The sequence below is a fragment of the Myotis yumanensis genome, unplaced genomic scaffold (assembly GCF_028538775.1).
Source record: "Myotis yumanensis isolate MYYU_CA2020_CCGP unplaced genomic scaffold, mMyoYum1.0.hap1 SCAF_1, whole genome shotgun sequence".
In the NCBI taxonomy this organism is placed as follows: Eukaryota; Metazoa; Chordata; class Mammalia; order Chiroptera; family Vespertilionidae; genus Myotis; species Myotis yumanensis.
The window spans coordinates 105,600,344-105,744,522 of record NW_027223752.1 but is presented as its reverse complement, the minus strand read 5'-3'; the positions used below and the strand labels follow the sequence as shown (position 1 = coordinate 105,744,522).

At 41.6% G+C, this 144,179-nt stretch overlaps 1 protein-coding gene and 2 pseudogenes across 1 annotated transcript; 2 read left to right on the top strand and 1 right to left on the bottom strand.

The window, feature by feature from the left end:
• Window positions 1-51,794: 51,794 nt before the first annotated feature.
• LOC139010782 (elongation factor 1-alpha 1 pseudogene) lies at window positions 51,795-54,648 on the bottom strand (annotated as a pseudogene).
• Window positions 54,435-127,841, top strand: KIF5B (kinesin family member 5B). Its single transcript, XM_070429032.1, has 26 exons — window positions 54,435-54,979; window positions 71,993-72,080; window positions 91,056-91,129; window positions 92,146-92,250; window positions 92,742-92,790; window positions 94,386-94,441; window positions 94,532-94,619; window positions 94,774-94,898; window positions 96,213-96,317; window positions 98,285-98,430; window positions 99,080-99,228; window positions 99,661-99,854; window positions 100,676-100,744; window positions 102,949-103,155; window positions 103,591-103,734; window positions 109,563-109,751; window positions 110,363-110,480; window positions 111,013-111,074; window positions 111,170-111,279; window positions 112,100-112,201; window positions 113,356-113,416; window positions 113,531-113,602; window positions 113,770-113,874; window positions 117,494-117,710; window positions 118,737-118,884; window positions 122,086-127,841. Exons 1-25 carry the CDS (start codon window positions 54,854-54,856, stop codon window positions 118,862-118,864), a joined length of 2,889 nt encoding a protein of 962 aa, XP_070285133.1. The 5' UTR covers window positions 54,435-54,853; the 3' UTR covers window positions 118,865-118,884; window positions 122,086-127,841.
• Window positions 127,842-136,825: 8,984 nt separating this feature from the next.
• Window positions 136,826-138,604, top strand: LOC139004767 (dual specificity protein phosphatase 5 pseudogene; annotated as a pseudogene).
• Window positions 138,605-144,179: the final 5,575 nt, after the last annotated feature.

The window sequence follows — 144,179 nt, the reverse complement described above, 5'->3', positions numbered from 1 at the left end:
TTTATAGATTCTTCCTACTTATGTGGTGATAATCAGAATTTCCATAGAAACTGACGTTGAGAAATAAGTGGCTTTGAAGTTAATTATATCTTCTAAAGAGATTCTATCAATTATCTCTGAGATCTTGGAGTATTTTTTCTGTAGTTGATAATTAAAATTTCACCCCTAGAGAAGGAAGAGTGAGAATGATTCCAATGGAGATGCTATATCACTCATTCATCATTAACAGAAAGAAATCAAGATTCCAGAAACGGTTCCTTAAATACAGAGTGCTCTTATATCTATCAACATCTTGGAGATTCCTGTATATGTTACATATAGTCATTTATTCTCAGGCAGATCCTGGAAGGACAGTGTCAATAACAATAATTACTAGTAACAGTTCCATAGAACAGATCTTTATTGTTGTTTCAATTGTTTCCTGAACATTCAGCAATATATTAGAAGCTGTCTAATCCCTGCCAATTTAGAGCTTTCTTTCCACATGGCCTCTATTTGCCTTCCAATGATATAATGCTTACATTTCAACCTGAAGTTTCCAAACCTTTTCTGAAAGAAATGGTTTATTGAGCCATATGCTAGCACAAAGTCCTGGAGCATGCAGTCTAAAACATCAGCAACAGAGCTAGGTGGAAAAGACAAACATGTCTGCAATCTTAGAGCTGAGGGAACTTTCTTATACAATGGATTTGGGAAAGAAAAAATGTAAGTTGTTTTGAAATAATTTACATTAGCTATAGATAAGGGGCAGGAAAAAGTGAAGCAGAGACAGTTCTGGGAAAGGTGCATAGTCCGTAAAGAGAAAGTGTTTGCTGCTTTTGGATTGGCTGTGGACAACAATCCAGAAAGTTCATGTGCAAGATATGGTGGCTTTTGATATTTGGCTACTTCCTTTAGATAAAAGCTGAAATTTCCACTTGGAAGTTGATTCAAAGTTTCAACGTATATTCAGGAATTTAAGGAAACTTTTGTTTCTGCCAATAGAGGTTACCTGTTTAGCCCTTGTCTTTCTCCCCCATTTTCTTGCCTGCTATAATTAAATTTAAGACAGCTCAGAACTTTTCTCTTAATAGGTAAATGATGCCAGTCCTCCAAAACTCAACCAGGAGGAATCAAAAAAATCTGAATAGGTCTATATTTATGGAGGAAATTGAAGGAGTAATCAAAAATCTTACAACAACAAAAAAAAGCCCTGGACCAGATGGCTTCAAAGCAGAGTTTTATCAAGCATTAAAAGAAAAAATAAAACCTATCTTCCTCAGAATATTCCGAAAAATTCAAGAGGAAGGAACACTTACAAGCTCTTTCTATGAAGCCAACATTACCCTAATACCAAAACCAGATAAAAACACTACAAAGAAAGAGAATTACAGGCCAATATCCCTAATAAACATAGATTCCAAAATTCTCAACAAAATTCTAGCAAATTGAATCCAGCATTACATTACAAAGGTCATACACCATGACCAAGTGGGATTTATTCTGGGGATGCAAGGATGGTACAATATCCAAAAATCAATAAATGTGATACATCACATAAACAAACTGAGAGACAAAATCACATAATCATATCAATTGATGCAGAAAAAGCATTTGATAAATTCCAACACCCTTTCTTGATAAAAACTCTTGTTATGGGTTGGCTCAACGAGATAGACCACCGACTCAGAATTTAAATTTGAAAGCCGTTTATTAAGCTGGCCAGCTGACCACAGCCCGTACCTTCCCCCTCTGGGAAGCCTCGCGGCATGTGGCAAAGAGCAAGTGTGCATTATGATTTTTATAGCAAAACAGTGTTACCTTAGAAGCTCACAGAAAGTTCATAAGCACAAAGGGGGGGTAAACAGAGTCACACCTGACTGGTCTAAGACAATCTAGCAATTTTTCTTCCATGGTTCCTAACCCTGCAACCCCCCTCCATACGTCAGTCCCTCCTCCCAGCACATACACAATCCTCATATCCTGGCAACACAATTCTTCCTCATACATCAGTCCCCCCTCCCAGCACATTCTGTAACATTCTGTAACCCTTCCATGGCGCAGTCCCTCACCCTAGCACATTCCCTACTGGTCTTATGCCCGAATCAAATCTTTGATTCAGCGCCCTCCTCTACGATATGAAATTGAGGAGGCATTTGGCAATGTAGGGGTCAAGCCGCTGGGGAAGAGTCCGGCATTTGATGGTGAAGAATTGGCCAGGGTTTCGGCCACTGACATAGAGTCTTAGTTCCCATGTCTTTCTCCTTCCCATTGGTCAGTTCACCAGGCGAGAGGCATGAGGAGGATGGAGTTACAATTTCTAGTGCCTCTTTCCTGCGACTTTGATGGTGGTTGGAGTGCTCAGCACCACCTGGTAGGGTCCATCCCATCTAGGTTTCAGGCTGCTAGGGTCGTGGTGCTTCACCCAGATGAGGTCACCCGGAGAGAAGGCAGACTGTGTCGGACTGGTTCTCGGTGCATCCTCTTCTTGTACAGCTCTCACCACCTGTTGTGCCGACGTGGCGCTGCTCTGCAAAGCCTGTAAGGACTTAAGCAAACTTCGGGTAGACGGCTGGGCAATTTCTTCCTCCCCCAACCTGGTCACCAATGGCAGCGGTTGCCCAAACATTATCTCAAAAAGGAGTTAGCCCTTGGATGTATGGGGTGCACCTAGCTCTGAGGAGAGCAAAAGGAAGGAGACTTACCCAGTTTTCACCAGTCTCTAATTTTAACTTAGTTAAAGTTTCCTTTAAGATCCAATTTATTCTCTCTCCCTGTCCAGAACTCTGTGGTCTATAAACACAATGCAATTTTCAAGTAACTCTTAGGGCCTTAACTATGGATTGTAACTTTGGCGATAAACGCCAGGCCATCGTCGGACCCCATGTATAGTGGCAGGCTGAACCGGCGGACAATTTCAGTGAGGAGTTTTCTAACTACTACCTGTGCTGTCTCTGCCTTGGTTGGGTATGCCTCAGGCCAGCCAGAGAAGGTATCAATGAAAACCAGCAAGTATTTATACCCTCCTTGTCCTCCTGGTATCTCAGTGAAGTCCACTTCCCAGTATTCTCCGCGGTTCTGACCTTGGAATCGCTGTCCCGGTGCAGCCACAACAGGGGCCCTTGGTTCACCTGGGCACACACTTGGCATCTTCTAGCCAACTCTTGAGATATTTTCTGGAGCCCTGGGATGTAAAATTCTCTTCCCAGTAGTTCTGATAGCTTCATTCCCCCCAGGTGGGTGCTCTGGTGGGTCTGGGAAGCGATGGTCCGCTCCAGGGCTTCTGGCATTATAGGCCTCCCATCTGGCAGAATTAGCCATCCAGCCTCTCCTTCCCGGGTCCTTAGTTTCTCAGCTAGCCTCTGCTCCTCTGGCAGATGAGTAGGCTTCTCTGGGATCCTTCGTGCTGGCAGGGCTACGAGAACTTCTAGGGGCCCTACTGGTCTTTTAGTCAATTCCTTGGCCCCTATATGGCTACCAGATGATTAAGTATCTCAGGAGCTTTTTCCTTTCCTCCTGAGGTCAGGAGACTTCTTTAAGGTGGCTCCCGTGTCCCCCTGTAAGGGCAGTGTGAGGAGATATATTCCTGTAGTCCCTGGGTAGGTCTGGCAGGGCCAGTGCCGGGGCGCTTACCAAGGCTTCTTAGATCTCCCCTGGCTCCTCCTCATGTGCCCCCCGCTACCGGGTACCTTCCTCTATGAAGCTGCTCCCGTCGTCCGTGTAGAGGGTCTCATCCGGATCCTGCAGGGCTGGTCCACAAGGTCCTCACGGAGGGAAGTGAGGGTAGTCAGTGTCTCCTCGCAGTCAGGCAAAGGGGCCTCTGCCTTCTTGTCAGGGAGGAGTGTGGCAGGGTTCAAGGCGGCTGTTTTCAGGAAGCTGAAATGTTTACTCTTTTTCCCTTTCCCTACCAGAGGGCCTGAGTGAGTGCTATGAGTTCCACAAGGAAGTCCACCTTTTGGTCCCCCACTGTCAGGGTCATTCTGGGCTCCTGGGGGCCAGCTGAGCTCCAACAACCCCAATCCACCTCCTCCACCAGCATGGGAGGGAGTCGGTTCCCCCGCACGTTCAGGGCACTCCCTTTTCCAACGTCCTTCCTTTCTGCAAAATGCACATTGATTTTTCCCAAGCCTGGGTTGGACTCCTTTTCTTCCGCGAGGCTTTTCTTTGCCCTTGTTGTCTCTTCGGCCCCTTGGGCCTTTTTCCTCATTTAGGGCCAGGAGGACCTTGGCCATCCGGGTGTTTAAACCTGCTGTCGGGTCCTTCAGATTGTCAAAACCCTTCTGGGCCACCTCAACCAACTTAGAGATTGATTTTCCCTCAAAGCCTTCTAACTTCTGTCATTTTTTCCTAATATTTGGGGCCGACTGGGAAACAAATGCAACATTGACAGCCCTCCGACTTTCCAGGGCATCAGGGTTAGGCCCCTGGACTGTCTCTGTCACCTTAGAGAGGTTTGTGGGTCTCCAAGCAGCAGCTCGGATGCCCCCTAATAGAGTCTGGCGATACCGATCGAGAGCCGCCTTTCCCCTGTCACTATAGGGGTTCCAGTTGGGTTGCCTGGAGGGAAACACAGCCTTTAATCTGTCTTTTATTTGTTCTTTCAGAATGGACTAAAGGAGCTTTATTTCCCTACAGGGTCTTATATGTCACAGGACCTCACAGGGTCTGTAATTCCTGTAACAGAGGGCCAGTATTCACCACTTTATTAACCCCCTCTGTTCTAGACAGGCTTTCCCCAGTTTCCTACAGTTGAGGTTTTGTGCCACCCCTGACATGGGCATGGTCACACAGGCCTGTAAGACAGTATACAGGTTGCTAACTGTCAACTGTCTCTCAATAGAGACCAAAATTTAATGGGTATTCTTCTTTGCCCACCTGGGCAACTGCCCTCTCGGCAGCTAGATACCTTTTACTTTTTGGGTTCATTCCACATAGCCTTTTTCCAGGACAGTTTACACATAGGCCAGTTCTTCTTTCTAGCCACAAATACAGTTTGTCCAATTTCCTTAAAATGTATTCTGGCACAGGAGAAAGTTGTTTTGCTCTACATAGGTAGCTTAATCCCCATACAACTGGGCTTGGACCTTTGCCTAGCAAATTGCAGTCTATAAGTTCAATATGCAGCCTCCGGTCCTCCTAACCCAATGAGGTTTTGGCTAGTCTCTGGGTCAGACTTCTCCTCTCTTGGAGAATTTCAAAGTCCTGATGGCTCCCAGGTCTAGGGAGAGTGCCCTTTTCTTAACTCTGTTTATTAGTTACAGGGCCCTGCTTTCCTTGTCTTCCCACCAGTCCCCTTTATGGCAGAGCAGCGACCAGGCCTCTTTCAAGGAAGTGCACTGGAAGGGGATATCAGCCCCTCCTCTTCCAGCAGCAACAGGTACTAAACCCTTTCAGTACATTTGCAAGCAGGGAGCTTTTACTAACTCTATCTGCAGCTTCTATAGATCCCAGGCTTGCTGCTCTATTCCTGGGGCTGTAGGAAGGCTAGTACCAGTCACTGGCTTACGGCTTAACTGCTGTAGCCTGCAAGCCAAAAGCCCAAGTACTTTCTCGCTGCTGCTGCTGCTGCTGCTGCTTCTTCTTCTTCTTCTTTTTTTAGGGCCACTGCAGGCAGCTCAGGCATCCAGCCCCCCTTCTTTGTTCATTCACTCCCCAATCTGGTCTGGAGCTGGGAATAGCGCCTCGGTCTGCCTTGCTTCCCCAGAGGGCTGCTTGTCTAGCCCCAGACCTAGAGGGCCGGCCTGCCGTAGTGGCAACGTAGGAACTGCAGGACTGGCAGATGTTGCAGGGTCCTGCAGTTTCCCCCGCCTCTCTCTCTCCCTCCATACGCTGTCCCTGTCTAGTATGGGACGGACTGAAGGGGTTGAAGGATGACAAAGCCCCTCCCGTCGGTGGGTGTGGAGGGAAGACAATTGGCATCGGGGGAGGCAGGGGCTCCCGGTCAAGAGCTGGTGGCGTGGCCTGGGCTTGAGGCCAGGGCTCACCCAGATCCGGCACCTGGGAACCATAGGGGCGGCCGGCTAATGGGCTCTTCCTGCTCTCCCTGAAGGACCGGGGGAGCCTTTCCCTTCTTGGGGCCCGGCCAAAAGAATTGTCTGTCTGTCCCAATTTTTCCCTCAGGAGGCAAGCCCTCATTTACCGGGGTTTCTTGGACAATATGTCAACCCAAACCTGAATATAAGGAATTTGATTAGGATGCCCTGGGCGGCCGTGTATGACGTAATGGACCCGGTAGGCAGTGGTCAGATCAAAAGACCCTGCATTCGGCCACCCCTCCTGGAAAGTGGGCCACTCCCATTCACAGAATCGCTGTAAATCAAAAGCATTAACATTATAACCTTTAAATTTACCCTAGAACTTCAGTTTAATACAGTAAATTACAACCTAGGTAAGAGCAGCTGATAGACAGAAATCTTTATTAACTAAGTGGGCTAATTCTCCTTAACAGTGAGCAAAAGACTGAGAAAAATAATTCTCGCAGCTGCCGAGACTATTTGCAGACTGCTAAGGGGCCAGCCCAAATGTTCAGCCAAGCATATCAACAGAAAGCAGAATAAATCAAAGTAGCTCTTACTTTACATAGACCAGTAATGATTTACACTTTCTTAATAGACCAGCCCAGGCTGGAGCTGTATCCAGTCTCCCTTCTCTGTAGTAATTTGGCCAGTCCCACACAAACAAACTTTGACCCGAGCCCATGATGATTGGTGGCGAGAGACAGACAAGGGAAGGGGTGACCTGTTTTCACAGATCCTCATGCAGATGCCCGCCTGGCCGCGTCCCTTGGGAGCTTAGATTCGTCGTAGCTAAGGTGCACCCGTATAAACCCCGGGCCTGGTCACCTCCACATGGGGGTGAGTCACCGTTATGCCATATGACGAATCGCGGAACCGCAGGTTGGGGCCCACTCGGACTCCGTAACCGAAGTCGTGGAGCCACATAAAGGAGAGGAGAGGGCAGGCCCCCTCCCTCCACACTCACACACTTTCACCAGACATTCACTCAGAGTTTAAACAATCCACCCAATTCCTAACAAATTCCTAATTCCTGAGGGAGCTCTATAGCTTCCTGGGAGGTGATCAAGCTCCCCTTCCACTCACCCGGAGTGGGCCTGACTGATCGGGGGTCGACAAAGATGACTGACCCTATCCCATTTGACAAAGACAAAGACAACAAAGAACAAAGACAAAGTAAATCAGCCAAATACAACCTAAGGTTGCCCGGAACCTGCAGCTTGCTCCTTGAAGTCCTGAAAATTTTCAAAAAACATTGCAGCAGGGTGTACACAGAAGCAGACAACTTTTTGACAATAAACACCAAGACAAATACCAGACAGACAAACCCGGTGCAGCCTACAGCCGCACAAACCAGGGACCCCGGCCACCGTCGTGGCCGCGGGTCAGGACCAGGAGTACCGCTGCGTCCAGCCCTCCGTATAGGTCCTTCCGTGGGACGTCCCAATTCCTGTTTAACGACCAGTCCCTTACCTCTCTCGAGAGTCCAGGTGGCTCGGTTTCCGAACTGAAAGTTTTGGGTGGACTGGAGGCCTCCTTGGTAATCATTCTCCACAGGTGTGGGGTATCTCGCTGAGTACCCGGCGACCAGTGGGGGAGAGCCTCCTGCCTTGAATAGGGGGTCCCTCTCCTCCCTTCCGGGGGAGAGCCTCCTGCCCTAAACAAGGGGTCCCTCTCACCCCTGCCGGGGGAGAGCCTCCTGCCTTAAATAGGGGGTCCCTCTCCTCCCTACCGGGGGAGAGCCTCCAGTCCTAAATAAGGGGTCCCTCTCCTCCCTGCTGGGTATCTCACTGCGGGCCTCCAAATGTTATGGGTTGGCTCAACGAGATAGACCACCGACTCAGAATTTAAATTTGAAAGCCGTTTATTAAGCTGGCCAGCTGACCACAGCCCGTACCTTCCCCCTCTGGGAAGCCTCGCGGCATGTGGCAAAGAGCAAGTGTGCATTATGATTTTTATAGCAAAACAGTGTTACCTTAGAAGCTCACAGAAAGTTCATAAGCACAAAGGGGGGGTAAACAGAGTCACACCTGACTGGTCTAAGACAATCTAGCAATTTTTCTTCCATGGTTCCTAACCCTGCAACCCCCCTCCATACGTCAGTCCCTCCTCCCAGCACATACACAATCCTCATATCCTGGCAACACAATTCTTCCTCATACATCAGTCCCCCCTCCCAGCACATTCTGTAACATTCTGTAACCCTTCCATGGCGCAGTCCCTCACCCTAGCACACTCTCAGCAAAGTGGGAATAGAAGGATCATACCTCAACATAATAAAAGCCTTATATGACAAACATACAGTCAACATCATACTCAATGGGCAAAAACTAAAACCATTTTCCCTGAGAACAGGAACAATACAGGGATGCCTACTCTCACCACTCCTATTCGACATAGTACTGGAAGTACTAGCCACTGCGATCAGACAAGAAGAAGAAATAAAAGGTATCCAAATTGGAAAAGAAGAAGTAAAACTGTCCTTATTCCCAGATGACATGATATTGTACATAGGAAACCCCAAAGACTCCATCAAAAAACTATTAGACTTAATAAATGGATTTGGCAATGTAGCAGGATACAAAATTAACACCCAGAAGTCTATGGCTTTTTTATACACCAATAATGAACTCACAGAAAGAGAGACTAAAAAAGCAATCTTATTTACCATTGCACCAAAAAAATTAAGATACCAAGGAATAAATTTAACTAAGGAGGTAAAAGACCTATACGTGGAAAACTAGAGGACACTAAAAAAAGAGATAGAGGAAGACATAAACAGATGGAAGAACATACCATGTTCACGAATTGGTAGAATCAACATCATCAAAATGTTCATACTACCCAAAACAATCTATAGATTCAATGCGATCCCCATTAAAATACCAATTGTTCAATAAACTCAGTATGATTATCACTCCTGTTTTATTGAAGAGATAATGGAGTCTGAGAGGCCAAGTGACTTTCCAGGGTCACACTAGCAGTGAGGGGCAGAACTAGGAGTGATCTGACTCTAAGGTGAGCATAGCTTTCACTGCCCCTTAGCTGTCTAACAGGCACCAGTAGAAAACTCATGACACTAAGTTAATAGGGCACAAACAACTTCTCAGAAACACCCGATTACCTTCATCTGACTCTATGCTCACCAAGTCAACATTTTCTTTTAATCTTCACCCGAGGACATTATTTTTTAGAAAGGATGAAAGGGAGGGGGAGAGACAGAGAGAGAAACATTGATGAGAGAGACACATTGATTGGTTGCCTCTTGCACACACCCTGACCAGGGCCCAGGGATTGAGCCTGCCACCGAGGTATGTGCCCTTGACCAGAATGGAACCAAGGTCTCTTCAGACCGCAGGCCAATGCTCTATCCACTGTGCCAAATTGGCTAGGGCACCAAGTCATCTTTTGATCAGTAATTTGGTGTCTTGGGAGAGGCAAACCTGCAGAAGATAATCATTGCACTCAGGACTAACTTCATGGATCTGTAACCAATGTAGTTTCACAGGGCTATGTGCTATGCCTTACTCTTGCTTTAGTGCTTTGCTGTCAGTACCTTAAAATTCTTAAATTTTGAACAAGGAGCCCCCCAGTATTTTCTTTTTTTCACTAGACACTACATACTATGTAGCTGGTCCTAACTGTCCAAACGATGGCTACCACCTTGACATGGGTCCCTGGGTAATCAGCCAATAACCTGGGAGTTTAAAGGACATGTGGTATTTGGAAATGAGGAGAGGAAGGGAAGTGGAGGACAGTCTTTCTGGGGGAGAAACTTTGGGAAAGGCAGAATTGTGGAGCAAGCCAGGCATACTCTCAGGAGTAATACCATCTTGCAAGCTTGCTCCCTTTGCTCATTAAACAATATCCTTGGACCAAGATGGTGGCATAGGTAAACACCTGAACTTGCTGCCGCGCACAACCACATTAAAACTACAACTAAAAGACAAAACAAGTATCCAGAACCATGGGAAAGGCTGGCTGAGTGGAAATTCTACAACTAGAAGGAAAAAGAAAAGCGCAATGAGTCCGGTAGGAGGTGCAGAGGTGTGGAAGTGTGGAGGTACAGAGGTGCATGCGAAAGGTGCTGGCAACTGGGTACGCTGTTTTGTTTTTCAATTGGGAGGGAGATACAAGCTCCCGACTGCTCTGAACTCCAGTTCTGGGTGAGAATCTGGGGACCCAGACTCATACAGAGAGAAACAGGTCTGTCTGGCATCGGGCCAGAATGTGAGGGTGGCTTTCTTGCAGAGGTGCTTGCAGCGGTCATTGTTCCTGCACGGGGGCGTGGAATGTAGAGACGCAGGGACCTCTCCAATGCAGGGCTGACTGGCAGCCACTGCTGTTTGCTCAGCCTTGATGATTCCCTGAGACCCCACCCCACCCAATTTACAACCCCACCCAAGCTGTGCACAGAGGCTTTTGCATACGAATGGTTTGGCATTTTGTCCACCTAAAAACCTGTCAAACTGAAGCTGGGTCAGAGAACCCCAGAGATTCCAAAAGAAGGCCTAAGGCTCATCAGCAGCCTGCATTGCTTCACAGCTGTACCTCATCTGGCCACCTCCAAACCCCAAACAAAGAGGAGGAATCTGTAGATCTCTCTGTAGCTCCTGCTGGGTGGTCTCTAGCAGTGGCTGACTTTGCACCTCCTTGGAGATCCAAGAGCCAGTGTAACCAGTGGTCAGAGTGAGACCATCCAGATTACAACTCTTCACATCCATAAGAGACACACTCAGGGGGCAGACTCAGTGAACACCAAAGCCCCACTGAAGCAAGTCCTGCCCTATAAGGGTGTCTTCAGCACAGAAGTTCTCTCATTGTAGACACAACTGGTCCTCACAGCCAATTGGCCTGGAGGTCAATTCCTCCCAGTGATACCAACAGCAATCAAGGCTTAACTACAAGACTGTGCACACTGCCCACAAAGGGGTGCACCAAGAGTATCCACCTCAGGTAATTAGGAAGGCTGAGCCCCTGGGACCAATAGGACACCTAGCACACAAAGCCACTCTATCAACACAAGGAAGCAGCCAAAATGCGAGACAAAGAAACAGGTCACAAATGAAAGAAATAGAGAAAAGCAAACTACTGGATATAGAGTTCAAAACCACGGTTATAAGGTTACTCAAGAATCTTCTAGAAACCTCTGAGTAACATGGTGAGACTCTCAAGGATATGAAAAAGCACCAATTAGAAATTAAGCATACACTGACTGAAATAAAGAATAATATACAGAGATCCAACAGCAGAATAGAGGATCCCAAGAATCAAGTCAAAGATTTGAAATACAAAGAAGCAAAAAACACCCAACCAGAAAAGCAAATGGAAAAAAGAATACAAAAATATGAAGACAATGCAAGGAGCCTCTGGGACAACTTCAAGTGTACCAACATCCGAATTATGGGGGTGCCAGAAGAAGAGAGAGAGCAAGATATTGAACACCTATTTGAAGAAATAATGACAGAAAATTTCCCCTACCTGGTGAAAGAAATAGACTTACAAGAACCCCAAACAAAAGGAATCCAAAGAGGACCACACCAAGACACATCATAATTAAAATGCCAAGGGCAAAAGACAAAGAGAGAATCTTAAAAGCAGCAAGAGAAAAACAGTTAGTTACCTACAAGGGAGTACCCATACAACTGTCAGCTGATTTCTCAACAGAAATTATGCAGGCCAGAAGAGAGTGGCAAGAAATATACAAAGTGATGAATAGCAAGAACCTACAAGCAAGATTACTCTACCTAGCAAACCTATCATTTAGAATTGAAGGTCAGACAAAGTGCTTCATAGGTAAGAGAAAGCTAAAGGAGTTCATCACCGCCAAACCAGTATTATATGAAATGCTGAAGGGTATTCTCTAAGAGGAAGAAGAAGAAAAAGGTAAAGATAACAATTATGAACAAAAAAGTGACAAGAAATATTTATCTATCAACAAGTGATTCTAAAAATCAAGTGAGTAAAAAATCTGATGAACAGAATAAACTGATAAATATAATAGAATTAGGGGTATAGAAAGGGATTAGACTGACAATTCTCAGGGGGAAAGGGGTGTGGGGGTGCGGGAAGAGTCTGGACAAAAATATTACACCTATGGATAAGGAGAGTGAGTGAAGGTAAGGACATGGGGTGGGACATAGCTCCCAGGTGAAGGGGAGCTATGGGGGGAAAATGAGGAACAACTGTAATAATCTGAACAATAAAAATATATTTTAAAAAAAGAGCTGTGGGAAGAGAATTAGTGGAGCAACAAGAATAGGTGGTCAAAAAAAAAGTAAAATACCACATGACCTCGCTCATTTGTGGAATATAAAGAACATTATAAACAGATGAACAAAAATAAATACAGAGGCAAAGAAGCATCGAATAGACTGTCAAACTACAGCAGGAAGGCTGGGGAGAGTTTGGGGCGGGGGAGAGGTAAGAGATCATCCGAAGGACTTGTATGCATGCATATAAGCATAACCAGTGCACGCAAGACACTGGGGGTTGGGGGTGAGGGCATGTGCCAGGGAATAGGGGAGGCTGGGGAAGGTCAATGGGGAAAAAAAGAAGACATATGTACTACTATTTTTAATACTTTAAGCAATAAAATAAAAAAAGATGAAGATGCCCCAAAGTACATGAGGCTGGCAAAAATTTCACACTAAAAAATCTCATAGAGACACCGCACGATACAGAAAACACAAAGGATAAAAATATGGAACCTGATTGAGACTTAAAAGCGAATGTGACAATTCACCAAGGCATGGAAAGTTGCTTGTTCCATATTGCAAGTTATATGAAGAAGGCAAGCACTATCCAGACTATGCTTGATAAGGTTTTTACAAAGAAATAAAACACTTTAGTTTTTATTTTGTTAAATTATAATATGCTACTTTAGTATTATAATACACTAAAGTAGTTAGTTCCACTACTTTTCTATTAGTTAGTTTCACTGCACACCCTGAGAGTGAGGATGGTACTCCCAGCTATAGGAGGTCTTTATGCTTAGACCTTGTTCCCTTATGGAGCACCAGAGCTGCACCAGAGCGGAGACCAGCGTCCCGTGTAACATCCAGCTGTTAAAAGTGGGAGGGTTGCTGGCCAAGGTGGAGTCTCTCAAACAGGAGCCAGTCTCAAACAGGAGAAAGCCACAGATTCATTTTTTGTTTTTTTTTAAACCCAGAGCACAGAAGTTTTCATTTGCAATCACTCATCCGAAGCTTTGGTGCAGAGGGGAAGACGAGGACTCAAGGTGCCAAAGGAGAAGATGGGGTGGGAAGCATTTTGGGGTGATGTGGAAAAGGAGCAGCCAGGAATATTAGGTTGTAGGCCCCAAAACCAAAACAGCCATTTTTCCTGAAAGAGCTAGTCACTCCCAGTAGCTGCAGGACATGAAAAGAAAAAAAAAAAAAAACCACCCTATGTCAGTGATCGGCAAACTCATTAGTCAACAGAGCCAAATATCAACAGTACTACTTCAAAATAGACTCGCCCAGGCCGAAAACCGACTTCTGAGCATGGGCCACAAAGTTTCAATCACACTGTGCATGCGCACCCACACATGGTATTTTGTGGAAGTGCCACACTCAAGGGGCCAAAGAGCTGCATGTGGCTCGCTAGCCGCAGTTTGCCAACCACTGCCCTAGGTGATATAGCCTGTCCCATTCTCAGGAGTCCTGCCTGCACACCCTGCATTTTTACCTCTTCAGAGGAAACAAAAGCAGAGGCCAACCTACAGGTTTGAACCATCTCAGGAGCATCAGTGACTAGATTGAGAGAGGAGCCATCTGCCCCTCCATCCTGGGAACCAGACTGGCACTTTCTCTGCACAGGAGAACTGATAAAATCTCCAGGACTGCAGCCAACCCTGCTGGTCTCCATACAAGGATCTCTGTCCAGCGAGGGCAGAGTAATATTTTGGGCCACTCACGGGGCAGTAGCTCTGGGACAGGGAAACACACCCACCACATTTCCTAAAAGCTAAGCATAAAGACCTTTCAGAAACAGACTTTTGAGGGATTAAGATTGACAGCTGCCTAGCAGGCAAAGCAGGAAATTTTCTGGATACCATGCTGCTAACAAATCAAGTTAGAGGGCAGATTGTCCCCTCCTACTTATAGCCAAGGCCTGTGGAGATAGACACAAATGTCGGATCAGTGGATCCCTTGGAGCTTCAAGCAGGTTGCTGAAAGCCAAAGGAAGACAGTTCCTAACAATGGTTTAACACCTAAGCACCTCACAGGAACCCCAGAATTTGCAGACAGAACAGAAGAGTAGGATCCAAAGGGGGCTCCCATGGGACACTAAATTCTGCTGAAAGAAACACCACTTCTGTCCTTTTTTTCTCTTCTCCCTTTTTCTTCCTTTTTCTTCTCTTGTTTTTATCTTTCTTTTTTCCTTTTGAAATGTATCTTCTTTATTTATTTGCTTTATTGATTTGTTATTATTCTATTCTCTGGTTTTTTATTCATATATCTAATTTTCCTCTTCTCTTTTCCTACTCAATTTTTTCTTTACTACTCAATTTTTTTCTTTTTCTTTTCTTTCTTTCTTTTTTTTCCCTCCTGCTTTTTCATCTTTTCTTTCTTATTTTAGGTCTATCTACTTTCTCCTCTATTTTCCTTTTTAAAGTTTTCCTTCTTTTCTTTTCTTCCTCCTTTATTTTAAATAGTTTTCCTTCCCTTATTCCTCTAATTCTTTATTCTTATTTTTCTTTATTTCAGCTCTGTATCTCCCTATTCCTTCCATCACCCCTTTTTTATTGTTTTTTTGTTTGTGATTTTTTTGTTTGTTTGGTTTGTCCTCATTTTTTCTTTCTTTCTTTTTTTCTATCATTCTTGCTCTGTTTTCTCTTTCCTAATTCTCTCTTCTCTGGTGGTTGCTTTTGTTGGTGCTGTTGGGGTCTTGTGTATATTTTTGTTTTATTTATTTTGTTTTGTGTTTTTTTTCCTTTATATACTTGCTGGTATTTATTCAAGGAGATCTTTTATGTTTTCATCTCCTCCCAGTAGGGGGTGTGCAAGAGGCAGCTGATCAATGCTTCTCTCTCACTGATGTTTCTAACTCTCTATCCCTCTCCCTTCCTCTCTGTAAAAAATCAATAAAAAATTATTTTTTTAAAAAAAAAAAAAAAGGCTAAAGGAATTTATTGCCATCAAACCAGAACTGCAAGAAATGCTAAAAGTACTGCTGTAATAATAATAAGAAATAGAGAGAAACATAGGCATAAAAAATTATAATGGCAACAAATAACTATGTATCAATAGTAACCTTGCTTGTTCCATATTGCCCTGGCTGGTTTGGCTCAGTGAATAGAGCATCGGTCTGCAGACCGAAGGGTCCCAGGTTCAATTCCATTCAAGGGCACATGCCTGGGTTGCAGGCTCGGTCCAACGTGCAGGAGGCAGCCAATCAATGATTCCCTCTAATCATTGATGTTTCTATCTCTCTCTTCCTCTCCCTTCCTCTCTGAAATCAATGAATATATTAAAAATAAATAAATAAATACCTTAAGTGTAAATGGTTTAAATGCTCTAATCAAAAGATTTAGGGTGGCTGAATGGGCATGAAAACATAACCTAGATACTGGTATATGCTGTCTACAAGAGACCCATCTCACAACAAAAGACTGACACAGGGTGACAGTGAAGGGATGGAAAAATTTTCCATGCACACGGAAATGAAAAAAAAAAAAGCTGGGGTAGCAATATTAACATCTGACAAAATAGACTTCAAAATGAAGGCCATCACAAGAAACAACAAAGGTCAGTACATAATGTTAAAGGGATGGATTCAACAAGAGGATATAACCCTGGTAAACATATATGCACCCAATATAGGAGCATCTAAATACATTTAAAAAAAAAAAACTTCTAGAGGACTTTAAGGGAGAAATCAACAGCAATGCAGTCATAATAGGGGATTTTAACACCCCATTGGCTTCACTGGATAGATCTTCCAGACAAATAATTAACAAGGAAACAGAGACTCTAAATGACACATTAGACAGATGGACTTAACTGAGATTTACTAGTATAGAACATTTCATTCCAAAGCTAAAGAATATACATTCTTTTCAAGTGCACATGGGTCATTCTCAAAGACTGACTTACATGTTATGACACAAAACAAGTCTCTACAAGTTTAAGTAAATTGAATCATATCAAGCAACTTCTCAGATCATAATGGAATGAAATAAGAAATCAACTACAGAGAAACCAAGATGGCGGCATAGGTAAACACTGGAGTTTACTGCCTCACACAACCACTTCAAAAATACAACTAAAAGACGGAACGGACATCAACCAGAACCACAGGAAGGCTAGCTGAATGGAAATTCTACAACTAGAAGGAAAGAGAAAAGCATACCAAGACTCAGAGGAGGTGCAGTGTGGAAGTAAAATACTAAGGTACAAAGGCGCACGTGGAGCGGGCTGGTGGCTGAGGGCGCGGTTGTCATTTTCAATCAGGAGGGAGTCTCAGGCTCTGAACTCCAGTTCCGGGCGAGTCTCTGGGGACCTAGACTCATACGGGAGAAGCGGGACTGTCTGGCATCGGTCAGAACTCGAGGGCAGCTTTCTCTTGGAGGTACTTGCAGCAATTGCTAGGACACTGAGAAGCGGGGCCTCTGAAGGCAGGACTGAGAGCAGCCATAACTGCTCGCTCCACCCGCCTTGTTGATCCCTTGGGACCCGCCCCGCCCAAGTCTTGCATGAAGGCGTTTGCTGGATAGCCTCAGGCAGAGGCTTGATTAGCATCTCCCTAGAGCTCCAGGAAAGAAGTTCTCCCACTGCAGACACAGCTGATTCTCACAGCCAATAGGCCTGGAGGCCAATCCCTCCCAGTGTTACTTACAACAATCAAGACTTAACTACAACAAGACTGTGCACAAAGACCACAAGGGGGAGCACCAAGAGTGTCCTCCTCAGGTAATTGGGGAGGCTGAACCACTGGGCCGCAGAGGACACTTAGCACATAAAACCACTTTATCAACACAAGGAAGCATAAAAAATGCAGAGACAAAGAAACAGGAAACAAATAACAGAAATGGAGGAAAGCAAACTGCTGGATATAGAGTTCAAAATCACACTTTCAAGGTTTTTCAAGAGCTTTCTAGAAACCGCCGATAAATGTAATGAGATCCTCAAGAAATCTAGTGAGACCCTTGATGTTGTGATAAAGTACCAACTAGAAATTAAGCATACACTGACTGAAATAAAGAATATTATACAAACTCCCAACAGCAGACCAGAGGATTGCAAGAATCAAGTCAAAGATTTGAAATACGAAGAAGCAAAAAACACCCAACTGGAAAAGCAACATGAAAAAAGAATCTAAAAATACAAAGATAGTGTAAGGAGCCTCTGGGACAGCTTCAAGCGTACCAACATCCAAATTATAGGGGTGCCAGAAGAAGAGAGAGAGCAAGATATTGAAAACCTATTTGAAGAAATAATGACAGGAAACTTCCCCTACCTGGTGAAAGAAATAGACTTACAAGTCCAGGAAGTGCAGAGAACTCCAAACAAAAGGAATCCAAAGAGGACCACACCAAGACACATCATAATTAAAATGCCAAGAGCAAAAGACAAAGAGAGAATCTTAAAAGCAGCAATAGAAAGAAAGTCAGTTACCTACAAGGGAATACCCATACGACTGTCAGCTGACTTCTCAACAGAAACTATGCAGGCCAGAAGGGAGTGGCAAGAAATATTCAAAGTGATGAATGCCAAGAACCTACAACCAAGATTACTTTATCCAGCAAAGCTATCATTCAGAATTGAAGGTCAGATAAAGAGCTTCACAGATAAGAAAAAGCTAAAGGAGTTCATCACCACCAAACCAGTATTATATGAAATGCTGAAAGGTATCCTTTAAGAAGAGGAAGAAGAAGAAAAAGGTAAAGATACAAATTATGAACAACAAATACACATCTATCAACAAGTGAATCTAAAAATCAAGTGAATAAATAATCTGATGAACAGAATGAACTGGTGATTATAATAGAACCAGGGCCATAAAAAGGGAATGGACTGACTATTCTTGGGGGGAAAAGGGGTGTAGGGGATGCGGGAAGAGACTGGACAAAAATCATGCACCTATGAAAGAGGACAGTGGTGGGGTGTGAGGGCGGAGGGTGGGGAAGGAACTGGGTGGAGGGAAGTTATGGGGGGAAAAGGAACAAATGTAATAATCTGAACAATAAAGATTTAATTAAAAAAAGAAATCAACTACAGTAAAAACACTCAAAACATTCAATCACATGGAGGATAAATAGCATGTTACTAAACAATGAGTGGGTTACCAGCAACATCAAGAAAGAAATAAAAAAAAAAAACTTCCTGGGAACAAATGAAAATGAATACACCACAACCCCAAAGCTATGGGATACAGCTAAAGCAGTCCTGAGGGGGAAGTTCTTAGCACTACAGGCCTACCTCAAAAAACAAGAAAAATTAATAATAAACTTTTTCGAACTACAACTTACATAATTATAAAGAGAATAACAAGAAAAGCCTAAAGTAAGTAAAAGGAAATAAATAATAAAGATTAGAGCAGAAATAAATGACATGGAGGTTAAAAAACAAAACAGGGGATTTGGGAAGATGGCTGCCGATGGAAAGGCAGACTGTAAGATAGTGTGTGAGTGATAGAGTGAAAGAAGAGTGTGTAGTCACACAGGGAGTGTATATTTGTGGGTGAGAGACACCTATACTCCAAGGGACTGTCGGGGATGGCTGGACCGGGATCCCCTGATTGGGCAGCCTCTACTGCTGCTGAAATCTCTCCAGAGCAACTGGCTCTGATGCAGAGAACGTGCCATCTTGAAGGGGAGAGTGGCTGTTATTGGAATCCTATACATCCCGGGAATCTACAACACCATCACCCAGGGGATAGCTATGAATGCAGGAACATCGGATCTCAAGTAGCGCAAATACACGGACTTGGGGGAGCTCTCCACCATCTCACGGGGAGGTCAGATTTTGCCTAGGTAAAGGAGAGAGAGAGCTACATAACCAGATACCCAGAGAAGAGAGATCATGGGGAGACAAAGAAACAGCCCACATATGAAAGAAAAGGAGGCATCACCAGAAAAAGAAGTAAACGAAATGGAGGCAAGAAATATGTCAGATCTGGACTAAAATCATGCACCTATGGATGAACACAGTGGGTGGGGAGTGAGGGTGGAGGGTGGGGTGGGAGCTGGAAGGAGGGGAGTTATGGGGGGAAAAAAGAGGAACAAATGTAATAATCTGAACAATAAAGATTTAAAAAAAAAAAGAAATATGTCAGAGAAAGAATTCAGAGAAATGGTCATAAGGTTGCTGAAAAGAATGCAAGTCAAATTCAACAATATGTGTAAGAACCAAGAGGAGATGAAGAAGAACCAAGAAGATATGAAAAATGACATCGCTGCTATAAAGAACTCAATAGAAAGCATCAACAGTAGATAGAGGAAGCAGAGGACTGCATCAGTGAGCTAGAAGACAAGGTAGAAAAAAAAATACCCAAACAGAGCAGCATCTAGAAAAGAAACTTAAAAAACAGGACGAGAGCCTAAGGGAACTTTGGGACAACACGAAAAGAAACAACATCCACATAATAGGGGTCCCAGAAGGAGAGGAAACTGAGCAAGGAATAGAAAACATGTTTGAAGAAATAATGGCAGAAAACTTCCCTGATATAGGGAAGAAAAAACTCACACAAGTCCAAGAAGCTCACAGAGTCCCAAACAAAATGAACCCCAAAAGGCCGACACTGTTATGGGGTAGGGGACTGAGTCATGAAAAAGTTACAGAATGTTACAATGTTATAGAATAAAGGGTTACGGAATGTGTTGAGGGGGGGAAATGAGACATGAGAAATTGAATGTGCTCGGAGGGAGAGGGGCGATGTATGAGTAAGAAGTGCATCAGGGTCAATGGAAAAAGGATTGTTAGATTGTCTTAGAAAAACAATGTGTTATGATATGCTCCAGCCAGGTATGACTCTGTTTAACCTTAATGGAATGCTTTGTAGTTAACTTTTCTTAACACTGTCTTGCTATAAAGGATCATACTGCACGCTTGGTCTCTACCACATGCCGCGAGGCTTCCCAGAGGGGGAAGGTACAGGCTGTGGTCAGCTGGCCAGCTTAATAAAGGCTATTAAATTTAAATTCTGAGTCGGTGGTCTATCTCGTTGAGCCAACCCATAACATTTGGAGGCCCCAGCGAGATACCCGGCAGGGAGGAGAGGGACCCCCTATTTAAGGCAGGAGACTCTCCCCTGGCAGGGGTAGAGGGACCCCTTATTTAGGGCAGGAGGCTCTCCCCCGAAAGGGAGGAGAGGGACCCCCTATTCAAGGCAGGAGGCTCTCCCCCACTTGTCACCGGGCACTCAGCGAGATAGCCCACACCTGTGGAGAACGACTACCAAGGAGGCCTCCAGTCCACCCAAAACTTTCAATTCGGAAACTGAGCCACCTGGACTCTCGAGAGAGGTAAGGACTGGTCGTTAAACAGGAATTGGGACGTCCCACAGAAAGACCTATACGGAGGGCTGGACGCAGCGGTACTCCTGGTCCTGACCCGCGGCCACGACGGTGGCCGGGGTCCCTGGTTCGTGCGGCTGTAGGCTGCACCGGGTTTGTCTGTCTGGTATTTGTTTGTCTTGCTGTTTATTGTTAAAAAGTTGTCTGCTTCTGTGTACACCCTGCTGCAATGTTTTTTTGAAAAATTTCAGGACTTCAAGGAGCAAGCTGCAGGTTCCGGGAAACCTTAGGTTGCATTTGGCTGATTTATTTTGTCTTTGTTCTTTGTTGTCTTTGTCTTTGTCAAATGGGATAGGGTCAGTCATCTTTGTCAACCCCCTATCAGTCAGGCCCACTCCAGGTGAGTGGAAGGGGAGCTTGATCACCTCCCGGTAAGCTATAGAGCTCCCTCAGGAATTAGGAAATTGTTAAAAATTGGATGGATTGTTTAAACTCTGAATAAATGTCTGGTGAAAGTGTGTGAGTGTGGAGGGAGGGGGCCTGCCCTCTCCTCTCCTTTATGTGGCTCCACGACTTCGGTTACGGAGTCCGAGTGGGCCCCAACCTGCGGTTCCACGATTCGTCATATGGCATAACGGTGACTCACCCCCATGTGGAGGTGACCAGGCCCAGGGTTTATACGGGTGCACCTTAGCTACGACGAATCTAAGCTCCCAAGGGACGCGGCCAGGCGGGCATCTGAGTGAGGATCTGTGAAAACAGGTCACCCCCTCCCTTGTCTGTCTCTCGCCACCGATCATCATGGGCTCGGGTCAAAGTTTGTTTGTGTGGGACTAGCCAAATTACTACAGAGAAGGGAGACTGGATACAGCTTCAGCCTGGGCTGGTCTATTAAGAAAGTGTAAATCATTACTGGTCTATATGAAGTAAAAACTACTTTGATTTATTCTGCTTTCTGTTGATATGCTTGGCTGAACGTTTGGGCTGGCCCCTTAGCAGTATGCAAATAGTCTCTCGGCAGCTGAGAGAATTATTTTTCTCAGAGTCTTTTGCTCACTGTTAAGGAGAATTAGCCCACTTAGTTAATAAAGATTTCTGTCTATCAGCTGCTCTTACCTAGGTTGTAATTTACTGTATTAAACTGAAGTTCTAGGGTAAATTTAAAGGTTATGATGTTAATGCTTTTGATTTACAGCGATTCTGTGAATGAGAGTGGCCCACTTTCCAGGAGGGGTGGCCGAATGCAGGGTCTTTTGATCTGACCACTGCCTGCCGGGTCCATTACGTCATACACGGCTGCCCAGGGTATCCTAATCAAATTCCTTATATTCAGGTTTGAGTTGACATATTGTCCAAGAAACCCCGGTGTATGAGGGCTTGCCTCCCAAGGGAAAAATTGGGACAGAGACAGACAATTCTTTTGGCTAGGCCCAGAAGGGAAAGGCTCCCCTGGTCCTTCAGGGAGAGCAGGAAGAACCCATTAGCCAGCCACCCCCTATGGTCCCCTGGCGCAGGATTCGGGTGAGCCCAGGCCTCAGGCCCAGGCCATGCCACCAGCTCTTGACCCAGAGCCCCTGCCTCCACTGATGCCAATTGTCTTCCCTCCGCACCCACCGACGGGAGGGGCTTTGTCGTCCTTCAACCCCTTCAGTCCGTCCCATACTAGCATATGGGGAGGGGGGCGGGCAAGAACCTGCAGGACCTTGCGACATCCACCAGTTCCTATGTTGCCACTACAGCAGGCAGGCCCTCTAGATCTGGGGCCAGACGGGCAGCCCTCTGGGGAAGCAAGGCAGACCGAGGCACTATTCCCAGCTCCAGACCAGATGGGGAGTAAATGATCAAAGAAGGGGGGCTGGATGCCTGAGCTGCCTGCAGTGGCCCTAAAAAAAGAAGCAGCAGCAGCAGCAGCAGCAGCAGCAGCAAGAAAGTGAAGAACAGCAGAAATTTACCTGACACTAGAGCTGCCTCGCTGCTGCTGCACAGTGAGAAATGAGTGTTTTACAACAAGCAGTACAAGACTTGGGCCTTTGGCTTGCAGGCTACAGCAGTTAAGCCAGAAGCCAGTGACTAATACTAGCCTTCCTACAGCCCCAGGAATAGAGCAGCAAGCCTGGGATCTATGAAAGCTGCAGATAGAGCTAGTAAAAGCTCCCTGCTTGCAAATGTACTGAAAGGGTTTAGTACCTGTTGCTGCTGGAAGAGGAGGGGCTGATATCCCCTTCCAGTACACTCCCTTCAAAGAGTCCTGGTTGCTGCTCTGCCATAAAGGGGACTGGTGGGAAGACAAGGAAAGCAGGGCCCTGTAACTAATAAACAGAGTTAAGAAAAGGGCACTCTCCCTGGACCTGGAAGCCATCAGGACTTTGAAATTCTCCAAGAGAGGAGAAGTCTGACTCAGAGACTGGCCGAAACCTCATTGGGTTAGGAGGACCGGAGGCTGCATATTGAACTTATAGACTGCAATTTGCTAGGCAGAGGTCCAATCCCAGTTGTATAGGGGTTAAGCTACCTGTGTACAGCAAAACAACTTTCTCCTGTGCCAGAAAGGAAATTGGACAAACTGTATTTGTGGCTAGAAAGAACTGACCTATGTGTAAACTGTCCTGGAAAAAGGCTATGTGGAATGAACCCAAAAAGTATAGGGTGTCTAGCTGCCAAGAAGGCAGTTGCCCAGGTGGGCAAAGAAGAATACCCATTAAATTTTGGTCTCTATTGAGAGACAGTTGACAGTTAGCAACCTGTATACTGTCTTACAGGCCTGTGTGACCATGCCCATGTCAGGGGTGGCACAAAACCTCAACTGTAGGAAACTGGGGAAGGCCTGTCTAGAACAGAGGGGGTTAATAAAGTGGTGAATACTAGCCCTCTGTTACAGGAATTACAGATCCTGTGAGGTCCTGTGACATATAAGACCCTGTAGGGAAATAAAGCTCCTTTAGTCCATTCTGAAAGAACAAATAAAAGACAGATTAAAGGCTGTGTTTCCCTCCAGGCAACCCAACTGGAACCCCTATAGTGACAGGGGAAAGGAGGCTCTCGATCGGTATCGCCAGACTCTATTAGGGGGCATCCGAGCTGCTGCTTGGAGACCCACAAACCTCTCTAAGGTGACAGAGACAGTCCAGGGACCTAACCCTGATGCCCCAGAAAGTCAGAGGGCTGTCAATGTTGCATTTGTTTCCAAGTCAGCCCCAAATATTAGGAAAAAATGACAGAAGTTAGAAGGCTTTGAGGGAAAATCAAACTCTAAATTGGTTGAGGTGGCCCAGAAGGTTTTTGACAATCAGGAGGACCCAACAGCAGGTTTAAACACCCGGATGGCCAAGGTCCTCCTGGCCCTAAATGAGGAAAAAGGCCCAAGGGGCCGGAGAGACAACAAGGGCAAAGAAAAGCCTCGCGGAAGAAAAGGAGTCCAACCCAGGCTTGGGAAAAATCAATGTGCATTTTGCAGAAAGGAAGGACGTTGGAAAAGGGAGTGCCCTGAACGTGCGGGGGAACCGAATCCCTCCCATGCTGGTGGAGGAGGTGGATTGGGGTTGTCGGGGCTCAGCTGGCTCCCAGGAGCCCAGAATAACCCTGACAGTGGGGGACCAAAAGGTGGACTTCCTTGTGGAACTCATAGCACTCACTCAGGCCCTCTGGTAGGGAAAGGGAAAAAGAGTAAACATTTCAGCTTCCTGAAAACAGCCGCCTTGAACCCTGCCACACTCCTCCCTGACAAGAAGGCAGAGGCCCCTTTGCCTGACTGCGAGGAGACACTGACTACCCTCACTTCCCTCCAAGAGGACCTCGTGGACCAGCCCTGCAGAATCCGGATGCGTCCCTCTACAAGGACGACGGGAGCAGCTTTGTAGAGGAAGGTACCCGGTAGCGGGGGGCACATGAGGAGGAGCCAGGGGAGATCTAAGAAGCCCTGGTAAGCGCCCCGGCACTGGCCCTGCCAGACCTACCCAGGGACTACAGGGATATATCTCCTCACACTGCCCTTACAGGAGGACACGGGAGCCACCTTAAAGAAGTCTCCTAACCTCAGGAGGAAAGGAAAAAGCTCCTGAGATACTTAATCACCTGGCAGCCATATAGGGGCCAAGGAATTGACTAAAAGACCAGTAGGGCCCCTAGAAGTTCTCGTAGCCCTGCCAGCACGAAGGCTCCCAGAGAAGCCTACTCATCTGCCAGAGAAGCAGAGGCTAGCTGAGAAACTAAGGGCCCAGGAAAGAGAGGCTGGATGGCTAATTCTGCCAGATGGGAGGCCTATAATACCAGAAGCCCTGGGGTGGACTATCGCTTCCCAGACCCACCAAAGCACCCACCTGGGGGGAACGAAGCTATCAGAACTATTGGGAAGAGAATTCTACATCCCAGGGCTTCAGAAAATATCCCAAGACTTGGCCAGAAGGTGCCAAGTATGTGCCCAGGTGAACCAAGGACCCTCTCTTGTGGCTGCGCCGGGACAGCGATTGCGAGGTCAGAACCCCGGAGGACACTGGGAAGTGGACTTCACTGAGATACCAGGAGGACGAGGAGGATATAAATACCTGCTGATTTTTGTTGATACCTTCTCTGGATGGCCTGAGGCCTACCCAACCAAGGCAGAGACAGCACAGGTAGTAGTTAGGAAACTCCTCTCTGAAATTGTCCCCCGGTTTGGCCTGCCACTATATGTGGGGTCTGATAATGGTCCAGCATTTATCGCCAAAGTTACACAATCCATAGTTAAGGCCCTGAGAGTAACTTGGAAATTACATTGTGTTTATAGACCACAGAGTTCTAGACAGGTAGAAAAGATGAATCGGACCTTAAAAAAAAACATTAACTAAATTAAAATTAGAGACTGGCAAAAACTGGGTAAGTCTCCTTCCTTTTGCCCTCCTCAGAGCTAGATGTACCCCGTATATAAAAGGACTCACCCCTTTTGAAATTATGTTTGGCAGGCCGCCACCTCTTCTTCCCCGCCTAAGGGAGGAAGAAATTGCCCAGCTGTCTACCCGAAGTTTGCCTAAGTCCTTACAGGCTTTGCAGAGCAGCGCCACGTCAGCACAACGGGTGGTAAGAGCCGTACGAGAAGAGGACGCACCGAAAACCAGTCCGACGCAGCCTGCCTTCTCTCCGGGTGACCCTGGCAGCCTGGAACCTAGATGGGATGGACCCTACCAAGTGGTGCTGAGCACTCCAACCGCCATCAAAGTTGCAGGAAAAAAGCACTGGATCCATCGTACACAGGTCAAGAAGGCGAATGACAGCGTCGAGAGATGGCGGGTCCAGAGGACCGGAGACCCGTTAAAGGTCAGACTCACTCGGTGTTCATCCTGACTCTTCTCATCTGCATGCAGCCAGGATTGGGAAATCCCCATTCAGCCAAGATGCCGGGAGCCGATCCATCCTTGCTGTTTCAAGGGACCTGGCATATATGGCATACTGTTCTTAATATGTTTGCTCACCTTCTTGGCGCTATGTGTTTTAACCAAGGTCACCTCTCCGAGAAAGGTTGTTTCCCCAGGTGGGGATTTTCCCCTGAGGTTAGGGAGGGGATACAACCCCTTAACTAAGTGCCAGGCGGGTAGTTAATCACTTTAACTACAAACAATCACGCTTAAGCTACATAATCTTTACTCCCTGGAATGGAGATAAGAAACGCCCTAACCCTTGCAATAGAAATTGACAGGATTAAAATCAACTGGTATAAATACAGATGTAACAAGACAACAGAACAACAGAACTTGGACAGACAAAAAGGAGGCACATGTGATCCTCCCAATGGACAGATTGTTCCAGCTCAGGGCTGCACATCTCCTGCAGGTGGGCACTGGTCAGGTGTGCTAGGGTGAGGTGGAGATGGAGGGCAGTGAGACATAAGGTCGGACTAGACGGTCTGGAATCCACACAGGTGAGTCTGCGTCCTGTGGAAATATAGGAGCATATCCTCTCCCCCGGGTTAAAAGTACATCAGGCTCCTGTAAGCAAGTCTCTCCATTTGACAAGGACTTTAGGTTTAGTTAGATCAGGGTTCCAATGCCTGTACATCGGGGAATTTCCCTCAGAATCTACATTTAGTATATTAATTACAAATAAAGTATGTTGTAGAACATGATGAGGAGAGGAATATTTAAACTCATTTTCTTGTAATTTTTTAATTTGTGTTTTTAAAGTTTGGTGAGCCCTTTCTACTATTGCTTGGCCTTGAGGATTGTAAGGTATTCCTGTAGTATGTGCAATGCCAAATGTAGAGCATAAGTTTTTAAAAGCTCTAGAGGTATAGGCAGGCCCATTGTCTGTTTTAAGTGCCCTTGGTATACCTAGGTAGGAAAAACATTGGAATAAATGTTGACTTACATCTTTAAAGGCTTCTCCTGTACGTGCTGGAGTTGGACCCCAGCATGTGAAGCACAATAAAGCAGGATAAAACAAATTAAAAATAGAAACAGAACCTAGTGAGAGAACCTGGCTGAAGAACTGTTATGCCCAGATTTCAGGATCCCCAAGAAACCACATCAGGGAGCCAGCCATGTCCGATGCAAAAGCATAAGAGTCTTTATTTGAGCTAGCTCGGCTCCCCCACCTTGCCGACACAGCAGCAGGAAGCAGAGAGAGAGATAACTCTGTGTGGAGACGGGTTTTATAGTGGGGGTTGGAGTAAGGGGAGGAGAAAGGACTGTGCTCTGCCGATTGGCCAGGAGCAAGTCGGTGTCTTGTTCCTGGGTGTGGCTAGCAGAGTCTTAGACTTCCGGGAAGAACCTTCTTGCCAAGCACGTGGCCAAGGTAAGATGGAGGACGTAGCCCATACCCTGGGGCAAGATGGAGGGTGTAGCCTTTACCCTGGGACAAGGTGGAGGGTGTAGCCTTTACCCTGGGGCAAGGTAGAGGGCTCAGCCCTTACCCTGGGGCAAGATGGAGGGCCTGTTATGCCCAGATTTCAGGATCCCCAAGAAACCACATCAGGGAGCCAGCCAGTCCAATGCAAAAGCATAAGAGTCTTTATTCAAGCTAGCTCGGCTCCCCCACCTTGCCGACACAGCGACAGGAAGCAGAGAGAGATAACTCTGTGTGGAGACTGGTTATATAGGGGGAGTTGGAGTAAGGGGAGGAGAAAGGACTGTGCTCTGCTGATTGGCCAGGCACAAGTCGGTGTCTTGTTCCTGGGTGTGGCTAGCAGAGGCTTAGACTTCCGGGAAGAAGCTCCTTGCCAAACACGTGGCCAAGGTAAGATGGAGCCCTTACCCTGGGGCAAGGTGGAGGGCCTAGCCCTTACCCTGGGGCAAGGTGGAGGGCCTAGCCCTCGCCCTTTCATTCCCCCCTTTGTCTTGGAACTTCCGGCTCAATCATGAGACGGACTGCTTTTCTATTCCACCGTTGCTAGAGGCCCGTACTGGGCATATCTTAACAAATGGTCTGGTGGAAGGGAAAGAAACCATTTTAGCTTTAACAACTTCTATTGAAATAGGATTTTTCTTCTTAAAATTCCTTCATGGCTATCAAAAAGCCAAATTAAGATTATGTTTGCATAAACACAACAAGAATGGTAACTGATTACCTTTGCTGGAATCTCATGGTTGAATCTTAATGTGCCCCATAGGGCCTGGAAGCCGCACCACCCAGCTGCCATCAGGCCCGCCTGCAGTATCTGCTGAGTTAGGTGAATCCCTCACCTGTAGCAACTCCACCTGAGCCCACACTCTAGGCTTTAAGCCCATCTCAGTAGCCCTCCTACTTGTTGCGGCCCAGAGTGTGTGGGGGTTCCGCAGGAACGCAGAGGCATCCCTACTGCTCCCCTTCTACTCTTACCAACCGCCAATAATGGTAGGGCATGGGCCTGACACTCCAGCGCCAGCCATCTTCAGGGCTTCCAAGCAGGATACCAGGCTTTCTTCGTGGCATTTTTACTGGCTTCAAGTCTTTAGAGCTCAGACAGGGCTCTTTAAAACATGATACTCCAGTCAAAGTTTTCCATTAATAAAACCACTATTAGGAACCAGTCTTATTGAATCTATGCAAAGAAATGTATTGCCATGACTTATTTAGCATTGCCAATATTTCAGAGGAATTATGTAAGGAGAAAAACATACTGATCTGCTCTAAGATTTTCTGATTTTTTCTTGCCAATTCCTTTTCATGGAGTTATAACAAAACAGTAACTGTTGGCATTAAACTTTCTTTCTATGCATAACCATGCCTTAGACTTCTATTCCAAACAGGCCTTTCCCAGCTTTCTACAGTTGAGGTTTATACTACCCCTGACATGGGCATGGTTACGCAGGCCTGCAAGACAATATACAGGCTGCCAACCATCAACTGTCTCTCAACAGAGACCAAAACCTGATGGGCACCCTTCCCTGCCCAGTTGGGCACCTGCCCTCTTGGCAGCCAGACACCCTCTACTCTTGGGGTTCACCCCACACAGTGCCTTTCCAGGACAGTCAACATACATTCAAACCTGCAAGAGAATCAAAGGTCAATATAACATATCAATACAATGAAACATAATATTGGCATCATGGCCGCTTCAGGCAGCCAAATCCTACTAAAGTCTATTCTTGATCTTCCTATAAATTGTCCTTGTCTCTTTGGAGCCATGTCCATAAAGATGCAGGCATCATCTCAGTCTATTACACAGTATTGTGGGGGCTCCCGGTAGCAGGAGTGATCGCGAGCAATGTTACCAGCATCAGGCAGGTCGAGCATGCCGTAACTTGAGCTTGAGCGGGTTGCGTTGATCTCGATCGACGCTCCATTTGGTGACGAAGTCTTCCCGGATCACAGATGGACCCAGGTCGCGACGCCGTCTACCTTGAGAGCGGTGGGGGTCGTCAGCACCACAGTGTAGGGACCCTTCCAACGTGGCTCGAGGGTCTCCTGGCGGTGCCTTCTGCTGTAGACCCAATCTCCTGGTCTGTGCTGATGAGGAGGAGTTGGGGTTGGGCTGGTCTCGTACAGATTCTATAGCCCGTTGCCTTCCTTTCACAGGCAGGGGGAAGGGCCCATGAAATCTCTGTCCTGAGGAACTGTGAGCCCCATCCTTAAATGTCCCAATCAGACTAGAAAAGCCACCGATACCTTTTAAATTTACCCCAGAATTCCAAAATCCCAACCCAGCACAGAATACCACATAGCAAATCAAAGTTCCCAGCAAACAAACAGAGATGCTTACAAACATCAAATAAACATTTACACTTACACCTTTTCAGTGAACAAGTATTTTTACAGTCTTGGGCTCTTGAGCTGATAACAGGAACATCGCCCAAGTCCCCTGATGGGGGCCTGACAGGAACAGATGTGGGGGTCTTCCCTTTCCCACATTCCAGGACAGGATTCTTGACCTATGTCTCATTCAGATAGAAACGGTTTTCATCACAAACAAACAAACAAATCCAAAACCAGAAACCAAGAAAACCAAGGCCAAAAGTACCCTCTGATGTTTCAGGGGTACCAAGGAAGGAGAAGTTAGGCAGTGTCCAGCCCTTCTCACAATCCACCACCAGTGACCAGTTCCAGCTTACTGGCCTACCATCCATTCAAAATTTCTTTCCTCCCATCACACCAAAGCCATACTTTTCAGTTAGTTAAAACTTTTAGCCTTAATTTTTAGGTGACATGTAAATAATTAACATTCCTCAGATTAACAATACATTCAAATTTAACAACAAGGAGACATATTTAAGCAATAAGGACAGATTAATTTACAGAAGCAGAGACAGCATGCAATCCAAACCACAGCTGTGGGTAAACACATTATCTAGAGTCCTTGGGTAACCTATGTTAAACTTAGGCATATCCTGGGTCTCCCAAACACTGAGTTGCAAGTTAGCTGGAGCCCTCCCGACCCTGGGACAGCTGCACTGTCCCTCCCAGGCAAAGGAAAAATATGCCCTTGAATATCAGCATGAAACCACAGTCTCTATCTGACTTTTAGAAATTGGATTACTGCTATCAGTCCCTTTTAAAGACTTTGACATAACCTTTGATTGTCCTTAGTTTAAGGAAAGCAGAGTTTTCTAGATTTAAGAGATTAGCTTAAAAATAAATCCGCGAGGCAAGCTTACTTCTGCCCCATAAAACTCCGCCTTAAAGCTCCACCCCTGACTAAATCAGAGGGAGGGGCCTTTGCTGTTTCAAGATGGCGCCCCCCAGGGGAGCGGCAAACCATGCGGCCAACATGGCAGCTGCCAAGTCATGCAGCCCAAAATGGTGGCTGTACCAATAAGCAAAGGCATTTAGTTACCACAATAACACAATTTTTCCCAATTCAATCCGAACCTTAAACTTTTAACTGGCAAGTCAAAATATTCAGCATTTCTCAATCAGTCTAGAATCTAGCTAGCATCCGTTTTTTCCTTTGGGTAAATGATCAGTCTTGGGCTCCATCCTGCACATCTGCAAAGAGACTCTAGCTCAAAACTCTATCCAAAATCGGACAGTGAGCGCATTAGTTTTAAGCCAGCTTTTCTCTCTACACGTGCACAGAAATCCCAGACGCATTTACTTGGGGAGGGGGTGACCTGTTTTCACAGATCCTCACTCAGATGCCCACCTGACCGAAGTCGTGGAGCCACACAAACGAGGGGAGAGGGCAGGCCCCCTCCCTCCACACTCACACACTTTCACCAGACATTCACTCAGAGTTTAAACAATAACAACTTCCCAACTCCTGAGGGAGCTCTACAGCCTCTCCCAATCTCCTTGAAATGATCAATCACAATACCCAAAGGAGCAGTCTGAGTCCGTCCCATAACATCCGTCCAGTAAGTCCACAGAAAACAGAAAAACACAGACACAGACAAACAGGGCCCAAAGAACAGCCTTTCAACTCCATGGAAGCAACAGACGATGGCGTTACGCCAAACCGGCGGGAGCGACCCGCCTCGTCTCAAATCCGCGAGAGGAATACACATCTCTCATGAGGGGAATACACATCCCTCCAAATCCGCGAGAGGAATACACATCTCTCATGAGGGGAATACACATCCGTCCAAATCCGCGAGAGGAATACACATCTCTCATGAGGGGAATACACATCCCTCGTGGGGAGCAGAACATCTTCTAACTCTCCCCGCCTGTGGTCGTTCACGGGCGCGTCCGCCCTAGACCCCTCAGGCACAGATTCCAGAAATGAGCTCACACAGAACAGATACAGAACAAGTCCCTGAACAGAGGCAGTAGAAAACTGCCTAGGAATGCTTCTATTCTACCTTTTTTAAAAGATAGACCAGATTCGAACCTTTAGCCAGTCCGAGTTTTGATGGTGAGTACCATCTAGAAGCCATTCCTCCAGATACAGGATGAGTCCCTTAGAGATAACATATATCACACAGAACAGAATACACAACACACAGACACTTACCGCAGCCAGTCAGACTCTTCGAACTGGGGGTCCCTGGATGGTCTTGGGAATCCCGGGACGAGCCCCCAAATGTTATGCCCAGATTTCAGGATCCCCAAGAAACCACATCAGGGAGCCAGCCAGTCCGATGCAAAAGCATAAGAGTCTTTATTCGAGCTAGCTCGGCTCCCCCACCTTGCCGACGCAGCGACAGGAAGCAGAGAGAGCTAACTCTGTGTGGAGACTGGTTATATAGGGGGAGTTGGAGTAAGGGGAGGAGAAAGGACCGTGCTCTGCTGATTGGCCAGGCACAAGTCGGTGTCTTGTTCCTGGGTGTGGCTAGCAGAGGCTTAGACTTCCGGGAAGAAGCTCCTTGCCAAACACGTGGCCAAGGTAAGATGGAGCCCTTACCCTGGGGCAAGGTGGAGGGCGTAGCCCTTACCCTGGGGCAAGGTGGAGGGCCTAGCCCTCACCCTTTCAGGGCCCAGCCCTTACCCTGGGGCAAAGTGGAGGGCCTAGCCCTCGCCCTTCCATTCCCCCCTTTGTCTTGGAACTTCCGGCTCAATCATGAGACGGACTGCATTTCTATTCCACCGTTGCTAGAGGCCCGAACTGGGCACACAGAACTATCAACTGAACTATCCCTATATGCTTAACAAATGGTCCGGTGAAAGGGAAAGAAACCATTTTAGCTTTAACAACTTCTATTGAAATAGGATTTTTCTTCTTAAAATTCCTTCATGGCTATCAAAAAACCAAATCAAGATTAATTTATCTACTGTATTCAATTTGGCCTGATGTTTGCATAAACACAACAAGAATGGTAACCAACCACCTTTGCTGGAATCTCATGGTTGAATCTTAATGTGCCCCATAGGGCCAGGAAGCCAAGCCATCCAGTTGCCATCAGGCCTGCCTGCAGTATCTGCTGAGTTAGGTGAATCCTTCATCTGTAGCAACTCCACCTGAGCCCACGCTCCAGGCTTTAAGGCCCATCTCAGTAGCCCTCCTACTCGTTGCAGCCCAGAGCGTGTGGGGGTTCCACAGGGATGCAGAGGCATCCTTATTGCTCCCCTTCTACTATTACCAACCGCCAGTGATGGTAGGGCATGGGCCTGATGCTCCAGGGCCAGCCATCTTCAGGGCTTCCAAGCAGGATACCAGGCTTTCTTTGTGGCATTCTTACTGGCTTCAAGTCTTTAGAGCTCAGACAGGGCTCTTTTAAACATGATACTCCAGTCAAAGTTTTCCATTAATAAAACCACTATTAGGAACCAGTCTTATTGAATCTATGCAAAGAAATGTATTGCCATGACTTATTTAGCATTGCCAATATTTCAGAGGAATTATGTAAGGAGAAAAACATACTGATCTGCTCTAAGATTTTCTGATTTTTCCTTGCCAATTCCTTTTCATGGAGTTATAACAAAACAGTAACTGTTGGCATTAAACTTTCTTTCTATGCATAACCATGCCTTAGACCTCCTATTCCAAACAGGCCTTTCCCAGCTTTCTACAGTTGAGGTTTGTACTACCCCTGACATGGGCATGGTTACGCAGGCCTGCAAGACAATATACAGGCTGCCAACCATCAACTGTCTCTCAACAGAGACCAAAACCTGATGGGCACCCTCCCCTGCCCAGTTGGGCACCTGCCCTCTTGGCAGCCAGACACCCTCTACTCTTGGGGTTCACCCCACACAGTCCCCTTCCAGGACAGCCAACATACATTCAAACCTGCAAGAGAATCAAAGGTCAATATAACATATCAATACAATGAAACATAATATTGGCATCATGGCCGCTTCAGGCAGCCAAATCCTACTAAAGTCTATTCTTGACCTTCCTATGAATTATCCTTGTCTCTTTGGAGCCATGTCCATGAAGATGCAGGCATCATCTCAGTCTATTACACAGTATTGTGGGGGCTCCCAGTAGCAGGAGTGATCACGAGCAATGTTACCAGCATCAGGCAGGTCGAGCATGCCATAGCTTGAGCGGATTGCGTTGATCTCGATCGACGCTCCATTTGGTGACAAAGTCTTCCTGGATCACAGATGGACCCAGGTCGCGATGCCGTCTACCTTGAGAGTGGTGGGGGTCGTCAGCACCACAGTGTAGGGACCCTTCCAACGTGGCTCGAGGGTCTCCTGGCAGTGCCTTCTGCTGTAGACCCAATCTCCTGGTCTGTGCTGATGAGGAGGAGTTGGGGTTGGGTTGGTCTCATACAGATTCTAGGGCCCGTTGCCTTCCTTTCACAGGCAGGGGGAAGGGCCCATGAAATCTCTGCCCTGAGGAACTGTGAGCCCCACCCTTAAATGTCCCAATCAGACTAGAAAAGCCACAAATACCTTTTAAATCTACCTCAGAATTCCAAAATCCCAACCCAGCACAGAATATCACATAGCAAACCAAAGTTCCCAGCAAACAAACAGACAGAGATGTTTACTAGTTAGGCAGGCTGATTCCACCTCTGACAGAGAGCAAGCACCCTTAGAGAAAGATCCCAGCGGCCGCTCAGGGTACTTTGCTGTTGGTCAGAGCACTCAGCCTCAAAGAAATCAAGCCTGTGGGTTTTTTTTTTTTTAGACACAAACAGAAATTTCACTAGCTAAACAATTTTCAATAAAGACAGATAACATTTCCCATTAAAAACTTTGAATCACCACAGGAGAAAACAAAACAAAACAGAAATAAACAAAAACACTTTTACACAGACGCATGCCACATTTACAGCACAAAATACCAACAGATAACTTAGTTTGATTAACATATTATCTAGAGCCCTTGGGTAACCTGGGTTAAACTTAGGCATGTTATCTAAATTACAGTCCTGGGTCTCCAGAACACTGAGTTGATAAGTTAACTGGAGCCCTCCGATCCTGCAAAGGAAAAATGTGCCCTCTAAGCCCAGTATGAAACCACAGTTTCTACCTGAAATAATCATACTTTACTTTAGAAATTGGATTATTGCTATTAGTCCCTTTTAAAGACTTTGACATATTAAATAAATCCGAGAGGCAAGCACACTTCCTGCCCCATAAAACTCCGCCTTAAAGCTCCACCCTTGACTAAATCAGAGGGAGGGGCCTTTGCTCTTTCAAGATGGCAGCCCCCAGGGGAGCAGCAAGTCAAAATATTCAGCATTTCTCAATCAGTCTAGAATCTAGCTAGCATCCATTTTTTTCTTTGGGTGAATGATCAGTCTTGGGCTCCATCCTGCACATCTGCAAAGAGACTCTAGCTCAAAACTCTATCCAAAATCGGACAGTGAGCGCATTAGTTTTAAGCCAGCTTTTCTCTCTACACGTGCACAGAAATCCCAGACGCATTTACTTGGGGAGGGGGTGACCTGTTTTCACAGATCCTCACTCAGATGCCCACCTGACCGAAGTCGTGGAGCCACACAAACGGGGGGAGAGGGCAGGCCCCCTCCCTCCACACTCACACACTTTCACCAGACATTCACTCAGAGTTTAAACAATAACAACTTCCCAACTCCTGAGGGAGCTCTACAGCCTCTCCCAATCTCCTTGAAATGATCAATCACAATACCCAAAGGAGCAGTCTGAGTCCGTCCCATAACATCCGTCCAGTAAGTCCACAGAAAACAGCAAAACACAGACACAGACAAACAGAGGGCCCCAAAGAACAGCCTTCCAACTCCATGGAAGCAACTAGATGATGGCCTTACACCAAACCGGTGGGAGCGGCCCGCCTCGTCTCAGATTGAGGGGGTTCCTACAGACTTTCCGACTCCGCGGAAGCAAAACTACACCCCTCCAGATGGAGGGTCGAGGCGTCCCCCGACTCCTCCCGCCCTTGATCCCCCTGTGCGTCCACTTAGATCATTGCGGGCGATTACAGATTTCAGAAGTGAGCTCACACAGAACAGATACAGAACAAGTCCCTGAACAGAGGCAGTAGAAAACTGCCTAGGAATGCTTCTCTTCTACCTTTTTTAAAAGATAGGCCAGATTCGAACCTTTAGCCAGTCCAAGTTTTGATGGTGAGTACCATCTAGAAGCCATTCCTCCAGATACAGTATGAGTCCCTTAGCGATATCACACAGAACAGAATACACAACACACAGACACTTACCGCGGCCAGTCAGACTCTTTGAACTGGGGGTCCCTGGATGGTCTTGGGAATCCCGGACGAGCCCCCAAATGTTATGCCCAGATTTCAGGATCCCCAAGAAACCACATCAGGGAGCCAGCCATGTCCGATGCAAAAGCATAAGAGTCTTTATTTGAGCTAGCTCGGCTCCCCCACCTTGCCGACACAGCAGCAGGAAGCAGAGAGAGAGATAACTCTGTGTGGAGACGGGTTTTATAGTGGGGGTTGGAGTAAGGGGAGGAGAAAGGACTGTGCTCTGCCGATTGGCCAGGAGCAAGTCGGTGTCTTGTTCCTGGGTGTGGCTAGCAGAGTCTTAGACTTCCGGGAAGAACCTTCTTGCCAAGCACGTGGCCAAGGTAAGATGGAGGACGTAGCCCATACCCTGGGGCAAGATGGAGGGTGTAGCCTTTACCCTGGGGCAAGGTGGAGGGCCCAGCCCTTACCCTGGGGCAAAGTGGAGGGCCTAGCCCTTGCCCTTCCAAGAACCTAGGGACAGAACCTAGAGACAGTACTTGGCTGGAGATCCTAGACAGAACCTAGAGACAGGACTTGGCTGGAGATCCTAGACAGAACCTAGAGACAGAACCTAGCAAGAGAACATGGCAAAAGATCCTGGACAGAACCTGGCTACAGAACTTGGCTGGAGAACCTAAACAGAACCTGGCTACAGAACCTGGCTAGAGATCCTAATCAGATCCTGACCAGAACTTGGCTGGAGATCCCAACCAGAACTTTGGCTGGAGATCCTGGCTAGAGGTCCTGACTAGGCTGCTGATCAACTGAAGGCTGTCTTTGTGTCATTCCTTCTTCGCCGACTCCGTCCACACCTTTGCGGACCCCTGGACCTGCTGGGGTTGGACTCCAACACCAAGAATTACTCTTGGGAGGTCACACGGACTATTGATGAGACTATTATAGATTCTGTTATAGAAGTAGGGGCGCCTGATAACCGGACCGATCTCTGCAAACTGTTTGGAAAAAACTGGGGAAATTCCCATAGTCAATACATGTCGACCAGGTATGGCTGGGGGGACCAACCCTGGGCCACCGGAGGCAAAAGTTATGGGTGCGGAACCTTGGCCCTAGATCAAGGATTATGGCACACTGAACATTGTGTCTGCCCCCGGGAAGGGAGTAGTGACTGTGGAGGAAAGGGCGACTTCTATTGTGCCTCTTGGGTCTGTGAGACCCTAGCCCCATGGAAAAAACCTCCCACCGACAAGCTCCTCCGTCTGACCAGAAAGATTCGACCTGGGGCTCCAAAGAAGAACTGCATTGTCGGAGATTTCAACCCCGTCATCCTCATGCCTCTTGCCTGGTGGACTGACTAATGGGAAGGGGGAAAGACGTGGGGACTAAGACTCTAAGTAAGCGGCCGAGACCCTGGCCAGCTCTTCACCATTCAGCCCCAGGCCCTTCCCCGGTGGCTCAATCCGATTGGCCCCTTACTTCCCCTAGACAAACAAAAGAGTTAGAAGAGCCCCCATCCTAGTTCCCCTTCTTGTGGGAATAGGACTAGCAGGACCCACAACAGTCGGAACAGCCGCCCTAGCAACTGGCCACCAAAATTATAAAAAATTAAGCAAGCAAATAAATAAAAATGTAAGCACTCTCGAGAACTCTGTTAGCCAACTGGAGGACTCCCTCAGTTCACTTGCAGAGGTGGTGTTACAAAACAGAAGAGGTCTAGATCTGCTTTTCCTAAAGCAGGGAGGCCTCTGTCTGGCCCTAGGGGAAACTTGCTGTTTTTACACCAACCACTCGGGGGTAATCAGGGAAAGCCTTAGCCAGCTACGTAAACGGCTGGCCAACCGAGAAGAGGCTAGAAGGGCAGAAGGCAATTGATATGAAAATTTATTTTCTTGGTCCCCCTGCTCTCTGCACTAGCAGGACCAGTCATTATACTCCTCCTAGGGCTAATATTTGGCCCCTGCATTGCCAGATGCCTCCTCAACTTCATATAAAATCAAATACAGGCTGTAAAATTAATGGTTTCACACACCCAATACACCAGAATCTTAGAGGAGAACGCTGAATCAAAGATTTGATTCGGGCATAAGACCAGTAAGAAATGTTATGGAATAGGGGACTGAGTCATAAAAAAGTTACAAAATGTTACAATGTTATAAAATAAAAGGTTACAAAATGTGTTAAGGGGGGGGGGATGAAACATGAGAAATTGAATGTGCTCGGAGGGAGAGGGGGGATGTATGAGTAAGAAGTGCATCAGGGTCAATGGAAAAAGGATTGTTAGATTGTCTTAGAAAAACAATGTGTTATGATATGCTCCAGCCAGGTATGACTCTGTTTAACCTTAATGGAATGCTTTGTAGTTAACTTTTCTTAACACTGTCTTGCTATAAAGGATCATACTGCACCCTTGGTCTCTACCACATGCCGCGAGGCTTCCCAGAGGGGGAAGGTACAGGCTGTGGTGAGCTGGCCAGCTTAATAATGGCTATTAAATTTAAATTCTGAGTCGATGGTCTATCTCGTTAAGCCAACCCATAACAACACCAAGGCACATTATAATTAAATTGGCAAACACCAACGACAAAGTAAGAATATTAAAAGTGGCCAGAGAGAGACAGAAAGTTACCTACAAATGATCCCCCATCAGACTAGCAAGTGATTTCTTAAAAGAAACACATCACGCCATAAGGGAATGGAATGAAATATACAAAGTCATGCAAAGGAAGTTCTGAATCCAAAAATACTGTACCCAGCAAGGCTATCAATCAAAATTGAGGGGGAAATAAGGAGCTTGCAAAGAAGGAACACAGGCATAAAGAAAAAAAATGGCGACAAACAAGTACCTATCAATAATAACTTTAAATGTAAATGGATTAAATGCCCCAATCAAAAGACATAGGGTAGCTGAGTGGATAAGAAAACATGATCCATATATCTGCTGTCTACAGGAAACCCACCTCAGAAAAAAGGACACACACAGACTGATGGTGAAGGGGTGGAAAAAGGTTTTTCAGGCAAATGGAAATGAAAAAAAAGCTAGGGTAGCAACACTTACATCTAAAAAATTAGATCTCAAAGTGAAGGACATATCAAGAGATAAGGAAGGCCACTACATAATGCTAAATGGAGAAATCCAACAAGAAGAAATAACTCTGGTAAACATATACACACCCAATAGAGGAGCATCCAAATACATAAAAAAAACTTCTGGAGGATATCAAGGGAGAGATTGACAGCAATACAATCATAGTAGTGGACTTTAATACCCCACTATCACCATCGGACAAATCCTCTAAACAAAAAATCAGCAAAGAAACATCAATACTAAATGACTCACTAGATCAGATGGAATGAATTGACATATTCAGAACATTTCACCCCAAAGCCACAGAAAATACATTCTTCTGAAGTACACATTTGTCATTTTCAAAGATAGACCATATATTGGGTCACAGACAAAGTCTCTTCAAATTCAAGAAGATAGAAATCATATCAATCGTCTTCTCAGATCACAATGGCATAAAACTAGAAATCAACTACAATAAGAACAATAAAAAATCAAACACCTGGAGACTAAATAGCATGCTATTAAACAATGACTGGGTTACCACAGAGATCAAAGAAGAAATAAAAAGCATCATGGCAACAATAGACAATGAAAACACAACAATCCAAAATCTATGGGACACAACGAAAGCAGTCTTGAGAGAGAAGTTCATAGCTCTACAAGTCTACAGCAAAAAAGAAGAAACAATGGTAATAAATTACCTAACCCTACAACTCAAAGAGTTAGAAAGAGAACAACAAGAAAAGGCCAGCATAAGCAGAAGGAAGGAAATAATAAAGATCAGAGCAGAAATAAATGAAATAGATACCCCCCCCAAAAATACAAAATATCAACAAAACAAAGAGCTGGTTCTTTGAAAGTATAAACAAAATTGATGAACCTATAGCCAGGCTCACCAAGAAGCAAAGAGAGAGGACCCAAATAAATAAAATCAGAAATGAAAGAGGTGAAATAATAATCGATCCCACAGAGGTACACATGATTATGAAAAAATACTATGAACAACTCTATTCCAACGAAATGGACAAACTAGATGAAATGGACATATTCCTAGAAAAATACAAGCTCCCAAAATTCAATCAAGAAGAATAAAAAAACCAGAATAGGCTGATAATTACCAAAGAAATTGAAACAGCGATCAAAAATCTTCCAGCAAACAAAAGTCCTGGTACAGGACTTTTATGGGCGAGTTCTACCAAGCATTCAAAGAAGAACTAAAACCTATCCTCCTCACACTATTCCAAAAAAATCAAGAGGAAGGCACACTTCCAAGCTCTTTCTATGAAGCCAGCATTACCCTAACCCCAAAATCAGATAAAGACACCACAAAAAAAAAGAGAACTACAGGCCAATATCCTTGATGAACATAGACGTTAAAATCCTCAACAAAATTCTAACAAATTGGATTCAGCAATACATTAGAAAGATCATACACCATGACCAAGTGGGATTTATTCCCGAGATGCAATGATGGTACAATATCCGCAAATCAATAAATGTGATACATCACATAAACAAACTGAGAGACAAAAATCACATAATCATATCAATTGATGCAGAAAAAGCATTTGACAAATTCCAACACCCTTTTTGATAAAAACTCTCAGCAAAGTGTGAATAGATGGATCATACTCAACATAATAAAATCCCTATATGACAAACCTATAGCCAACATCATACTCAATGGGCAAAAACTAAATTCATTTCCCCTAAGAACAGGAACAAGACAGGGATGCCCACTTTCACCACTCCTGTTTGACATAGTATTAGAAGTACTAGCCACAGCAATCAGACAAGAAGAAACTAAAGGCATCCAAATTGGAAAAAGTGAGGTAAAACTGTCCTTATTTGCAGATGACATGATACTATACATAGAAAACCCCAGACTCCATAAAAAAACTACTAGACATAATAAATGAATTTGGCAATGTAGCAGGATACAAAATTAATGCCCAGAAATCTATGGCATTTTTATACACCAATAATGAACTCACAGAAAGAGAAATGAAAAAAAAAAATCCAATTTACCATTGCACCAAAAAAAAAATTAAGATTCCTAGGAATAAACGTAACCAAGTAAAAGACCCGTACTTGGAAAACTACAGGACATTGAAAAAAGAGATAGAGGAAGACATAAACAAATGGAAGAATATAGCATGTTCATGAATTGGTAGAATCAATATCATTAAAATGTCCATACTACCTAAAGCCATCTATAGATTCAATGCAATATCTATTAAAATACCAATAGCATATTTTAAAGATCTAGAACAAACTCTCCAAAAATTCATCTGGAATAAAAAAAAGACCCCAAATATCCACAGCTATACTGAGAAAGAAGAACAAAGTTGGAGGGATCACAATACCAGACATCAAACTATACTACCAAGCCATTGTTCTCAAAACTGCCTGGTACTTGCACAGGACAGATATATAGACCAATGGAACAGAATAGAGGACCCAGAAAATGACCCAAGCCATTATGCTCAATTAATATTCGACAAAGGAGGCAAGAGCAGATGATGGAGTCAAAACAGCCTCTTTAATAAATGGTGCTGGGAAATTTGGTCAGATACATGCAAAAAAATGAAACTAGATCACCAACTTACACCTTACACAAAAACAAACTCAAAGTGGCTAAAGGACTTGAACGTAAGACGGGAAACCATAAAAGTCCCACAAGACTCCATGGACAGCAAAATTGCAGACATATGTCATAGCAATATCTTTATAGACACAGATCTTAGAGCAAAGGATACTAAGGAGAAAATAAACAAATGGGACTACATCAAAATAAAAAGCTTCTGCACAGCAAGAGAAACCATCAACAAAACAACAAGAAAGCCCACTGCATGGGAGAACATATCTGCCAATGTTATCTCCGATGAGGGTTTAATCTCCAACATTTATAGGGAACTCATACAACTTAACAAAAGGAAGATAAACAACCCAATCAAAAAATGGGCAACGGACCTAAATAGACACTCTTCAAAAGAGGACATTCAGAAAGCCAAGAGACATATGAAAACATGCTCAAAGTCACTAATCATCCCAGAGATGCAAATAAAAACAACAATGAGGTACCATCTCACACCTGTCAGAATGGCTATCATCAACAAATCAACAAATGACAAGTGCTGAAGATGTAGAGAAAAAGGAACCCTTCTTCACTGCTGGTGAGAATGCAGACTGGTGCAGCCATTGTGGAAAACAGTATGGCATTTTCTCAAAAATTTAAAAATGGAATTTCCATTTGACCCAGTGATCCCGCTTCTAGGAATATATCCCAAGAAAACAGAAGCACCAATCAGAAAAGATATATGCACCCCTATGTTCATAGCAGCACAATTTACCATAGCTAAGATCTGGAAACAGCCTAAATGCCCATCAGCAGATGAGTGGATTAGAAAACTGTGGTACATCTACACAATGAAATACTACACTGCTATAAAAAAGAAGGAATTCTTACCATTTGCAGCAGCATGGATGGAACTAGAGAGCATTATGCTAAGTGAAATAAGCCAGACAGTAAAAAAAGCAACAACCACATGATTTCACTCATTTATGGATAATAAAGAACACTATAACCTGATGAACAAAAAGATAGATACAGAGGCAGAAAAGCATCAAACAGACTGTCAAATTACAGCGGGAAGGCTAGGAAGTCTGGGTAAGGGGGGGCAGATAAGAGATCAACCGAAGGACTTGTATGCATGCATATAAGCATAACCAATGGACACAAAACACATTGGGTGGTGGGGTGAGGGTATGTGGTGGGGGTAGGGGAGACCAGGAGAAGGTCAATGGGGAAAAAATGGAGACACATGTACTACTATTTGTAATACTTTAAACAATAAAAAAATGATAATAAAATCTAAAAAAATAATAAACACTACAAAAGACCAATAAAACCAGAGCTGGTTCTTTGAAAAGGTAAACAAGATTGATGAGCCATTAGTCTGACTCATCAAGAAACAAAGAGAGAGGACCCAAATAAACAAAATCAGAAATAAAAGTGGTGAAGTAACAACTGGTACCACAGAAATACAAAGGATTGTAAGAAAATACTATGAGCAAGAATATGCCAACAACCTGGACAATGTGGTTGAAATGGAAAAAATCATAGAAAAATACACTCTCCCAAAACTTAATCAGGAAGAATCATAAAACCTAAAATAGAAAGAAACCAAGATGGCGGCATAGGTAAACACTGGAGATTGCTGCCTGGCACAACTACTTCAAAAATACAACTAAAAGACGGAACGGACATCATCCAGAACCACAGGAAGGCTGGCTGAGTGGAAATTCTACAACTAGAAGGAAAGAGAAAAGCATACCAAGAATCAGAGGAGGTGCGGTGCGGAAGTAAAATACAAAGGCGCGGAGGTGCATGCGGAGAGGGCTGGAGGCTGAGGACACGATTGTCTTTTTCAATCGGGAGGGAGTCTCAGGCTGTGAGTTCCAGTTCTGGGCAAGTCTCTGGAGACCCAGACTCATACGGGAGAAATGGGACTGTCTGGCATTGGTCGGAACTCGAGGGAAGCTTTCTCTCGGAGGCACTCACAGTGATTGCCGGAGCCTCTGAGGGCAGGACTGAGAGCAGCCATACTGCTCGCTCAGCCCGCCCTGTTGATCCCCTGAGACCCCGCACCATCCAAGCTGTGTGCAGAGGCTTTTGCATATGAAAGGCCCGGCCCTTTGTTATCTGAAAATTACTTAACAAACTGCAGCTGACCCAAGGTCCCAGGGCAACTTGCATTGCTTTACAGCTGGCTTCTGCTGGGTAGCCTCAGGCAGAGGCTAGATTAGCACCTCCTTGGATCCAAGAGCCAGTGTACCCAGTGGTCAGAGTGGGACCATCCAATTACAACTCAGATCCATAAGGGACACACTCAGGGGGCAGACTCAGTGAGCACCAAAGCCCCACTGAAGCAAGTCTTGCCCCAGAAGGGTGTCTTCAGCACAGAAGTTCTCCCACCGTAGATACAGCTGATTCTCACAGCCAATTGGCCTGGAGGTCAAATCCTCCCAGTGTTACCTACAACAATCAAGGCTTAACTACAACAAGACTGTGCACAAAGCCCACAAAGGGGTGCACCAAGAGTGTCCACCTCAGGTAATCGGGGAGGCTGAGCCATTGGGCCCTACAGGACACCTAGCACAGAAAGCCACTCTATCGACACAGCGAAGCATAAAAAATGCTGAGACAAAGAAACAGGACACAAATGACAGAAATGGAGGAAAGCAAACTACTGGACATGGAGTTCAAAACCACACTTTTAAGGTTTTTCAAGAATTTTCTAGAAACCGCCGATAAACTCAATGAGACCCTCAAGAAATCTAGTGAGACCCTCGATGTTGTGATAAAGGACCAACTAGAAATTAAGCATACACTGCCTGAAATAAAGAATATTATACAGACTCCCAACAGCAGACCAGAGGATCGCAAGAATCAAGTCAAAGATTTGAAATACGAAGAAGCAAAAAACACCCAACCGAAAAAGCAAAATGAAAAAGAATCCAAAAATACGAAAATAGTGTAAGGAGCCTCTGGGACAGCTTCAAGCGTACCAACATCCAAATTATAGGGGTGCCAGAAGAAGAGAGAGAGCAAGATAATGAAAACCTATTTGAAGAAATAATGACAGAAAACTTCCCCTACCTGGTGAAAGAAATAGACTTCCAAGTCCAGGAAGCACAGAGAACCCCAAACAAAAGGAATCCAAAGAGGACCACACCAAGACACATCATAATTAAAATGCCAAGAGCAAAAGACAAAGAAAGACTCTTAAAAGCAGCAAGAGAAAGAAACTCAGTTACTTACAAGGGAATACCCATACGACTGTCAGCTGACTTCTCAACAGAAACTTTGCAGGCCAGAAGGGAGTGGCAAGAAATATTCAAAGTGATGAATAGCAAGAACCTACAACCAAGATTACTTTATCCAGCAAAGCTATCATTCAGAATTGAAGGTCAGATAAAGAGCTTCACAGATAAGGAAAAGCTAAAGGAGTTCATCACCGCCAAACCAGTATTATATGAAATGCTGAAAGGTATTCTTTAAGAAGAGGAAGAAGAAGAAAAAGGTAAAGATACAAACTATGAACAACAAATATGCATCTATCAACAAATGAATCTAAGAATCAAGTGAATAAATAACCTGATGTACAGAATGAACTGGTGATTATAATAGAATCAGGGACATAGAAAGGGAATGGACTGACTATTCTTGGGGGGAAAAGGGGTGTGGGAGATGCGGGAAGATACTGGACAAAAATCGTGCACCTATGAATGAGGACAGTGGGTGGGGAGTGAGGGCGGAGGGTGGGGTGGGAGCTGGAAGGAGGGGAGTTATAGGGGGAAAAAAGAGGAACAAATGTAATAATCTGAACAATAAAGATTTAATCAATAAAAATAATGAATTCTCAAAAAGAGAACCTATACAAATATTCCCATTTACCATTGCAGCAAAAAATAAAAATATAAAACAAGATACTTAGGAATAAAGTTCAGCAAGGATATAGTAAAAGACTTGCACTTGGTAAACTACTGGACATTGAAAAAAGAGATAGAGGAAGATATACATAAGTGGAAGAATATGCTATGTTCATGGATTGGTATATTAGTGTAATTAAAATGTCTTTACTACTCAAAGCAATTTACAGATTTAATGCAATCCCTATTAAAATACCCACAACATATTACGCAGATTCTGAAGAAATACTCCAAAAATTTATGTGGAACCAAAAAAGATCCCAAACAGCTGCAGCAATATTGAGAAAGAAGAACAAAGTTGGAGAAAGAACAAAGACCCAAGAAATCGATCCAAGCTACTGTGCTCAATTAATATTTGAAAAAGTAGGCAAGAACATACAATGGAGACAAACTCTAATAAATGGTGTTGGAAAATTAGACATGCAAAAAAATGAAACTGGACACCATTGTGGGAACCGTGCCAGGTCCCCAGATAGTCAAGGCTGGTGGGAGCACAGAGGCCTTGTTATCAGTATACCAGAATGGCCAAAGGCTGCTCTGGGCATGTGTCTACACATGATGTTCAAGGACTCTAAGCCTGGGAATCCAAATCAGGCCAAGAAACCATGAGTGGGTGCAAGGACACACGGTACACTGTGCTCTTCAGTAACCAATATGATTGATGTCACTATTGGCAGGAAGCCTTCTTTGTCTAAGTAGGGTAAAAGTAGGTTACTGACCAGCTAGTTTACTCAAGTATGAAGAGAGAGCAGCTAGGATGGAGTGTGGGAAGAAGTTTGCTAGAGAGAGCAGCTGGGCAGGAAAGACAGGAGAAGCTGCTGAGCTGGAGAGCTCAGGTATCACCAGTATATGAGGCAGTGAGTCTAGAAGGCAGCATGTGGCTGCTCAGATAATAGCTGTGGGTACGGAGACTAATGCTGCTTTATGGGAAAGATATGTATTTACCAGCCGGTGTCCAGCTGCCTCTTTTATGGACTTTGCTGTAAGGACTGTTCTTGTCTGATGACTATGTGGCCACTGGCTTCAGCAATAAAGACTCATTCTTATACACCCACAACTTCTCATGGCTTCTCTGTCTCCTAAGACCCTTTGACAAGCTCTGCCCAGACTCACAGCTACTCAGAGCACTAGAGCTTGTGCAGGGTTCTGGCTGTGCTCTGATAACCATACACAAAAATAAACCAAAATGGATAAAAGACTTAAATGTAAGTTGTGAAACCATAAAAATCCTAGAAGAAACCATAGGCAGCAAAATCTCAGACATCTCTCCTAGCAATATATTTATGAATACATCTCATAGGGCAAAGGAACCTAAGGAGAAAAGAAACAAATGAGACCACATCAAAATAAAAAGCTTCTGCACAGTGAAAGAAACCATCATCCAAACGAAAAGGGAGCCCACTGTATGAGAGAACATATTTTGCAATGATACATGTGATAAAGGGTTAATATCCAAAATATATAAGGAACTCATACAACTTAACAAAAAGAAGACAAATAATCCTATTAAAAATGGGCAAGCGACCTAAATAGACACTTTGGATAAAAAAGTTGTACATTTACACCATGGAATACTAGGCAGCAGTAAAAAAGAAGGATATCTTGCTTTTGACACAGCGTGGAGGGACCTGGACAGTATTATGCTAAGTGAAATAGGCAGTCAGATCACATGATCTCACTCATATGTGGAATCTAATGAACAAAATAAACTGTTGAACAAAATAGATCCAGAGACATAAAAGCATGGAACAGACTGTGTACTCTCAGAGGGAAGGCAGGGGTGGGTGCATGGGTGGAAAGAGGTCAAGCAAAAAACTTGTACGCATTTATGCATATCCCACGGACACAGACAATAGAGTGATGGAGGCCTGAGGCAGGGTGGAAGGCAGGCAATAAAGGATCAATGGGATATATATATAATATTTTCAACAATAAATACTTTAAAAATAAGTAAATAAATAAGTTAAATTAAATACCTATGTACTTCTCTTTATCTTCATGCATTTGAGGGTTCCTCTCTGTGTTTCTTTTTTTTAAGATTTTAAAAAATTATTAAATTTATTGAGGTGACATTGGTTAATAGGATCATATAGGTTTCAGGTGTAAATTTCTATGTTACAAGATCTGTATATTGCACTGTGTGACCACCACCCAAAATTAAATCATCTTCCATCACCATATATTAGGCCCCCTTTACCTCAAACTCCCCCACTCTTTTGTTTCTAATAGTGTATAGATTTGATGTGATTTTATCTTATTTTTTATTGATTTTTTTTTAGAGATACAGGAAGGGAGAGGGAGAGAGAGATAGAAGCATCAATGATGGCAGAGAATCATTGATTGGTTGTCTCCTGCATGCCTCCCTCCCCCCAAACCCCCAACCCCGTGGGGATCGAGCCAGGCATGTGCCCTTGACTGAAATCAAACCTAGGACCCTTCGGTCTGCAGGCCAATGCTCTAATCCACTGAGCCAAACCAGCTAGGGCAGTGGTATATAGATTTTAGATTTTACTTCTGTAATGATAGCTTGAATAGATGGAACAAATCCTCTTGGATTTAACCCTATCTGGGTGGATGTGTGGTCATCTAAATAACAATTCACTGTTATACTCTTATACTTGTAAAGAATTATGGCAAGAGATTTAGTTATTGAAGGTTTAAACTGTATCATGTGGTGGAATCTCAGAGGGAAGGTGGAGGTGAGTGGGTGGTTTGGAAAAGATCAACCAAAGAACTTGTATGCATATATGCATAACCCACGGATACAGACAATAGAGTGGTGAAGGCCTGGGGCAGGGGAAGAGGGTGTAGGTACTAGAAGGGGTCAATGGAGGAGAAAAGGGTACATATATAATACTTTCAACAATAAAGATTTAATTAAAAAAAAAAAAAGAAGTTACAAGCCTAGGGCATGACTACCCACCATGATCAGTTAGGAATTTATGATCAGATCACACTGGGAGGTTACTTGTTGTAAAACTCCTTTTTTTTATCCATAGGTAGAACATTATAAATAAGGTGGCCTATAAGCTGCTGGATTGATGGAAATGCCACACAAGTGAAAAGTTCAGAGTTGTAGATGAGGGATTCCAGCAATTATTGAAGAACTGAGTTCAAAGAGAAAAGAGTATAGGGCTAAGGACAGAACCTTTCATGAGATCCTGCTGCAAAGGTGGAAAAGAGGTGGCATACCGGCCACAACCTTCTTCTTTGAGTGACTATTGCTTCCTTACACACTGAAAATGTTGTTCACTAAAACATAGACTATTACAAACAGTTTGAAATTACATCAGTAGGAAGAAACCTTCCCACAGTTGCCTGAAGGATATAAGTCATATTGATTTTTAAGCCAAGTTAGAGCTTCAGGATAGCGGTTTTTAAAGACAACATTTCACATCTACCTTAACTTTGTAGTTCCCAAGGAAACAGAGCCCTGGGTCCATTTGTAGTTTAGACCTGATGTCACAGGTCTGCTTTATTTGGAGTCCACTGCTAACAAAACAAAACAAAAATTAAACTAAGTAAATTCAAATATCTAATTGGCTTTATTAAGATATTCATGTATCAGGGAGCATTCTATTTGAGCAACTAGAAGGGGGCTCTGAGGAATTGTACAAAATGGAAGGATTTTATAGGAAGAATAGTGGGGCAAAGGAGTTATTATCAAAAGGAAACAAAGGATTATTTTTGGACCAATACATCTTTTCCCTGAGGGAAGAGAAGGGGAAGAATTTTTATTGTGTAGATTGCCTCTTATTTTTATGAGGAATGGAGAAGGGCTATGTGACATTACCTTACTGGTCCTTGACCAGAGAATTTCATATTGGTTGATTAAGATTATGTTTCTGGAAGAGATTGAAACTACAATTAGATCAGGTATTAAACTAAGTTTGGTATCCTGGGCTTTTAACACCAGTGAAGCTATTTGCGGCCTCTGCTTTCAAGCAAGGGCTCACCGCCCAAGTTGCATAGAAACCAATACTTTGGCCCCAGATTTTGAGGGGGGAAAAAAGGTCCACCAGCAAGGAAACAAGAGGCAAAGCTCAAATCTGTTTCCCCGTCCCTGGTTCAGAGTGAGATTTTTTTTTTTTTTAAAGGGAGGGGAATCTATTTCCTAATTTTTATTCTTCTTCCTTTTAAAAAATTTTTTTCTTTTTTAAGCCTCACTCAAGGATATTTTTTCCATTGACTTTTAAACAGAGTGGAAGGGAGGGAGAGAGACGCAGAGATAGAAAAATTGAAGTGAGAGAGACACATCGATTGGTTGCCCCCTGCACATGACTGAGCCTGCAACTGGCTTACCAGGTACATGCCCTTGACCAGAATCAAACCCAGGAACCCTGAGTCCGCAGGCCTACACTCTATCCTCTGAGCAAAACCGGCTAGGGTGAGAGTGAGATTTAAGAGGTTGAGGGAAACAGGCTGGTTTGCAGAAGCGCTGGCAGGGCAAGTTTCAATGGGAGAACTTTGGAACTTGGGCATTTATGGTAAGATATGGTAACGGACTTTATTATTGGATCTTCCTGGAAAACAGATTCTTAGCTTCTGAAAAGGGGTTCTTTAGTTCCTTGAGGCGGGAGAGGGGAGAAAGGTTGAAACTTTGGTTCCAGGTGCTATTGGAGGTCAAAATTCCATCCTCTACTTAAGCTTGTCCTGTTGTCTCTGAAAAAAGACTCAGTATCTTGTTAGGAACAGAATAAGGCCAGTTTGAACTGAATCTGCAGTTATACCTGTGGTTCTCTTTTTCTTTAACACTATTAAAATACAGCTTCATTTAAAATTTTTAAAATCTATTTTTATTAATTTCAGAGAGGAAGGGAGAGGGAGAGATAGAAACACCAATGACGAGAGAGAATCCTTGATCAGCTGCCCCCTGCACACCCCACTGGGGATTGAGCCCACAACCTGGGCATGTGCCCTTGACTGGAATCCAACCTGGGACCCTTCCGTCCTCAGGCCACTGCTCTATTTACTGAGCGAAACCAGCCAGGGCTTAAATTTTATGTGAACTCCACACTTTTCCCCAAAACCCTGTAACAACTACACCTTTTCCTTTGTGAACCCTGAGGACTAAGAAGGGTTACTGGTGGCTAACTTGGCAAAAAAAGAAAAGAGCCCTAACCGGTTTGGCTCAGTGGATAGAGTGTCGGCCTGCGGACTGAAGGGTCCCAGGTTCAATTCCAGTCGAGGGTATGTACCTTGGTTGCGGGCACATCCCCAGTGGGGAGTGTGCAGGAGGCAGCTGATGGATGTTTCTAACTCTCTATCCCTCTCCCTTCCTTTCTGTAAAAAAATCAATAAAATATATTTTTTTAAAAAGAAAGAAAAGAAAAGAGAAAAGGAAAGAAGAGAAAAGAGAAAAGAAAGAAAAAAGAAAAGAAAATAAAAGAAAAGAGAAGAGAAGAAAAGAAAAAGAAAAGAAGCAAAGCCTAGCAGTCATTTCTGCACATGGATTTTCTCAGCAAACTGCACTTTGCAGAGAAGCCTCTACACTAGGCTAACTGCCTCTGTGCTACTAAACTGTTTGCCTGAACTGGGTTTCTGAGCCAGCCTTATAAAGAAGTTTCTAGAGTCTTAGTTCAACTATAATTTACCCATCCAATCAAAGCTGTGCAACTCTGACAATCAGGGCAGCTCTATTCTGACCAATCAGGGATCAGGGTCCAGGACTTCTATCTATATATGTCAGCTCCTTGCTGGTTTAGAACCAGCTCCAGGCTGGAGCTGGAGTGCCTACTGAGAAACTTGAAGTGGGCCACACAGATAGACAAGCAGGTATGGGGTGGGGCAGAGCAGAGCTGCCTAGCCGAAGAGGGGCCTGGCCCCAGGGACCCCTGGCCTGTGCTGTAACATTGCAAAGTATGGCAAAAATAGGTTTACAAGTGTGAATATGTGGATACAGATTTTTTTTTCTTATTAAAATTGGTTTTAATGGTCACAAAATTCTATGACAGATTTTGGTCAAATTGTTTCCATTAAAACAGTGGTTCTCAACCTTGGCTGCACATTAGAATCACCTGGGAATCTTTTTAAAATCCTGATTTCTGGGCCTCATCCTCCGGAAATTCTGTTTCTTTGTTACTAATGTTGTGGCCCCACCCCATAACAAAGAAACAGAATTTCTGGAGGGTGAGGCCCAGAAATCAGGATTTTAAAAAGATTCCCAGGTGATTCTAATGTGCAGCCAAGGTTGAGAACCACTGCATTAAAAGGTACTGATTTTAAAAACTAACACCTTAAAAACTGCCCCCCCCCCACACACACAAAGAAAAACACAACTGGTCCACAAAACATTTTCTTTTCCTTCTGAAGGTTTTATGTTGCATTGTAATCAATAACCAGCCTTTTACTATTAAACTTAAATGCCAATTGAGACAAACATTTCTGAGGCTGTTCTTCCACCACTGATTAAGACTGGGGTGGCAGGTATTGGGGATAATATTCATTTAGCCTTCTGAGCTTTCTGGGCAGACTTGGTGACTTTCCCAGCTCCAGTTGCCTTCTTGTTCACGGCTTTTATGACACCCACAGCAACTGTCTCATGTCACGAACAGCAGAACAGCCCAGAGGAGGGTAGTCAGAGAAGCTCTCAACACACATGGGCTTGCTAGGAGCCATATATATAGATGATGGCAGCATCACCAGATTTCAAAAACCTGGGGCCATCTTCCAGCTTTTTCCCAGAACGACAACCAATCTTCTCTTTCAGCTCAGCAAATTTGCAAGCTATATGAGTGGTGTGACAATCCAGCACAGGTGGATAGCCAGCACTGATTTGGCCTGGATGGTTCAGGATAATCACCTGAGCTATGAAGCCAGCTGCTTCCATTGGTGGGTCATTTTTGCTGTCACCAGCCACACTGCCATGACAAGCATCTTTGACAGACATGTTCTTGACACTGTCCCAGGAAGAGCTTCATGCAAAGCTTCATGGTGCATTTCAATAGGCTTCACTTCAGTTGTAACGTTGACTAGAGCAAAGGTAACCACCATGCTGGTTTGAGAACACCAGTCTCCACTAGGCCCACAGGGACAGTAGGCATATCACCAGGTTTATAGACATCCTGGAGGGGCAGATTCAGGGGCTTGTCAGTTGGACGAGTTGGTGGCAGGATGCAATCTAGATCTTCAAGCAGTGTGGTTCCACTGGCATTGCCATCTTTACGGGTGACTTTCCATCCCTTGAACCAAGGCATATTAGCACTTGGCTCCAGAAATTGGCACAAATGGTACCGTGTCAAGATTGTAGCCAATTTTCTTAATGTAGGTGCTGACATCTTTAACAATTTTCTCGTAGCTTTTCTGGCTATAGGGTGGCTCAGTAGAATCCATTTTGTTAACACCAACAATCAGTTTCACACCCAGTGTGTAAGCCAGAAGGGCATGCTCCTGGATCTGCCCATTCTTGGAGACACCAGCAGCAACAATCAGGACAGCACAGTCCGCCTGGTATATGCCTGTAATCATGTTTTTGATGAAGTCTCTGTGTCCTGGGGCATCAATGATGGTCACATAATACTGGCTGGTCTTGAATTTCCATGGGGAGATATCAATGGTGATATTCAGCTTTCAGTTTATTCAAGACCCAGGCATACTTGAAGGAGTCCTTCCCCATCTCCGCAGCCTCTTTCTCAAATTTTTCAATGGTTTTTTAAAAAATCCCACTCTGATTTATAGATCAGATAGCCAGTAGTGGTAGACTTTCTAGAATCTACACCTGTCCAATGATGAAGATGTTTATATGAGTCTTTTCCTTTCCTATTTTGGGTTTAATTTAGTGGTGGTTTTCACAACATCTGTGTTATGGCAGCAAACCCTTTGCAAAAAAGCCAGTTCATTCTTGTATTTTGTTTATAATTTACTGCATTATTTCCCCTACAAACAACTGTAAACATACTTTTGCCTCACTCTGTATTGAGCTGTTTCATAGCAGTGTTATTTTCACAGCTATACTGTATTATTGTTGAGCTGTGGCACTAAATAAAGTTTTCTTCTTCACTGCATCCAAAATTGGGAGGACCCATTGCATTGGCACCAACATTGGTCGACACCTTTGTTTGGATAGATACCCCACAGATCCCCTGGTGTGACATTTCCCTCATTGCAATGGATCAAACCTGAATCTGTTGAACAATGGTTTTATTTTTGGAGGTATTAGGATGATTGGGCAAGGGCAGTGAGCATTGAAGGTTTTCATAGCCCGAGCCTACACACAAAGTCAAAACCAGAGGAAGGGTTTCTAATGATCTTTCGCTGTTCTTTCATAGCACTGCAGAGCCACTTCCATGGGAGAGCCATTATGGCATCCTTCTAAAAATAGAAGGCAAAATCAACTGTGGAGTGGTTAGATATGTAACCCACAAATTTATCCCGGCCCTTTGAAGCTATCTTCACACTCCAGGGTCCTCATTCTTCCAGTGTTCAAACTGGTAAGTTCCTTTTGTTCATTACGGAGGAGGAAGGACCTCTGATTGATTGACAGCCTTCTCCCACCTCACACTATTTATTCTTCCACATTTCTCCTCAGAAGACATTTTTTTCTTTTCTTTTCTTTTCCCTGTCTTCTGAAACCACTCTCTCAGGAAAGAACAACTATTAAACTAGAGAGCATGTCCCACCCTTCATTCAAATCTTCCCTTTTCTGGTCAAGGCTGGCTACGGATCCATTTTATCTCCAGACCAAAGAGAAAGCAAACATTCCTTATTGGAATATAGTATTTTACTTAAACAAATGAAAAAAAAAATGACAACGTGGTTTTAACAAATCCATTGTTCCCTAGAGAAAGCTAAGTGCGTCGGTCTGCCTCAGCTCGGGATTGCTGCCGCCTGGCGCCAGCGGGAGCCGAGGCCGGGTGACTAAACCTGGAGCGAGCTGCCAGCAAAACTTGAATCCGCGACCGCCGGGCGAAAAGCGACGGCGCGGCCCGGCGCGGGCAACGATTGGTCGCCGGGCCGGGCCTCCGCGACTGCGCAGTGATCCTTGCGCGCCGCCCCTCCCGCCGCCGCGTCGCGAGTCTGTGGCTCTAGAAGTGACTGGGGTCAGCCGTCAAGCAGACAGCCGAGCGAGGAGGCGGTGGGCCATCCTTCTCCCTCCAAGGAAGGAGGGGACCGCTTTCCTGTCTCCCAGAGCCTGCAGCCTGCCCAGGCCGGTGAGGGGGAAGCCGAGGAGCTGCGCCGTGGACGCTCCACCCGGTGCCGCCGCCGCCACTGCCACGGCTGCCATGATGGATCGGAAGTGAGCCTCTGGGCGAGGCTGCCGGCGCCGGCGGTTCCAGTCTCCGTCCTCCTCCGCCCCCTCCGGGGAAAGTGCGACCCCGGGGACTGATTCTCTCGACCTTCGCGACCCTAGACCCTCAGCCCGGGCCTGCGTCCTCCCGGACTGAGCGGCAGGGAGTGGCTCCCGGCCTCCGGCCCCGGCAGCGAGGAAGATGGCGGACCCGGCAGAGTGCAACATCAAAGTGATGTGTCGCTTCAGACCTCTCAACGAGTCTGAAGTGAACCGCGGCGATAAGTACATCGCCAAGTTTCAGGGAGAAGACACGGTCATGATCGCGGTGAGTTGCCGCCGTCCCGCTTTCGGGCCTGGCTGGGCCTGGAAGTTCCGGGGAGTGGTGGGGTGCAGAATGTAGAGGGAGCTGTCGTGTCCCCGACCGTCCCTGGTGTTTTCCGGGTCAGATAACCCGGCACCGGGAGACTGCGCAGCTCCGCAGGTGTTCCCGGGGCGCCCCCACCCCGGGCTTCCGTGCAGGGTGATGGGAGGCGCCTGGTCTCAGTCCGGGACACTCCCTCACCTGGGGCGCTGGAGGAACTGTTTCGGGAGCAAGTTTAGTGTGTGTTTACTGTTGCTGTTGGCTGTTGGGGTTTTGGACTACCCCCAATTTACCATATATAAAATATCTAAGATTAAAATTCAGCTAGTAACGTGGCGGTATCTTAAATATTAAAGACAGTTTTATAGAAACTGTGTTGAACCCTATTGTTTTCCCCGCGGGAGGAGGAAAAACTACCAAAAAACTACAAATAATACCTTTACCTCAAAATGTTTACCTACCAACCTTTTGTTAACAATTGAGAAAGACTAATAGGAACTATATAAAAAGAAATAGTGCGTTTTCTTTTAAAATCGGAGTGATCAAGTTTGTTGCAAATGTGGTTACTTCAGGTTGGGTCAAACAAGTGCTCAGAAAGACCCATAATCTCATTCTTGCTGGGTTTTATTTGGTAACAGTCTAGGTGAGAGTGTTAACTTTTTCTGTGTATATCAGAGTAATGTAAAAGGAAGGTTTTTGTTTTGTTTTTTAAAATATATTTTTATTGATTTCAGAGAAAGAGGGAGAAGGAGATAGAAACATTAATGATGAGAGAGAATCATTGATTGGCTGTCTCCTGCAGGGTGCCTTGAGCCTGCAACCCGGGCATGTGCCCTTGATCAGAATCAAACCCGGACCCTTCAGTCCGCAGGCTGACGCTCTACCCATTGGGCTAAACCAGCTAGGGCTAAAAGGAAAATTTTTTTTTTTTTTTATTTTTCGCTTAAAGTATTACAAAGGGTATTACATAAGTGTCCTTTTTTCCCCCCCGCCCTTGACAAACCCCTACCCTCCCTTACCCCCCAGTGTCTTATGTAAAAGGAAAATTTTTTAAAAAGATAAAATTTGACCGATAAATTAGATTTCGTGTTGGTATTAGATTCCTACTTCTGTAATTAATATCTATCCTCAAGAAAGTTGAGCCCTACCCGGTTTGGCTCAGTGGATAGAGCGTGGGCCTGCAGACCCAAGGGTCCCAGGTTCAATTCAGGTCCTTCCTCCTCGGCCTGGCCCCTGTTTGGACGCTTGCAGGAGGCAACCATTGGATGTTTCTCTCACATCGATATGTCTCTTTGTCTTTCCCTCTCTCTTCCACTCTCTCTAAAAATCAATGGAAAAATATCCTCGGGTGAGGATTAAAAAAAATAAGTTGATTTTGATAATCCCAAGGATGGTGAGATATTGTTCCTTTGTAGTATAAAAAAATAACATAACCAAGGTTGGCTAATCATTGTTAGGGAGATGAGAATGTAAGGTTGATTCTTCTCTTCTCTTCTCTTCTCTTCTCTTCTCTTCTCTTCTCTTCTCTTCTCTTCTCTTCTCTTCTCTTTCTTTTTGAGATCATCTCTGGTATTGACAAGTCTCAAATAGCACTCCCAGTTCAAGGAGGTTAAAATGGAAACTAAGATACTGCATACAGAGCAGTGTAATTAAAAATTAAATCTTTCTTGGTTATGCCATATAGCAGGACTTTTTTTCTACATTGTTATCATGGCATAACATTTTAATGTTAATTTTTCCTAATTGCATTTCATATTTAATATATTATTTGCACAGTTTAATTTGGAAATAGGACACAGGAGTCACGGGACAGTGATAATTAAAAGCATTGGCATATTATACAGGACTAAAGTTTAAAGTTCTTTATAGTTTTTATGTGAAAGTTTAGGTCTAGTGAATGAATGTTGATTCATATTGCTCGTTAGGCATTTGACAAACAAGTTATTAGGTTACTAACAACTGCCAGTTCTGTGTGTAGACTGCAAGCTGGTTCTTTGTTAACAAAGTCCAGAAGAAAAACTCATTATAAATGACATCATAGTGAGGCCAAGAAGTTAAATACAATAGTAGTCATCCTTTTCCTTTAGAATGATGTATTTTACATGGAATCAGAAGGTTTACAAGGCCTGGATTGTTAGTTGGCAAACATGAGGCTACTAGTTTCTCGAGTTTGTGTGATTACTCAACCTTAACAGTGCTTGACGTAAAGCTGTTTTCCTTTTCGACTTGTATTAGGAGTGATTTTTAGTGTGTGCTTACACAAATCTATAAGTATAACCAAGTTGTTTTTTTTTATATTAGAATTTAGGATTCACAAAATGTTTTAAGATTAGGTTAAAAGGCAGCCCAACAATGACAAAATGAAATAGTTAAAACAAGTGATTACCACAAGAAGCACACATTTATGCTAGGTTTTTTCCTTTGGATAGAGTTATTTTAAGTGTCTTACATGTTTACTTAATAAAGTAAATAAATATCAATAGTAATATAAATAATGGATAGATGATAGAGCTGTGAAACAGTGAACAGTTAAGTTGGCCTTTAGGCAAACATTTTAGTCCAGTTTTAAAATTTGTATAAGCAGAAATACATTACAACTGAGTGACAAAGCCTTTAGATATATAAAACAATGTGTTTAGTTCATTATTTTCAGGAACTAATATTTTGCACAGAATAATATGTCATTAATTACTCAGTTCTCATTTTTGTTCACTTTTTAAAATTAATTGTATTATTTTTTTAAAGGTTGTTTGGGAATTTATAAGAGCTATTGGGGAAAGTAAATTAGCCTCTAAATAAAATCTTCCGGTTTGTTTTGTTTGGATCTTGATCCTGATTCAAAATATATAGTTTAAGAAGGAATTGCTGCAATGCAGAATTTAAAACAAATATTCTATACATTTTAAAAGTTTTTTAAAACATTTATTTCTCTTGATTTGAGAGGGGAAGAGAAAGGGGGAGAGAGAGAGAAACATCAATGATGAGAGAGAATCATCAATAGGCTGCTTCCACCCAAGTATGTGCCCTGACCCAGAATCGAACCATGACCTCCTGGTTCATAGGTCGATGCTCAACCACTGAGCCCCACTGGCCAGGCCATTTAAAAAGTTTTTACAGCCCTGTCCAGTTTGGCTCAGTGGATAGAGCGTCGGCCTGCGGACTGAAGGGTCCCAGGTTAGATTCCGGTCAAGGGCATGTACCTTGGTTATGGGAACATCCCCAGGAGGGGTTGTGTGCAGGAGGCAGCTGATCGATGTTTCTAACTCTCTATCCCTCTCCCTTCCTCTCTGTAAAAAATCAATAAAATATATTAAAAAAATAAAAAATAAAAAGTTTTTTGTCTTTTATTTGAATCAAATTTAAAGAATAAATATTTTGGTTTATAATGTTACTAAATTATAAGTATGTTCAGTGCTCATGTAGAAAGTCATTTTTAAGGATTCTGATTTTTATCTTAGTTTGTTTTCCAATATTTTGTCCAAATTTTTTCCTGTTACTCAAGTAATTATTTTTAATACTAGAGGCCCAGTGCACGGATTCGTGCACTGGTGGGGTCCCTCGGCCTGGCCTGCGGGTATCGGGCCGAAACCAGCTCTCTGACATCCCCCGAGGGGTCCCAGATTGAGAGAGGGCGGTTCTTGGGTGACTGCACCCCGGAATTGGGCTCTCCTCTCTGGTTCCGGGTGTGTCACCTGAGAACTGCAGCTGCCAAGTCACGGCAGCTCTGCAGCTCCTGTGCTGAGCGTCTGCCCCCTGGTGGTCATAGCTAACGGTCGGACGGTCAGACAGTTGCTTAGGCTTTTATATATATAGATAGATTATGTGACTGCATGGCAGGCAAATCTTGTAATCTTACCATGTTTCCCTGTTCCATTTTTCATACAGTTTTTTTTGTTTGTTTTTTAGTTTTCGAAGTTCTATAATGATCACATATTGAATGAAGTAAGCGAATTCTTTTATGAAAACCTTTAAATGATACTAGAATATATTTGCTTTAAATAAAAGAAACTTGATATCTCACAAGGAGGATAGGGAAACTCCTTATGTAATTCTCATGAACCTGCTGAAAGCAGAAAAAAAATCCATTGAAAAAAATTATTCCTATATTTATGTGTTATAAAAGTGGAACATTCACACTTGTGTTAAGTGTCTTTACTAGTCATTGTTCTTTATATAGTATACTGTATAGGCTGCCAGAACCAAAAACAGGCTGTTGTACTTAGTTAATTGAAAGTAGAGAACAAACCTAATTAGATTATCTTGTCCAGTTCCTTGCCTTCAGTACAATAGGATTTCCCTTTTTAAGTGAATGATGATTTGGTGTTTGATCCTATTTACCTTTTTTATATTTAAATTTATTGAATTTAGAGAGAGAAAGGTAGAGAGAGAGAAACATCAATTTGTTATTCCACTCATTTATGCTTTCATTGGTTGATCCTTGTTGCTCTGACCAGGGCTCAAACCCGCAACTTTGGCAAATCAGGGGGACACTCTACCCAACTGAGTTCCTTGGCCAGGGCTGATCCTGTTCACCTTAACAGTGAAAATTAAAAGAGAATAAGGAGTCATCATCCCATACCTTTACAATTTGGGTTGTTAGCCCATAATCTGTGTCAAACTAGGGAAAATATAGTATCCTATAATCTCCTGTGATTACTATTCAGAAATCCAAAAGAGGTGTATCCATGCCAGAAGGGTCTCCTTTGTAACCTAATTTGGTCTTTAGCCTAGTCCAGGAGTGGGCAACCCTTGGCACGCGTGCCAAACATGGCACGCCAGTAACTTTTGCTGGCACGCAAAAACTTCTCTTATAATCTTCCCTTTACAATTTTTGTGAACATTTGAATGACTTAAATGTTAAATTACAAGGAACTGGCAAGACACTTGATGTTATGTTTGGTTACATAAAGACTTTTGAAAAGAAACTGGAAGTCTTTAAGAGGGATGTGGATGGTGAGAGATTTAGATATTTCCCAAACCTCAAGAGGCACATCAAAGACCTCCCAAAAGATGACAGAACAGACTGTCAAAGCCTTCAAAAGCTGTTTTTAAACATCATCGAGTTAACTATTGAGCGGTTCTTCTCAAGATTTTCGAAATTCAGAGAACTGGAAGAGACAGCAAAATTCATGAGGTTTCCAGACAGCATGAAACTGGAGAAACTAAACTTACAAATGTTTTCATGGATAGACATGGCTGATTTTGAAATGCAGTTGATTGAATTTCAGAGTAGCTCAATTTGGAAGCAGAAATTTATTGACCTTAGAGTTGACTTGGAAAACATTGAAAAAAAGCGATTAAGAGACAGGAGTACCAGAGAGAAGTGTCGAAAACGAACTATTGAGGACTTGGAATGCCATTCCAGAAAATTTTTTCTGTTTAAAAAACTGCAACAGCGTTACTCTCCATGTTTTCATCCACATACGCTTGTGAATCTTTGTTCTCAGTGATGAATTTTGTTAAGTCTCGTAATAGGAGTAGAGTAGCCTGACGGATGAAAGTAGTAGCTCGTGCATATCTCTGAAGGTCACGAAATATAAACCTGATGTAAAATCTCTGTCATCAGTGATGCAGCAGCAAAAGTCCCCCTGATAATATCAAACAGAGTCAAAGTTTTCTGTCGGACTATCAATGTACATGTATACATTAAAAAATAAATGTATTTTTCATCATCATATACTGTGTTTTTGTCGCTCGAATGAATTTTATTATTTCTTCAAGGTTCTTTACATACGTACGCCTTAAGAGATATCAAGTAGGCGTAAACATTTCTATTTCATTTTGTCCCCTTGAAGTCTAAGTCACATGTCAATGAATCTTGTGACTTGGAGTGTCTTTGAAGATACATAGAAATAGAGAGTATATTTCAATGCCAAGAACCAGGTTTTAAAGTATAGATGTTAAAAAAAATTTTTTTAAGAAAAAAACCCATATAATATACACATGTCCAGATATTGAGGTTTCCTTTGTTTAAATTTATTTGAAAGATTATTAGTTTGGAAATGTGCCTTAATTCTAGCCATTAGAAATAGATTTTATGTTTCACAAGTCTCTTTTCAGGAAGCCAGGGTCAGTTAGTAACTTTATGGGTAGATCTCTAATAAAAAATTTGCCTCGCTAAAATTTTAATTTAGCCTTGGAATTAAAATTTCTTGACTTGATGCTAAGCACAAAGTTTTTATTTAACGAGGATATAATTTCTAAGTGAATCACTCAACCCCAGCTTGATTATTTTTGTTTGCATATTCATAGTCCTGCTTTAAGAAGGTTGTATAGGTAGTTTGCATTTTTGCTATGTGGTGATTCCAGAGTAAGTAGCTACATAATGTATTTTTGAGGTGGGCTTTCCTATTACTTATTATCTTCAGCATATCTCTTTCTAAATGGTTTATAAGCACTCTTTTTTTTAATTGATATAAAAATGGAGATAAGGAGTTAAAGTTCAGTAGTGTTCATTCTGTTTTTTTTAGATGTTTATTTTAATAAAATTTTGTTATTTGATTTATTTTGGAAGAATATAGTTGTCTTCATGCTGTATGTTTTCTATTGACCTGTTATTAAATGTATATTTGGCTAGTAGCAATGTATTCTTGACTCCTTTCCAGGTTGTGAGTTCTTTAAAGCTAGAGACTGTCTCCATTTCAAGTCAGTTATCATTACTTGATCACTTATATTAATTATTCAAGACTATTATTATCCTCTATTCTTTGAACACTGCAGTCTGTACCAAAATATTATTTCTAAAATTGTTACTCATTTACAATATCCATTGCCTTCTTAGGTGGTAAATATTTGCTGGATAAATGAAGAGGGGAAATTAATATATTTTTTTTTGCATAGAAAAAATAGCATGGTTTATCACTGGGTGATGATTGTTCTTTTGAATGTACTTGTGTTTGTTTCCAAAATTGTTTATTATGAATACATCTTGTACAATCAGTAAAATAATAGATTGGTGCTTTTTTTTTTTTAGCCACACCCCTGTAGGTTTAAATGTTAATGTCTCAGTGGTATCTTAGCAAAAGAACACGTTTATGTATGTCTTAGCCAAAGAGTAATCAGACATTGAGATGTCTTTTAATTGACGCCAGAGCTGATCACCCTTATATAATAAAGAGCTAATATGCAAATGGTCCTCACACCCTCACGGCTCAGACACTCAACACTGCGGAGAGAGGAATGGGGACCAGCCAGGCACAAATGAGCTTGCGAGAGAGGAATGGCCACCAGCCAGGCTGTGACCTGGGAGAGGGACAAGCCGCCTGCCCCGCGTTCCAGGGCGCCTGCGGCTGCGGCCTAGGTAAAGCCACCCGCCCACGGTCCCCTGCAGCTGTGGCCGGCCCGGGTCCTGGCTGCCTGCGGCCGGCCAGAGGGAGGGAAGCCTGGGTCCTAGGTGCAGGGTGAGGCAGAGGTGGTTAGGGGCGATCGATAGGCAGGCAGGCAAGCAGTTAGGAGCCAGTGGTCCTGGATTGTGAGAGATAGTTGCACATCCACTGAGGGGTCCCAGATTGGAGAGGGTGCAGGCTGGGCTGATGGACTCTCTCCTTCTCTCCTCCTCTCCTTCTCCCCTCCTCCCGTGCATGAATTTCATGCACTGGGCCTCTAGTCTTAGTATATCCATCAGGAATGCTTTCAGCTGCAGAGTGAAAACAAACAACAAAGAGAGGTTTAAATAAGAGGTTATTTCTCTCATAAAAAGTTTAGAGATCCACCACCACCAAAAAAAAAAAAGTTTAGATAGGCCTTTGCTGCTAGTACTTATTTGATTCTTATCCTTTGTCTTCCTTAGATTGACTTTTCATCATTTTTGTTATGTTTGAAAAATGGATGTTACAACTCCAGACATTTATTCCAGAAAGGAAAAAGGGCAGTCTCAGCTGAGAATGGTTCTTTTCATCAGGAAAACAAGTCTTCTCCAAGACCTTCCAGCAAACCATCACTTACTTCACAGTATCCAGAACTGGGTCAAGTGGCCACTGGTTGCAAGAAAACTAGGCTAACAAGTGGTTAGCTTTGCAGACTTTCTAATGGGAATTGGGAATGGCTTCAGATAGCCTTTAGGAGTGTCTGCTTCATTGTTACTTTGAGGAGGGGGATTGTGGGATAAAAAGTAAGGTTTTGGGGTGTGTGTATGTGTGTGTTTTAAGATAAGACCCAGGAAGTATTCTATGATGTTAAGGATTTTTTCTGGAGTCATGATTACTTTGTATTTTAGGGTCCAACTCCCTTCTCTTTTCATCTATAGATGCTTACTTTCCTAGATCAGTTCTTTTGAGCATTAAAACTTGCTCAGGTCTTGCCCATCTTAAAAAATTATCTTAGATCCACAGCCAGATAGAAATCTACTTCGTTACCTTCCATTCTTTTCTCTTTCTTTTTTTTTTTTTTTTAAATATATTTTTATTGATTTTCTACAGAGAGGAAGGGAGAGAGATAGAGAGTCAGAAACATCGATGAGAGAGAAACATCGACCAGCTGCCTCCTGCACACCCCCCACTGGGGATGTGCCCGCAACCAAGGCACATGCCCTTGACCGGAATCGAACCCGGGACCCCTCAGTCCGCAGGCCGACGCTCTATCCACCGAGCCAAACCGGTCCTGGCCTTCCATTCTTTTTTCAACCCATTACAATCTGATCTTTGTCTTTGGATACTTTTAGTTTTGTCTTGACCTCACAGTTATATTTGACATAAGCAGTCCCTCCTTGAAAGTTCCTCCTTGATTTGCATGGACATTATACACTTGCCTTTTCATTCTATGTCTCTTGTTCCTCAGACTACATTAGAAGTTCTCTAAATGTGGTACCCAAGGTAGAGTCCCCAAGATCCTTTTTCAGTGTCCACAAGGTCAAAACTATATTTGCCATTTTTACTGTGTTGGCATTTGCATTTGATCTTTGCTTCTTATACTTTAAACTAGAAGCCAGGTGCACAAAATTCATGAATGGGTAGAGTCCCTAAGCCTGGCCGGTGATCAGGGCTCATCAGGTTCCCAGCCTCCCCGCCGCCTCCTTACCTCACTCCCTCAGCACCCCACTGCCACCGCTGGTTGCCCTCCATGTTCCACGCTTCCCCCTGGTGGTCAGCGCAAATCATAGTAAGCAATCAAACTCCGGGTTGAATTACTGAGGATGTTACTTCATTTGGTTTCTTTCTCTTTTTTAAAAAATATATTTTTATTGATTTCAGAGAGGAGGAAGAGGAAGAGAGAGAGCAAAACATCAACGATGTTTGCACACCCCACACTGGGGATTGAGCCCGCTACCCAGGCATGTGCCCTGACCAAACCTCGGCCTCCTGGTTCATAGGTCACCACTCAACCACTGAGCCACACTGGTTGGGCATCATTTGGTTTCTTGAATGCTACAAGCTCCTTTCTGTCTTAGGATCTTTAAGCATCCTATTGCCAATGCCTAGACTACTTACCCATACTCACTCTCTCATGAGAGATGGGCAATCAATCAGTAACCCATCTGTAGACTTCAAGAATAGTTTTCCCAAGTCCTTATAGCTGTTTCTGAATTTCTGAGTCCCCTATTTCCCTGAAATCTCCCTTTGGCTGAATTAAGGGAGGGGGTCTGCCATATAGAATTTCAAATGGAGAACCCTACACTGGCTCTCGGGGCACAGTGCACCTGCAGGAGCAAAAGTGGTAAGGTATCTGTCCAGGGTAATTTCACCTCCTGGCATAGCTTAGCCATAGCCTGCTTGAGAGTCCATTTCATGCGTTCTACTTTTCCTGAACTCTCGGGTCTGTAGGCTGTATTAAGTTCCACTTAATTCCTAAGGTCTTAGCTACTTGCTGTACTACCTCAGCTATAAAGGCTGGGCCATTATCTGACCCTATGGTTAATGGCATTCCATACCGAGGAATTATGTCCTTCAGTAACACCTTAGTGACTTCTCTCACCTTCTCCGTGCGGTAGGATATGCCTCAACCCAGCCTGAAAAGGTGCAGACAAAAACTAAAAGATAGTTATTTCCTCTACTAGGCCCTATTTCTGTCAAGTCTACCTCTAGGTCTTCAAAAGGACCCGGCCTTGCATTGTTCTGTGCACAGAGGGGGCAGTGCTGAGAGACTGAGGTGCATAAGGAGGGGAGATGGGCATTTAGATAGTATCTGCTTAACAAGATTTCTAGAGCCGTCTTCCCTAAATGGATAAGTTCATGCTGTTGGAGGACTACTCTATGAGCTAACTGTTCTGGAACGTAGACCCTATGATCTGGGAATATCCACCAACCTTCCTTCATCCTTTTACCCCTTCTCATTGGGTCCATTCTTCTTTTTGAGGGGTGTATTTTGGAGGTTCAGGTAATTCAGGAACCAGCATGATCCGCGATGGCACTGCCCGCTCCTTAGCAGCTAGCCTTGCCGCTGCATCTGCGTGAGGGTTCCCTTCTGACATTGAGTCTTTTCCTTTTTGATGTCCTCTACAATGGATGACTGCTAATTCCTTGGGCTCCCAGACTGCTTCTAAGTAACTTCAAGATTTCATTCTGATTTTTTTATTCCTTTTCCTCCAGCCATCAGGAACCCCTTTCCTTGTACATGGCCCCATGGATATGCAGGGTAGCGAAGGCATAGTGTGAGTCAGTGTAGACGTTGGCATGCTTATCCTTACTGAGATTTAAGGATCTGACTAGGGCCCAAAGTTCTGCCCTCTGTACTAACCATCCTTCAAGCAGGGCCTGTGCCTCTATTATCTCAAATTTTTGATACCACCGCATACCCGGCTTGTCTTTTTCCTTCATCTAGGAAGCTACTGCTGTCCGTGAACAATATTAAGTCTGGATTCTGTAGAGGCCTGTTAGATCTGGCTGGCTGGAGTAAACCTCCTCTAGGACTTCTAGACAATCATGCTCAAGGGTTCCCTCTGCAATGGGTAGGAAAGTGGCAGGATTAAGAGTTCTTACTGCCTGTAATCTTATTCGTAGATTTTCACATAGGCCCTTGGTATTGAGTCACCCGAGCATAAGTCAGCCAGTGTTGCCCCTTAGCTTCCATTAGGGCAGTGGTTCTCAACCTTCTGGCCCTTTAAATACAGTTCCTCATGTTGTGACCCAACCATAAAATTATTTTCGTTGCTACTTCATAACTGTAATGTTGCTACTGTTATGAATCGTAATGTAAATATCTGATATGCAGGATGGTCTTAGGCGACCCCTGTGAAAGGGTCTTTCGACCACCAAAGGGGTCGCAACCCACAGGTTGAGAACCACTGCATTAGGGTGACAACAGCATGAGGCACTTTAACATTTAAGTTCTGTCCCAGAGTGAACTTATCTGCCTGTGACTAATAAGGCTGTGGCTGCAAGGACCCTGAGGCATGGGGGCCACCCAGAGGCAACCGGGTCAGTCTGTTTGGAGAGGTAGGCTATTGGCCTCTGCCAGGGTCCCAACTCCTAAGTCAGAACTCCTAGGGCTACCCTGTTGTTCTTGTCAAGGTAAAGGCTAAAGTCCCATGTCACATCTGGGAGCCCTAGGGTCGGCACCTTGGTGAGCTTTGTCTTTATGGTCTCGAAGGCTTCATGAGGGGCTTAGCTAGATCTGAGAATCCTGGGATCCAAATTTGACAGAACCCTGCTGCCCCTAGGAATTCCCGAATCTATTGCCGGGTGCCGGGGACTGGTATGGCACATACTGCCTGTTTTCTTTCAGTCCCTAGTCTTCGTTTCTCTTGGGTAATTCAGAAACCTAGGTATTTGACTTCCCTCTGACAGATTTGAGCCTTCCTTTTGGACACCCAGTAACCTATTTCAGTTAAGAGTCTTAGAAGGGTTCGTGTTCCTTCCCAACACTAAGTTCACGTGGAGCTAGCCAGTAGGAGGTTGTCTACATATTGGAGTAGAACGCACCCCATGTCCTGTCCTGGAAATTTGGGCAAATCTGCTGCTAGTGCTCCACTAAAAAGAGTTGGGGAGTTCTTGAACCCTTGTGGCAGTTTGGTCCAGGTGAACTGTTCCTTATCCCTTTGGTTGGGTTTTCCCACTCAAAGGCAAACAGGGGCTGACTGGAGGGTGCCAGCTAAAGGCAGAAAAAGAAAGTTATACAGGCGGTGCCCCAGGCTTCAAGTCAGTTAGCACTCAGGCGTGGTTCTTAGCCAGGCCCCAGGGATTTCCTTCTGCCCATACCAGCGGGAATTCCTTCTCTAGTTCAGGATCTAATGGTGAGTCCTTTGACTGGGAGGTATAAAGTCTCCATTCTTCCTCCCTAGATACAGGAATTCATGAACCACCGGGTGGCCGCCTAACTGACATCAGCAGGGGCAGTAGAATGGTCTGCAGCTGTGGTCCCCGGTAGCTCCAATAATGGTGACTTTCCGTCCTGAGAGGGGACCTGCTTTCTGAGTAACTACCAAGTGCTCTGCCCCTGTATCAACCATAAAGTTTACAGTCTGGTTCTCGATTTTCATTTCAACCAGGAGCTCATAGGGGCCCAGTTGGAAAGAGCCCAGTCTGTCCTAGTCAAAGTCAGCTGCCGCCAGTCCGATGAGGTCTGCCTCAGGTGGCTCTGGCTGATAGCGGCTGGGTGGTTTGGATGGCCTTGCCTGCTTCTGGTGGCTCAGGCATTCATTCTTCCAGTGCCCTACTTCTTTACATTAGGCACACTGGTCCCATTTAAGATCCATCCTTTCTTTTCCTGACTTGGCTCCTTGCTGTCTCCCTTTTCTGGAAGTTAGGTTTTATAACAGCTACAGCAATCAGCGTCACTTTCCTTTTTAGTTTCTGCTCAGCCTCTTTTTTTTAGCCGCATTGTCCCAATTAATGAAAACCTTGTTTGCTATTTCTAGTAGCTCAGTTGCATTCTTTCCCGCAAATCCTTCAAGCTTCTGTAGCTTTCTCCTTATGTCTGGCTGAGCCTGACTAACGAAGGCTGCATTGACCATAGTTTGATTCTCCAAGGCCTCTGGGTCAAAGGGAGTGTAAACTCAATATGCTTCACAGTGTCTCTCATAAAAGGCTGCCAGACTTTCATAAGGCCTCTGGAAAACCTCAGAGGTCTTGGCCATATTAGTAGGCTTCTTGGCCCCAGCCCAGAGCCCCTGGACGAAGGCCAACCGATATCTCTCTTATCTGGCCCTCCCATCCACCGAATTCAGGTCCCATCTGGGTTCCACACCTGGGAGAGCCTCCCTGGCCCATCTGTCTGTGTCTAATGTCCCTGGCAGGGCCTGGGTCTAGAGCCATTTCCAAGCTTCTGTTATTATTCTCATGTGCTCCTCAGTGTTAAAGAGTGTGAGAAGGAGTTGCTTGCAGTCGATCCAAGTGGGCTTATGGGTCTGAAAGATTGGCTTGAGGTTTTTAAGAATAAATGGGAGTGTGATGCTTCCAATCTAAGATATCAGTCATAGTGAAAGGCTGGTAGTAAATGACCGATCCCTTCTCTTGTGGGGTCCTGTTTTCTCCAATTTATGAGGACCCTGCATTTCTCGGAGAACCATCTGGAAAGCCGGGAGTGGTTTGGGTCCCTGATCAGCTGAGTGCAAACATCGTCCAACTGGCTCTGGAGAGTCCGGTTGCGGGGAGATGGAAGGAGGTGGTGTATCTAAGCTTCCCTGGCTAGGCAAAGGGGCACTGGGTACCACTTGAGGCACATATGGAGGTGTTAGAACTGGCAGGGCTTCCTCAGGGTGTTCCTGCAGGATAGGAGGCTTATTCCCCTTCTGAGGGTCCTGCCCTTTTTCCTTTTATACACAAAACTGGATCCAAAACGGCTTAAGCTCTGCTATCTCTAGCCTTGGTCAATATATAGGAACTGGTTGGGATGACCTGGGTCTCCTGTGATAATTCTGTGAACATTCCTGATTGTGGGGGACATCCAATGTGCCCTCTGGTGGCCATCCTACTCCAGAAGATGGCCAGTCTATTTCACACATCCTTTTTTAATTCCCAGGGGACTAGTTTTACTCGGTAGTCCCCAATAAACCTCTTTTTAAAATTCCTTAACATACATTCTAAGACAGAGTTTGAGGAGGAGCTATTACCCATGTTGCAGGGAGGGACCAGGTTGCCTCCTCTTTAAAAAAAAAAAAAAAAACGTGAATAAAAGAACTAATCAAAATAAACCTTATTTTCTAACTTCATTTGTCCTTGGGTGTGGACAGCAAATGACACTAATCAGATTTCTATCAGTCTCCCTGAGTACATTGACATAAACTATTTAACCTCTGGTTAGGGAGGCAATGCAAATCATTTACTCCCAAGTGTCCTTGGTTTAGGGAAGACAGGATTTACAAGATGGCTCCAATGTCCTTGATTTAGGGAAGACAGCATTTCTGTTCAGTTTCCCTATTCTACTTGTCCTGGCTTACTGGCCTGTCATCCATTCGACTTTCTTTCAACATTTCTCTTTACCTTCCTCCATTACACCAAAGCCATACTTCCCAGTTAGTTAGAACTCTTAGCCTTAATTTTTAGGTGACATGTAAATAATTAACATTCCTCAGATTAGCAATGCATTCATATTTTTTAAGAGACACAAATTTCACTAGCTAAACAATTTGAAACAAACAACAAAGACATATTTAAACAATAAAGACAGATAACATTCCCCACTAAAAACTTTATAAAAACTTTGAATCACCATGGAAACTCGGGAGAGGTTTAGAAGGGTTTTTAAAAAACAAAACGGAAATATTAACAAACAAAAACACTTTTACACCAGCAGTCGCCACATTTACACCACAGAATACCACCAAATCAGTTTCAATTGCGCAGAGATACAGAACAAGTCCCTGATCAGAGGCAGTAGAAAACTGCCTAGGAACACTTCTCTTCTACCTTTTTTTTTTTTTTTTAAATTATTTTTATTGATTTCAGAGAGGGAGGGAGAGGGAGAGAGAGATAGAAACATCAATGATGAGAGAGAATCATTGATTGGTTGCCTCCTGCATGCCCCCGACCGGAGATCAAGCCCACAACCCAGGCATGTGCCCTTGACTGGAATCAAACCTGGGACCCTTCAGTCCGAAGGCCGATGCTCTATCCACTGAGCCAAACCAGCCAGGGCTCTTCTACCTTTTTTTTAAAAGACAGGCCAGACTCGAACCCTTAGCCAGTTCGAGTTTTGACTTCCCTCCTGGGAAGTCCTGAAGATGGTGAATACCGTCTAGAAGCCGTTCCTCCAGATCAGTGGTCGGCAAACTGCAGCTTGCGAGCCACATGCGGCTCTTTGGCCCCTTGAGTGTGGCTCTTCCACAGAATACCAACTTCTGCACATGGGCCATGAAGTTTCAATCGCACTGTACGTGCGCATCCGCACGTGGTATTTTGTGGAAGAGCCACACTCAAGGGGCCAAAGAGCCGCATGTGGCTCGCGAGCCGCAGTTTGCCGACCACTGCTCCAGATGATCCGAGCTATCCTGAGGTAGAGGCGAGCTATCTCTTCTGTCCCATAGGACAGGCCAAAACTCGGACCCGTTTCCCCGGGGAAAAACTTACAGTTTCAGATGTCTGATTTTGACTTCTCTCCCGGGAAGTCCCAGAAAGGTGTTTTCTGCCTCTTTTGGGTCCGCCAGAGCGTGGAGTTGCCGCAGTCCCTCCAGACCCTATGAGTTCAGGAACTGGCGAATGTGCTGGTGGCGTGCCTTCCTTGGGTCCTGGAGCCTGAAGCAAGTGCCCCGAAGTCTGCTCTTGTCAGCAGTGACCTAAGAGCCAGCTCAACTGATGCTTCCCAGCCAACGCACCAAATGTGGCAGAATGCACGGAAGAACAATCAGTCAGCCCTCTGAAGGAGGAAAGTTTAACCTTTATTTGGCAGATCTGCTAGTCCAGGGGAATTCTGGATCCAAAGCCTGAACTGAACTCATGGGGAGGCTCTGACCTATATATCTCCTCCTGTAGTGGGCCCCTGAGGGTCCCTGCAGCTCCACCCAAGTCAGTCTTGGCGGGGTTTTGGGGGCATGCTCCACACCTCCGCCCAAGTCAGCTGTGGTGGGGCCCTGGGGTTAGGCTTTGCAGCTCCGCCCAAGTTTAGTCAGCGTGGGGAAGTAAGACTATAGCTTTTAACCAGATACTGAACTAGGTTGCAAGCCCCCCCACCCCCCATTTTCCTTTTCAATAATAGTATTTTCATAACACTTTGTTGAATGAGTCAGAATTCTAGTCAGTTAATTATTTGTCTGATGTTAATCCCACTATTGCTTATGTTCCACTAAAAGAGAGAGTGAATCTGTCTTGGTTGTCATTCTTGCATGTCATTCTAGTATCATAGGCATTCCATAAATGTTTTTTCAATGAATGAATGATTGAAAAGCTGTTGCAGTAAACTGTGGAGCTGAATGGATTAATGGAAAGATCCCTGAAATGAAAGACTAGAGATTTGGGTTTGAATTTTAATTTTTTCCCAATTTTTGTATCTTTCAGGATTTGAATTTCTTTATCTGCAAAATGTTATTAGTATTTTTTTAACTTTTTTTTTTTTTAGATACGTTTTTATTTATTTCAGAGAGAGGAAAGGAGAAGGAGGGATATAGAAACATCCATAATGAAAGTCTCAATTGGCTGCCTCCCACAAACCCTTTAATGGGGATTGAGCCCGCAACGTGGGCATGTGCTCTGAAAGGGAAATCAAACTGTGACCTCCTGGTTCATGGGTCAATGCTCAACCACAGCCACATCAGCCAAGCATGATATTAGTAGTGAAAATACAGTCTCAACCACTGCCAGCATAGACACTCATCAAATCAGAATTCACTGGCAGTATTCAAGTGCCTACCATAATAGTGCTAATTATCATTAGTGTGTTAGGCCCTGGAAATATAACAAAGACTAAAGCAGACATTTTTATTTTTGTAGAGTTTATTTTAGTGGATCTGTTCTTGGTGATCCCTAAGGTTTGTGCCACAAAGATTCTATGACATGAAGTGATGTAGACTAGGTATTCTGTTGTGAAGGTTAAATATATGTTGATATCTTTAAAGAAGCTTAGAAATCCATTTTAATTTGTGTAGTTGAAACTTTTATTTTTGTTTTTCAGACCAAGCCTTATGCATTTGATCGGGTATTCCAGTCAAACACATCGCAAGAGCAAGTGTATAATGACTGTGCAAAGAAGATTGTTAAAGGTGAATATATTTAATCTGCTAAGTTGTCCCGGCAATAAGTAAAATTTTGTTTGCAATCTTGCCATTTACCCAACATTCTCTTTTTCATTTTAATTGTCCTTTTTCTTATTTAAACAACTTTTTTTCAGCAATTAACTAGTAAAAAGGTCAAATATAATTAGCATTTGCCTAAATTCCATGACTTAATTTATATACAGTGCTTAGGGCATGGTGGTGTTGTAAGAATTATAGTATTATACTGTACTGTTATTGAAAGATGCATTTCTATTAGATATTCCCAGGTTAGTTTCTAAGGTAGCAATTTTAGAAATACAGCAGCATGAGAATGAAAATAAGATAGCTAGATGGGTTTCTAAAAAATAGTCGATAATGGCAGTCATTCTTCCATTTCGTTGTTATTCCTTCCGTAAAGACTTGTAGTCAGCAGAGAAATCTTTGAGTAATTAACCCGAGTCACCAGGGGTGAGAAAAGTATTTACATTCCAGGTAATACTGTTAACTTATTTTCTAAAACCATAGAACTCTAGAGCTGAGTGGGTGTTAAGTGATTATCTGGACTTCTAGTGACATAAATCCCTTTTCTCAAAGAGATCTTACAGTTAAGTAGCCATTATTTTATGATTTATCCCATTTTTTGAAAGCTCTAATTGTTAAAAAAGTTCTGCTTAAATTGGGGCAAAATTTATCTTTTTGTAGCATTCACCAGGGTAGCTAGGTTGGGATTCAGAGGTTAGGATTTAGTAGGAGCACAGACAGTAACAGGAGAGAAGGTAGAGTTTGTTGATAGAAGTAGGTTTATAGATACGATGGAGGGAAAATGTAGATGTTCTCTTCATATTAATTTCATTTTGTCTATTATATAGGAAGCAAAGTCATCACAGAGTGAGGATGGGGGAGGAGGTTCCAGGAAAGGGTATGAAGTCAGCTGTCTGCCAGTATAGAAGTGAGTGCATTAGGAAAATATGGAAATATTGCCAGGTAGCATGAAGGGCTCACTTGAGGTTAGTTCCCAGAAGAGTTGACTTTACCCAATTGGGGTTTTGCCAGGTGAGTACAAAAGGGGAAGAGACAAGAGAATTGAAGATGTTGTCAAGAGAGTGATGATAATGGTGAACCATGGCATCTAAGGTGGGTGAGAGGAAGGAGGACATAAAGGAGGCACATATGAGGGAAAGGTGGTGTAATTGCCTCAGTAGAGTCAAAAATTTGTTGAAATCAGGGTCCAAGAAGGAATAATGGGAGGTAGATACTTGAAATTGTGATTAGGGAGGCAGTACAGTTTAATGAAAAGGCCCTACATTGTGACACTGTAGAGTTGGCATCTAAAGGAGTAAAGAATAAGATCATGGAGAAAATTGCATCAAGTATCTGAAAAGCCAGGGTATTTTAGTGGAATCATCTATATTGACATTGAAACCACCAAGAATTAAAATACAAATGTTATTGATGGGAGACAGTGTTCTGGATGCTGAAATCTTCATAAAAAGAGGGAGAATTAAATTGTGATTCTGTAAATGATTGCAACAAAGGAACCAGCAGTGACAATTTTTGTTATAATCATCAAATGGTTTTCCATGATGGAACACAATTATATTACATTCTTTGTGATAAAATTTGTTATCAGTAAAACCTAAGATTATATTAGTTTTTTCTAATATTATAAAGTAAATGATTCAGATGAACTCCTGGACAATTTAAATGTTCAGGTCTTTTTTACATCTGTTGGAACCAACATGAAACCCCAATCCACACTTGAATATTGAAGTTTTCAATCTGAGTGCAGGTCTTTTAGGTGCAAGTTCCAGTTCATTTTTTTTTTTTTTAATATATTTTATTGATTTTTTTACAGAGAGGAAGGGAGAGGGATAGAGAGTTAGAAACATCGATGAGAGAGAAACATTGATCAGCTGCCTCCTGCACACTCCCCACTGGGGATGTGCCCGCAACCAAGGTACATGCCCTTGACCGGAATCGAACCCGGGACCCTTCAGTCCACAGGCCGACGATCTTTCCACTGAGCCAAACTGGCTAGGGCTCATTTTAACTCTTGATGGTATTTTGAGTTTTGTTTTTATAATTATCTTTCTAGGTTCTAAGTCGGCTATCAGGATATTTGATAAGTCTATTATCGTGTCAAGGACATTGGAGGTTTTTTTAAAGTATGTTTTCATTGATTTGAGAGAGAGGGAGGGAGAGATAGATAGAAACATCAGTGATGAGAGAGAATCATCAATTGGCTTCCTCTTGTATGCCCCCGTGATGGAGCCTGCAACCCGGGCATGTGCCCTTACTGGGAATTGAAACATGACCTTCTGGTTCATGGGTCGAACCTCAACCACTGGGCAACACCTACTGGGTGAAGGTTGTTTTTATTTTAATAAGGTCTTTCTTTAAGGACATTGAAGCTTGAAAAATGTTACTCTAAAGTCATTTATAAAATGCTTAATGGACCATGGTCCTTAGCCAAATCTTCTAAAAACTGGACAAGATTATTGTCAGTTAAATAAATCATACTTTATATTCAACCACCTTCAGATTCTCTCCCCTATACAGTTATTTAGTTCTTAGCTCTCAACATATGCACAAGAATATGATGAAAATTTTGGATTTTATGAAATTGTGGGACACGACTGGTATTTCTCCAAAGTACCAATTGAGTGACTCTATCCAAACAGGAAATGAGGTTAGTTCATCCATAGGTTTTCCTTGGTGGAATTTTGATATCTTGTCTGCAGTGCCTAGAATAATTTTCCCTTCTTTTGAAAGAAGTATAATGTCTATGGCTTCTAAAACTTACATACAGTAGCTGTAAAATTTTGGTCTATTTTCTTATAACTAAAAACTTTGATTCACCCTGACCGGTTTGGCTCAGTGGATAGAGCGTCAGCCTGCGGACTGAAGGTTCCCAGGTTCGATTCCAGTCAAGGGCATGTACCTTGGTTGCAGGAGGCAGCTGATTGATGTTTCTCTCTCATCGATATTTCTAACTCTCTATCCCTTTCCCTTCCTCTCTATAAAAAAAAATCAGTAAAATATATTTAAAAAAACAGCAAACAAACTTTGATTCATTTAAAACTATTCTTTGACTGTCCTACCTCAACCTGAAAGTCTCTTGACAGTGTTTATCCTGTGCCACTTTCAGACATTGTTGGAGAAGATAGTAATAAAATAGGAATACCTCTTCTGTATTAGGTCATATGTTAATATTTTGTCATCTTTTCTAGGTAATGCAGGTTTCATTCATTATTCTTTTTTTTGCATATTTTGAAAGCTCTTTTTAGGGCCTTAATTTTTGTTTTGTTTTGTAAGGTATAATTATAGTGGGTTTTCACCTTTCTTATACTATTTCATTGATTTTTATCTCTTTTGTATATGCTCAATTAGTCTTTTCATAATCTCATATGTAACTTTCTGAGAACTCTTTGAAATCTATTGTCCTGAAGTCTAGGGTACATGTTTCTACTCCTTTTGTTCTGTCTTATTACTGTTTACAATTCTAAGGTGACATCATTTTTTTTCCCTGAATTTTTCTTCCTTTTCTCAAAATGTTGGTCTCTTTTACTTCATCAGCAAGTTCCTGCTTTCTTGTTTGGAATCAAGTTCTGAACAGTGGTTCTCTTTCTTTTACTTATTTAAACTTAACTTTTTTTTATTCTTTTTAAAATCTTTGTTGTTGAGAGTATTACAGATGTCCCCCTCTTTTCTCCCTATTGACCCCCTCCACCCAGTTCCCACCCACCCCAGGCCTTCACCACCTTATTGTCTGTGTCCATAGGTAATGCATGTATGCATATAAGATCTTTGGTTAATTTTTTCCAGCCCAACCCCTCTGAGATTCCTCAGTCTGTTCCATGTTTTCCATGCCTGTGATTCTATTTTATTCATCACTTCATTTTGTTCATTCGATTTCTTGTTCATTTATTTTGATTTTTAGATTCAATAGTTGCTAGATATGTATTTATCCCATTTTATTGTTCATATTTTTTATCTTCTTCTACCTCTTCTTAAAGAATACCCTTCAACAATTCATGTAATACTGATTTGGTGGTGATGAACCCCTTTAGCTTTTTCTTATCTGTGAAGTTCTTTATCTGACCTTCAATTCTAAATGATAGCTTGACTGGGTAATTTTCCTTGTAGGCCCTTGCTTTTATCACTTTGAATATTTCTTGACACTCCCTTCTGGCCTACAAAGTTTCTGTTGACCTTTGTATGGGTGCCCCCTTGTAGGTGACTAATAACTGCTTTTCTCTTGCTGCTTTTAAGATTCTCTTTTGTCTTTAACCTTTCACACTTTAATTATGATTATCTTGGTGTGGGCCTCTTTGGGTTAATCTTGTTTGGGACTCTGCTTTCTGGATTTGTAAGTCAATTTCTTTCACAAAGTAGGGGAAGTTTTCTGTCATTATTCAAATAGGTTTTCAATATCTTGCTCTCTCTCTCTTCTTGTGGCTCCCCCACGATGTGAATGTTGGTACCTGTGAAGTTGTCCCGGGGCTCCTTACACTATCTTCATATTTTTGGATTATTTTTTTCTTTTTGTTCTTCAGCTTTGGTGTTTTTTGCTTCCTCATATTCCAAATCGTTGATTTGATTCTCAGCATCCTCTGCTCTACTGTTGAATCCCTTTAAATTATTCTTTATTTCAGTTAGTGTATGCTTAATTTCCAACTGGTCCTTTTTCATGTCTTTGACATTCTCACTAAGATCCTTGAAAGTCTCACTTAAGTCCCTTGCAGCTCTCATTAAGTCCATTGAAGCTCTCATTGAAATCATTGAGTAACTTTATAACTATTGTTTTGAACTCTGTATCAGATAGTTTGCTTGCTTCCATTTCTTTCATTTGTAACATGTTTCTTTGTCTCCCCATTTTGACTGCTTCCCTCTGTTTGTGTATACGTACTAGGTAGAGCTGTTATGTCTCCTGGAATTGGTAGAGTGGCCTTGTTTATTAGGTGTCCTATAGGGCCCAGTGACTCAGGCCTCCCCAGTCATCTGAGCTCGGCACTCTAGGTTCACTGCACCCTGGTGTGGGCTATGTGCAGTCTTGTTGTAATTGAGCCTTGATTGCTGTTGGTGTCACTCTAGGCCAGTGGTTCTCAACCTTGGCTGCACATTAGAATCACCTGAGAATCTTTTTTTTTTTTTATGATGAAAAATACATTTATTTTTTTAAAATTAAATCTTTATTGTTCAGATTATTACAGTTCCTCTTCCCCCCCCCCCCATAGCTCTCCTCCACCCAGTTCCCACCCCACCCTCTGCCCTTACCCTCCCACTGTCCTCATCCATAGGTGTGCGATTTTTGTCCAGTCTCTTCCCGAACCCCCCATACGCCTTTCCTCCCGAGAATAGTCAGTCCACTCCCTTTCCATGCCCCTGGTTCTATTATATTCACCAGTTTACTCTGTTCATCAGATTTTTCATTCACTTGATTTTTAGATCCACTTGTTGATAGATATGTATTTGCTGTTCATAATTTTTATCTTTACCTTTTTCTTCTTCCTCTTCTTAAAGAATACCTTTCAGCATTTCATATAATGCTGTTTTGGTGGTGAACTCCTTTAGCTTTTTCTTACCTGTGAAGCTCTTTATCTGACCTTTAATTCTAAATGATAGCTTTGCTGGATAAAGTAATCTTGGTTGTAGGTTCTTGGTATTCATCACTTTGAATATTTCTTGCCACTCCCTTCTGGCCTGCATAGTTTCTGTTGAGAAAGAGAATCTTTTTAAAATCCTGATTTCTGGGCCTCATTCTCCGGAAATTCTGTTTCTTTGTTATGGGGTGGGGCCACAACATTAGTAACAAAGAAACAGAATTTCCAGAGGGTGAGGCCCAGAAATCAGGATTTTAAAAAGATTCCCAGGTGATTCTAATGTGCAGCCACGGTTGAGAACCACTGCTTTAGGACAATTGGCTATGAGGACCAGCTGTGTCTACAATGGAAGAGCTGCTGTGCAGGAGACATGCCAAAGAGCTGGACTTGCTTCAGTTGGGTTTTCTTTGGTGCTCACTGAGTCTGCTCCTTGAGTGTGTCACTTGTGGATATGTAGAGTTGTAAATCTGGTATGGTCTGAAGCTATCCACTGGGTGCACTGGTTCTCAGGCCTCCTGGGAGATGCAAAATCAGCCACTGCCTAGGGCCACCTGGCAGGAGCTACAGAGAGATCTGCAGATGACTGCTACTTGTATTACACTTAGAAGTGCCCCTGTGAAGCTCAACTGTGAAGCAAGGCAGGCTGTTGCTAGTGCTGGGTCTTGAGCCTTTTATTGATAGGTTTGGGGCATGCTGATTCCAACTGCTGCTTGGAAGAGATTTTAGCAAAGTCTGAAGTCTGAGCCAGAACTGGCCATTCATATGGAAAAGCAGCTACAATCAGCTTGGGTAGGGTTGCACACTGGATAGGGCAGGGTCTCAGGGAATCACCAGGATGGAGCAAACAATGTGGTCACACTGATGGAAACTCAGATATGACTGCCAATCAGCTCTGTGATGGGTGAGATCCAAGCACAGAACCAGTGACCCTTGCATGCACCTATTTCTGCGAGAAAGCTGACCCCAAGTTCCTGCCCCAATGCCAGACAGTCCAGTTCCTCCTCATATCTCCCTGGATTCCCTCAAAGCCACCACCTGGCACTGGAGCTCAGAGGAAGTGGGACCTTGTAAGTTTGTGTGTAGGCCCTTTATGAGGAATACCTGGGACTCCAGCAGCTTTCGTGTAATTCAGTCACAATCCCTGCTGCTTTTTACAGGTCAAAGTTACTGGGACTTCTCTTCCCACTCTGAAACCCTGGGCTGGTGGTGTGGTGTGGGGCTGAGACTCTCTGCTTCTCACAGGAAGCCTTGGAGAAGATATTCCTCCCAATTAAGAAAACGCCACATGTGGGTGTTATACTGGACTAGTGGCCCGGTGCACAAAATTCGTGCATGGCAAGGGGGGGTTTCCCTCAGCCCAGCCTGCACCCTATCCAATCAGGAACCCCTTGGGGGATGTCTGACTACCGGTAAATCAGCAGTTGGACATCCCTCACAATTTGGGACCACTGGCTCCTAACCACTCACCTGTCTGCCTGCCTGATCGTCCCTAACTGCCCTCCCCTGCTGGCCTGATCTCACCCCTAACTGCTCTCCCCTGCCGGCCTGATCACCCCTAACTGCCTCTGCCTGCCTGATCGCCCCTAAACCCCTGCCAGCCTGATCTTGCCCCCAACTGCCCTCCCCTCCTGGCCTGATTTGCCCCTAACTGCTTCTGCCTCAGTCCCCCCCACCACCATGGCTTTGTTCAGAAGGAAGTTGGACGTCCGGAAGATGGCCGGTCGACCCAGTCTAATTAGCATATTACCCTTTTGTTAGTATAGATAGATTATATAGGATAGGATTGCTTAAATGGGGTGGGGGGAGCCTTTTTCAGCAGGAGGAGATGCTCTTGCCAGACAAAAACACATAATCCCTATATCTGGACTGATAGCCAGCCATATGCACTATACTGCCAAACTGGTCATTAAAAAATTGAACCGCTTTCTTACACCTTACACCAAACAGCTGTTGCTCTTAAAACCCCTCCTCAGCCCCCACCTTAGGTTCTGCCTTTGCAGTTCACCCAGATTAGGTTCTGATTGGTCGGTTTCTATGCCAGTCAGTGTCAAAAGCTCCACCTCCTAGGCAGCCATTGGCTCCTCACAGTTCACCCAGATTTGGTTCTGATTGGTCGGTTTCTATGCCAGTCAGTGTCTCCGGGCCTGACCAGAGAGGCGGGGCTGATCAGCCGCCCTAGGCTGCTGGCAATCGGGCTGAACTGCTGACCTCTCGGAGAGAGAGAGTGTGGCTCGGCTGCTGGCAAGACCTGCCTCTCTCTCTCTCTCTATCACTCTCCCTCCCTCCCTCCCTCCCTCTCCCCCCAAGAGGTCAGCAGTTCAGCCCGCTCACCAGTCCCCTCCCATCCAAGCCTGATGCGCGCGCAGCTTGGCGTTTGGTCAAGCCTTTGGTTGTTTTGGACGTTATGGGCCCTGGCTCTTTATATATGTACTATAGGCCTGGTGCACAAAAATTTGTGCACTCGGGGGGAGGGGGAGAGGGGGTCTCTCAGCCCGGCCTGTACCCTCTTGAAGTTTGGGACCACTCAGGAGATAATGACCTGCTGGTTTAGGCCTGCTCCCGGGTAGCAAAGGCAGGCCCAATCCCTAGGTGCAGCCTCTGGTCACGCTCAGGGTAGGGCCGATTGGGGGGTTGGGGCACCGCCCCCTGTCACACTCAAGGCAGGGTCAATAGGGAGTTGTGGCGCCACCCCCTGTCACGCACAGAGCAGGGCCAATCGGGATTGAGGCACTCCCCCCTGTCACGCACAGAGCAGGGCCCATCAGGGGGTTGGGGAGCTCCCCCCTGTCACACACAGAGCAGGGTCGATAGGGGAGTTGGGGCACCGCCCTCTATCACCCACAGAGTAGGGCGGATCAGGGGGTTGGGGTGCCGCACCCTGTCACACACAGAGCCGCAGGGCGATCAGGGGATTGAGGAGCTCCCCCCTGTCACTCACAGAGCAGGGTCGATAGGGGAGTTGGGGCACCGCCCCCTGTCACACACAGAGCAGGGTGGATCAGGGGGTTGGGGCGCCGCCCTCTATCACCCACAGAGCAGGGCCGATAAGGAGTTGGGGTGCCGCACCCTGTCACACAGCCGCAGGGCGATCAGTGGGTTGGGGAGCTCCCCCCTATCAGGCACAGAGCAGGGCTGATCAGGGGGTTGGGGCACCTTCCCTTGTCATGAACAGAGCAGGGCAGATAGGGAGGTTGTGGCCCTGCCCCCTGTCACACACAGAGCCGCAGGGTGATCAGGGGGTTTGGGTGCTGCCCCCTGTCACGCTGATCCCGGTGCCGGGAGGCATATTACCCTTTTACTATATAGGATAGAGGCCTGGTGCACGGGTGGGGCCGGCTGGTTTGCCCTGAAGGGTGTCCTGGATCAGGGTGGGGGTCCCCACTGGGGTGCCTGGCCAGCCTGGATGAGGGGATGATGGCTGTTTGCATCTGGTCACACACCCTTCAGGGTGGGGGTCCCCACTGGGGTGCCTGGCCAGCCTGGGTGAGGGGCTGAGGGCCATTTTCAGGCTGACGGGTGACCGAAGCTCCCAAGTGCTCCTTTTTTTCTTTTTTTTTTTATTCTGGGCCAGCTTTAGCTCTGAGGCCTCAGCTGTGTGTGTGTATATATATATATGCGCACATACACACTCACACACTCTCACACACACACACACATATATATATATACACAATCTTGTTTATCTTTTCAAAGAACCAGCTCTACGTTTTATTGAACTTTTGTATTGTGTGTGTGTGTTTTTTTATTCTCTATGCCATTTATTTCTGCTCTAATCTTTATTATTTCCTTCTTATTCAGGGCTTTTCTTGTTGCTCTCTTTCTAATTCTTTAAGTTCTAGGGTTAAGTAGTTTATTAGAAATTTTTCTTGTGTTTTGAGATAGGCCTGTAGTGCTGTAAACTTACCTCTCAGGATTACTTTTGCTGTATCCCATAGATTTTAGGTGGTTGTGTGATTGTGTTCACTTGTTTTCAGGAAGTTTTTTATTTCTTTCTTGAAATAATTGGTAACCCATTCATTGTTTAATAACATGCTATATAGTCTCCATGTATTGGAATGTTTTTGAGTATTTTTACTATACTTGGTTTGTAATTTCATTCCTCTATTATCTGACAAGATGCTTGATATGATTTCAGTTTTGAACTTGTAGAGACATGTTTTGTGTCTTAACATGTGGTCTGTCTTTGGGAATGACCCATGTGCACTTGAAGAATGTATATTCTGCACCTTGGGGTGAAATGTCTTATAATGGTCAATTAAATTCCTCTGATCCAGTGTGTCATTTAGAGTCACTGTTTCCTTGCTAATTTTTTGCCTGTAAGATATATCCAGGGAAGTCAGCAGGCGTTTAAGTCCCCTACTATGAGCATATTGCTGTCGATCTTTTCCTTAATGTCTTCCAGAAGGCTTTTTTAATATACATACTAGAGGCACAGTGCATGGCACAACATTCGCGCATGGGTAGGGTCCCTAGCGGCTGCCAGCCTGGGCCAGCCTTCATTCCGTGCCTTGGTGGTCAGCACATGTCATAGCGACCAGTCAAACTCCCGGTCGGTCAAACTCCTTAGGGGACACTTTACATGTTAGACTTTTATATAGAGAGATTTAGGTGTTCCTTTGTTGGGTGTATACATGTTTACCAAGGTTATATCCTCTTGTTGGCTCAATCCCTTTTGTATTATCTAGTGACTTTTATTGTCTCTTGTGAAGGCCTTCATTTTGAAGTCTACTTTGTCAGATGTGAGTATTGCCATCCCAGGCTTTTGTTTCTATTTGCATAAAAAAATTTTTCCCATTCTTTCACTCATTCTGTGTGAGGATTTTGTTCTAAGGTGGGTTTCTTGTAGACAGCATATATTTGGGTCATGTTTTCATGTCCAAAGTTGTTTGATTACAGCATTTAACCCATTTATATTTAAAGTTATTACTAGTATATACTTATTTATTGCCATTTTAATTCCTTAAACCTGTGTTTCTCTCTATATATTTCTTATTATTATTACAGCAGTCCCTTTAGCATTTCTTGCAGTTCTGGTTTAGTGGTGATAAGCTTCTTTAGCCTTTTTGTTTTTTGTCTAAGAATCTCTTTATTTCATTATCTATATTTGGAATAGTATAGCCTTGTTGGATATAGTAATCTTGGTTTCATATCCTTCATTTTCATTACCTTGAATACTTCATCCCATTCCCTTCTGGCCTGTAGAGTTTCTGATGTGAAATCAGCCGACAGCCTTATGAGAACTCCTTTGTAGGTAAAAAATTGCTTTTCTCTTGCTGCCTTTAAAATTCTTTGTTTTTCATTTTTGGCATTTTAATTCTGATGTGTCTGTGTGGGGGGCTATTTGGGTTCTCCTTGGTTGGGACTCTGTGCCTTATGAACTTGTGTGACTTTTTCCTTCACCTGGTGTGGACGTTTTCTGCCATTATTTCTTCAAACATGTTTTCTATTCCTTGCTTACTTTCTTCCCTTTCTGTCACTCATATTATGAGAATAGTTGTACATTTTCTGTTGTCCCACAGTTCCCTTAAGCTGTCCTTTTGTTTATTTGTTTTTCTTTTTGGTTCTCTGATTGATTGATTTTTTTTCTACTCTGTCTTCTAATTCACTGATCCAACCTCGGCTTTCCCTAGTCTGCTGTTTATTTGTTCCATTGTGTTCTTAGTGCTGTGTTATTCTCTATATGCTGTTTCGTATCTTCACCATCATTATGCTAAACTCTGTGTCTGATCATTTCTTATCTCCATTTCATTTGGCTCTTCCTCTGAAGAATTCTCTTGTTCTTTCAGTAGGTGCTTTTTTCTTCCCATTTTGGTTGCTTGTTTGCATTTGTTGCTATGTATTAGGTAGATCTGCTATGTTTCCCAAGCTTTAGTGCAGGACAGTTTCAGATGCTGTTTCTCACTGGCCCTGTGTATTCTGTTTAGAGTTACCATCAACGTTGATTTCTCTGCTGGGGCTGAGTTCCTTTGGAAAGGACCATGATGTGCATCAAGGTGTGCTTTTCCCAGCCCTGGGCCCCAAATTAGATCTGGCAAATCCTGCTGTTATCAGTCTTGATCATCCTGTGGCTATCAACCACAGGGTGGGTTGAACAGTTTCCCAACAGGGTGGGGCAATTGCTTCTGCTTGCAGGCTGATTATTATTCTCAGTCTCTTAATGGGCCTCAGAAATGCCACAGGATGTTGTACGGGGTCTTTCAAAGCATGGAGTAACTGCTTTCCCCCAGGCGAAAACCACCTGGATAGCAAACATCTGCTGGAGAAAGATGTTCTCCTCAGTGTGAGGGAATATTTCAGCACAGGAAACTGGGGTGCCTGCCTTCTGAGGTCTAACTAAAGAGCCCCCAACCCTGCCTTCTGCTCACACAGCTGCAGTCCATAGTCCTCCCTTTGCTGAAGCCCAAAGTGAGTGCTGTACCTGAAATTTCATGCATTGGCTCTTTAAGAGGGTGCCTGCATTTCCAGTCATCTCTCCCTGACAGACAGCAACCCTGCTGCTTTTCATGGCCAGATGTTATATGGGCACATTTCTCAGTTGTGGTGTTCTGGGCTGGATAGACCAACTTGGGTTTTCACAGCTAAGATATCCCTCTGGAACTTTAACTGCTGCCTTTGAAAGCCTGCCCAGCCCTTTCACTTCCTATCGGTTTTTATGTGGTCTCTGCTTTCCATCTTTGGTTATCAGGGTTCACTCCAGCTAGTCTTCAGTTGATTATTTAGGTTGGTTTTTCTTTTATTTTGTTTCTCCAGTTTGATCCTGGGAGTGTGTCAGTGTGGCATCCACTTACTCCAGTGCCACATTGGATTCCCACTATTATTCCCATTAATAGACTCTCCATCTCATGTTTCTTTTCTCTTCTGCAATGCCTATAGTTCTAATATTGCTTTTTGTGATGGATTCAGATAGGTCTTGTAGAGCTATTTTTTAAATATATATTTTTATTGCTTTCAGAGAGGAAGGGTTAGGGAGAGAGAAATAGAAACATCAATGATAAGAGAACCGTTAATCAGCTGCCTCCTGCACACCCCCTACAACCTGGGCATGTGCCCTTTATTGGAATCGAACCCAGAACCCTTCATTCCACAGGCCTACTATCCACTGAGCCAAACTAGCTAGGGCGAGCTCTTTATTTTTCTTTATGCTCAGGTGTATTTTTTCCTCTGTGTCATTTCTTGATTCCTGTCTTCAGTATCTCTAAATCTTTCCTCCATCAGTTTGGTTCTGTTTTCTATGCTCAGTTCACTCCTTTTTTTTTTAATATTTATTGTTCAGATTATTACAGTTGTTCCTCTTTTTCCCGCCCATAGCTCCCCTCCACCCGGTTCCCACCCCACCCTCTGCCCTTAACCCCGCCACCCACTCTTCTCATCCATAGGTGTACAATTTTTGTCCAGTCTCTTTCCGCACCCCCCACACCCCTCCCCCCCACCCCCAGAATAGTCAGTCCACTCCCTTTCTATGCGCCTGACTCTATTATATTCACCAGTTTATTCTGTTCATCAGATTATTTATTCACTTGATTTTTAGATTCACTTGTTGATAGATGTGTATTTGTTCATAATTTGTATCTTTACCTTTTTCTTCTTCTTCCTCTTCTTAAAGGATACCTTTCAGCATTTCATCTAATACTGGTTTGGTGGTGATGAACTCCTTTAGTTTTTTCTTATCTGTGAAGCTCTTTATCTGACCTTCAATTCTGAATGATAGCTTTGCTGGGTAAAGTAATCTAGGTTGTAGGTTCTTGCTATTCATCACTTTGAATATTTCTTGCCATTCCCTTCTGGCCTGCAAAGTTTCTGTTGAGAAATCAGCTGACAGTCGTATGGGTATTCCCTTGTAGGTAATTGAGTCTCTTTCTCTTGCTGCTTTTAAGATTCTCTCTTTGTCTTTTGCTCTTGGCATTTTAATTATGATGTGTCTTGGTGTGGTCCTCTTTGGATTCCTTTTGTTTGGGGTTCTCTGCGCTTCCTGGACTTGTAAGGCTATTTCTTTCACCAGGTAGGGGAAGTTTTCTGTCATTATTTCTTCAAATAGGTTTTCAATATCTTGCGCTCTCTCTCTTCTTCTGGCACCCCCATAATTCGGATGTTGGTACGCTTGAAGCTGTCCCAGAGGCTCCTTACACTATCTTCATATTTTTGGATTCTTTTTTCTTTTTGTTTTTCCGGTTGGGTGTTTTTTGCTTCTTCATATTTCAAATCTTTGACTTGATTCTTGCGATCCTCTAGTCTGCTGTTGGAACTCTGCATAATATCCTTTATTTCAGTCAGTGTATGCTTAATTTCTAGTTGGTCCTTTTTCATAACCTCGAGGGTCTCACTAAATTTATCGGCAGTCTCACTAGATTTCTTGAGGGTCTTGCTAAATTTATCAGCAGTTTCTAGAAAATTCTTGAAAAACCTTAAAAGTGTGGTTTTGAACTCTATATCCAGTACTTTGCTTTCCTCCATTTCTGTCAGTTGTGACCTGTTTCTTTGACTCCACATTTTTTATGCTTCCCTGTGTTGATAGAGTGACTTTCTATGTTAGGGTCCTATAGGGCCCAGTGGCTCAGCCTCCCCAATTACCTGAGGTGGACACTCTTGGTGCACCCCTTTGTGGGCTTTGTGCACAGTCTTGTTGTAGTTAAGTCTTGATTGTTGTAGGTGTCACTGGGAGGAATTGACCTCCAGGCCAATTGGCTGTGAGAATCAGCTGTGTCTGCAGTGGGAGAACTTCTGAGCTGGAGACACTCTTCTGGGGCAAGACTTGCTTCAGTGGGGCTTTGGTGCTCCCTGAATCTGCCACCTGAATGTGTCCCTTATGGATCTGAGGAGTTGTAATCTGGATGGTCCCAGTCTGACCACTGGGTACACTGACTCTTGGATCTCTAAGGAGGTGCTAATTTAGCCTCTGCCTGAGGCTACCCAGCAGGAGCTATGGAGAGATTCCTCTTCTTTGTTTGGGGTTTGGAGGTGCCCAGATGAGGCCCAACTGTGAAGCAATGCAAGCTGCTGTGGGGCCTTGGACCTTCTTTTGGAAGGTCTGGGTCTCTCTGATTCAGCTGCAGTTTGTTAGGTAATTTTCAGGTTGCAAAGGGCCAGGCCTTTCATATGCAAAAGCCTCTGTGCACAGCTTGTGTGGAGGGGGGTCTCAGGGGATCAACAGGGTGGAGCAAGCAGCTATGGCTGCTCCCCAGTCCTATCCTAAGAGGCCCCGCATCTCAGTGTCCCGGTAATCGCTGCAAGCACCTCTGAGAGAAAGCCGCCCTCAAGTCTGCCCGATGCCAGACAGTCCAGTTTCTCCCTGTATGAGTCTGGGTCCCCAGAGACTCACCCGGAACTGGAGTTCAGAGCAGTCGGGAGCTTGAGACTCCCTCCCGATTGAAAAAGACAACAGTCCTCAGCTGCCAGCCCTTTCCACATGCGCCTCCGTACCTCTGCACTTTACTTCTGCACCTCCTCTGAGTCTCAGTGTTTTTCTCTTTCCTTCTAGTTGTAGAATTTCTACTCAGCCAGCCTTCCTGTGGTTCTGGATGATGTCCGTTTTGTCTTTTAGTTGCATTTTTGAAGTGGTTGTACGAGGCAGCAATTTCAGGTGTTTACCTGTGCGGCAATCTTGGTTTCTCCCCAGCTCAGTTCACACTTAATTTCATGTTTTATTTCCAAGATTTCTGATTGGTTCTTTATTAAAGTTTCATCCTCTTTGGTAAACTACTTTTGTTTGTTGATTTATTTTCTGAGTGCACTGAATTTCCTGTCAGTGTTTTCTTACATCTTGTAGAGTCTATTTAGAACTGCAATCTTGAAATTTGTCATTTATATCACATATTTCCATGTGTTCAAGCTTGCTTTCTTGTGATTTTTCCTTTTCTTTCTGGTCATCCTTATTACTGTCGTTTTTCATGGTGTATGCTGGTCTCCTTTGATTATGCGTTTATCTCTTGAGTTCTTTCTACTACTTTGAAATATATGGTGCTGAATCTCAAGACTTTTTACTTCTGTGATCTCCTAGTCTTGAACCTCCACTGCTTCCATAAGACAATACAGCTGCACTACTTGTGGTGGGGTTTGTTTTGCTATCACCATAATGGCGATTCCTGACTTCTGTCTTGTTCCCCTCCAAGCACCCCTTCAGGAGATCAGTCACAGAAGGAAACAGTATTCCTACTAAAATAACTCTTTGTTTGAAGTTAATATGGTCTTGGTCCCAACACCTAGGGCAACAGGAGGCAAGTTTTGGGAGTTTAAGTGGCAGCAGGACTCTGTTGTTCTATTTCTTTGTCTAAAACACTGCTGCCAGCCGGATAGTGGAGAGCTGCATGGTAGAATCCAGTGCTCTGTCAGGTATCTGCTGACTCTGACACTGTTTGCTTCCTTGCCACTGGGCTGCCCTCCTGCAGCTCTGTTCCTCCTAACCGAAGGAAGAGCCTGCTACCTTGGCTTTTTTCCCCTCTCCCCGCCAGCCAAGCCACGAGCTCCCGGTTACAGGGTTGCATTTGCTGGTGGTTTCTGGTGGTCTGCACTTTTCTCCCTTCTCATCTCCCGTTTATTCCCGGTTGTCCACCTTTAGATGTTTCAATGAGCGGGTCTCTCAGGCATGTGTCTGTGTTGAGCAGGGATTTCTTTGTTGAATTATAGTTGGTTAACTTGTTGAAATTTCAGGGACAGAGGACAAGGTGTGCTCTCATACCTCCATTCCTCTGACGTCACTTCTCAAGAATCCTGAGTTAGTCTTAAAGATACATAAAGAGTAGGGACTGAGAGGTTTGCCTTCCATGCAGAGAGAGGGGTCACATGGATTAATCATTAATGCATACCCATATGAGAAGGTTATCGCCTGTGGGGGGAACAACATACATTATGGTGTGACTGTGAAGTTGAACCATATGAAATTGTCAGATTTGTCTATTATTATCAACAAAAATAGTAATGTGAGGGAAAGGGTGGTGAGATGGAGCTGAAAAAGAGCCAGGTCACAAAGTGCCTAATTTTATCTGATCATAGATATGTACTCCTTTAGAGTACATGTCTCTTTCAAGTAGATAATTATTTTTTAAAGATCTATACTCAAAATAATGTGCCCTTCATTGTATGTAAATTTTGTAAAATGTACTTTTATTGATTTCAGAGAGGAAGGGAGAGGGAGAGAGAGAGATAGAAACATCAATGATGAGAATCATTGATCAGCTGCCTCCTGCATGCCCCACACTGGGGATCAATCCCACAACCTGGAATGTGCCCTTACCAGGAATCAAACCATGATCCTGGTTCATAGATTGATGCTCAACCACTGAACCATGCTGGTCGGGCTCATTGTATGTAAATTTTACCTCAGAGGAATGAAACTGTAAAATATTGAATTCTAGTTAATAGTATATGCAAAGCAAAGTATATAGGTGGAAGTCTGCATTTTACTTTGAGATACATTAAAAAATAAAATGGAAGGCCAGGTACGTGGTTAAAGCAAACAGTAAAATAATAAAATGTTTATAGTAGAATCTTGGTGATGATTAAATACCAATGTTAACTGTAAAATTCATTCAGTTTTTCTGTATGTTTAAATTTTTTAAAATATTGGGAGTTAAATTACTATAGAAATCAAAATTAGAGATAGATACTAAGATAGACAAAAAGGAATTATTTTTCTAATTGATACAAATCTTATTACTTTGGGTGACATGTGACATATTTAGAAATCACCTAATCAGTCCTTGTTAAATCCCCTGCACCCAGAGCAGAGCCTAGATCAGAGGTGACACGTGAACTCATTTTTTTGGTTGATTTTTCTTTGTTAAATGGCATTTAAATATATAAAATAAATATCAAAAATATAAATCTTTGTTTTACTATGGTTGCAAATATCAAAAATTTCTATATGTGACATGGCACCAGAGTTAAGTTAGGGTTTTTCAAAATGCTGACATGCCAAGCTCAAAAGGTTAGCCATCACTGGCCTAGATCGTAGCAGGTGCTCAGTAAATATTTGAATGTTGAATATTCCCTAATCTCTATAATCATATAAAATTCTTGAAGTTGTATTTGAAGTCCCAAATACAATTGTGCTGCATACATTTATTATCCTAGAAGGCCTCAGATAATACAGTTTCACATAATACAAATGCACTATGTATCTCTATATATAAAAGTCTAAGCGACCGTTCCACCAGTAGCTATGACGCACACTGATCACGAAGCGGCAGACACTCAATGCACAGGCATGGAAACATGGAACAGACTGATTAATCTCAGAGGGAAGAGGAGAGGGGGAAGGGTGGGAATAGATTAACCAAAGATCTTATATGCATACTAGAGGCCCAGTCCATGCGCCAGTTGGGTCCCTCGGCCTGGCCTGTGGGGACCTGGCCAAAACCGGCAGTCCAATATCCCCTGAGGGTCTGGGATTGCAAGAGGGCAGTCTCTTACCTTGTTAGTTGTGTCCAGTGTTGGGACAACTTTTACCCCTTTAAAAAAAAATCAGTTGAAAAAACAAGGATTGGCTTGTTGACAAATTTACTTTTCACTGTTACCATCTCCTATTTATAACAGAGGCTTCTCTTAACTTAGGCTTCCTTTAGAGTAGAGTATAATTTCATAATATTTTCCTTGTCACCAAGACAGAACAAACTGAATTTCTGAAAACTGGAAATCAAAAGTTCACCTTCTTATTTACTCTATTCTTTCCCCCTCTTCATCCTATTGGAGGAAAATACTTAGATGTTAATAGTAGATTTGGGGTAAACAAAGGGCTAGAAAATAATGTTTTTAATTTCACAGGAAACTTTCTAATAACCGATTTTAGGGTAGGACTGGGCTTATTATACTTTGTATATGAGGAATGTATAGGTTTGTGAGATTTAACCACCAGTTAATCACCAATCATTAATCCTATTTCTAAAACTCATTCATATCTGCATTGTAAATAGAACATTATTTTTCTTTTAGGTCATATAAAGCTTTAGCATACAGATGTCATGACAAGAACAAAGACTTATTTCCTACATTTGAGATGTACCCTGGCATAAATGATTATAAGCAACAGAATATAAAATTTGTTTCTTGTTAACCACAGAAAGTAATCTGGGCTGGAGAGAAAGTAATTGCTTAGATTGATCGTCATTAAGAAAGTTACTATTAAATATATTATTTATTTTCTTTAATGTCTTTATAAATCTTTCATGTACTAAATTTTTACTTTCATATTAGCATAAAGAAAATCTGAAATCTTCCTTACCATTCTTCCCATGAATATTTTATTATGTTTATGCATGGATAAGAAATAGGTTTAATGTGTGTGTGTGCATTTTTTTAGAATATTTCCTAACATTAAGTAATTTCTTAAGAATTTTACTTAAGGAAAAGAATTCCCTAAAGTATAAAATCTCTTACTATCTTATAGATGTACTTGAGGGATACAATGGAACAATATTTGCATATGGACAGACATCGTCTGGGAAGACACACACAATGGAGGTAACATTTTGTAGTGTGTACTTGGATGTAGTTTGCAGTACAGACAGAACATTCAGTCATTATTTGTGAAATAACTTAGCCATGCTTAAACAATTTATTTATTCTCCTTATTTATTCTTTGCTTTTTCTCACATGGTAGTACATGAATAACTTCATTGATAGAATCTGGTTCTTTCTTGAGTTTGAATAGTGATGTTGTATATTTTAAATCATATCTAGCTTTCTTTTATCAATTAGCATAACCATGAAATTATAACATTTTAGAATTAAACAAGAATTTTCCATTACTTCATAATGGGAAAATTTGAATGTTTGTGTGTTTTCAATTCTACTCAGGTAATTTAATTTCCTACTCCTCTCCTTGGTCCCTTCCTCCCCCTATAACTGCCATTCCTTTCTGATAAGAACGTTTCCATAATTATCATTGCTGTTATTAGTAGATGTAGACATGTTTGAGCTTTGCTTCTAGAAGACTTTTACCACCGTTGCAGAGCTTTTGCTGCTGCTACAGAGCATCTGCTTTTATCATTTATCTGAGCTTACTGTATAAAGTAAGTGACAGCTTATTTAATTCTATTAACTCATTTTCATTTTAAAGTCTGAGAACAAGGACATTTAGCATATCCAGGAATTTGACTTGAAGTAGAAGGAACAGTGCAGATATATAAAGAAGCTAGAAACTTTTCATAGAAGATGATCATTTACAAATGTGGATAACCTAAATCTAAGGATTAAATAAAAGGCTAAGATTAATTGGTAACCCATGTGGTTATACAGTTCTTTATGTAGCTTACCTAAGTTTGTATATGTATTTATATACAATATTTATATGTAACTTACAAAAATATGTAAATTGTAGAATTGGGTTTTTTAGATCCTTGTAGAGCCATTTTCACCAAAAAATGACAATCATTACAATTCCTATTCTCTATTGACTATAATTATACATTGAAATTTTGAATTTTAATTCATACTTTACAGTTTATTGAAGAAATCTAGTCTTGTTTTCTGTTTAGGGAAAACTTCATGATCCAGAAGGCATGGGAATTATTCCAAGAATAGTGCAAGATATTTTTAATTATATTTATTCCATGGATGAAAATTTGGAATTTCATATTAAGGTAAAATCCTTGGGGAAAGGTTGTATTTTATTTTATACCTAGAATAATTCTGTTCTAAAAAGTAATAAATGCTAATTTTATTTTTAAAACATTTTAAAGTATTTGAGAATTATTTTATGGACAGATATAGTTAATTCATTTGTCATTAGATAACTTTAAACAAGTTAGCCAAGTCTCTTTTGCCTTATTTTCCTTCTCTGTAAAATAAAGGAATTTGTTTTACTATAGAACTTAAAGGTTCTTACTTCTCTAATCTAGTTCATATTAGATGAAGATACATAATGGAAATTGCTTTTTAGTTATATAAGCAGGTTAGTGAAATTAGGTCTTCTGATTAGAATATGAACTATGGCTGAGTTGTTACTGATAACTCTGTCCCCTTAGTTTAGATGATGTCTGGCACTCACTCTTCAATATTAATGAGTAAGTGAATAAATTATTTTATAACTTTAATTGGTTGATCTTCTTTCCTTTATTTATTTGCCTTTTAGGTTTCATATTTTGAAATTTATTTGGATAAGATAAGGGACCTATTAGATGGTAAGTTACCTTCTTGCCCTTTACTTATTTTAAAATAGCATGTGTTATTTTTGTTTGTTGGTTTGGTTTGTTAATCTTCACCTGAGGATATTTTTTCCATTGATTTTTAGAGGAGAAAGTGGTGGGCGGGGCGGGGGGGAGGGCAGAAATATCAATGTAAGGGAGACTCATTGATTGGTTGCCTCTGCACTTGCCCAGACCAGGGCCAGGGATCAAACCTGCAACCCAGGTAAGTGCCCTTGACTGGGACTGACGCTCTAACCACTAAGAAACATCGGCCAGGGCTATTATTTTTTTTTAATAGTAGATGTGAGACCATTTTTAAGCTAATTTATATGAAATTGACTTAAGTTATAGGAAACAGACATTTAATATTTTTTCTTTTAAAGTTTTAACTAAATGTCATTTGACACATGGGAGTAACTTATTTAAAGCAGCTCTTTATCGATGCTTCTTAAGTACTAATTAGAGCATTGAACTCGAGTTAGAGATCTTGAGTTCTGGTTTTCCATCAGCTGTCAATTAGTTAGATACACTAGAGTCCCAGTGCACAAAAATTCATGCACAGGTGCGGTCCCTAGGCCTGGCCGGTGATCGAAGCGTGAGTGTCTGGAGTGGAAGGGCAGGTCCCAGCTGACCTCTGGGCCCCCAAGCTCCCGCACGCCCCCCTCCTGGCTCCCTCAGCGCCTGGGAGCTGCCACCACCACTGGTCGCCATCTGCGGGGCAATTGAGCCCCGCTCGCATCTGCTTTGGCCTGGCACCACCCGCTCACCTGCTCCACCATCCCACCGTAGTCCTACTCTCATCGGGGCCAGCAGCACCTCTATTGCCGCCGCTGCCAGCGCCGCATCGCCAACGCCAGCCATGTTCCATTCTTCCCATCCCCCCACCCCTCTGTGGTCAGCGCACATCATATCGAGCAAACTCCTGGTCAATGGGACAATTTGCATATTAGGCTTTTATTATATAGGATTAGAGGCCCAGTGCATGAAACTTGTGCAAGAGTAGGCCTTCCCCCAGGTGCTGGCACCAGCTTCCCTCTGGCACCCGGGACCCGGGTGTCCCTCTGGCTGCTGGCAGGCACCTGGGACCTGGCTTCCCTCACAGCCTTGGCTTTGTCTGGAAGGTCGTCTGGAAGGAATATCTGGTCCAATTAGCATATTTCGCTTTTATTATTATAAACTAGGGGCCCAGTGCACGAATTCATGCACCTTGAAAGGAACTGTGGGCCTCGAGGCTGTGGTGGGCACAGGGGCGTGTCTCGGCCCATCTTACACGCCCCCACCTGGCCCTTCCCATGTAGCCCCAGTCCCCTGTCTGCCAGCAGTCCCACTCCTGCTACCACCATTGTTTTAGGGCAAACCATTGAACCACTCTGGCTTAATGTTTTCATTTTCAACATGTGGGTGGTAGAAGTTGGACTGGACCTAAAATTCTATATTGCTGCATGGGTTTCTATATAAATCTCCTACTATTTCTATACGGTCTTATTTTAATAGTGACCTTTTCATATTTGGGAAGGAAACAATTGAATTTCATAGCCAGTGTTAGAGTTAGGAAAGTGTTGCTAACTAATATTATTTCTTTTTTTCAGTTTCAAAGACCAACCTTTCAGTTCATGAAGATAAAAACCGCGTTCCCTATGTAAAGGTACTGTTAAAATAATATAGAATGATTATTTAGGAAAGCACTGAAATAAAAATTTGTAAGGATATCAACATACTTAAAATTATTTTATAGGGTTGCACAGAGCGTTTTGTATGTAGTCCAGATGAAGTTATGGATACCATAGATGAAGGAAAATCCAACAGACATGTAGCAGTTACAAGTAAGTCAAATACTTATTAACGCTAGTTAAGGTACAAAACTGCCTTAAATTATCTTTATCAAGCTGATTAGTTGTGAAATTTTTATGTTAATGCTTTAGAAATTATTGGTAAAGGAAAGCCATGTTTATTTATAGTTGTGTAATTTCATTGCAGATATGAATGAACATAGCTCTAGAAGTCACAGTATATTTCTTATTAATGTAAAACAAGAGAACACACAAACGGAGCAAAAGCTGAGTGGAAAACTTTATCTGGTTGATTTAGCGGGTAGTGAAAAGGTAAATCTTTTTACATATCTAAGCATTTTTGAGAGTTGCAAGCATCGATGTCAATACTTTATGATTACATAAACTAAATAATCAGTTCAAATCACTGTTATTTGGACTATAGTCCAGTTCAACCAGTAGGTGTTACCTTTGACTTAAGATGTATGTTTTTATTAAGGATTTCTTTAGCTTATGTCATTATGAATTTTATTAGGTATCCTCCTAATTTTTGGTTATCTTTTTATCCATATTGGCAAAGGGCTCCCTGTGAAAACTGGTAACTATCCTTTAGTCCTTTCTAGTTTGGGTGTACTTATTTCTTTCTTTGGATGATTATTTTTCTTTTTTTTTTTTTTTTTAAATTCTCATTCAGGAGTGAGGACATTTTTTCTGTTGATATTTAGAGAGAGTAGAAAGGAGAAGGGAGGGGTGGATGGGGGAAGAGAGAGAGAGAGAGAGAGAGACTGACTCACTCAAGAGAGACACATTAATTTGTTGCCTCCTACTCGAGCCCTGACCAGGGACAGGAATTTAACCTGCAACTGAGTGAGGTACATGCCCTTGACCAGAAAACAAACCCACAGCACTTTGGTCTGCAGGCCACTGCTCTAACCACTGAACACTCGCCAGGGCTGATTATTTCATTTTTACAGTCCTATATAATCTTACTTTAGTTTATTTCAGAATAAGTTCAAATGTTTTAATATTGACCTCTATGACCATTTTTGCTATTTCACTAATTTTGTTTCTTCTGATTAGAATAATGTACCTATTTGCTACTACTCAAAAGTCTTACATCCATCCTTTTAAGCCTGTCTCTATTTTGCATATTCTGAGAGGCCATTTCTTCCACCAACATTGCAACGTATTATACTATCCTATACTTAATATATGTATTTTACATTTTTTAAAAAGAAGCAAGTTTGCTTATATATTTAAATTCAGTCTCTGTTTTCTAACAGTTCCATCAACAATAAACATTATGCTCTAACAAATTTTAAAAGGTTCCTCTTTTCTGATGTAGCAAAGGGTACTAACAAATTAGTAAAATATAAATACACATGTAAATTGGTTATTTTGAAGAGCGCAAACTAAAAATAAAATTTGGTGTCTCTTTTAATTACGTTCTTGTTATGCAGATAGTTATTTAACCAAGTTCTCAAAAGAATAATACTTGAGAAATAGTGGTAACTGAGAGTAAACACTTGGCAAATAAAGTCATGAAGCCTTTCTTTCTTTTTTGCTGATTATTGATGACTTCTGAACTTTGTAGAAAATTCAAAAATTCATTTTAAACTTAAAAAATCTTTTTAATCTTATGGATAGGTTAGTAAAACTGGAGCTGAAGGTGCTGTGCTGGATGAAGCTAAGAACATCAACAAGTCACTTTCTGCTCTTGGAAATGTTATTTCTGCTTTGGCTGAGGGTAGTGTAAGTATGTCTTCTATTTCCCTGTTCTTATGGGGAATTACTGAATTACTTAAGAGTGTTTGTTAGAATCTATGTGTGAATTCCTTGTCTCTTAGAAACTTATTTTATAGTATTAGTATGTATACCCTTGTTCTCAATAATAAACAAACTAGGGGCTCAGTGCATGAATTCATGCACCTTGAAAAGAACTATGGGCTGTGAGGCTGCAGTAGACACAGGTGTGGGTCTCAGCCCATCCTCCCTGGCCCCGCCTGACCCCTCCCTCCACAGCCCCCCATCTCTTGTCTGTTGGCAGCCCCACTCACACACAGTGACGGCGCTGGCCTGGCTCACACCCACTGAAGGCACAGAGCGATTGAGGCTGGTGCCAGCAGCAGGTGTGAGCGGGGCTGGCACTGTCAGTGGGTGTGAGCAGCAGCTGCTGCCCTGATCACCCCTCAGGAGCAGGGGAAAGTGGAGAAGCCCTCAGGGGTGATAACGGCCAGCAGCTGCCACTCACACCCACTGATATTGCTGAGCGATTGGGGCCAGCAACCGCCACTCGCACCAGCTGACAGCGCCAAGTGATCGGGACCGGCAGTGGATGTGAACGGTGGGGCCAGCACCATCAGCAGGTGCAAGCGCCAGGCAGGACCGCCACGGGCAGGAGCAAAGAATTTTCAATAACTATCAGAGACTCGCCCCGATGACAGTGACCGGCACCCCACCTTCATCTGGTGCCCCCGCACACCTGCTCCACCATCCCGCTGTGGCCAACGCACGCCATGTTCCGCGCACGCTCACTTGTGGTCAGCACACTTCATAGCAACCGGTTGTTCGGTCTGTTTGCATATTAGCCTTTTGTTATATAGGACTAGAGGCCCGGTGCACGAAATTCGTGCACAGGGTGGGGGGTCCCTTCAGCCCAGCCTGCACCCTCTCCAATCCAGGACCCCTCGGGTGATGTCCAACTGCCAGTTTAGGCCCGATCCCAGGGATCGGGCCTAAACCGGCAGTCAAACATCCCTCTCACAATCCTGGACCACTGGCTCTTGATCGCTCACCTGCCTGTCTGCCTGGTCGCCCCTAACTCCCCTCCCCCCCGTCGACCTGGTCTCCCCTCACTGCCACACACGCACACCCTGCCGCCGGCCTGATTGCCCCCAACTGTCCCCCCTGCCGGCCTGGTCGCCCCACGCAGCCTGCTTGTTCAGTCGTTTGGTCATCCCTCACTAACCCCCCTGCCAGCCTTGTTGTAGGCAGCCATCTTGTGAGAGTGTGAGGGTTAATTTGCATATTATCACTTTATTATATATGATTTGTGGCCCGGTGCACGAAATTCATGCATGTGGGGGGATTTCTCTCAGCCCGGCCTGCACCCTCTCCAATCTGGGACCCCTCGGAGTATGTCCGACTGCCGATTTAGGCCCGATCCCACAGGCATCGGGCCTAAACTGGCAGTCGGACATCCCTCTTGCAGTCCAGGACTGCTGGCTCCTAATTGCTCACCTGCCTGATCACCCCTAACCACTCTGCCTGCTGGCCTGATCGCCCCCAACTGCTCCCCCTTCTGGCCTGATTACCCCCAACTGTCCCCCCCTGCCGGCCAACTCACCCAAACTGCCTCCCCCTGCCAACCTGATTGCCCCCAACTGCCCCTCCCTGCCGGCCTGCTTGCCCCCAACTGCCACCCCCTGCTGGCCTGCTCGCCCTCAATTGCCCCCCTTCCCACCAGCCTGCTCACCCCAACTGCCTCCCCCTGCCGGCATGATCACCCCAAACCTGCCTCTGCCTCAGCCCTGCCACCATGGCTTTGTCCGGAAGGTCTCCCAGAAGGTCTCCCGGTCTAATTAGCATATTACCCTTTTATTAGTATAAATAACTGAAGTCATTTTGTAGTTTTTTTAAAAATAGCATGTTTATGTAATAGATTTTATTATGTAGAAACCCATTGACATTTTATTTATCTTTTTTGTTTCTATATGTAGACATATGTTCCATATCGAGATAGTAAAATGACAAGAATCCTTCAAGATTCATTAGGGGGGAACTGTAGAACCACTATTGTAATTTGCTGCTCTCCATCATCATACAATGAATCTGAAACAAAATCGACACTCCTTTTTGGCCAAAGGTTTGTTGTTAAGCAATTACAAAGTCTGAACATAGATAGGCCTTTTATTGATTAAATCTAGGAAAATTGTTAATAGATATTGTTCACATGAGTACAGGTCCATTTTTTAGACTGCTTGGATTTGAATTAAGTTTTAGCACACATTAAAGTAAAATGTAGTCAAATTTATGTAAGAAGCTGCAACTCAGCATAAAAGAAAATAAACATTTGAATCAGGTAATACAGTACAAAGCTGATATATATATATATAAAATCCTATGCTAAACCTGTTGGTATAAGTGAGCGGATTCACATAATCTGTATGATATGATTAGCCTAAGAAGATAATGATGGCTTTATCTTTAAACTTCAACAATTTCCTTTCTTAAGTCAACCTTGCAAATAAATTGGAAAATATAGGCCCTCATGTTTTATCCTCATCAGGTTGCTGATTTTTCTTTTTAAGTTATTAACAGATGTTAGGGCTGACCCCAATTTAGTTGGGGTGTGAATAAGTACTATACTAATTATAGCTCCAAGAATAGTTAGGTTAACTGTACAAGGAAAGTTAAGTTACTTAGCTATATATACATACATTACCTAGAGAGATTAGCTGTCAATTGAAAATAATTTCAGTCACATTCTTTTTTTTCCCAATTACTTTTCTTAGGGCCAAAACAATTAAGAATACAGTTTGTGTCAATGTAGAATTAACTGCAGAACAGTGGAAAAAGAAGTATGAAAGAGAAAAAGAAAAAAATAAGACCCTCCGTAACACCATTCAGTGGCTTGAAAACGAACTCAACCGATGGCGTAATGGTAATAACTTAGGAAGCTGTCATTTTTAGTTGTTGGATAAAGATTTAGAGCTACTTTATAAATTTGAGATTTAGGTATAAATATAAATAAAATAACAAAGCATATCCATTTTCACTTTTTAGGCATTAGGCATCATCAAATAAAAATGAATAAAGTGTTTACATTAAATTCTGATTTTACCTGAAATAGTAAATAGAGGGACAAAGGCCAACTTGGAAGCTATAAAAGTCACAAGATGGCAAGGTGCCTAGATTAGGGTGGAAGTAATAAAGATTTGATGACTGGATTACAGGATGGGGAAATAAAGGTAATTGCATCTTTTCAAATCTCAGGGACTGAGCAGATAAAGCTGGTTAGGAGCTGCTGAAATTGAATAAAATTGAAATTAGTTTTAGACAGGTGAATTTTATTAACTATTTTGTCTTATTTTAGGAGAGACAGTACCTATTGATGAGCAATTTGACAAAGAGAAAGCCAACTTGGAAGCTTTCACAGTGGATAAAGATATTGTTATTACCAATGATAAACCAGCAGCCACAATTGGAGTTACTGGAAACTTTACTGATGCTGAAAGAAGAAAGTGTGAAGAAGAAATTGCTAAATTGTACAAACAACTTGATGACAAGGTAGGTATTGTTCATGTTCTATTGTGTTGTAGAGTATTATCATTATAGGTATTTTTATTTTCTAATTTAATGTATATTGGTCCTCATGACTATATACATCTCTCTTGATATCTGTTAGCCTTTTGACAATCATTGTATTAAAAACAAATCACAATCTGTTTCTATGCAGAGATTGTATGAGACATGTTTCCCCACCCCCTCATTTTTAAGCTAAAATAACTTTCTGAAGGAAATTTGGCATTGGATCATGGGAGAGACTTAATAAAATGGCCTCTTAGAATTGGGGATCTGAAGACTGATAAAAGATAATGTAAAAGATTAGATAGTGGAACATAACAGTAAAAATATCTTCCTGCATTGATTATATCAGTAGTGTGAAAAATAACAAATTACGAACAAATAGAGAGGAATGGAGGGAAAAGCAATAAGAGACTAGAAGAAAATAGTTCTAGTTTTGCTTTTTGTTCTTAGGTGGTATTATTTATATGTTTTAAGCAGAGATGGCAGGTTTGATGTGGCTTCATGGCCATTATTTTCAGTAATAACTTTGAACTTGTTCATTACTTTTTGCATTTAAAATATTTAATGAATAGCTTTTTTTCTTATTGCATGATAAATGTTTATCAGCTTCTTTTCTTACTGCAAAAGAAGTGTTACAATTATTGATAATTGAAAGAGATTATATCTGTTTTTACATTTTCTTAAGAGATCGGAATAAAATATGGTTTTGAAATAATTTGGAGGGGTGATAGTTATCTTAATTTTGTGTTAGGAAACAATTACAACCAGCTTGTGAGCAACTTGTTATATTGAAATTCTAGGATGAGGAAATTAATCAACAGAGCCAGTTGGTAGAGAAATTGAAGACACAAATGTTGGATCAGGAAGAGGTAAGTTGAATACTTTTCATGTTGTTTTCAGAAAAACTTTATAATTTGTCATTGAAATTGAAGACACAAATGTTGGATCAGTAAGAGGTAGTTTGTATGCTTTTCATATTATTTCCAGAAAAAGACAAATCTACAGAGCTCAAAATATACTGAATACATTAAAAAAAATTTTAATATGGGAATGCTTCATTGTGAATATCCTATAAGATTGATAGATCATGTGGTTGAAGCATAGAATGACTTTCTGTTAAAGTTTAATGTTGAATTCTAACTAGAGGGGAGAGGATAACTTTTTAAAAAAATATACTCTAATATACATCTCCTGAATTTCTTTTTAACTGTCTTCTACTTTACTTGCTTAAGGTACAGTGCTGTTTTGTCTTCTTATTCTCCCCCAAACATTCTTATTGATACTTGGAAAAGACTTTTACTGTGAGCTGTAACAACTTTAGACTCCCTCTCCCTTAATGAAAAGTTCAGTGTTTACAGTGAAAATGAAGAAAGAATATAAAAAACAGTGTTTTAGTCTCATGCATTCACTTCAACACAGAGATATAGGTTAGGTCTAAATATTGATTTTTTAAATCCCATTGACTTTGTCTTTAATAATTGCATAAGTTGGGGTATAACTCTAGGGAAATGAGAATGTCAATGAATAGTCATTTTTTACATCTTCACATTTCTACCCTCATCTAACCTCTTGTTCATTTCTTCCATCTTTACTTCAGAGTTTCTCCTCCATAGTTTGTCACCTAGCTTGGACCCTCATTTTATCTCACCTGCAAAGCAGGGGAATAATTTAAAAATGGTCCTTCATTTAAGGTTTGTTTGGGGGAAGGGTGGCAAAGACTGTACAGGTTCAATAACAAAGAAATAACCACCATCAATCAGATGATCTTTATACTTATTTCAACTATAGCATTCTTTTTCAAAGGGCACTGGTCGAATTTGCCCAATTCTTTTTTTTTTTTACATTTTTTTATTGTTTACATTATTACAGATGTCCTCTTCTCCCCCCCCCCCCCCCAATCCCCCCTTGCCTACCTCCACACAAGCCCTTGCCTCCCCGCCCTCTTCCCTATGGCCATCTGCCTAATTCTTCATTATATTGTTCTGTCTGGTGCATTGTACTATTTTTTAGCATCCCTGGATCCTGCTTCTAAGTGCCAGTAGCATTCTGCTCCATATATATGTGTGTGTGTGTGTGTGTGTGTGTGTGTATATATATATATATATATATATATATATATATATATATATGCCTAATATGCAAATTGTCCCCACAGGAGTTCAACCTGGAGACCAGTTGCTTGCCATGACATGTGCTGATCACCAGGGGGTGGCACAGAACGAAGGAAGGCCCTGGCCGGCAGCTGGGGAAGGGAGGCCTCGGCTGGCAGCTGGCAGCTGGGGACGGGAAACCCTGGCTGGCAGCCAGAAGGCCCCAATCGGCCCTGATTGCCAGCCAGGCCTAGGGACCCTACCCGTGCACGAATTTCGTGCATTGGGCCTCTAGTTATTAATAATTCCCACACATTTCCATATGTCCCTACTTAAAAACCATTGACTAACTGGATGATTACAATGTCCTCCTAATTGCTAGTCTCTTGGCTTCTTTCCAGTTCAGATTTTTTATGCGAATACCAAGTTTTGCTGAGGCATAGCTCAGAAGCTACCCCAAAATCTACATTTTAAAGCAAATTTTCTAAACATCTATTAATTCCTTTCATTTCTATGCACACAAGTCATGAGGCTAGAATGCCTGTGTCTTTCTAGTACATTAATTTGCACTTGACTAAACTCTATCTGTCCTTGGCACCTTCTCCATTCCCTCTGCTTTCCCTACAAAAAATATCCTCACCCCTTTTATTTACTACCAAGCTCTGTTTGTCATCTCCTGTCCCACCTTTATGGCTCCTACATATCATCTTGTATCCATTTATTATGTACATCTTCTCGTCTATATTCCTCAATAGCAGAGTTTTTATTTTATTAGAGTTTTTCATGACAATGTTTTTATTTGATTTTCTTCCACAGTGTCTAGCACCATCCTACACATAGTAACATTCAGTAAATCTGTTGAATGAATTCATGTTGTTACCACACTTAATAGCGTCTACATTTCCTCCCCTTTGTGCTTAACAAATAGGTGTGTTTTTTTTATAACTGATATAGTACTTTGGTAACTTGACTCTTTCACGTAGCTTCTGGCATCTACCAGAAGGGATCAAGATAATATGCAAGCTGAACTGAATCGCCTTCAAGCAGAAAACGATGCCTCTAAAGAAGAAGTAAAGGAAGTTTTACAAGCCTTAGAGGAACTTGCTGTCAATTATGATCAGAAGTCTCAGGAAGTTGAAGACAAAACTAAGGAATATGAATTGCTTAGTGATGAACTGAATCAGAAATCAGTAAGATACAGTTTTTTTCTTTCTTAAGACTTGATAAGTAGGTATATAGAAGGCAAAGAAAATATACCAACCATCTAGAAAATTGTCAGTTCCATTCTAACATTAATTTGCTCAGACTTATGGCAGTAAATGAAAATGGAATCTAATTAATTTGGAAGTTGGCCATTTCAAGGCAGAAAACATTACTCAATCTCTAGTTAAGTAATGCAGACTACTGTTCTTAATGGAGCACAGTATGGCAACTTTACATTGTTTATGAAGTCTAAAATATGTCTTAAGTTTAAACTGGGAGCTATTCCAGAACTAGATAGTTCAAGAAAATGAAAGCAAAAAAATAATATTTTTGAGAGTGTTAGACGTGTCAATACCTGTTGATATTTGAATTGATCTTTTATTTAATAGATTATTTAACTTTTATTTTTGCCTATCTACTAGGCAACTTTAGCAAGTATAGATGCTGAGCTTCAGAAACTCAAGGAAATGACTAACCACCAGAAAAAACGAGCAGCTGAGATGATGGCATCTTTACTAAAAGACCTTGCAGAAATAGGAATTGCTGTAGGAAATAATGACGTAAAGGTAAATAATAATAACCAAACAGTAAGTGTAATTATCGGGATGCAGCTCATTCTTTTGTTTATTTCTTATTACTTCTTATTTCTTTACAAAGTTCTTTTTCTAAAAATATATTTTTTTATTGATTTCAGAGAGGAAGGTATGAGAGAGAATCATTGATCAGATGCCTCTTGCATGCCCCTACTGGGGATCGATTCCACAACCTGGTCATATGCCCTGACCAGGAATTGAACCTGTGACCTCTTGGTTCCTGGGTTGATGCTCAACTGCTGAACCACACCCGGTTGGGCCAAGTTCTTTTCTTACCCATTATCACATCCTCATAATAGTCATGTGTAGTAGAGGGATGGTATTGTATTCATTTTAAATAGATGAGAAAAAAGAAAAAGGATGGGGTATTCAAGTAGATGAATATTCAGTAAGTAGCATTTATTTGAACTACATGTTCTATATAAAGATTTTGCCCTTAGAAATTATGCTAATAGATTACAATACATGACAGTATATAATTGAAACAATAGTGAAAATTAGCTCAGGGAATAAACTCATAAATGAATTGGCCCGTAGTTGCTTTACCATTTAAAAAGGAAAAGGTGAGCACCACTAATTAATTTTTTTCTTTAACTTTTATTATGAAAAATTTCAAACATGTAACTGAGGAAAATACTGTGAACCTCAGAGTTATCGGTTGTCAAAATTTGGCCACACTTATTTTATCTATGCTTTTTTCTTTTCTATTACATTTATTTTTGGATAATAATATTGGTATGTTATCACTAGGCATGTACTAAAAAAAATAAATAAAAGTGAGTGACCTGGTAGATTTTGAAACTTAGACCAAAAGGTAAACTAAGACTCTTAACTGCAAAAACATATAGAGCATGAAATATTTGTATGTTGCAGTAAGTTATCTGTTGGGACTTCACCTTTTTCATTAAAGCCTACTTATAGTTACAAACAGAACAAATTTATACTTGGGTTTATAGTGAGAGCATACTAAAGGCCAAATTTAACAAGAATTGGAAATGAAGTAAAGGTTTTCAGTATGGAGCTTACATTCCTTCTATTGGTTGTTATTCAGAGCTGCTGTCTATTGATGGAGGCAAAGATTCTTACAACCTCTCTCCTCATATGTCATTTTTTAATGTCAGCTCAACCTCACTGAAAAAAAGAAAAAGTGTTATTGTTAAATACTGGTGACTTCATTTGATCTCTTCAACAGCAGTCTGAATATTCTGTCCTATCCTTTTCATGGTAAAGTAATGGGAGATGTTGGAGCTATGTGGGAATCTTTGGGGTTGGAAAAGTAGATTTATTTTATATCATTGAACACTAGAAAGCTGTTGTTCAAAATTTGCTTTGTAGATTTTCAACTTCTTTTTAGAAAAATCTTTTTGTTTCATGTTAAAATAATCGTAATTTAAGTGAAAAAGTGGTAAAGACAGATATTAAAGAGTGGTAAAGACAGAAAATAAAAGTGGTAAAGACAGAAAATAAAGAGTCGCAAAGTGATAGAATACAGGTTTCCTGACTCCTAGACTCCTTTCCCCCCCCCACTATTATAGCATTTGAAAGCAGGTCATCCTTGCAGATAGGTTCTTTAAAAAGAAATCTATGGATCCTCAGTATTTTTGTCATTTGCACGTAATTCTTTTCCTGTTAACATCATCAATTAAACCCTGCTGAGTTCCACTTGTTCTGTGATTTTTACATTATGGTTCACTCTTTGTGGTACAGTTCTAAGGATTTTGACAAATGCATAATATAGATTCACCATTACAGTATCATAGCATAGTTTTACCTCTTAACATCACCTATCATCTCCTTTGCTTTTTCTATTCATACCCCTCCCCTGAACTCCTAATAACCACTGATCTAAAAAAATCCTCAATAGTTTTGCCTTTTCCAAAATTTCATATAGTTGGAAGCATATAGTATGTAGCCTTTTTAAAAACTGGCTTTTTTCACTTAGTGTTCATTTAAGGGTTCTTCCATATCTTTTTGTGGCTTGGTAGCTTATTTTTATCACTGAATAATAAATAGCCTATGATATGGATATACCAGTTTGTTGAACCATTCACCTATTGAGGAACATCTCGGTTACTTTCAGTTTTTGACAGTTATAAATAAAACTGCTGTAAACATTCATGTACAACTTTGTCTATGAACATAAGTTTTCAATTCAATTGGATAAAAATACCTAGGTGTATGATTGTTAGGTTGTATGGTAAGACTATGTTAGCTGTGTAAGAAACTCCCAAAGTGACCATAACAGTTTGCATTCCCATCAGCAATGAGTAAGAGTTCCTGTTACTTCACATCTTCACCAGTATTTGATGTCATTACTTTTTGGTTTGGAGCCATTCTGATAGATGTCTAGTGGTATCTCATTGTTGCTTTAATTTGCATTTGAATTGCATATATTTCTACCAGTCTGTGGCTTATCTTTTTATTCTTCTCATAACAGTATCTTTTACAAAGCAGAAATTTTAACAAAGTACAACATACCAATTTTTTCTTTCATGGGTTATGTTTCTGATGTTTCTGAAAACTCATCTCCAAATTCAAGGTCATCTAGATTTTCTCCTGTGTTACCTTCTAGAAGTTTTTTTTAGTTTTGCATTTACATGTATGTCTATGATCTATTTGGAGTTAAATTTCCTGAAAGGTATGTCTGTCAGAACTCATTGTTTTACATGGGGATGACCACTAGCTCCAGCAAATTTATTGCAAAGACTATTCTTTCTCCATTGAATTGCCTTTGCCCCTTTGTCAGAGATCAACTGACTGTCTTTGCGTGCATCTATTCCTGGGCTATATTCTGTTCCAGAGATCTATTTATTTATTCTTTTGCCAATATCACATCACTTTGATTACTGTAGCTTTATGGTAATTCTTGTTGTTGGGTAGCATTAGTCTTCTAACATTGCTCTTCTTTAATATATTGTTGGCTGTTTAGGGTCTTTGCCTTTCCATGTAAACTTTAGAATCTATTTGTTGATATCCACAAAATAACTTGCTGGGATTTTGATTGAGATTATATTAAATACACAGATCAACTTGGGAAGAACTGATATTTTACCAGTATGGTCTTCCTATCCATGAATGTGGAATATCTCCATCTATTTAGTTCTTTGATTTCTTTCATCAGTGTTTTATAATTTCCTCATAGAGATCTTACATATATTATATGACATTTATACCTAAGTGTTTTTTCTTTTTTTTTTTTTAATTAAATCTTTATTGTTCAGATTATTACATTTGTTCCTCTTTTTTCCCCCCATAACTCCTCTCCTTCCAGCTCCCACCCCACCCTCCGCCCTCACTCCCCACCCACTGTATTCATCCATAGGTGCACGATTTTTGTCCAGTCTCTTCCCGCATCTCCCACACCCCTTTTCCCCCCAAGAATAGTCAGTCCATTCCCTTTCTATGTCCCTGATTCTATTATAATCACCAGTTCATTCTGTACATCAGGTTATTTATTCACTTGATTCTTAGATTCATTTGTTGATAGATGCATATTTGTTGTTCATAGTTTGTATCTTTACCTTTTTCTTCTTCTTCCTCTTCTTAAAGGATACCTTTCAGCATTTCATATAATACTGGTTTGGTGGTGATGAACTCCTTTAGCTTTTCCTTATCTGTGAAGCTCTTTATCTGACCTTCAATTCTGAATGATAGCTTTGCTGGATAAAGTAATCTTGGTTGTAGGTTCTTGCTATTCATCACTTTGAATATTTCTTGCCACTCCCTTCTGGCCTGCAAAGTTTCTGTTGAGAAGTCAGCTGACAGTCGTATGGGTATTCCCTTGTAAGTAACTGAGTTTCTTTCTCTTGCTGCTTTTAAGAGTCTCTCTTTGTCTTTTGCTCTTGGCATTTTAATGATGATGTGTCTTGGTGTGGTCCTCTTTGGATTCCTTTTGTTTGGGGTTCTCTGCGCTTCCTGGACTTGTAAGGCTATTTCTTTCACCAGGTGGGGGAAGTTTTCTGTCATTATTTCTTCAAATATGTTTTCAATATCTTGCTCTCTCTCATCTTCTGGTACCCCTATAATTCTGATGTTGGTACGTTTGAGTCTGTCCCAGAGGCTCCTTACACTATCTTTGTATTTTTGGGTTCTTTTTTCATTTTGCTTTTCCGGTTGGGTGTTTCTCGCTTCTTCGCATTTCAAATCTTTGACTTGATTCTTGCGCTCCTCTGGTTTGCTGTTGGGAGTCTGTATAATATTCTTTATTTCAGTCAGTGTATGCTTACTTTCTAGATGGTCCGTTATCACACCATCGAGGGTCTCATTAGATTTCCTGTACATCTCATCAAGTTTATCGACAGACTCTAGAAGCCTCTTGAGAGACCTCAAAAGTGTGGTTCTGAACTCAATATCCTCCCTTGAGAGTTTTGTCCTGTTTCTTTGTCTCCGCATTTTTTACGATTTCTTGGTACACCCCCTAGTGGTCTTTGTGCACAGTCTTGTTGTAGTTAAGCCTTGATTGTTATAATAATACTAGAGGGATTTGACCTCCAGGCCGACTGGCTGTGATAATCAGCTGTGTCTGCAGTGGAAGAACTTGTGTCCTCTAGGGAGGTGCTAATCTAGCCTTTGCCTGAGGCTATCCGGCAAATGCCTCTGTGCAGGGCTTGGGCGGGGCGGGTCCCACGGGATCAACAGGGCGGAGGAGGGAGCAGTTATGGCTGCTCTCAGTCCGTCCCCAGGGGCTCTGCCTCTCTGTCGCAGCAACAGCTGCAAACCTCGGAGGGACCGTAGCCAGACAGTCCCGCTTCTCCGGTTTGAGTCTGGGTCCCTAGAGACTCGCCTGGATCTGGAGCTCTGAGTCTGAGGCTCCCTCCGGATTGAAACAGACAACCGCGCCCTCAGCCACCAGCCCGCGCCGCGCGCACTCCGCACCTTAGTATTTTACTTCAGCACTGCGCCTCCTCTGATTCTCGGTTCCTCCTAGTTGTAGAACTTCCATTCAGCCAGCCTTCCTGTGGTTCTGGATGATGTCCGTTCCGTCGTTTAGTTGTATTTTTGAAGTGGTTGTTCGAGGCAGCAAACTCCGGCGTTAACCTATGCCGCCATCTTGGTTTCTCCTGAGTGTTTTTTCTTTTTGGCACTAATGTAAATGACACTGTGTTTTTCATTTCAAATTTTTGTTGTTTGTTGCTGTTAGAAAGGAAAGGAAAGGAAAGTGATTGACTTTTGTATGTTAACCTTGTATCCTGCGATGTTACCATAATGGCTTATTAGTGCCTGGAGTTTCTTTAATAATTATGTCATCTGTGAACAAACACAGTTTTATTTGTTCCTTCTCAAGCTCCACTTAATTTTGACACTAAGTATTATACTGGAATTTTATAATGAAAGTATAGAATGTACAGTGACCATAGTTCCTCTTTGGTGAACTTCAAAGTCATCATTTCTATGCCACCTAAACATTCTTATCTATTAAGTTTTAAACTGGAAGTTACATGTGATTAACAATAAATTTACTGAAAAGAGCCTGGAAGAGGAAATCCAAATATTGAAAGAGGTAGAATTGATCAGGGTTTTTTTGGTATATTTGCTAGGTGGGTGTTTCTTTTTTCCGTGTAGACATATATTAACATTAAGTTTAGAAAGGAAAGAAGGAAGGCAAAAATTAAGCTCTATTTTATTTGCCCTTTTTAAAAACAAATATATTTCATAAAAGAAAAACTCCAGACTTCCTATGAATATTGAGTAATATTAAAATATAGTTAATTTTGTTCTAAGTTTTAGAGTCTAATTTGGTAATCGCACTGGATATTTTTCCTTTATTTATTTATTTTTTTTACTTCACTGTTTTCTCATAGCAGCCTGAGGGAACTGGCATGATAGATGAAGAGTTCACCGTTGCAAGGCTCTACATTAGCAAAATGAAGTCAGAAGTAAAAACAATGGTAAAACGTTGCAAACAGTTAGAAAGCACACAAACTGAGAGTAACCAAAAAATGGAAGAAAATGAAAAGGAGTTAGCAGCATGCCAGCTTCGTATCTCTCAAGTATGTATTAACAAAAAAGTTTCTATTTTTAATAGCCACATATGAGTTTTATTTACTGTAAAAATTTTAAGAAAAACAAACTTCCATAGGTTATTTTGAGTAACAAAATAGGTTAATTTTATCAGTTTTTCCTAGTCTAGCTGCATTAATAATAACATGAATGATTTGACTGGGTTGTATTTGCTAACATGTATGTTAAGTATATAGATTTACTAGAAAGATGTGACTGTTGAAGAATCTAGAGGAATTCTGGGGTAGGCAAAACTGCAGGGCCAATTTTCTGGCTTTTCCAGTTTATTGAATGAGGCCAGTCACCAAGAATAGGAATTGTATATGGAGGGAAGAAGGTAATACCATATGGAGAAAACAATATCTCTTTTTTTCAGCCTTTAGTGCCTTTGCTTACAAGTGTTTTAAGCTATACAGATGACCATTTTATTGATTAAATTCTTTTTCATTGTAGAATTGTGCTCTGAACATTTTAGGTTTGTGTCTTTGAGTGTATTATATATTAATACATCGATAAAACTTGCTTATTTTCAAATATTCTTAACAATAAAAAGCGTACATGAGAATTTTCCCACTTCATATCATTACATTTTTCCCAAAAGCATGAAGCCAAAATTAAATCATTGACTGAATACCTTCAAAATGTGGAACAAAAGAAAAGACTGCTGGAGGAATCTGTTGATTCCCTCAGTGAAGAACTAGTCCAGCTTCGAGCACAAGGTATTAACTTCTAATTATTTGAGTTATATATATATTAATTTATCCTTTAGTATAATTGTAAATTTATATTTGCACTGATAATGAATAGTAGGAATCAGGATAACTTGAAATAGAGAACAAATAATGTGTTTTAATATGGCTTTGAAACATTTTTGAAGTTGTGTTTGAATATGAAGTAGCCAATCTGGGAATTTCCCACGAAGTTACGAGGTCACACATACATATGAAGTTTATACACACACACATATCTTAACATAGGAACTTACAAAGCTGTCTCATTTCCCTACCGTGCCTTAACCCATTTCTTCTGGGATTAGGTAAAGAAAATAAAGGTAACCATAGTATCAATCAACACAAAGGATCTAAGTCAATATGTTGCTGAGCTTAGCAAGATTTACTGTGTGGCATTTGGATAGGTTAAAGTCAAGAACTGCTAAGGAACATGTCCCTCGTAAAAGCCATTTTCTCCTTGGTTTATATGAAGAACTTTAAGGCTTATTTCCTCTCTTGTTTTCTCTCCCTGTCCAAACAGAGAAAATGCATGAAATGGAAAAAGAGCACTTAAATAAGGTTCAGACTGCAAATGAAGTTAAGGCAAGTGTAATGTAATTGGATTCTAATGGCTTTAATTCATCATTATTTATTTTCATTAGTCTGATTTAATATCCTTTCCCCCGCAATAATTTTAGCAAGCTGTTGAACAACAGATCCAAAGCCACAGAGAAACTCATCAGAAACAAATTAGTAGCTTGAGAGATGAAGTTGAGGCAAAAGAAAAACTTATTACTGATCTTCAAGAGTAAGTATATTTTTCTTTCCTCTAAATATTAAAAACTAACTCAGAAAGATTGACTATTTAGGTAAAAGGAAATAATTGGTTACCGGTAGATAATACGTTCTATTAGATACCTGGCATTTTTCATTGAAATTGTAATATTTGACTTGAAAATAAATTTGTTCATTTCTAACTTCTAAGTTCCTGGGGAAAATATTTTTGGGGTCTTTTGATGTAACTATTCAGTAAAAAGAAAAAAAACACACAAAACTTTAACCGTTATTGCAAATAGAAACCACAGTCTTTTTCAAATCATTTCATTCCTTTTAAAAGATATTCTTCACTGAAAAAACTGTATTGGAAATTGTGGGCTTTAAATTTTTTAAAAAGTAGAAGTTGTCTTCTTCATTTATCAAAAAGACATTTTTTCCACTTTTGTAGCCATATGCATATAATATAGAATTTATGGAAATTGGAGATTTGTACTTATATCATGATTTGAGTAGGAGGAACCAAAGGAGCATAAAAAAAAATGAAGACAAAGTTTGGGACATGTATCTTACTGTTGATACTTAATGGATTTAGGAACAAGGATTTGGGGAAATGAAAGATATAGACGGCTAAAATCATGGTTTTAAACCAAAATATGAAAAACATTAGTATTGCTGAATGTAGCCAGGTCCTCTTAACTCCACCTACGGGGAAGTGAGGGAGGGACCACAGGAGGCTTTGGTTGTTTGACTAGTGAGATTATAGAATTTAAGAGTTTGAAAGTCTTAATGACAACATTCAGAAAATGGTGGTGTTGATTGATGTTGTAGGGGTTTTCTTTTCCTTTTGTCAGCCAAAACCAGAAAATGATGTTAGAACAGGAACGCCTGAGAGTAGAACATGAGAAGTTGAAAGCTACAGATCAGGAAAAGAGCAGAAAACTACATGAACTTACGTGAGTTAATGTTTTAATTCAAGTTTTAAATTTAAAACTAAGGGACTGTGGGTATTACTATCAGATATATTCAGTGGGTACATTTTTTCATTTTGTGTTTTTCTTCATTGGTTTAATGTATACCTAAAAACTTGCAGTGTATCCTTATACTTAAGTAAAAGCAAGGTCTTGTATTTCAGTGATGATCAAGATTTATGATTCCTATTTATCAACCTGCTTACTGTTTCTGTGCCGCCATTTTACTTCAAGATCTATCATAAAAACTGAATTTTTGTCAGAACTGATCTTGTATAAAAGGACATTATTATTTTAGCCTTGCCTCTTGAACAGAGGTTTTTTACTAATTACTTTTTCTAATTTACTAAGAGTATATTTAGTCAGTGCTCAGCTTTCTACAATCTGAGCAGATAGAAAACTCAGGATTATAATTTTTCACATTCCTTGAATTTTTGAGAGATAACTTAGAAATGAATTACTATTGTTAGAAAGGTAACAAGGTAACACCATCAATACCATCTCAAAGTTGATTTTATAAATAATCTGCTGAAACTTAGGCATAATTTATTGAGAATAATTTTAAATAAAATATGTAGAATATTTTAATATCAATAATTTATTTAAAATTTTTTTTAAAACTTATTGATATTCGAGAAAAACATCGATTTGCTGTTCCACTTATTTATGCATTCATTCATTCTTGTGTATGTGCCCTCACCAGGGATCAAACCCACAACCTTGGCTTATTGGGATGAGCTCTCACCAACTAAGCTAGGGTTATAGTAATTTATAATCTCTGTAATTACCAGTTAAATCAGAATTATCTTGAATAAAAGCAGTATGCTATATGTGACATATTCTAAAATATAAAAAGAGCCACTCCTTATTCTTTGGATTCTGCTACATTTTATTTTATCTTTTCCATTGCTATATAGGAGAATTTTCTTCTAATAATGGATTTAGAAGGATTTATAAAGCATTATAAAAATTTCTTTGAAAGACACAACATGAGTAAACTTTTAAAAATGAGTGTCTTTCATTTATTTGAATTTAAGAATTTCTTTCAGATAAATAATTGCATCAGTTCTTGTGCTAAATAAAACTAGAATTTTATGGACTCAAAGGTGAAAATATATGTATATTCTTCCTCTGTATAGGATTATGCAAGATAGACGAGAACAAGCAAGACAAGACTTGAAGGGTTTGGAAGAGACAGTGGTAAGAAAAACTTGAAAATAAATAGGATTGGGGAATGTTTAATGGGTTTTTTCCCCCTTGGTTATATTAAATTTGAAGTCTGAACTCCAAAAATACTGCTGTTCTTAATTCAAGGCAAAAGAACTTCAGACTTTACACAACCTGCGGAAGCTCTTTGTTCAGGATCTAGCCACCAGAGTTAAAAAGGTAACAAAACTATACTGAGGTGTGGGCATTTGAATAAATGGTGTCTGTAGTGTGTAATTCTTTGCATGCATAAGCAAAATGTTTTATGTTGTTATAACAATTTTTGTTTAGTTAAGATTAGGTTTTTTAAAAATTCGTTCATTATTAATCAACCTTCTTTTCTTAAGAGTGCAGAGATCGATTCTGATGACACTGGAGGCAGTGCTGCTCAGAAGCAAAAAATCTCTTTTCTTGAAAATAATCTTGAACAACTCACTAAAGTCCATAAACAGGTAAAATATATTTTGTGATAGTTGCAAGAATTGAGAAGTGGCAATTTTTTCATTGTTCATACTCGGAACCATTCCATTATTGCTAACAATTTATAGGGAAGTTAATATTTTTAACAGCCCTCTATCAAAAATCCATTGAAAACCTTTTTGGGATTTCAAATCTGTCAGTTTTCTTAATTTATTCAAGTTAATTAAAATACTTCTGGTAGATAAGTCTTTGCAGCTGAAATACAAATTTTTTTGGTTCTTTTACATTTAATGCCCCAGGTTCATGAGGCAGTTCTATTTTTTTTTTAAAACATATTTTTATTGATTTCAAAGAGGAAGGGAGAGAGAGAGAAACATCAATGATGACAGGGAATCATTGATTGTCTGCCTCCTGCATCCCCCACACGGAGATCAAGCCTGCACCCCTGCCATGTGCTCTGACCGGGAATTGAACTGTTATCTCCTGGTTCACAGGTCGATGCTCAACCATTGAGCCACGCCGGCCAGGCCAGTTCATACTTTTTCAAAAGTACTGCTTACTATTTCTTATTTTTAATTATAGTTTGATACATGCTTTATTTACTTTTTCTTAGCACACTGAATTGTATGTCTTTGCTGTTGTAAACTTGATGTTTACACTAGATGTTTGCACTAGAGTAAGGTTAAAGAAATTTTAGCCTTTTTTGCTTTCAAAAATATTAATTAAGGGCTTGCTAAAGTTGTGTGTATTTGTGGGTCTAAAATTATATTCATTTCCACCAGATGAGTATCTTACTAAAGAAGCCTAACACTATGTTCTAACTTACTATTATTGCCTAGGAGGAAATAACGATCCACTCACACCCTAATTTAAGTAAAATTAAATCTTTGTGAGAAATATATGTGTACGATATATATGAATATATGAATTTCTTGCTTGTTGCTAAGCTAATTGGAAAACCTTAAAATTAAATTTCTAAAAAAATTCTCTTTTCTAAAGAGAAATTATGAACAGCATATTTTCTTCTTTTTTAATCCTTATTTTTGAGAAGTATTACAGATGGCCCTCTTTTTCCCCCCATTGCCCTTCTCCACCTGATTCCCACCCAACCCCAGATCTTCGCCATCCTATTGTCTCTGTCCAAAGGTAATGCATATATGCATATGAGATCTTTGTTGAATCTCTTCCCGCCCCCTCACCCCTTTCCCTCTGAGAATCATCAGTCTGTTTCATTTCCATGCCTCTGATTCTATTTTATTCACCAGTTTATGCTGTTCATTAGGTTTCTTACTCATTTATTTTCATTTTTAGATTCAATTGTTGATAGGTATGTATTTATTGCCATTTTATTATTCATATTTTTTATCTTTTTCTTCTTTTTAAAGAATACCCTTCAACATTTCATATAATACTGGTTTGGTGGTGATAAACTCCTTTAGCTTTTTCTTGTTAGTGAAGCTCTTTCAGTTCTAAATGATAGCTTTGCTGGGTAGAGTAATCTTGGTTGTAGGTCCTTGCTTTTTATCACTTTGAATATTTCTTGCCACTCCTAGCCTGCAGAGTTTCTGTAGAGAAATCAGCTGACAGTCCTATATAGGTAACTAGCTGCTTTTCTCTTGCTTCTTTTAAGATTCTCTCTTTGTCTTTTGCCCTTGGCATTTTTATTGTGATGTGTCTTGGGTGGTCCTCTTTGGGTTCCCCTTGTTTGGGACTCTCTTTGCTTCCTGGACTTATAAGTCTATTTCTTTCACCAGGTAGGACAGTTTTCTGTCATTATTTCTTCAAATAGGTTCTCATTATCTTGATCTCTCTCTTCTCCTTGTGGCACCCCATAATTTGATATGCTTGAAGTTGTCCCAGAGGCCCCTTACACTATCTTCATATTTTTTGGATTTTTTCTTTTTTCTCTTCTGATTAGGTGTTTTTTGCTTCCTCATATTCTAAAACATAAATTTGATTCTTGGAATCCTCTGCTCTACTGTTGAATCCCTCAAATTATTCTTTATTTCAGTCAGTGTATGCTTAATTTCTGACTGGTCCTTTTCCATGTTTTTGGCATTCTCACTAATATCCTTGAAAGTCTTACTAAGTCCCTGGAAGGTCTCATGAAGATCCTTGAGTAATTTTATAACCGTGATTTTGAACTTTGTGTCCAGTAGTTTGCTTTCTTCCATTTCTTTCATTTGTGACATGATTCTTTGTCTCCTCATTTTGGCTACTTCCCTGTATTTGTTTCTATATATTGGGTAGAGCAGCTATGTCATGTCTCCTGGAGTTAGTAGAGTGGCCTTGTGTAGTAAGTGTCCCATAGTGCCCAGCTGGTCCCTCTAGGAGCACTCCTGTGTGGACTGTGTGCTCAGTCTTGTAGTTGAGTACTGTTGGTATCACTGGGAGGAATTGACCTCCAGACCAATTGCCTGTGAGGACCAGCAACAACTATAGTGAAAGAGCTGCTGTGCAGGAAACACCCGTATGGAGCAGGACTTGCTTCAGTAGGGCTATGGTGCTCACTGAGTCTGCCCCTTGAGTGTGTCACTTATGGATGTATAGAGTATGGTCTGATGCTGTCCACTGGGTGCACTGGCTCTCGGGCCTCCTGGGAGATGCAAAGTCACCCACTGCCCAGTGCCACCTGGCAGAAACTACAGAGAGATCTGCAGATGACTGCTATTTGTATTGGGCTTGGAAGTGCCCAGGCGAGGCCCATCTGTGAAGCAAGGCAGACTGGTGCTGGTGCCAGGTCTTGGGCTTTTTATTGATAAGTTTGGGGCATGCTGACACCAGCTGCAGCTTGTTTGAGAGATTTTAGCAAAGTCTGAAGCCTGAGCCAGGACAGGCCATTCATATTGAAAAGCTGCTGCAAACAGCTTGGGTGGGCTGCAAATTGGATGGGGTGGGGTCTCAGAATCATAGGGTGGAGCAAATAGTGTGCTCTAAGTTGTTGGGGACTCAGATATGGTTTGCCAGTCAGCCCTGGGACAGGGTAAGTTTCAGCATAGGAACAGTAACCCCTATGAGCACTTCTGTCTGGTAGAAAGCTGGCTCCAAGTTCCTGTCCCAATGCCAGACAATCCAGGTCAACCCCATATTTGTCTAGGTCCCCCAACGCCTTCTGGCACTATAGCTCAGAGGAAGCAAGTCCAAGTATGTTCCTCTTGGGCCCTTTAAGAGGGATACATGGGCCTCCGGCAGTCTGCATGTCCCTCAGCCACAATCCTGGTGGTTTTTACAAACTGAAGTTATGGAGACTAATTTTCCCAACTCTGGGACCTTGGACTGGGGTCTGGTGTGGGGCTGGGACCCATTGCTCCTCATGGTGGTCCCGCAGGGACAATATCCCCTTGGGTTAAAAAAAAACAAAAACAAAAAAAAAACGGCACACATGGGTGTCGGACCAACCCGTTCTTAGCCTCTGCCCCTCGAGCAGTCTCAACATGCTTTCTTCTTTACTTCTCTAGTTGTAGGACTTTCATTCAGCCAGCTATCAGGCGGTTCTGAATGATGGTTCTGTATTTTAGTTATAATTTTGATGTGGTTGTGGGAGGTGGCAAATACTGGCATTTACCTACACCGCCGTCTTGGTTCTCCTGAACTGCATATTTTCTTAATCTTCTTATAGCTAGAATCCTAATCTTATTTATGTACCTTTAGTTGGTACGTGATAATGCAGATCTTCGCTGTGAACTTCCTAAGTTGGAAAAGCGACTGAGAGCCACAGCTGAGAGAGTGAAAGCTCTGGAGTCAGCACTGAAAGAAGCCAAAGAAAATGCATCTCGTGATCGCAAACGTTATCAGCAAGAAGTAGATCGTATAAAGGAAGCAGTCAGGTCAAAGAATATGGCCAGAAGAGGGCATTCTGCACAAATTGGTTAGTAGAACACATAAAAACCTTATGTGCTGTGGTGGTGGTATTTGTCTGTTTTTATTTTCTAACTTTCCAAAGAGTGGCATTGTTAGGAAAGCAGCATAGAGTTGAGTAATAACCACATTAAGAGAACAAGAAGATAAATAAGAACTAGACACGCAAGCAAGAATGGTCAGGGATAGGAAATAAACTATAGAGCAATGTTACTAAAGCAAAAGGAATGGCAAAAAAAATAAGTCATGCTCCCCTAAAACCTACCCTAAATGCCTAGCCTTTGAAACCCCTTAAAATACAGGTTCCAGGGTATGCTCTCCTTCCTGAAAACTGTAGGGTAGACCCTCATCCCCAGGGTGACCTTCCCCTTTCCCCAAAGACATGCATCTCCTAAACTCTAAGGGACCTCATGAGGCTTACAACCAGGACAGCAATAGGCAGTTCATCCCAGGCAAACTCCCTGAACCTGTCCCCAAAGGCCCCCTTTCCTCTCACTTCTTAGTGAGCCAAAGCAGCCCAGCCTGGGCTCATACCTCTACCTAATTCTGTTATCCTAGGCCCGTGGTCGGCAAACTGAGGCTCGAGAGCCACATGCGGCTCTTTGGCCCCTTGTGGCTCTTCCTAAGCCTTAGGAGTACCCTAATTAAGTTAATGACAATGTACCTACCTATATAGTTTAAGTTTAAAAAATTTGGCTCTCAAAAGAAATTTCAATCGTTGTACTGTTGATATTTGGCTCTGTTGACTAATGAGTTTGCCGACCACTGTTCTAGGCCCTTCCTTGTTTCACTGTCCCTAGCTTTAATAAAAATACTCTAAAATGAAAAGAAAAGTCAGCAATATTTCATGCTTTAGAATAACAATTCATGTGAGAAAAAGATGTAACTTAAAAGTAAGAGAGAGGAATTTAATGAGAGGGGAAAAAGAGAAAAACAAAACACAAGAATTTGTGGTAAGTAAAGACAAGAGACTAAAAAATAGTTACAGGCATGTTTTAAGATTTATTCTAAAGCCAGTTTTTGGTTTTTATATTAGCTAAACCTATTCGTCCTGGGCAACATCCAGCAGCTTCTCCAACTCATCCAAGTGCAATTCGTGGAGGAGGTGCATTTACTCAGAACAGCCAGCCTGTGGTAATACGAGGTGGAGGCAAACAAGTATAAGCATGACACATTACCTACAGGTTTGTAGTTTATATCTCGCTTTTGAATTATAACTGTAAATGGAAATGTTCAACCATTGATTGTTAAACATTTTTTTTAGATTCTCACATTATTCTCATGATTTATTTATTTTTATATATTTTATTAATTTTGAGAGAAATGGAGAGAAACATTGATGTGAGCTTAAAACATCAATTGGCTGCCTCCTGCATGCATACTGGCGGTGTGTCTGCCCCCCACACACACACACCCCCCGAGACCAAGCCCACAACCCGGGCATGTGCCTTGACCGGGAATTGAACCGCAGCCTCCTGGTTCATAAGTCAACACTCAACCACTGAGCCATGCCAGCTGGGCCAAATTTGTGTTCCTAACATAGCACTGGATCACTTAAAAAAGATACTGCTATTAACTATTTTCTTTTATTGGATATATGATTTAAGTGTGTTAATTTTTTCCAAAATTGAAATTTCTATATATGGAATTCAAAGTATGATTATCTTTTTTACACCACCTCATCTTTTAGATTATTTTCAGAAGATTCCCAAAAGTAGAATTTTATGAAAATGTGAACATTTTTAAGGCTCCTGAAAGATTATACCAAGTTGCATATTAGCCAAGGATACTGTCCATTTTGTTGCATCTTTGCAGGATTGAGTATTAATCATTTTTAAGCTTCTGACGTGATAAACCAACATAAGCATTTCATTGGTTGATTAATGAAGTTGGATTTTTTTCCTATACTTATTGCCCACATGTGTTTTCTTTCTTATGAGTTATTTCTGTGTCCTTTTCCATTTACCTATTGAAAGTGATTCTTCAAACAGATGTGTGAGTTCTTACACTTTTTTGTTTGTTTTTAACTATGTAAGTAATACTTGTTACTTGTAGGGGACTAAAGACTATTACAAAGTAGAAAGATAAATATCTCTAGAGATACCACCCACTATATTGTGTTTATCTTTCTAGAGCTTTATTTCATAAGTTTTAAATTAAAAGGTTTAAATTGTTGATGAATATTTAATAACATACTATTCCTGTTCTACATATGCTACTTTGTAACCTGCTTCTTTATCTTAGTAATATATTCTGAACATTTTTTTTTCTACAACTTGATTAGTTAATAGCTGCTTGATATTTCATCATATGGCAGGAACTCAGATTTTAATTCTTTAGGAAGTCCTGGATGTGTAGTTGTTTTGGAAACTAAAAGTACTAGATAATTATTAGGCTTAACTTGTTTCTGACGAATATTAAAATCTTTATTTTAATCTTGTTTATACTTTCACATTTTATATAACATTGGTTCTCAATTTGAATGGAGAATTAAGCAATATTATGGAGGATTCACATTTACAATTTAATATAATTTTTTGTCCACACCGTATAGGATTTTTAAGATAGTGAAAAGAGCTTGGGTGTTGAAGTTCTGAGTTTGAATCCTGACTTTTCAACTTACATGAACTTCAAGTTACTTTTTAAATAATTTCTTTCTCATTTTGACTCCTTTTAAAATTTGTTAACATAAAATAAATTATGCATTCATGACTTGTTTAATGTATCTTTAAATCATAACATTTTTCTTCATAGCCACAATATTATCACCAAAATATTGTTAATCATCTAGCAACTAAAAATATTTCTAATATTATCTAACACCAATCTATATTCAGATACCTCAATTTTTTAAAATTCTCTAGACAAACCAGTGATTTTCAATTTCTTTCATCCTATGGCACACATTAAACTAATTACTAAAATTCTTTGGCACACCAAAGAATCTATTTTTTGCCAATCTGATAAAAAAAAAAAAAAGGTATAATTTTGATTCATTCACACCAGATGGCTATTGCTGTTTTGGTTGTTGTCATTTATTAGTTTGATAATGTAAGGGAAAAGAGTTCGGTGCCCCTGACTAAAGAGTGATTGCCTGCTTTAAAAATTGCCATGCAGGAGGCACCTGATCTATGTTTCTCTCTCATCAATGTTTCTGCCTCTCTCCCTGCCTCTCTAAAAATCAATAAAAAAATATTTTAAAAAACACAAGAGTTAAGTTCATATAGCATCTTAGCAACATTATAATGAAACTGTTGAAAAAATGTTATTCAAGGTCCTGCTATATTTGAGCTCCTTTATTAGTAAAATGGAAGTCATTCTTAAGAATTATACAAGTTAAAGTGTAATTACCTACAGGTACTTTTCTAGAAGTGGGAGGTTGGCAAGGAGCCTTTTAAAGCACAAATATAGATGAAAGTTTATCCTTTTTTTGATATTGTGCTCAGATTAAAATTCATCTGTAAACTTTGAACTCTTATCTCATTAGCAGAGAAGATAGACCATGGCCTTTGTTAAATATAGCTAGGTTTTAGCTTGAAATAGAGTGCTAATAAGGCAGTTTAACATATGAGTGAGATAGCTAATGTGAAGTAATTATAAAAGTATAAAGTTTACAGGCTTGTCTCATTGCTAGTCCAAAAATAATAGTTCTTATTTTTTTTTTTTTTTCTAACTCTTAAACCATGATTGGGGAACATAGGATTTACTTAAGTGATAAATGACTGGGAAATTTAAAACTTATGTAGAGAAATTTTTTAATGTTTTAATTATCAAGAAAAACATTTTAAAACACTGGATTTATTTTAGGGAATTATGGTAGTGTATTAATATTACTGATACCTTTACTACCCAATTTTTTATGGCTGGTCTTGTACCTTATATAATACTTTGAAAGTTGAGTTTTTCTTTTAAACACATAGGTAAGTAGTACGGACCGTATCCCTATCCTTCTCCTCTTTTTTTTTTTTTTTTTTTTTTTTAATAGCTTCCATGTATATAACATTTCTTGTTAAAGGTCCTTAGTTTAAGAAGGTCACTGACACTGTCTACACCTTTCCATCTTCTTTTTAAAAAATATGTAATTCATGCATCAGCTCACGCATAGCTCTCTTAGGAAGAATAAAAACAAATGAAGAGTGGGGTGACCTCTTTTTAAACATTGTACTGCTTGTAAGTAGCTCTACTTTTGAAATAAATTAAAAGAGAAGAAATCAAATCATTTAAAGTTGCCATTTTTTTAAAACGTTGTGGAATGTGGTCATAACTATTGGCCAAAGTGTTTTTAAACTATTCGTATATTTTATCTACTTTGTTTCTTTCATGATTATCTCAAACACAAGTTTTATGCGAATGAAAATATTTCTTTTGTTTTCTCCCATTTTCAGGTGTTGTGAGTAATTGAAGTATGAAGAAGACATAATATCAAGCAGAGTCATTCAGTAACTATAAAATTTACCCCTGGGAATTATAGAATTACAGCTATTTTAAATGTATAAATTATACCTGGCCTGTACAGCTGTTTTCTGCCTACTTTTCTTGTAAACTCTGCTGCTTCCCAACAAAAGTTAGAGTGCAATTTTGGCTTCTTAGGAGGGAAAAATGACAGTTTACAACTATGGCCCTATTTATTACACAATTTGTCTTTTGTGTCTTGCATTTAGTCTTCACTGTGCCAATCTAACTGTATCATAGAATTATGCTTTTTGTACTTGTTTCTTTATGTGTGGTTTTAATCTCAAATTACTTAGCTGCTGTTACTTTTCTTTTTTTTCTTATTAAAGTGTCTTCCTTATTTTAGGGGAAAATGTAAACACATTTAGATTAAACTTCTTAAATTTTACCACTTACAACACTACATGCCCACACAATATATCAGGTCAATACTACAAATGATTTCAGAGTCAAATTTATTTGTATCTTTTCTGATATTTGCTTCTAAAAACTACTGTTGGAGCACTGAAACCATAAAACTGTCTAAGTAGTCATTTGAGACTGAGTAAGGCTACTTAATTGTTATTTCATGAAATTCCTGTTGCTGAATTTTCTTGAATAGAAATATTTTACAATATCAAAAACAAATCTCAGTTTGCAAAAGAGTTTGGAGAAGGAATTATATTTGCCTTTTTTTCAATTCTATAATCAACATAGCTTGATGGAATGAAAATTTCCTGCTTCAGATTTTGGAGAATCCACAGAGTCTGGGGATCGGCCATGGCCCAACACCCTGAGGCCACAGACAAGTGCGTGTGGCCCCACATTTGCAGCCCAGCATCCCAGGATGTACAAGCCTGATGCTACCCAGGAAGCCTGAACCTGGGCCCCTTACAACTATCCCACTGACTTTGATGGGGCTCACCTGGCCCCACCACCATGATCTGACTCTCCTGGATGCACCAGCTGGCCATCACGACCCAGCATGCCTGACCCAGTGCCCCTTGGACAACCAGCCTTACATCCTTGCACCAGGCCACACTGTCATTACCTGGTGCCCCTGGAAGACCCAACCCTGCTGTGCCCCAACACCCCTGGTGGACCTGCCGCTGTGACCTAACATGCCTGATCTGGTGCACTAGAAGACTGGACCTACTAAATGGGGAGACAAAGAAATAATCCCCAAGAAAAGGAGGAATCAACACAAGGAACTAAATGAAATGGAGGCAAACAATTTATCAGATACAGAGGTCAAGGTAATAGCCTGATGCTACCCAGCGAGCCTGAACCTGTGCCCCTGACAACTATCCCACTGACTTTGATGGGGCTCACAAATTAAAACTTCAAGCAACTTAATGAGAACTATAAGGAACTCAGCAGGAAATTCATAAGCATGAAAAAGTATGTAGAAGCCATGAATAAGACTCAATTTGAAATGAACAGTGACGTAGCTAGAAGAAGGAATACCTGGGAAGAAACTGAGAACCAAATAGGCAAATTAGAGACACGGTGGAAAAAATACCCAGAGTAGCAATTAGAAAAAAATGAATAAAAAGGATAATTTAAGGGAGCTTTGGGACAACATAATACTTCCAAGAGCTTTCATATGAGACTTTGGAATTATCCCAGATAAAGACACTACAAAGAAAATTAGTTGATATCCTTGATGAAAAGATGCTAAAACCCTCAACAAAATATTAGCAAATCAGATCCAGCAATATATTAAAAAGACCATACACCATGATCAAGTGAGACTTATTCCAGGGATGCAATGCTGGTATAGTATTCACAAATCCATCAATGTGCTATCCTATATAATAAAAGCCTAATATGCAAATCAACTGAATGGCAGAACGACATGTGGAATGACCAGTCACTATGATGCGCACTGACCACCAGGGGACAGATGCTCAACGCAGGAGCTGCCCACAGGCCCCAGGCCAGCCAAGGTGGGGGCCCCCTATCGCCCCACAGATCGGTCCTGATCACTGGCCAGGCCTAAGGACCCTATCTGTGCACTAATTTCATGCACTGGACCTCTAGAATTACATGAATTGATAGACGAAAATCACATGATCATAGAATTAGATGCAAAAAAGCATTCCACAAAACCCAACACATTTTTATAAAAATTATCAGCAAAGTGGGCATAGAAAGATCATACCTCAACATAATAAAGGCCATATGTAACAAACCTACAACGAACATCATACTCAATGGGCAAAAATTAAAATCATTTCCCTTAACAAAAACAAGACAGGGATGTCTGCTTTCACCACTCTTTCTCAACATAGAACTGGAAGTCTTAGCCACAGCAATCACACAATAAGAAAAAATTAAAAGCCATCCAAATTGGAAAGCAGGAAGTAAAACTCATTCACGAATGTTATGATATTGTTCATAGAAAACCCTAATGACTCCAACAAAAAACTCGATTTAATAGATAAATTTGGCAGTGTAGCAGGATATAAAATTAACACCCAGAAATCCATGGCATTTCTTTATACACCAATAATGAACTCTCAGAAAGAGAAACTTAAAAAAAAAAAAAACCCTCTTACCATTGCAACCAAAAAAATTAAGGTACTTCAGAATAAATTTTACCAAGGAGGTAAAAGGCATATATTTGGTAAACTACAGCTTTTGAAAAAGGAGATAAGAAGATAGAAACAAATGTAAAAATACACTGTTCATAGATTGGTAGAATTGAAATGTCCATACTATCCTAAGCAATCTATAAATTCAATGCAATCTCTGTAAAAATATCAACAGCATATTTCACAGATCTAGAACAAGCACCCCAGAAATTTATATGGAACCCTGGATAGCCACAGCAGACTTGAGAAAGAACAAATTTGGAGGTATCATAATATCAGATATCAAGTTATACTACAAAGCCATCATAGTCAAAAGAGCCTTCTACTGACCCAAGAATAGGCATATAGATCAATGGAAAACAAAGAACTCAGAAATTGACCAAGCCTTTACACTCAAATAATACTTGACAAAGGGAGCAAGAGTATACACTGGAGTAACAACAGTCTCTTCAATAAACAATGCTGGTAAAATTGGACAGGTACATGCAAAAAAATGAAACTAGTCCACCAACTTACACTATACACAAGAATAAACTCAAAATGCATAAAGGACTTAAATGTAAGTTGTGAAATCATAAAAATCCTAGAAGAAACCACTGGCAGCAAAACCTCGAACATCTCTCATAGCAATACGTTTGCCAATACATCTCCTAGGGCAAGGGAAACAAGAAAATAAACAAATGGGACTACATCAAAATAAAAAGCTGTGCAGTAAAAGAAACCATCAAAAAAATGAAAAGTGATCCCACTGTATGGGAGAACATATTTGCCATTGATACATCTGATAAGGGGTTAATTTCCAAAATATATAAGGAACTCATACAACTTAAAAAAGAAAACAGTCCAATTAAAAAATGGGCCAGGGACCTAAGACACTTCTCCAAAGTGGCCACACAGCTGGCCACCAAACATGAATCAAAGAACAGTGTCACTAGTGAGAGATGCAAATTAAAACTACAAAGATGTACCTTCTCACACCTGCCAGAATGGCTACCACCATTAAGTCAGTAACAAGAGCTGGTGAGGATGTGGAGGAAAATGAACCCCAGAACACTGCTGGTGGGAATGCAGACTGGTGCAGCCACTATTGAAAACTGTGTGCAGTTTCCTAAAGTTAAAAATGGAGCTACCGTTTGACCCAGTGATTCTAGGAATATACTACGAATCCCAAAGCACCAGTCAAAAAGAATATGTGCGCCTTTATGTTCATAGCAGCGCAATTGACAACAGCCCAGGTGCCCATCAGTAGACCAGTTGAAAAAAAGCTGTGGTACATTTACACAGTGCAATACTATGCAGTTGTAAAAAAAACACAAAAAAAAACATATCTATATTACTGTTTGAGACAGCATGGAGGAACCTAAAGATGATTATGCTAAGTAGAAAAAGCCAGTCAGAGAAAGACAAGTACCATATGATCTCACTTATATGTGGGATTTAATGAACATAATAAACTGATGAATAAAATAGAACCAGAGGCATGTAAACAAGGAACAGACTAATGAATGTCATAGGGAAAATTGGAGGAGGGGGAGATGAACACCCCGCTTCATTTCAGTGAGCTTAGTAGTTAATATGAAAATTAAACAAACACTAATTTGTCCACTTAATATACTGAAATGAATTGAGATATATAATTAAATTTTATATTATCTACTGTATTGGCTGATTTAAGTTTATAGACTGGAAGTTTAGAAAAAAGTGGAAGAACCAGATAAATATATGGTAAGTTTATAAATATTTAGGTAATTTTTGGTCTCAAGTTCTTGGAAGTACTTTTAACCTCCTTCACTAATTCATACACTATAATTTATATATTACCTGGAAATAGTAAATTGTTTGCAAGTCACTAACCTCAAATAAATTATTTTGTTGGTTTTATCTCATAATTTTAAAATTAGTACTAAATGTACCTGTTTTGCCACCCTTTCCTAAGTTGATAAAACTAAGTCAACAGTTTATTTTAGGGAGCTATAAAAGTAACAGGGAAGGAGATTTCAATATTTGCTTCATCAATGAGGTGGTGACTCCCAACTGTTTTAGCAGAAATTTGCCTAGAATGGGGATATAATGGTTTCAGTCAGCAGAGAAACTTGGGAAGTTCTGTGTTAGGATCTGGCTGGCAGAATTTACTTTCTGAAGAAGTTTTATATATAGATATTTGTAATAAATTTGGATCATAGAAGACTCAGATCATAATTGGCTTATTTTTCTATTTCCTTAACTATTGTAATTTCCACTTTTATATAATTTTGACTTAAAAGGTAAAAATTTATTTATTTTTTTAATAGTAAAAAATTTTTGCTGTTGTAGTCTGCATCCTTTAAAATGATTGTGTTCCTTTTAGGATTGATCAGAAGAAACACTCCAAAAATTGACATGAAACATTGCAGCAAGATTAAAGTAATGCAGTTAACTTTATTTTGTTTTCAAATGAAAACTTGCTTCTTTGGCAATATTCATCAATGAAGCAGAATTTTTTTCCTCTTTTGTCTGAATATGGGAATTTCATTCTTGTTACATGAATCACGGGTATTGGAGCTGTGTAACTGAATTATAGCTAGCATGAGGTTCAGAATATACAATGTTAGGTTTTTAAAAACACCTGAATTTTTTATTTATAATTTCAAACTTTCACAGCAGTGTACAGAGAATTTCATAATTTGTTTCAGTGAACTGCTTTTTTTGCTATAGGTTATTAGACATAGTGTTTACTCTTATAAATGAAAATTTCTGATCATCTAAAACATTGACACTTGAATTTGCAGTGTGTTGTTCTGTTTTGTTCTCAATATATTAACGTTCCTCTGAGTGGTATTGATAAATGGTTCAGAAGAGTAACTCAGTAAAGTAAAAGTAATATTTATTCATGATAAGCAATTAAATTATTTGCCTAACTTAAGAAAACTACTGTGCATAACTCAATTTGACACAAGGCGATAGAAGAGTCCGAGTTTACCTGTGGAATATATTGGTTTATTCTCAGTGTTTGAAGATACATTTGAAGATAATTGATTTGGGAAGATGCCATATAATTTTCCTTTTTTTTTTTTTTTAACCTGCATGCTGTAAATGTGTTTTATGTTTAAATAAAGAGGAAAAATTTTTTGAAATGTAATGACTTTTTTAAAACTTACTTGATAAAGTATTAGGTTGAGTTTGGCCTTCGGTCTTGACAGAATAATGACTAATATGTCACATTGGTATATTTTGCTTTCTAATGCATTGCATATTCTTTGGACAGCAAGCATTAAATAAGTATGCTAGAGAGCTAGAAATGAATTGACAGTCTCATTATATTACTTTATTGTAGTTTATTCTGTTCATCTGAACCTGACTTATTAACATCAGAAGCACTAAAGTCATTCTTCAATGGTCATTCTTCAATGGTCATTCATATCTAGCTGGAGAAAACTTTAAAACTTCCTAAATTCTAGCAGTGATTAGGACTTTTTTTATCTTTTAAACTTATTTACTATGGAAATTTTTAACCATATATGAAAGTGGACAGTAAATAATGAAGCTCCAAGTACCTACCAGTTTCAACAATTATCAACTCATGGCCAATCTTGTTTCATTTTTAACCCCACTCTTGTGCACACACCCCATATTATTTTGAACCAATCCCAGGTATCATACACTTTTATCATATAATAAAGAGGTAATATGCAAATTAACCCTCACAAGGTGGCTGCCTACAACCAGGCCGGCAGGGTGGTTAGTGAGGGACGACCAAACGACTGAACAGCAGGCTGCGTGGGAGGACCAAGCCGGCAGGGGAGCTGTGAGGGGGGACCAGGCCAGTGGGGGGGGGTGGGGGGAGGTTGGGAGAGCAGTTGGGGGAAACCAGGCAGGGGAGCGATTAGGAGCCAGTGGTCCTTGTGAGAGGGATGTCCGACTGCCAGTTTAGGTCCGATCCAACCAGCAGTCGGACATCCCTCAAGGGGTCCTGGATTGGAGAGGGTGCAGGCTGGACTGAGGGACATCTTCACTCACCCACCCACACGAATTTTGTTCACTGGGCCTCTAGTTTATAAATAAATATGTATTTCTTAAAACAGTGAAATACCATTATCACAAAAAAATAATTTTTCTAAATACTTAATTTTTTGTAAACAGTGTTTGAATCATGATCCAATTTAAAACATTGGATCTAACATTATAGTTCCCCTCCATCGATTTTTTACTTTTTGCCTTGAAATTAATTTATGAAGAAAACAAGGTTATTTGTCCTGCAGAGTTTACCAGATTTTGTTGATTTCATACCTTTGATATCATTTAACATACTCCTCTTCCTTATGGTATTTCTTGTAAATTTGCCTTTGGAATCAGATTTAGTCATTCATGATTTTGTTTTGTTGGAGGGGGCCAGTATTACCTCATAGGTGGTGGTATTCTTCCATCAGGTGGTACATAATATCTAACTGTCTCATTGGATTATTAGCCACCATTGATGTTACAGAATGCCTAATCCATCAATTTATTAAAGACTGAAGAATGGCAGTATTTCAGTTCTATCATTCCTTCATTGTTAGAAACTTGCCCTCATCCACTATTTGGCTACTTGATGGTGTAGCTTATAGAGCAGTGATTCCCAAAGTGGGCGCTACCACCCCCCGGTGGGCGCTGCAGCGATCCAGGGGGGCGGTGATGGCCACAGGTGCATTTGGGGGCGATGAGTAACTGCTATTAAAATTTTTAAAAAAATTAATTTCCAGGGGCTGAGTAATATTTTTTCTGGAAAGGGGGCGGTAGGCCAAATAAGTTTGGGAACCACTGTTATAGAGGAAAAATTGGGTAAATGCTTGATTCTTTCTCTTTATTTGTGAGTTTCAAAATAGTTGCTTCATCATCTTCCAATGGTCACCAGTTAGTTGTGCATTTTCTCCCTTGATTTGGTTACTTTATGAACCTCCAAGTCATTTTTTTTCTTAAGTTTAAATAGAATCTAAAGGTTTACTTCCCACTCTGCTAACATTACCAGGGCCTCCAATGTGCTAGTCACTTCTGGCTCAGTAATTTCAACCATTTCAATGTGGTGTTCTGTGGGATGACCAGATAGCCAGATTTCTTCACACTGTTATGACAGAGTTAACATGGCTCTGGGCCAAAATTATACATGTGTTGTCTGCTACATGTGAATTGCTTTTGTTCCTCTTGTCATGTGATAAGCACATTTACTCTTTGCTGGCAGTGTGAGAAAGGACAGTATAGCAGTTGTAGAGGCTTCTTGATAACCTGTATCCCACAGGCAAAAAATGTATGTGTGGAGTCATGACAGTTATTAAGTATGCCAATTCTGGTTATACATACAGAGACAAATGACACCAGATGGGTCCACAGAGCGTATGCACTTTAATGTGACCACTTATTACATACATTTATAACTTGGCCAGCACTCTGTTTACTACATCTCCACATCCTCCCCTCATGATGATACTTCAGATCTTGGGGTATCAATATTGCCTTAGACCCCGTGTCCAATGGCCCTCCCCCAGATTATTTGGTTAGTCCCCTTCAATGTATAGTTACTTGAGTAAAAGGCCATAATTACTTTGGGCACAGGATGGGTGAACGTTTTAGTCTGTACTTGCTGTTTTGCAAGGAACTTCCTCCTGGGTACCCAACCTCTTCATTCGGTGTGCTCTGAGTTGAAAAACTGACTTGGGTCACAGCACGGGGTCATGACTTTTTAAATTAGGGCAACTTGCCCAGCCAATGTGGCTCAGCGGTTGACTCAACCAAGGAGCCAAGAAGTTAGCAGTTAGCTTCACCGTCAGGGCATGTGCCTGGGTTGCAGGCTCGATCCCTAGTAAGCAATTGGTGATGTTGCTCTCATTGATGTTTCTATCCCTCTTCCTCCCCCTCTAAAAATCAATAAAAACACTTTTAAAATAATAATGAAAATAAATTAGGGTAATTCCCCTTAACGTCTTTGTCTTCCATCACTGATATTCTGATGATGAATGCTGAATAGCATCATATTTGGCTTCCTGTCTATGTTCCCTGAAATGTGCTGTGTTCTATTAGCCATAGCCGTAACTTGGTTTAGTCTCCTTAGCTGCCATTCCAGTCCTGATGCACATTGTGATCATGGTGTCCATCTGGCTTTTATTGCTACAGGAGCTAAAATTTTATCTCCATTGCTATCAGCAAACATAGTTTTACAACAGCTGTATCTACCATCAACCCTGCCTTATTGTAGAGCCAATACTGAACTTTGCACTTAACCAAGTGATCAAGGTTAATGTCACCACTTCGTTCTCAACCAAGTGATTGAGATTAATATCACCAGTAATACATGTGGATGTCTTGTACCCCAACTATGTGATGAGGGCATTTCACCATTGTATTCTTCCCCCAAACCCATAATCTCAGTCTAATCATAAGAACAAACAAACCAAATAGAGGGACATTGTACAAAATGCCTGAACGTTTCATGGTCGTGAAAAACAAGAAGAGATAAAAGGTCACAAATCAGGGGAAACAGAAAACAAATGCACCCTGGCCAGTGTGGCTCAATGGTTGAGGAGTACAGGTACAGGCTCTTTCAGTAATTAAGCCTAATAGGAACCTGCAGTCAGAGGCGGACTTCTAGGTGCTTGAGACTTTTGTTGACTTGCCCGTGGTGCTGGTAAAAGCTGACCATGGTGTGCAGCTTGGTCCTTTCCACATGCACCCAGGCCCAGCAGAGGGATCCACAAGCTGCACATTGCAGATTACTCCAAATAGGTTGCCCAGGGCAAGACACAGGCAGTGTCTGATATAGCTCTGCAATGGAGTTGCTCCAAAAAGGCCCAGGACAAATACAAGCAGTGGCCAACTTCAGACAATATAGCAGGATCCAATAAGGTTCACAAAGCAGCATATCCACAGGGAAATCTAGGCCAAAACCAAACGCTACTGAAGCGAATTTTGTTTCATGTGATCAGCAGCTTGCATGCTGTGTTGGTTGAGCCTCACTGTTAGCCAGCCTGAGGGTCAATCCCACACATGAATGGGCCAATAGAAATCAAGACTCAATTACAAAAGAGGATCCACATAATGTGCTCAAGAAACATTCATAAAGTACCCAGTCAGATGAGCATAATGGCTACGCCACTGAGTCCCACAAGAATACCTACTGCATAAGGTCACTCTACCAAGATTTACTATGTAACAGAGAGTTACATGGTTAAAAAAATAAAAGTGGTCCAATGCTTGAGCGTTGACCTACGAGCCAGGAGAAAGCAGATCTGATACATAGAAACAAACACAAAGAGGCAGCCAAAATGGGGACACAATCATGCCCTAATTGAAAAACAAAGGATTCTCCAGAAGAAGAGCTAAATGAAATGGAGGCAAGCAATTTATCAGATATAGAGTTCAAAGTAATGATTATAAGGATGCTCAACAGAATGAAAAAGGACATAGAAGCCATAAAGAAGGGCCAGTCAGAAATGAAGAATGCAATCTTTGAAGTAAAAACTACACTGGCAGACTCTGGTTGATGTGGCTCAGTGGTTGAAGCATTGGCCCATGCACTGAAGGGTCATGGGTTCGATTCCCAGTCAGAGACACCTATCTGGGTTGCAGGTTCAATCCCCAGCCTCAGCCGGGCACATGTAGAGGCAACAAATTGCTGTGTCTGTCATTGATGTTTTTTTTTTCTCTCTCTCCCCCTCCCTTCCTCCCTTTTGCTCTCTCTACAAATCACTGTGAAAAATATCCTCAGGTGATGATTAACCACAACAACAAAAATAAACACTGGCAGGAATAAACATAGATAGGATGAAGGGGAGTATGGAATCAGTGATTTGGAAGTCAAAGTTGAGAAAAACACCCAATAAGACCAGAAGAAAAAAAAAGATAGTTTAATGGGCCTTTTGGACAACATGAAGCAAGACACATCCACATCATAGGAGTACCAGAAGAAGAGAAAGAGTAAGGAACCTATTTGAGAAATAATGGCTGAAAACATCCCTAACCTAGTTAAGGAAAAAGACACACATGTCCAGGAAGCATACAGAGTTCCAAACAAGATAGACCCAAAGCAGCCCACACTAGACACATCATAATTAAAATAGCAAAGACTAAATGGAAAGAATCTTAAAAGCCCCAAGAGAAAGGCAGCTAGTTATCTACAAGTTAGATCATATAAGACTCAGCTAATTTCTCAATAGAAGCATTTCAGGCCAGAAGAAATTGGCATGAAATATTCAAAGTGATAAAAAGCAAGGATACTTTACCCAGCAAGGCTATCATTTAAAATTGAAGGAGAGCCGAAGCCGGTTTGGCTCAGTGGATAGAGCGTCGGCCTGCGGACTGAGGGGTCCCGGGTTCGATTCCGGTCAAGGGCATGTGCCTGGGTTGCGGGCACATCCCCAGTAGGAGATGTGCAGGAGGCAGCTGATCGATGTTTCTCTCTCATCCATGTTTCTAACTATCTCTCTCCCTTCCTCTCCGTGGAAAATCAATAAAATATATTTTTAAAAAAATAAAAATAAAATAAAATTGAAGGAGAAATAACGAGCTCCTCAAACAAGAAAAAGCTACTGGAGTTTGTTAAGACCATACCAGTATTACATGTTAAAGGGTTTGCTGTAAGAAGAAGGAGGAGGAGGGAAGAAACAGAGTTAGATAATTAAAAAAATAAAAGTGGTACAGCTGGTGTACCTCAGTGCTTGAGCATTGAACCATGAACCAGGAGGTCATGGTTTGATTTCTGGTTGGAGCACGTGCCCAGGTTGTGGGCTTGATCCCCAGTTGGGGGCGTGCTGGAGGCAGCCAATCAATAATTCTTGCCGTAACCGGTTTGGCTCAGTGGATAGAGCGTCAGCCTGCGGACTGAAAGGTCCCAGGTTCGATTCTGCTCAAGGGCACGTACCTTGGTTGTGGGCACATCCCCAGTAGGGGTGTGCAGGAGGCGGCTGATCGATGTTTCTCTCTCATCGATGTTTCTAGCTCTCTATCCCTCTCCCTTCCTCTCTGTAAAAAATCAATAAAATATATTTTAACAATAATTCTTGTCATTGATGTTTCTATCCCTCTCTCCTTTTCCCTTCCTCTCTCTAAAATGAATGAAAGCATGTTGAAAATATATACCTATAAGTAATCACCTTAAATATAAATAGCTTAAATGCTGCAAACAAAAGACATAGGGTAGCTGAATGGATAGGAAAACAAGACCCATATATATATACTGTCTTCAAGAGATCCATCTTAGATTGAAAGATACACACAGAATAAAAGTAAAGGGATGGAAAAAGATATTTCATACAAATGGAAAGGAAAAAAGGCTGGGGTAGCAATACTTGTATCTGACAAAATAGACTTTAGAACCATGGCTATAGTAGGAGACAAGAAGGACACTAGAAAACGATAAAGGGAGCAATTCAACACAAGGACATAACCCTTGTAAATATTTCCTCACCCAACATAGGAGCACCTAAATATATAAAGTAAATCTTGATGGACATAATGGGACAGATTGACAATATAGTTAAAGTAGGAGAATTTAACACCGCATTGACATCAATGAATAGATCTTTCAGACAGAAAATCTATAAGGAGCTGGTGGCCTTAAATGACACTCTGGATCAAATAGATTTAATTGATATCATCAGAGCATTCCACCCCAAAGCAGCAGAATATACATTCTTTTCAAGTGCACATGGAACATTTTTTAGGATAGTCCACATGTTAGGACACAAAACACATCTCAATAAATTTAAGAAGATTGAAATCATATTAAGCATATTCTCTGACCTTAATGCTATGAAACATGAAATCAATCACAAGAAAAAAACTGAAAAACACACAAAGACATGTAGGCTAAATAACATGTTATTAAACAATGAATGGTTAACAATTAGATCAAAGAAGAAATCAAAGAGACCTTGAAACAAATGAAAAATGAGAACACAACAACCCCAAATCTGTGGAACACAGGGAAAAGTCCTAAGGGGGGAATTCATAGTATTGCAGGCCAATCTCAAGAAAAAAGAAAAAGCCCAAATAACCTAACTTTACACTTAAAGGAACTAGAAAAAGGAAAAAACAAAACAACCTAGAGTTTATATAAGGAAGGAAATGATAAAGCTCAGAGCAGAAATAAAGGAAATAGAATCTAAAAAACAATACAAAAAGTCAATGAAACCAAGAGTTGGTTCTTTGATAGGATAAACAAGACTTACAAACCTTTAACCAGATGTATGAAGAATTAAAGAGAGTTGATCCAAAGAATTAAAATCAGTAAGAACTGACACCACAGAAATACAAAAGATTATAAGAAAATATTATGAACAACAATATGGCAAAAAATTGAACAATATGGGGAAAATTGATAAATTCCTAAAAACACAATATTTGAAAACTGAGACTGGAAGAATCAGAAAATATGAATAGACAGATTACAACTAGTGAAATTGAAGCAGTAATGAAAAAGCTCCCAACAAACAAAAGCCCTGGACCAGATGGCTTTACAGGTAAATTTTACCAAGCATTCAAAGAAGAACTAACTCCTATCATTCTCAAACTATTCCAAAATATTCAAGAGGAGGGAAGACTCCCAAGCTCATTTTATAAGTCCAACATTATCCTAATTCCAAAACCTGATAAAGACACAATAAAGAAATAAAAATTATAGGCCAGTATCCCTGATAACATAGATGTTAAAATCCTCAACACAATATTAGCAAACTGAATCCAGCAATACAATGAAAATATCATACACCATGATCAAGTGGGATTTACTCTGGAGATGCAATGTTGTTACAATATCTGCAAAACAATAAATGTGATACACCACACAAAAAAACAAAATGAAGGATAAAAACCACATAACCATATCAACAGATGCAGAAAAATCATTTGATAAAATCCCACACCCATTTATGATAAAACCTCTTAGCAAAGTGGGAATAGAGGGAACATACCTCAACGTAATAAAGGCCATATATGACAAACCCACAGTCAATATCATACTCAATGGGCCAAAACTACAAGTGTTCCTCTTAAGATCAAGGACAAGAAAGGGATGTCTGTGTTCACCACTCTTATTCAACATAGTACTGGAAGTCCTAGCCACAGCAATCAGACAAGAAAAAGAAATAAAGGCATCTAATTTGTAAAGGAGGAAATAAATCTGTCACTATTTTCAGATTACATGATATTATATAGAGAGAACCCTAAAGATTCCACCAAAAAACTACTAGAACTAATAGATGAATTCAGTAATTACAAGAACTGCTAAATGAATTCAGTAAAATAGCGGGATACAAATAAATATCCAAAAATCAGTTGCATTTTTATACACCAATAATGAATTGTCAGAAAGGGAAACTAAAAAAACAACAACCAAAAAACAAAACAAAAAAACAACAATCTCATTTGCAATTGCTTCAAAAAGAATAAAATATCTAGGAATAAATTTAACTAAGAATGTAAGACTTGTACTTGGAAAATTAGCAGATACTGAAGAAAGAAACTGAAGAAGATACAAATAAGTGGAAACAAACTGTGTTCATGGATAGAAAGAGTTAATTAACATAATTAAAATGTCCAAAGTACCCAAAGCAACCTCCAAATTCAATGCAATTCCTATCAAGATACCAAAGGCATATTTCACAGGCATATGCAGATGGTCATCTGAGGGTCCATGTGACCTCCTGGCTCGTAGGTCAACGCTCAAACAATATGCCATATAAAACAAATATTTCAAAAATGTATATGGAGGTGTGTGTGCTCCCAGACCATGTGCCTGCAGCACTCTCCTGCAGGAGTAAAGATATTTTCCTTGAAAAAAAAAAATTTTTTTTTATATGGAACCACAAAAGTCCCTGAAATAGCAACAGTGATCTTGAAAAAGAAGAACAAAGTGGAGGAATCACCCTACCTGATATCGAGCTATACTACAAGGCCATAGTAATCAAAACAATTAAAGCCCGGCTCCTGGGGCGGCCAGTGGCCAGGCACCCAGCGTTCTGGGCGGGAAAGAAGAGTTGACCTACCGCTCTGGCTCTGATTCTGGGCTCTGTTGGCTGGAGGAAGCCCGGAGGGCCTTCAGCCCTCCTGTATCTGGCCTAGCCACCCTGACCATGGGCACCTGTGCTGCCACATGAAGGTCATGTCGTTTGATGGGAGCCGGCTTTGCAAGATGCTCCCAAGGAGCTACGCGGGATGCGTGGTGCTGGACTGCCGGCCCTACCTGGTGTTCGCTGCCTCCAGCTTGCGTGGCTCGCTCAATGTCAACCTCAGCTCAGTGGGGCTGCGATGGGCAGCGCCACTGGCAGAAGCTGAGCAAGGAGAGTGCCATGCACAGCCTGCTCACCTCGCTGCTGGCCTGCCTGCCCGCCTCAGGTTTGCTTCCTCAAAGGCGGATACGAGACTTTCTACTCAGAATATCCTGATTGTTGCATGGACATAGAACCCATCTCAGAAGAGAAGATTGAGACCGAGAGAGCCCTTATCAGCCAGTGTAGGAAACCAGTACACAGCATCAGCTACAGGCCAGCTTATGACCAAGGCGGCCCAGTTGAAATCCTTCCATTTCTCTACCTTAGAAGTGGCTACTATGCATCCAAATGCGAGTTCCTTGCCAACCTGCACATCACAGCCCTGCTGAATGTCTCTTGGGGAACCTCGGAGGCCTGCAAGAGCCCCCTACACTACAAATGGATCCCCTGGAAGACAGCCACAGGGCTGACATTAGCTCCCACTTTCAAGAAGCAATAGACTTCATTGACTGTGTCAGGGAAACAGGAGGCAAGGTCCTGGTCTACTGTGAGGCTGGGATCTCCTGTTCAGCCACTATCTACATGGCTTACCTCATGAAGACCAGGCAGTTTCACCTGAAGGATGCCTTCGATTACATCAAGCAGAGCAGGAGTGCAGTGTCGCCCAACTTTGGCTTCATGGGTCAGCTCCTGCAGTATGAATCGGAGATCCTGCCTTCCACGCCCACTCCCCAGGCTCCCTCCTGCCAAGGAGAGGCAGCCAGCTCTTCCTTCACAGCCCATTTGCAGACACTGAGCCCTGTTGTGCAGGGTTCCTACTACACATTCCTTACCACAGTGCTGGCGCCAATGCCCACCCACAGGAGGGTCTCAGAACTCAGCAGGAGTTCTATGGCCAAAGCCACATCCTGATAAAACTGGATAGGCGAACCACCCAGCCCCAAGAACAACTGTGATTTTGTTTTTTAAACTGGTGGACATTTCATACCTGTGCAATACTGGAGACTGCCCTCATCCCGCTGACCCAGTAGGACAGCAAGGGGTCACCAGGCTTGCAAACAAACTTCAGACTGACCTTGGGGATAGGTTCTCGGGAACAAAGGAAGGCCAAGCCATTATGAGAGCACAGCTTGTGCTGACTACTGTACTTCCTGACCCCCCTGCCCTCTCAGGACTGCCCAGTCCTGGCACCTCAAAGTTCACCTTTTCATTTCAAGCGTAAGGCAATAAACACCTGCAGCAACATGGGAGAAAGCAGCTGCTAGACCGGGAGAAAAGGCAGTTAAGAAGCCAATTCATTCTGAAGGAAGCACAATTTCCCTCATATCTTTTTGAGATTCCATCTTGGGTCCCACAGAGGTAGTTTGTTGAAAAAGCAAGATGTTGGAGAAACCAAGATGGCGGCATAGGTAAACACCGGAGTTTGCTGCCTCGAACAACCACTTCAAAAATACAACTAAAAGACGGAACGGACATCAACCAGAACCACAGGAAGGCTGGCTGAGGAGAGACTCTTCAACTAGAAGGAAAAACAACAGCATTACGAGGCTCAGAGGCGCAGTGTGGAAAATTTAAAGTTACAGTGGTGCGGCGGTACGTGCGCAAAGCGGGCTGGTGGCTGAGGGTGCGGTTGTCGTTTTCAATCAGGAGTGAGTCTCAGACTCTGGGCTACAGATCCGGGTGAGTCTCTAGGGACCCAGACTCAAACGGGAGAAGCGGGACTGTCTGGCTATGGTCCCTCTGAGGTTTGCAGCGGTTGCGGGGACAGAGGCAGAGCCCCTGGAGACGGACTGAGAGCAGCCATAGCTGCTCCTTCCCCCCACCCTGTTGAGCCCGCCCCGCCCAAGCCCTGCGCAGAGCCATTTGCCGGATAGCCTCAGGCAAAGGCTGGACTAGCGCCTCCCCAGAGGACTGAAGTTTTCCACACAGCTGATTCCTACAGCCAGTCGGCCTGGTGGTCAAATCCCTCTAGTATTAACTACAACAATTAAGGCTTGGCTAGAACAAGACTGCGCACAAAGACCACAAGGGGGTGCACCAAGAAAGCATAAAAGATGCGGAGACAAAAAAACATGACAGAAATGGAGGATATGGAGCTAAAAATCGCAATTTTGAGGGCTTGCAATAAACTTGAGCAGAGCCTCACGAAAACTAATGAGACCCTCGATGCTACGATAAAGAAATTAGAAAGTAAGCATACACGGACTGAAATAAAGAATATTATACCCAATAGCAGTCCAGAGGAGCACAAGAATCAAACCAAAGATTTGACAAAAAACACCCAACTGGAAAAGCAAAATGAAAAAAGAATCCGAAAGTGTGAAGATAGTGTAAGGAGCCTCTGGGACAGTTTCAAGCGGACTAATTTCAGAATAATTGGGGTGCCAGAAGATGAGAGACAGCAAGATATTGAAAACCTATTTCAAGAAATAATGGCAGAAATCTTCCCTCACCTGGTGAAAGAAATGGACTTACAGGTCCAAGAAGCACAGAGTACCCCAAACAAAAGGAATCCAAAGAGGACCACACCAAGACACATCATAATTAAAATGCCAAGAGCAAAAGACAAAGAGAGAATCTTAAAAGCAGCAAGAGAAAGAGACTCAATTACCTACAAGGGAATACCCATACGACTGTCAGCTGATTTCTCAACAGAAACTTTGCAGGCCAGAAGGGAATGGCAAGAAATATTCAAAGTGCTGAATACCAAGAACCTACAACCAAGATTACTTTATCCAGCAAAGCTATCATTCAGAATTGAAGGTCAGATAAAGAGCTTCACAGATAAGGAAAAGCTAAAGGAGTTCATCACCACCAAACCAGTATTATATGAAATGCTGAAAGGTTTCCTTTAAGAAGAGGAAGAAGAAAAAGGTAAAGATACAAATTGTGAACAACAAAAATGCATCTATCAACAAGTGAATCTAAGAATCAAGTGAATAAATAATCTGATGTACAGAATGAACTGGTGATTATAATGAATCAGGGACATAGAAAGGGAATGGACTGACTATTCTTGGGGGGGAAAGGGGAATGGGAGATGCGGGAAGAGACTGGACAAAAATCGTGCACCTATGGATGAGGACAGTGGGTGGGAAGTGAGGGCGGAGGGTGGGAAGTGAGGGCGGAGGGTGGGGCGGGAACTGGAAGGAGGGGAGTTATGGGGGCGGGGAGAGGAACAAATGTAATCTGAACAATAAAAATTTAATAAAAAAAAAAAAAAAAGAAAGAAAAAGCGAGATGTTGACACTTCTGAGTTGCCTTTTCACTGTGGGTTCTTCCCTGACTTTGGACTTTGGCATGACTTACTCATAAAGGGTGTCCCAAAATTCACGCAAGAAGTAATTTTAATAGAAAACACAGGTTTATAATTAAAAATTGTAATTTTTTTATTGATTCATAAAGTATATAGTATAGGGTTATGTATGGAATAGCATATCAGGTAAATGGCCTCCACGGCTTTGCTGTCACATATGCACTCTTTTGTTGAAATTTTCCATGACCGTTTTGCATAAATGTGGCTGAATTTTGATGAGGCTCATTTTCATCTTGATGGCTTGGCTAATTGACAAAATTGTCGCATTTGGGGTTCAGAACATCCACGAGTGATTGTTGAGAAACAAATGCATCCACAACGTGTCACTGTTTGGTGCGGATTTTGGGCTGGAGGCATCATCGGACCATTCTTCTTTGAAAATGCTGCCCTAACCAGTTTGGCTCAGTGGATAGAGCGTCAGCCTGCGGACTCAAGGGTCCCGGGTTCGATTCCGCTCAAGGGCATGTACCTTGGTTGTGGGCACATCCCCAGTGGGGAGTGTGCAGGAAGCAGCTGATTGATGTTTCTCTCTCATCGATGTTTCTAACTCTCTATCCCTCTCCCTTCCTCTCTGTAAAAAAATCAATAAAATATTTTTTTTTAAAAAAAAGAAAGAAAATGCGGCTGCTCAGGCAATAACAAAAGAGTGCATATGTGCCAGCAAAGCCATGGAGGCCATTTACCTGATATGCTATTCCATACATAACCCTATACTGTATACTTTACGAATCAATAAAAATTTACAATTTTTAAATATAAACCTGTGTTTTCTATCAAAATTACTTCTTGCGTGAATTATGGGGCACCCTTTACTTGAACCTTTCTTGTTACACCTCTATTCAAAGCAACTCTTGTGTCATTTTTAAGAGAGTTCCTTAGACTATAAACCAAAAATCACCCATTTGAGGTGGTAGTGTGGGGGGCAGGAGAAAAGGGTACCTACTCTTTGGGTCACCGTCACTGACATGATCTTTTCCCCAGCTTGCCATCCTTATATGTGCTCGTCTCATCTCTTGTGACACTTGTTTTTTCCCCCACCTACCCCTGGAGATTGTCTTCAAGATGTTGACTTCTAGGATTTGTAGATTCCACAGTGTGGTACTACTTTACATTTTATCAAGTTATTTCTCCAGGGGCAATAATTTTCTAAAATTCATACGAATGTGAAGAAAAGCATTATGTTATTGGTTGTCATTGTCGTTTTTTTTATAGTTTTAAATAAAAATAGTAAAAAGAAAAATAAAACAAAAAACAACAGCATCATGGTACTAGCATAGAAACAGACAATGGAACAGAATAGAGAGCCAATATATAAATCCATGCCTTTATAGTTAATTAATATTTGACTAAGGGGGCAAAAAATATAATGAACTATTTACTATATTGTGTTAGAAAAATGGACAGATATTTGCAATAAATGAAACTAGACCACCTTCTTAAACAACACAGAAGAATAAACTCACAATGGATTAAAGACTTAAATGTTAGACATGAAACCATAAAAATTCTAGAAGAAAGGATAGACTCTTGGCAATATCTTGTAGCAATATTTTTTTCTGACGTATCTCCTTGGGCAAGGGAAACAAAAGAAAAATGAACAAATAGGACTACATAAAAGAAAGAGCTTTAGCACAACAGAGGAAACCATCAACCAAATGAAAAGACAACCCACTGAATGGGAAATGTTACATCTGATAAGTGGTTAATATCCAAAATTTGTAAAGAACTTATAAACTCAACACCAATGAAAACAAACAATCCAATTAAAAAATGGGCAAATGACCTGAATAGACACTTCTCCAAAGGGATCATATAGATGGCCAATAGATACATGAAAAAAATGATCATCACTAACCATCAGAGAAATGCAAATTAAAGCCACAATAGGATATCACTTCAGACCTGTCAGATTAGCTACCATCAATAAATCAACAAACAAGTGTTGGCAAGGATATGGAGAAAAAGGAACCCTTGTGCACTGTTGGGAATGTTGATTTTGTACAGCCACTGTGGATAGCAGTATGGAATTACCTCAAAAAATTAAAAATGAAACTGCGTTATGAACCAGCAATTTCATTTCTGGGAGTTTATACAAAGAAACCCAAAACACTGACTTGAAAAATATATGCACACCTATGTTCATTGCAGTTATTTGTACTTACCAAGGTTTGGATGCAGCCCAAGTGTCCATCAGTCGATGAGTGGATAAAACAGCTGTGGTACATTTACCCAATGGAATACCACTCGGCCGTAAAGAGGAAGGAAATTACCCTTTGCAACAGCTTGGATGGGCCTGGAGAATATTATGCTAAGTGAAATAAGCCAGTCAGAGAAATACAAGTACCTTATGATTTCACTCATATGTGGAATTTAATAACCATCTGAACTACCAAGCAAAATAGAGACACTCATAGATAGAGAGCAGGCAGACAGCTCTGGAGGTGGTGGTGGGTTTGCAGGGTGAGGTTGAGGAATTGAGCAAAAAATAAAATAAAAGAGAGAGAACTCGTGGACATGGACAACAATGGGATGATTGTGGGGTGGGGGGGAGTGAACGAGGGCACAGAGGAGATAAATGGTGATGGAAAAAATAAATAAAATATTTTAAAAACTGCACATCATAGAAATGCAATGGATAATTAGTTTACTATAATCTTTAAAATGTGTAATACAATCGATGAGCTTTCTAAAACTTGGAAATTCAAATAAAGTTAGATTTAATAAACATGTTTTTCTCTACTGGATCTTTTCCAACAATATACAGACATACCCTAAAAGCTCCCATCTTAAAATAAGAAAAGAAAGAAAACTCCCTTGAACTCCACATTCGTCTTCTGTCATCATCCATTTCTCTATTGCCTTTCCCAGTAAAAATTCTCTAAGGAGTTGTTTCACTTACTCACCACAGTGTAGCTTCTATGGCAACTATTTGCTCCTTATCAGAGTCACTTATCCTCACTCATCTTAACCTTTCAATAGCATCCTATATAATGAAAGCCTAATATGCTAAGTGTCCGGTTGACCAGTCAGCCATTCAACCAATCAAAGCATATGCTAATGATATGCTAAGGCCACTCAACCACTCATTATGACGTGTACTGACCGCCAGGGGGCAGACGCTCCAACTGGTAGGTTAGCTTGTTGCTGGGATCTGTCCAATCAGGACAGAGGGAGCCAGGCCAGACATGCCCTGGAGCCCTCCCATGATCCCTCCCCAGCTGGCCAACCTCCTGCATCCCTCCCTTGCCCCGATTGTGCACAAGTGGGGTCCTTCGGCCTGGCCTGTGCCCTCTCACAATCCGGGACCCCTCAGGGGATGTCAGAAAGCCAGTTTTGGCCCGATCCCGCAGGCCAGGCAGAGGGACCCCACTGGTGCATGAATTCATGCACCAGGCCTCTAGTTTGATATAATTGAGAATTCTCTTGTCTTGGCCTGTATAATACATTATGCTCCTTTATGTCTAGAAAAAGTAATCATTGTTAATATTCCATCACCTAGAATTAAAAGATTTATAGATTTCACCTTTTACCATCCTGATCTATTTCACTTAAACAGCTGTTATCACTCACTTGAGGTAGACCACCAGCTAGTGAATCAGCCTTCTCAAATGGTGTAATCACGGGTTCTTCTTTTTTTAAAATCTTTATTATTGAAAATATTATACATGTCCCATCTTATCCCCCACTGACTGCTTCTAGCCTGCCCTCACCCCCTGCCCCGGTCTTCACCACCTTATTGTCTGTCTCCATGGGCCATGCATATATGCATACAAGTTCTTTGGTTGATCACCTTCCATCCATCCTCCCTCCCATGCCTTACCTTTGAGATTCCACACTCTGTTTCATGATTCCATGTCTCTGGATCCACTCCGTTCCTCAGTTTATTTTGTTACTTAGAATCTACATATGAGTGAGATCAC

Coding starts and splice junctions, on each gene's coding strand:
- KIF5B (XM_070429032.1), top strand. CDS start 54,854: ATGGCGGACCCGGCAGAGTGCAACATCAAAGTGATGTGTCGCTTCAGA. Junction 100,745..102,948: donor AAATGTTGGATCAGGAAGAG/GTAAGTTGAATA, acceptor TCTTTCACGTAG/CTTCTGGCATCTACCAGAAG. Junction 113,417..113,530: donor AGGGTTTGGAAGAGACAGTG/GTAAGAAAAACT, acceptor TCTTAATTCAAG/GCAAAAGAACTTCAGACTTT.